Source organism: Thunnus maccoyii, chromosome 11, assembly GCF_910596095.1.
Source record: "Thunnus maccoyii chromosome 11, fThuMac1.1, whole genome shotgun sequence".
In the NCBI taxonomy this organism is placed as follows: domain Eukaryota; kingdom Metazoa; phylum Chordata; class Actinopteri; order Scombriformes; family Scombridae; genus Thunnus; species Thunnus maccoyii.
Window position 1 is genome coordinate 20,366,437 of NC_056543.1, and position 142,287 is coordinate 20,508,723.

The 142,287-nt window shown below is 41.2% G+C and overlaps 7 protein-coding genes and 1 long non-coding RNA gene across 21 annotated transcripts in view; 5 read left to right on the forward strand and 3 right to left on the reverse strand.

Annotated features, from left to right (window-relative positions):
* The first annotated feature begins 2,470 nt into the window (after nucleotides 1–2,470).
* dop1b (DOP1 leucine zipper like protein B) lies at nucleotides 2,471–25,707 on the forward strand. 2 transcript variants are annotated; one of them, XM_042425716.1, is made up of 39 exons: nucleotides 2,471–2,722; nucleotides 6,098–6,275; nucleotides 6,875–7,056; nucleotides 7,170–7,340; nucleotides 7,674–7,863; nucleotides 8,026–8,124; nucleotides 9,094–9,217; nucleotides 9,353–9,462; nucleotides 10,097–10,208; nucleotides 10,320–10,434; nucleotides 10,566–10,685; nucleotides 10,956–11,064; nucleotides 11,473–11,709; nucleotides 11,799–12,103; nucleotides 12,207–12,610; nucleotides 12,714–12,985; nucleotides 13,078–13,230; nucleotides 13,413–13,513; nucleotides 14,299–14,489; nucleotides 14,602–14,823; nucleotides 14,857–16,210; nucleotides 16,486–16,585; nucleotides 16,689–16,880; nucleotides 16,989–17,111; nucleotides 17,204–17,338; nucleotides 17,457–17,512; nucleotides 17,603–17,707; nucleotides 18,001–18,067; nucleotides 18,169–18,328; nucleotides 19,610–19,692; nucleotides 19,793–19,902; nucleotides 19,996–20,145; nucleotides 21,388–21,449; nucleotides 22,226–22,354; nucleotides 22,464–22,600; nucleotides 23,239–23,294; nucleotides 23,385–23,528; nucleotides 23,659–23,791; nucleotides 24,386–25,707. In XM_042425716.1, exons 2-39 carry the CDS (start codon nucleotides 6,138–6,140, stop codon nucleotides 24,641–24,643), a joined length of 6,909 nt encoding a protein of 2,302 aa, XP_042281650.1. In that variant the 5' UTR covers nucleotides 2,471–2,722; nucleotides 6,098–6,137; the 3' UTR covers nucleotides 24,644–25,707. The 2 variants fall into 2 exon arrangements, with proteins under 2 accessions (XP_042281650.1, XP_042281649.1); XM_042425715.1 differs by having other exon boundaries at nucleotides 14,602–16,210.
* On the reverse strand, nucleotides 23,445–27,161 carry LOC121906706. Its single transcript, XR_006098715.1, has 3 exons — nucleotides 27,078–27,161; nucleotides 23,627–23,764; nucleotides 23,445–23,536 (listed from the first exon to the last, which is right to left on the reverse strand). It is a non-coding gene; the product is annotated as an uncharacterized LOC121906706 (long non-coding RNA).
* Nucleotides 27,162–27,256: 95 nt separating this feature from the next.
* morc3a (MORC family CW-type zinc finger 3a) lies at nucleotides 27,257–44,303 on the forward strand. Of its 2 annotated transcripts, none has more exons than XM_042425717.1 (19): nucleotides 27,257–27,370; nucleotides 32,175–32,247; nucleotides 34,225–34,357; nucleotides 34,538–34,764; nucleotides 35,028–35,184; nucleotides 35,777–35,924; nucleotides 36,701–36,832; nucleotides 36,998–37,117; nucleotides 37,221–37,318; nucleotides 37,493–37,600; nucleotides 37,715–37,843; nucleotides 40,159–40,233; nucleotides 40,820–40,862; nucleotides 41,082–41,192; nucleotides 41,353–41,473; nucleotides 41,575–41,647; nucleotides 41,735–42,839; nucleotides 43,715–43,917; nucleotides 44,055–44,303. In XM_042425717.1, exons 1-19 carry the CDS (start codon nucleotides 27,281–27,283, stop codon nucleotides 44,209–44,211), a joined length of 3,303 nt encoding a protein of 1,100 aa, XP_042281651.1. In that variant the 5' UTR covers nucleotides 27,257–27,280; the 3' UTR covers nucleotides 44,212–44,303. The 2 variants fall into 2 exon arrangements, with proteins under 2 accessions (XP_042281651.1, XP_042281652.1); XM_042425718.1 differs by having other exon boundaries at nucleotides 27,258–27,370; nucleotides 41,082–41,162.
* A 2,939-nt stretch (nucleotides 44,304–47,242) lies between these two features.
* Nucleotides 47,243–58,545, forward strand: chaf1b (chromatin assembly factor 1, subunit B). Of its 2 annotated transcripts, none has more exons than XM_042427303.1 (14): nucleotides 47,243–47,343; nucleotides 47,754–47,898; nucleotides 49,685–49,817; nucleotides 49,981–50,101; nucleotides 50,635–50,738; nucleotides 50,915–51,011; nucleotides 51,176–51,260; nucleotides 51,349–51,442; nucleotides 51,570–51,639; nucleotides 51,738–51,829; nucleotides 51,921–52,080; nucleotides 54,125–54,721; nucleotides 56,519–56,601; nucleotides 57,883–58,545. In XM_042427303.1, the coding sequence occupies exons 2-14, from the start codon at nucleotides 47,773–47,775 to the stop codon at nucleotides 57,981–57,983; spliced, it is 1,863 nt and encodes a 620-aa protein (XP_042283237.1). In that variant the 5' UTR covers nucleotides 47,243–47,343; nucleotides 47,754–47,772; the 3' UTR covers nucleotides 57,984–58,545. The 2 variants fall into 2 exon arrangements, with proteins under 2 accessions (XP_042283237.1, XP_042283238.1); XM_042427304.1 differs by lacking the exon at nucleotides 47,243–47,343 and adding an exon at nucleotides 47,381–47,402.
* A 1,855-nt stretch (nucleotides 58,546–60,400) lies between these two features.
* On the forward strand, nucleotides 60,401–69,739 carry si:dkey-229b18.3. Of its 2 annotated transcripts, none has more exons than XM_042426906.1 (7): nucleotides 60,401–61,874; nucleotides 62,334–62,407; nucleotides 62,544–62,772; nucleotides 65,162–67,155; nucleotides 67,287–67,502; nucleotides 68,437–68,586; nucleotides 68,757–69,739. In XM_042426906.1, the coding sequence occupies exons 1-6, from the start codon at nucleotides 61,529–61,531 to the stop codon at nucleotides 68,539–68,541; spliced, it is 2,964 nt and encodes a 987-aa protein (XP_042282840.1). In that variant the 5' UTR covers nucleotides 60,401–61,528; the 3' UTR covers nucleotides 68,542–68,586; nucleotides 68,757–69,739. The 2 variants fall into 2 exon arrangements, with proteins under 2 accessions (XP_042282840.1, XP_042282841.1); XM_042426907.1 differs by having other exon boundaries at nucleotides 67,290–67,502.
* A 19,661-nt stretch (nucleotides 69,740–89,400) lies between these two features.
* Nucleotides 89,401–119,846, forward strand: bcl9 (BCL9 transcription coactivator). 6 transcript variants are annotated; one of them, XM_042426306.1, is made up of 10 exons: nucleotides 89,401–89,425; nucleotides 91,788–91,953; nucleotides 109,734–110,212; nucleotides 112,601–112,914; nucleotides 113,396–113,503; nucleotides 113,655–113,841; nucleotides 114,578–114,674; nucleotides 114,783–116,970; nucleotides 117,581–117,853; nucleotides 117,978–119,846. In XM_042426306.1, the coding sequence occupies exons 3-10, from the start codon at nucleotides 109,926–109,928 to the stop codon at nucleotides 119,015–119,017; spliced, it is 4,494 nt and encodes a 1,497-aa protein (XP_042282240.1). In that variant the 5' UTR covers nucleotides 89,401–89,425; nucleotides 91,788–91,953; nucleotides 109,734–109,925; the 3' UTR covers nucleotides 119,018–119,846. The 6 variants fall into 6 exon arrangements, with proteins under 6 accessions (XP_042282240.1, XP_042282236.1, XP_042282235.1 ...); XM_042426302.1 differs by lacking the exon at nucleotides 89,401–89,425 and adding an exon at nucleotides 89,654–89,818; XM_042426301.1 differs by lacking the exon at nucleotides 89,401–89,425 and adding an exon at nucleotides 89,832–90,201.
* Nucleotides 119,847–120,744: 898 nt separating this feature from the next.
* acp6 (acid phosphatase 6, lysophosphatidic) lies at nucleotides 120,745–126,967 on the reverse strand. Of its 4 annotated transcripts, none has more exons than XM_042426317.1 (12): nucleotides 126,662–126,809; nucleotides 125,885–125,912; nucleotides 125,687–125,742; nucleotides 125,450–125,578; nucleotides 124,449–124,579; nucleotides 124,210–124,289; nucleotides 124,031–124,118; nucleotides 123,720–123,852; nucleotides 122,854–122,954; nucleotides 122,585–122,677; nucleotides 122,324–122,489; nucleotides 120,745–122,236 (listed from the first exon to the last, which is right to left on the reverse strand). In XM_042426317.1, the coding sequence occupies exons 1-12, from the start codon at nucleotides 126,803–126,805 to the stop codon at nucleotides 122,102–122,104; spliced, it is 1,284 nt and encodes a 427-aa protein (XP_042282251.1). In that variant the 5' UTR covers nucleotides 126,806–126,809; the 3' UTR covers nucleotides 120,745–122,101. The 4 variants fall into 4 exon arrangements, with proteins under 4 accessions (XP_042282251.1, XP_042282249.1, XP_042282252.1 ...); XM_042426315.1 differs by adding an exon at nucleotides 126,296–126,448 and having other exon boundaries at nucleotides 125,687–125,912; nucleotides 126,662–126,687; XM_042426318.1 differs by lacking the exon at nucleotides 126,662–126,809 and adding an exon at nucleotides 126,831–126,967 and having other exon boundaries at nucleotides 125,687–125,912.
* Nucleotides 126,968–130,604: 3,637 nt separating this feature from the next.
* The window catches only part of gja5a (gap junction protein, alpha 5a), an 11,759-nt gene continuing 76 nt past the window's right edge, over nucleotides 130,605–142,287 (reverse strand). Inside the window, exons 1-4 of one of the 2 annotated variants that reach the window (XM_042426334.1) lie at nucleotides 142,184–142,287; nucleotides 141,272–141,472; nucleotides 140,460–140,700; nucleotides 130,605–133,251 (exon numbers count right to left, since the gene is read on the reverse strand). The exon at nucleotides 142,184–142,287 is cut by the window's right edge and continues 76 nt beyond it. In XM_042426334.1, coding sequence (XP_042282268.1) covers nucleotides 132,024–133,169 — 1,146 coding nt within the window. In that variant the 5' untranslated portion in view covers nucleotides 133,170–133,251; nucleotides 140,460–140,700; nucleotides 141,272–141,472; nucleotides 142,184–142,287 and the 3' untranslated portion in view covers nucleotides 130,605–132,023. Of the gene's footprint in view, nucleotides 133,252–134,415; nucleotides 134,590–140,459; nucleotides 140,701–141,271; nucleotides 141,473–142,183 lie in introns of those variants that run through there. The other variant, XM_042426333.1, reaches the window with a different exon arrangement.

Consider the following 142,287-nt stretch of genomic DNA (forward strand, 5'->3'; position numbering starts at 1 on the left):
GAATGCAGCAGTGAGATCATTAATTATGAACTTTATTCATTTCACCTGTAGCAGTAAGTTGCAGTAAGACCACGGTTTATATTCAATTCAGAATCTATTTTGTAAAAATAAAAGAATTCTAGTAGGATAAATAGATGTTAGAATTTTAAAATGTGTTTTACTTTAGGAAGAACTGGAAAGGATAAAATATGTGGAATCAAAACCATAGTAATGGGCTTAAATTCCAGCCTCATAGTCTCCAAAATTATTCTTATGGGTAACTCCTAGAAATGTAATAGACCCTTTTCATGGCAGACATTTTGACTTGTCAAAGCAAGAAAAGCACAGGTGTAAATAATAAAATTAATAATGACTCCATTCCATTAATTATCCCAGTAAGCCATGTCAGTGAGCGAGCATGCACAATACCAGAGATCACCTGAATTGGAAACAGCCATCATCAATGTCATTAATTCCACCTGTGCTTTCCCTGCTTTGCAAGTCAAAATGCTGTGAAAAAGGTGTATTATTTAAGTTAATTAGGTCTCTTCTCAGGATTGTGTGAGCGTGTACAGACTGTGCTTGATTTCTGCATTGCACACGTCAGGGCAGTACAAGTTACACCTATATCAGTCTTATTTGCATGTGGAATCCAGCCAGTGCCCTAATGTAACTCCTACCATAGCTCTGCCCATCTTCATTGAAAACACCTGTCTGTGTGCATGAGTGCAGGGTCTTTGAAGTGTTTTGTATTAAATGTAAAAGGGAGGGGGATGGGTGACTTATATTATGACCTTGTAATAATTATCCATGATAAAATTCCACCTAACAAACAAACCATTAGCATCCAGAATATCTGCTAAAAAAAACTATTATTTAGAAAACAAGTCTGGCTTACTGGCTTATAGATTATAGATTGCAAGAAGAAAAGATCTAAGTGACTTTGAAAGAAGGTTCATTGTTGGGGCACGGATGGCAGGAGCTTCAGTCACAAAGACTGCTCAGCTGGCTAGTGTTTCAATGACTGAAGTGACATCTGCATTTGGATCTATGGGAAGGACATCAGCAAATACAGTCAGAAATTGTGGTGGACAGTGCACATTTGATGACCATGATGCTTGTGCATTAGTACAATATGTAAGAAACAACAGAAGAGCAGCTCTTCTTCAGGTGACTGAGAATGTCGATGCAAGACTTGATCAGACTGTCAGCAATGTCTGTCGACAATTACATAGAGAAGGATATTATAGTAGGGTTGCAGTGCATAAACCTCTCATTAAAGAGGAATGCACATTTGAGAGTTCAGTGGTGCAAAAAATCATAGGCACTGGTCTACAGAGATGTGGAAAAAAGTACCATTGTCAGATGAGTCATCCTTCACCATATTCTTGACAAGTGAGAGAGTGCATGCGTGGCGTACACCAAGAAAACGGTACAGGTCTGAATCATAGACTGTATACAGTCTATGGCCTGCATGCTTGACCCCTACAGTGAGGGGATCTGGTGGCTCTGTTATGCTGTGGGGGGCATTTTGCTGGCATGGTTGGGGTCCACTTGTCCCCTCAGAGGGAAGGGTCACTGCAAATCAATACAAAGTTGTTCTGAGTCATCACCTTTATGCTATGATGAAACATTTCTATCCTGATGGGAGTGGTCTCTTCCAGGATGACAATGCCCCAATTCACAGGGCACGAGGGGTCACTGAATGGTTTGATGAGTGTGAAAATGATGTGAATAATATGCTATGGCCTTCACAGTCACCAGATCTCAACCCAATTGAACACCTATGGGAGATTATGGACCAACATGTTAGGACAGCACTCGCCACCACCATCATCAAAACACCAAATGAGGGAATATCTTTTGTCAGAATGGTGCTCATCCCTCCAGAAGAGTTCAGAGACTTGTAGAATCAATGTCAAGGCACATTGAAGCTGTTCTGGTGGCATGTGGTGGCCCAGCACCTTACTAAGATTCCTTTAATTTGTATATATTTTAATCTATCTATCTATCTATCTATCTATCTATCTATCTATCTATCTATCTATAATGAGGGTGTTTAGCTATGCCTGTTCACTGTGTGACATCCATGTATATATCTAGAATTACATTAAAATAATACATTTTACCTATTTCACAGCAATACTGGAATACATGAGAACATTTTGGAGACAAATTATGTATAAACTTACAAAATATGTAAGTTGTAATCATAGGCAGTATGATTGCAGCTCACTGTCAAATATCTAACAGTGAGGTGAGAGGTTTGTAAACACGGCACATCCTGGATTATACCAAACCCGGGGGCAGTGACCTCACAGTAATGTCTACATCTCCGTTTTGACGTTGCACGAAGATAAACTGGTTTCTTTTTCCCTCCGGGCGAGAATTTATCTTGAGTCCCTCGTGTATTGACTGTCTGAGGAGCGTTTAAAAGGCAAATATCTCCTTTTACCGTTCAAAACCTCCACGCCCCACCCCTCCTGTATCAAGAAGTGAACCGTCCGTCCTGTTGTGTTGCTCAGCTCTGAAATCAGCTGAGTTTGAGGATCCCGCCCCGATAGGACTGTTATTACCCCTGGCACTCTAGGGATGGTTGGTCACACACACGTATTTTGCCTATAGACAAAAAACAGGTTTCCTATATCTTTTCCTCGTGCTGTATTTGTGTGGAAGATGTACCATGAGGACCGGGCTGTTGCTTCTTTCAGTCGGGCTCCCTTGAAGCGAGTGCTCGCATTTGGTGAGTCATTGATGCACCTGATACTTAGCTAGCTAATTGTTTTTACCACGGTGCTGTTTTCTATATGTTGACTTTTTATAACTCTTTTATTTCCTCCTCTTTTATTTAACCTTTTAATATTTGTAATGAATAATTAATAGCTAGCTATATATTTGAACACTCCATAGTTCAATTTTAGTATTAACGAAAACGAGCATTACCGTTAGCTAGCTTTACACCAACATGTTCACTATTGTAAAAAAAAAAATGTCTTACTTGTTTCCTAGTTTATGAGGCAATGACATTATCATTCAGTCTGTGGTTTGTAGTCGTGCAGTTACATAATACACCCAGCAGTCTGTTATGCTAGTGATGCTACAGTACATCCAGGCCAAAAGCTGCAGCGGCCAACTGTCATTTGGCCACAGTTTATTCTGTCTTCTTCTCATGTGCCGTCTCACAGCTAAACATTGTCATAGAAAAGCCTCTCATGGTGGTGGTGGTGGTGTCAGTCAGGTGACACAGTCCACCGCGGGGCTTGTTGGGAGCCATACAGTGTGTGTCCAGTCCACCCTCAAAGCACACATTTCCAGCCTGTTGAAATGCATGAGGTTTTTTTTTTTCTTTTTATTGCACTTGCTGTTCTGCTGAGACACGCCATGAGGAAGTGAGAGTGTACATTTACTTCTGCTTGGCCTACACAATTTGATTATCTAGTTGCCACCTGTCACTAAGCTGGGTTTTTTTTAGGATGGATGGTTGTACTCACATTCTCTTTGCAGGAAGAATTATAGTCTATCTGAACAAAAACAGATGAACACGATCGGTGTAGAATAGGATTTCTTAATCAAAGTATAGATGCCATTTAGGCTGATTCTTCTTTTACATACTCAACGTTTAAGCACTTTAATATCCATATCAAAGCTGTCAGTTGGGGGGGGAAAGCACTTTGGAAAGTTTAATCCACCGGCGACAGGGCTGTAGGATTTTAAGACTGAGGTCACGAGTCCAGCATGTGGCTTTTAAGGGTAAGACGTGTTTTTTGCCTGGCGATGTTAGAAAAGGACACTTTCAACTGTTGGATCATTTCTTCACACATTTTGGTGACAAAAGGCCTTATTTTTTAAATGTAAATGTTACCAAAACATGATATATTATACACTCATTGATCTTGTTAAATTAATATGGCATCATAACCTTTTTATTTCAGCCACATACAAAAAACCCCCCACAGTAATATAGCAGACTATTCCCAAACCTCATTTTCTTGTAAATTAGATAACATAGCAACAGTATGCAAAAACTACCACATCTAACTAAATACACAGAACATGACCTCCTACTCATCTGTCCGAGTATTTTTTGGCTGATAAGTAACAAAAAAAGTGCAGTACAGAAATGTCAGTGATACGTTTTAGGAAATTTAGAAACAGTGTTGCCATTACATAGCCTTGACAGTTAATATCACGGTCACAACTCTTTGATAAACAATTTAAAGGACCCTTATCAGAAATATTTCTGTTATGTAATGTTAAAAAATGAATATGGCCGATACATCTTTATTGGATTTTTAAAAACTGCACAAATATCAATATCTGTATCAGCCTCTAAAACCCATTATCGTTTCCAGCAGAGCATACCAGGAGGCCGACTCAGGGGATGAAAAGAGAAATGACCTCTTCATCACATGTTCATCTTTAATTTTACTATTGTTATCTCCCAGTTTTCTCGCGCTCACTCTCCTATCATTTCTTTACAAGAAAAAAAACAACTCTTCCTCCTTCTCATTCCCATGGGTTAAGAACTGGGTTAGGCTTTTTTCCTGTATTATTATTACACTGAAAGTCTGTTGTAGGCAGTGGGTAAATGATTATTTTCAGAAACAATTAACCTAGGGATTATTTTTTAGACGTACTGATTAATTGTTAGGCTATAAAATGTAAAAAAAAGTAACAAAAAATACCTGTAACAAGTTATCAGAAACTTGCAAATTTGCCTTCAAATTGCTTATTTTACCCACAGTATTACGTTTATAAAAATATGAGATGAGGTAAATCAGCAAATCCTCACATTTTTAAAGCTTTAACCAACAAACACTGTTTACTTACTTAAAAAATGAATCAAATATTACATTTTCATTGATTCTTTTTCTGTCAGTCACCCATCGGCACTGATGCAGCATCGTCCTGGTGCATGAGCACGTGGTATTGGGCTTGTCCACGATGGCAAAGCCCCTCTCAGCTCAACCACAGGGAGTCCAGATGTCTGTGCTCCTCTAATCCTGCCTTCTTCCTACTCCCCCATCCATTTCTGTGTTTAGCTGTATTCAAATACACCACACATACACTCACACACACACACACACACTCATACTCCACTGCCTTTGTCATGTACATGAAAGCAAGAAATCAGTATATTTATCAATTGGGTACTTTTTACCTAAATACAAATATTTTGCTATTTCAGTTCTTCCTTTTTCGAAGCTGCTGTAATCAGTATTTTTATTAACAATGGATCAAATGACAGACCCACAGATACAGTAATTATCAACCGACTCCGCAGTCTTCTTCAGCTCTAGCAGGCATCTTTCAGCTCATTGTTTTGGTTTTAAAGCCTGCAAAATTACTGTTAAGTTCACTCTCACCGTTCTCATCTACATTGCTTCCAGTCGCAGCATGGAGCTGTTTTCCGCAAACGTTTTGGATAAAACCGCTGTACACTACCAGCCCAGCACCAAACAGCAGACAAAGTTAGCATCTGGCTGGTTAAGAGACAGATATTTTTGTCAGGAGTTTGTGAAAATGGAAGCTGAAAAGAGAGTGAATATTGGATTTGGATTTGTCAGGTCGCCAAGAATACGGCTCGAAAATAATTGCTTGTGTCCAATAAGCATTTGCTCACACGTTTGTCAAATAATTTAAAATGCGATAATATGTCAATGTTGCGTTTACGGTTTGTTGTGCTGCCCCCAAGTAGCCAAAGAAACCAGTATATGCAGCTTTTAATTTCACTGTGTAGAGAAGAGAAGAGCAAACTATGTTGCTCATTGCATTCATACCCAATCCATAACTTGTTTCTCTCATACATGCATGCATGCAGAGCCACACAGTATGTTAGAAGGACGCCTCCTTCCTCAGATTGAGAGACAGGTCAATCAGGCAAACGCTGACCAGTCATGAATGAGGACATTTGTCTCCTTTGCCCCGTGGTTTGTGTATGTCAGTGAACAGCGCTAATTGGCTAATTTTATTTGCCATAAACAAGCCTCAGAGGCAGAGGGATATCCAACAGGTTGCAGACAGACCGATACTATTGCAGAACTGATTCTTCTTGTGAGTTTCTTAAACCCTCTGCCTCTTAGCTAAAAACATTTTGTTTGTCTTTCCTGTTTTTCAGACATATTGTGCTGAACATGCTGGGATCAGATTGATGTATCATGGATCCTGAGGAATTAGAGCTACAGAATGACTACCGTTATCGTAGCTATGCGGCAGTCATTGAGAAAGCGCTGCGAAACTTTGAGTCCTCGAGTGAGTGGGCAGATCTCATTTCCTCTCTGGGCAAGCTCAACAAGGTACAGTATGATGCACAGAGACGACCTGATGCCTTAAAATACTGTAGCTGCTAATGACTTCCTCCTGATATCTCAGTTTATGTGAATCGACATTGCTGCATCCAGTTATGCGCACAGTAAAGTTTCTCAACATAACACATGATCTGTTTTCTAGTGTTTTCCTGGAATTAACATTAGTATTTACAGTTATTTGGTGTAGATATTTTGCAAGTGTCATCTTCACAGCTGCTTTATAAGTTTTAGTTCTCTGTAGTTATGAGGAAGTTCTTTTTTTTCTCACTGAGACTCTGTGTTAGACGGCCTTATTGCTCAAGTCTTCTGCCCATTTATTTTGGGCTATAAATATGCCACTTTTCTATTTACTTGCAGAGCAGATATTTACTTTGGAGTGTCTGTGTGTGTTAAAGCAAAAGAGTTGGTCCTTTAAGTACACACAGAATGTGTGAGAGAGAAAATTGTCATGTGTTAAACATGAAACTGAACAACAGTAAACACAAAGTCATGTTATTCTTGTGCGTTTGCGCAGCTTTATTTGTTTTATTGAGTGGATCTGACTGAATTCTCACTCACTATATAAATTCTTTCTCTCTTTCTGTCAGGCACTGCAGAGTAACCTTCGCTACTCCCTCCTGCCCAAGAGGCTGATCATAGGGAAGCGTCTGGCCCAGTGTCTGCACCCGGCCCTCCCCAGCGGAGTGCACCTCAAGGCTTTGGAGACCTATGAGGTCATCTTCAAAATCATTGGAACGAAATGGCTAGCCAAGGACCTGTTCATTTACAGGTGAATAAACAGAACAGTTCACTTGCTTCAAGGAGAGAGCTGGCCTGATTATGTGTGCATGTATGCTTTTTTATGATGTAACTCACTGATGTGTGTGTGTGTCTGTTTTTTAGCTCAGGATTGTTCCCGCTGTTGGGCCATGCAGCAATGGCAGTGAAGCCTGTCCTGCTGACACTATATGAGCGTTACTATCTCCCACTGCAGAGGGCTTTGCTGCCAAGTCTTCAGGCTTTTATAACAGGACTACTGCCAGGCCTGGAGGAGGGACTGGAGGTCTATGACAGGTACACAGCACATGCATTTTTGTGAGGAGATGACAGCATCTTAAATAATCTCAAACCTAACCTTTGTTCTTGCATTTCAAATTTAATTTCTCACTAATATAATCCTTTATCAAAATTTTATATACTTCAGAAGCTAATGTATTGCTCTATACAGAGTTGCTCTATGTGTTTTTTTGGGTGAGTGTTATTATGCTACAGTACCTCTATACTAAAGCAATTGTCAGAATTGACAGTAATAATCAAAAGCCACTCAGAAGTATAGATTTATTAGTTGACATGTTATTGAACGCATGTCAGTGAGTTTTCTCCACCCTGTCCTCTCACTTTGTCCAGGACTGATGCTTTGCTGCTCAAGTTGTCACTGCTGGTGGGTCAGCAGGTCTTCTATGGTGCCCTGTGGGGCAGTATGCTGGTCAGCCCCTTGGTACGACTGCCCGCCTCGGTCTTTATAGTCACACACTTTGACCGCATGTTGACCCTGGACCAGCAAATACACATGCTGGGCTACGACCATCGCCTTGTGGTGAGTGTGTTTGTCTTACTTGTCATATGTGCAGTGGAGAACATTTTAAACATTTTCCATTGTGGACATTTGTTTTAATCATATTTCAACTTACTTGTAAAGTCTACATCATCACCATCTTTTGTCATCTGTTTGAACTTCTTGACCTCTGTCTGTCTCCAGGTGAAGTCAGTGTGTCTTTCTCTGCAAGATTCAAATGTCCTGGTGCAGAGGAACACGCTAGAAATCCTGCTCTTCTTTTTCCCTTTTGCTAAATGTCTGGTAGGTTCACACATTAACTTGCTTACTTGTTTTCCTGGACATCATCTTTGATTCTAAGTGATCTAAGTAAAGTGTTTCTGCATTCCTCCTCTTGACATCGCTTTAGATCATCAGAGTTCTGTAACATCTTTTTCCTCTGTTTTCTGTCCAAAAGAAAGGTTCATTTATTTACAACCTGGGTCTTATTTTCAGTCATTATGATGAACATTTATGAACATTTTATGCACCAGTGTTTATTGCTGAAATCTAGGGACATTACCGTATTGCCAGTCCATTCGGGCAAGTGACAGATGAGACAGTCGAGCATGTTGTAAACAAATCAATAATGTTGCCTAATTATCAAAACACTTCTTGGGAAGAGAATAGAGATGAATGTTAAAATTATTCCCAAACTGTTTGTTGTAAATGTCCAGGAGATAGACAGTTCTGTCTAATTACCTCAATTATTGAGATAATTGGGTTAAACTGGTTTGCTGCTTGCCCTTGTGATGCAGCAATGTCACTAATATTATTAGATCACAGCAGTTAATTTGGTAAGTTAAATGTCATCATGATTGACAGAATTGATGGACAAATATTAGATTCAGGTTATTTAGAGGGAAAAAAGCAAGAATAACCCCATAATTATGTTTCTGTACATTGCACCCTTGATGGCTATCATTGATATTGTCAGCTATCATTATCACTGCTGCTGCTTGAAACATGAATATTTTGTCAATTTCTGTGCAGCAGCACATGGGACAGACTTACAATAAATGTAAAAATATTCTTTAACCAAGTCTTAGTTTAATCACTTTTGTGTAATATAAGATATATAGACAATAGCAAAACAAATTGTATGAAAATTAGTTTTGTGAATGGTCTCCAATATTATTTCCTATTTCTGTTGCATTGAACATGGCGTCTGTCCCATCATTACTCTCCTATTGTTTCCTGTCCTCATCAGCTACATCTGTGTTGTTGGTTTAGGATCCAGCGGAGACCACTATTGCTATGAGTGTGGAAGACATGACCACAGTGGTGTCTGCAGCTTCACTCACACTACTCCGCAGAGACATGTCCCTCAACAGACGCCTCTACGCCTGGCTCCTAGGTTCTGATCAATAGAAAACACTTAAGTGATGAATCATGTGTATCAAACCACTGTCAGGCAGTCAGAGCTCGATCAGTGGTTCTCTCAATTTGCTCACTAATGTTTGTCTGCACGCGTGTGTGCATGTGTTTTCAGGCACAGACACAAAAGGAGAGATGGTGGCACCACATCCCACCCTCTCCACTACCACAGAGGAACATACATCCTTCTACTTCAACAACTATTCCAGAGATTTCATTGTGCAGGTACCTCACTTATGTATTAACACACAGATTCACACAAAAACTGAAAAAATACATAAATATATGTATATGCTGGTATATGTATTAGCTAAGCTTAGAATAAAAATGGAAAACAGAGTGAAACAGCTAGCCTGGCTCTGTCCTAAGGTAACAAAATCCACCTACAGGCACCTCTAAAACTCAGTAATTAAGGTGTTACATGTTGTTTGTTTAATCCTTACAAAAACTGAAGGGTGAAAGCAACACATGTTACCCGGAGGTTATGTGCGGGACTATTTCTTGGCTGGGAAGAGTAACCTGTTCCAGTCAACCAGTGGAGACTCCAGGGAGTTAATGCCCTGAGCCAAGAAATTATCCTGCACATTATCTCTATCTATCTCTTGGCAAATAATCAGATTTTCCAAAACAAAATCTTTAACTAAGCTAAACATGATGTCTAAATTAAACTATTCTGTTAAATATTTTAAAGCAAACTACATTTCAGCTTGTACAATAAATGAAAAGAAGCATAATTTACATTTCACATCATGGTGAAATGTCTGTTTGTTAAATGTCTTGGTGTGTCTGTTTGAACGGTGCATTAATCTATGTTTGTCCTCCGTTCCTCTCCTTCTCATCTGTTGTTCTTTGACTTCAGGCTCTGATTAACATCCTCAAACAAAGGGATGTGGAGAGCAACCCAGAGAGCGTGACTGGATACCTCAGGCCCTTTCGCATCATCATCAGCCTGCTGGATAAACCGGAGATAGGTAGGCAGCACTGAGCAGTACAGCACACAAACACAATCAAAACACTGAATTACTTGATCCACCACTCTTTGTTGTTGTCTCAGCCTGTTTTACTGTGATGCCTCTGCTCAGGTCCAGCGGTCTTGAGCAGTGTGCTGTTGGAGGTGGTCCGAGCCTTCTACAGCTATTGTCGAGAGATGCTGGGGGAGGAAACCAGCTCAGGGCTCTCAGGGAGTCAGCTGGCCAGGTGAGGGCAATAGATGAAAGAACAGATGCAAGGATGTTGACTGTCAAGTTAATGCAGGTTTAGCTGAACACTGTTTAATGTCAAAACGAACTCCGTGACCCATGGTGCTTGTCTTGTGTTTTCCTAAACAGTAAGATAAAAGAGAATAAGAATGCGTCAGAGATCATAAAGACGATGAATATGCTCGTAAGCTCCATGAACAGTGAATACCTGTGGGAGTACATGACCCGACGCTTCTGCACTTCTCTCAGGTAAGACAGGAATGACTGTGACACAGAATTCTTAATTATAATCCTGAATTATAATGGGGAATTCTGCTTAATACTTAAACTTATCAGGTGTTAACTTTAAAGTATAATGTCAGCCCAGAAAATGCAAGATCATAGCTGAAAGTCAGCATTCACATAGTACACTGTAAAGCAGCATTGCCAAGAACATATACAACATATGTTCTGACTTTCCTGGTTTACCCTCAGGTATCAGTTGACAACCATCACTGTCTTTCTCTCTTTACACTATAGTGACAAAGACGACCCACCAACACCTCCTGAGCAGGACCGCAGCCATCCAGCTCCCTCTGTCACAGAGATGTCCAATCTCATCATTTTCCTGCTTGATGTGCTTCCTCTGGTAGATAACTCACACACTTTCACATCATAGTTCCCTCCTTTGTGAAAAGAAATAGCTGCAGTTAACTTACACCACAAAGGGGCATCTATTTTAGACATACACCCAGAGCAGATATTTGCTAATAATCAAAAAAAAAAAAAATTGATTCATCCAGAAAACCAGACTGCTGGGGTTTGACATTTTGGAAATATTCAACAAATACTAAAAAATGTAGACAAACTGAAAAACAAATTTTCCTTTTTTTCTTTGTTTGACATTTTTGTACCCCTCTGGTGCTCAGTAAATATTTATTTAAAGCTAACTGTATCTATTATTCAGCACTAGTTGACCCAAGTCTGACTCATAAAGATGCCTGAACAAACGTCTACACACAAACAGTATTTTTTACATGCTGGTGTTTTCCCACAGGAGCTCCATGCCGATATCCAGTCCCAGTTTCTTCCTGAGATGCTGGGCACCTTGCTGCAGACCCTGTGCAGCCATATGGACTCTGTTAGTCTAGAAGATGTCACACAGGGCCTGCGCACCTGCTTCAAAGTCCTGAGTAAGATCCAGATGCCTGTGGCTTATATGGACATTGAGGCAGGGGCACACTCAGAGGAGATGGAGTCACAGACACTAGAAGGGGAAGACAGAAAAACAGAGGTGAGGCATTTTAAAGTGTGTGCCAGTGTGGTTTATATCTAAATTTTTGAAGTTTGACTGCCTCATCTTATAAATGATCCTTTATCCAGGATATGGAGAAGGAGGGAGAGAAAGATGGCAGTGCTGGTCAGCTTAATGGTCACCATGGAGTTGAAGAGCTGAACAGAGATGGAGGAGATGAGGCAGAGCCTGCAGATGGTACTTACCCAACACTCAGGTCTGAAGACAGCGGATTGGGAATCAGCGCCTCACCGTCAGAGCAGCATCTCCCACCGCGGATGGGGGCCGAGGGAAATGGAATTTGCAAAGAAGATGAAGGAGTGTGGAGGAAGGGAGGCAGTATAGACACCATGACCCAGTGTCTGCAGGACATCCTGGCCTTCATAACCACAAGGTAAACTACTGAGCCATTGTCAAATTAGTCATCATCTAGATAGACTGTTTTATTGCCCTCTTTTATTAATTCTCTTAATATTTTCACTCCTCCCATGTTTCAGATACTTGCTGGTGCAGGTGGAGGATGTCAGCGGACAGGAGGAAGAGCCCCAGCCTGATCTAACTGTTGCCTCGGTGGAACAGAAGACCTTGTTGACGGGCAAGGGGGGAAGGGAAATTAAGGACAAACTGACTGAACTGTTCAATCCAAACAAGTTTAAACACCGCCCTACATCTGACACCCAGCTCTCAGCAGTCCCCACAGAGAAGAAAAAAGAGCGTGGACATTTAGGGTGTCTGGACTGGGCAGCTGGCTACATGCCCCGGGGCAGAGCAGAGATCTCTGAGGCCTGTCGACAGGCCTTCACCGCCACCTGCCACCTGCTGCTGGAGTGCACCACCTTCCCTGTCTACCTAAGTGAAGAGGAGACTCTGGCTCTCCATACAGACATGTTCGGTCACACAGGTCAGCACACAGTTTGATTGTATTCATCCAGCTGAGGTGATACTACTCTTAGCTACATGCTTTAACCCACAAAGTAGTAATAAAATATATTTGTTTTCCATAGGCAGTGACGTGGACAGCCTGCCAGTGTGGCTGAGGTCCTTGATGACACTCTGCTGCCTCTCCAGGGACTACAGCATCCAACACACTGCAGTGGCCTCTCTGTTGGAGCTCATCAACCACTCTCAGTCCTTAGCACTGGTGATCCAGGACAAGCACAGACGCTACCAGAACTCTGACACTAACCCTCTGAGCGGGCGGCTGCAGATGGTCACTGTGCCACCCATCTACCCTGCTGTGCTTCATGCCATAGAGGAGGGCACAGATTTCTATCAGGTTAGGTTTGTCAAAGGGAAAATGTTTGTATAACTCAAAGCTGTTGTGTAAGTGTGGTACTTAAGATTTTGCAATTTTGTGCTGTGACCCAGAGGGTGTCCCAGGTACTTTGGAGCCAGCTGGACACGGAGCGCAGAGAGCAGCACACTTCCTGTGTGGAACTGTTTTATAGGCTCCACTGTTTGGCGCCATCAGCGTCCATATGTGAAGAGATTATCTGCCAGGCGCTATTGCACAAAGACAAGGTGAATATACCTGCACACACGCTGAACCACAATTGTTTCACACATTTTAATTTTCTCCTAGTATCTTCTAGATGTGTCAGTTTAACTAGGACACACAAACGGACCTGCCAGGTCATATGATGAGATAAGCAAATAAGCTAAAGGGTTGTGAACACTGTATGCCTTGTGTTTGTCTGCCCCAGGCTGTAAGGCTGGAAGCACTGCACCGCTTCACTGTTCTGTGGCACCTGACCCGGGAGATCCACACCAACAGGACCATGTCCCTCAGACGCTCCTTTGACCGGTTAGTACATAGTGGAAAAGTAGTGAGCAGTAAAGACAAATGGAAGGTTAATGCCTATAATTTGGTCTCCTTTTTGGTCTCCCTATCTTATGTAGCTGCTCACCATATGTGTCAGTTCTTCTAAGATGGTCTATTAGCATGCTACAAACTGGTATTGATTCCCACAGACAACAAATACAGAGCATTTAGCAACTTCCTAATCTGAATATGATGAACATTATCAACATTATACATATAATTTAAACCAAACATGTCAAAAACTGCAGCTTGAGTGAGAGCCAAGACAGTCTGCCTCTTTGTATCCCATGCAGAAAAACACTGGGTGAACTTTCTGAAATTTTGATGCTTATTTTTGTGGCATTGTCTTTCATCTGGCACCACCAACAGGTCAAAATTTCACACTCCCACGTTCCATCTTCAAAATACAATGTTGTTAAAGTGCTGTTGAGACTGTTGGCATGTTAACATGCTAACTTTAGCAAATATAAGCATGCTTAGTGAGAAAGACAAAGTACAGCTTAGAGTAAGCCAGACAAGCTTATTCTGAGATATCCTAAAATTGTCACAGTACAGGAGAGAAACCCTTTTAATTTAGGTAACAGCACTACTCTCTGGCCAAAACTGACATGTTTTGCCTCACTTGTGATAAAAATTTAAGGATAGCAAATTCTTCTCTTCTTTTGTTTTCTGGTTTGTCATGAGCATTACAGCCTCACTGGGTCGTGGCTATAGACTTTGAGTTTCCACAGCTGGGAAGGATTTGAACCTCTGTGTGTCTTTTTCAGGTCTCTGTGTGTCGTGGTGGACAGTCTCAGCTGTACAGATGGCTCAGTAAGTGCAGCATCTCAGTGCTGGCTGGTCAGGGCTCTGTCCCTCAATGACGTTATTCGGATCCTGGAGCCTATTCTGTTGTTGCTGCTTCATCCTTCCACTCAGCGTTGCAGCATTCAGAGCATCAAACAAAATGTCACTGCTGGTAAATTCATTTGTCAACATGTTGTATGAGTGAATTAAATTTGACTGAAAACATTTACTGTGGCTGTACGCTGTGTGTTTTTGGTAAGCTAATATGCATTTTATTTTCAAAGGCAACGTGAAGGTTCTAAGCAACAGAAGTCGATCCTCCACAAAAACATCTGGCACATCTGTGGATGCAATGGCTACAGAGGTCACTTCCTTGAATCTCTTGAACATTGTGGACCGGGAATCCCTGTGGGCAGAGTTAGACAATGGTCCAGAGTTGGCCAAACTACCAGACACTTTAGTGGTATCCCGGAGTGAGAGTGAAGAGACAGAGGAGGAGGAGGAGGGTGGAGAGGAGGAGGAGGAGGAGGAGGAGGAGGAGGCAGAGAGTGAACACACTGAGTCAGCTGACACCAGTGGTGCCCAGGTATCCACAGAGAACTCAAGCTCTGGCTCTGTCCCCTACCGCAGCATTGAGGAAGGAGCCCTTGTCAACGGCTTGCGGAGGGCAGAGTCCGAGCACACACAGGCATCTGATTCACTGTCAAGTGAGGATGAGGAGGACGTAGAGCTGGAGGCCATGGCCAGGTCTCGCCTGTTAAAACAGGAGCGTGAGAAGAGAGAGGCCATCGACTCTCTGTTCCGTCATGTGCTGCTGTATCCTGTGGCGGGTGGCTGGCGCCATCTGCTCCAAGGCTTAGCACTGCTAGATAGCCTTCTGAGGAGCAGTGCCCAGTGCCCTCTGGTGGATGCCCTCTCCTCCACCTCTCTGGACACAAGCTCTGCTGCACATTTAAACCTGGTCTCCAACCTCTTGCAGCGCCACCAACAGGCTCAGGATGGCAAAGGTTTCTACGGCTGCTTGCTTTCCCCTTCCTCCTCCCCCTCTGTACCCCCATCCTTGCTCATTGAACTGCTGGTGTCCTTGTGCCTGCGATTTCTGCGCTCTCATTACCCTTCCTACCTGAGTCTTAGTCCTCTTGACTTGCAGGGAAACAGGGAGGTTCAGGTGAAGAGTGTGGAGGTGCTGACACGGATGGTGAACCAGCTTGGCTGTGTGGCACGGGGACAAGACGGCAATGGGGCCAGTCTGGAGCCCATCCGCAGACTCCTCTCAGGATGTAAAGTGCAGCAATATGCTCTGCTTACACTTTCTGCATCTATGTACGTCAGCCAGAAGGGAATAGACAAGGGACCATCCAGGAGTTTTGAGATGCTGGATGAGCAGGGAGGCCTGTCGGAGGAGAGCCTGGTGAATCTCGGAGCAGGAGGGGGGCAGGAGCAGTACCCCTTACAAATGGAATTACTAAAACTCCTTCAGGCTCTCATAGTCCTGGAATACCATGTGTGGCCTGGTGGGGCTGTCTCTGCAGCTGGGTCAGGTGGAGCATCTGGCCAGCCCGGTGAGCCTCGTGAACACCCGATTGCTAGCACCCCCCTTGCTCGTGAGTGGCAAACTGCTGTCCTTTTCCAGCAGTCCATCAAGGCGGCCCAGTACGTCCAAAGCCACCCCATCACAGCCCAAGGAATGTTTGTCTCTGCTGCAGCCAGGGCTCTGCAGCCACAGTATGGCTATGCCATGCACCCCCACTGGGTTTCACTGCTGTGCTCCTCTCTGCCCTACTTGGGACGCTCATTAGGCATCATTGTGGCTCCGCTTATCAGTCAGATATGCAGAAACTTGGACGAACTGGTCAAGCTCTATGAGCACGATGGAGGAAAGACAAGTCAGAGGTAGGCTGAGCACCACTGAAAATGCAAACACAAAATCTAATTTGTCATATAGTTTATCACCTCTACAGCACTACACTGTGTAATGTATCATTTTACCTAGTTGCTTGCCTGACCTTCAGTTATGTACTGAATATCATGACGATTTATAATAATATGTGTAATATATATAATTAATAATATTCTAGGTTTTTATACAAGAGGCTCCTGTTTCGACTGTGAGGACATCACAGTGCTTCAAATTAAATGTCTGATTTATGTTTCTGTCTTCTGATCAGCCTGAGTGGTAGGAAGGAGAACATCGCCCCTGACTACCCTCTAACTCTGCTAGAAGGCCTGACCACCATTACACACTATTGTCTACTGGACAACAAGAGAGTGAGGAATGAAGCCCACACATGCACACAGATATGTACCTTTTTATATCTATGTGAATGTAAATGTTTTCTTCTCTCTCTCTCTCTCTCTCTCTCTCTGACAGTCCCTGGTTGCCCGTGATCCTATGGATGTCCGTAATGCACGCAATGCTGTGATTGAGGCACTGCCGCACATGCTCAGTAGTATGGCATTGTTATGGGGCGTGGTCATGAGAGAAGAGTTTCAGAGGCGGGCATCTGACACTGCACAGAGCAGCAGACACACTTCTACCTCTGTCTACTTTAAAAGCACCAAGGTGACATGCGTCATTTGTGCTGTTTGTTTTTCTTTATGTGATGTGTTTAACCTATGCGCATATATTAGTGTGGCAGATTTCAACTATTAATGCTGTGTGCATTTGTAGATTCTACGGCAGCGGATACTGGAGTTTCTGGTCCCTCTGACTGAGCAGTATGGGGTTCAGCTCATGGCTTCAGTGGGAGCAGTGTGGAGCAGCAGGAAGAGTAAGAGGAGGCACAAAAACAAAGTAAGAACTGTAATGTGTCTAGAAAAAAGAAAGAACACTCACTGGAAGACTTTAGAGTGCCTGCGGCATCATTGCGCTCCTCTCTATTTTAGGTTTTACCTGTGGCCAGTGAGTCTCGTCTAACCATTGTGGATCTGGTGAAATCATTGAACACCTTGCACACGGATACCATCCTACAATTGGTCAAGGAGGTGGTGAAAAAACCACATCAGATAAAAGGAGATCAGGTACACAAACACGTATACATGCACACATGCACAGATGCTCCGAACCTGTATTCAGGAAGTTTCAGTGAAAGTTGATTTTCACTCATTTTTGTCTCATTTTCTACTGTGTCCTCTCCAGAAGTCAACCCTGGTAGATATCCCCATGTTACAGTTCAGTTACACCTATATCCAGAGGTAAGTAGCAAAATATAATGCAAGAACTCAAATTTAGTGAGGTGATTCTACAAATGCTCACTTTTATAATAATCTCTTTTTTGTATGTAGTATTTCAGCTCAGGCCGTGCAGGAAAACATCGCTCCTCTCCTCAGTCTTTTACGGGAGTCTGTTCAGCTCAACCTGGCCCCGCCTGGGCACTTCTTACTGCTGGGGTCAGTTTTTACACACTCATTCTTTATCCAAAGTCTGATCAGTAATAGTAGCAGTACTATTGTGCAGTGCTTATACAAATAGTATCACGGTATACACACCAAAAAAGCTCATAAATACACTGTAGTCCATGTCTGTACTCAGCAGACAGGTCAGACAAGCAACCATAATGGTCATACTACACTTTAATGATAGTGACAATGAAAGGCTTGCTGGTGTATTATGAAAAAAAAATCCTTGTGTACATTTGTTAAATTTCTTTGGGGAAAATTCAGTAACAATTTGTATCTTGCAGAATCCTCAATGACATTGTTAATAGGCTCCCCAACCTGGACAATAAGAAGGACACCCGAGATCTGCAGGTATGATGCATGCTTTGTAACTACAGCTATGATTGAGATAGCAAGTGTGTGGTGTGTGAGAGAGATACTGCAGTGATATTGATGATGGCATTATTGTGCAGGAAGTGACTCAGCGGATCCTCGAGGCAGTGGGTGGGATCGCAGGATCATCTCTGGAGCAGACCAGCTGGCTCAGCCGCAGCCTCGAGGTCAAAGTTCAGCCACAGGTGTGCCCTGAGGCAGAGGAACCTGATGACACGGAAATGGATGGTGACCATTATGGTAACTTTAGTTAACTCTGACAAATACACAACACAATACAATACAATAATGAACCCAGGAGATCAATTTAGTTGGATTTATGTCTGATTGGGCCAGGTAGAGCTTACAAATCACTACTGTTGCCATGGAAACACTGCTTTCCCCATAGTAAACTTCAGCTTAGTAGTCCATGGTTGGAAATGTCCATCTTTCTTGTCTAATGTGACCTTGAATTAGAGACCTGCGCCTGTATCCATGGAAACCTGAGAAATCTGAGAGGCACAGATGACAGACATTCTTCCATACTGTCAGAGAAATGCAGAGTTTTTGTACAAATTCAAATTGAGTTTTATTCCATATACTGATTGTCATGGAAATTTAAAGATGAATTCACAGAGAGCGGTTGTCTTTCAAAGTTTATTCATTACAATAATCAGAATTCACATTTGTAAATGGATCTCCAGCTTTCTAGGCTGAGAGATGACTGTAATGAAGTTCAGCTATCGTATTTGTACACAGTCTCATACATCACAGAGTATTTCGTCACCCTCAGAGACTAACAGTTGTCTTTTAATTAATACACAGTTGCCCTTTTGGTTAATTCATAGCTCTGTTGAAAGGGGGTTTCTGCACCTGGTCCTTATCTGATGGGAAGACGCATCTGACTAGATTCTCACAATTTCTTATCTTGGTCTTGTTTCTTCCAGCTGCTTCTCTGACACATTGCTGTAGCCTTGGCCTAAGAAAACATTCACAGTCAATGGATAATTGTTATTTCCTTCACACTGATGTAACAAAGAATAAAACCTGAATAATTAGTGCAGATGCTTCTATACAGGTGTACTGCATGCTCTGTGACATGTATAAAATGGACCAAGATGGTAAGAGAAGCTACAATCACAAATACTGCTCAACTTGCTAGTGTTTCCGTAAGAACAGTTACTCAAGTGACATCTGCATTTAGATTTATGGGAACAGTACAGGCATGAACACTTGACCCTTAAAGTGATGGCTCTGTTGAACTGTGGAGGGCATTTTCATGGCATTCATTTGTCTCCTTGGAGGAAACAGTCATTTCAAATAAATACAAAGTTATTTTGAGTGATCACTTTTAACCTATGATGAAATATTTCTCTTCTGAGTGTCACCTATCTGTATATGCCTTTAACAAACCTCATAGTTATGTGTACTGGCCACAGTACACAAAACAAGTTTAGGACAGCTGGCATAGTGAAGACTATATTTATTAGAAGCTTGGTAAACAGTAACACATGAACTCACTATTCTGTTTCTTCTTGTCAGAGTCGATGGCTCAAGCTAGCACCATGGTCTCCTCCTCGGCTCCCTCAGTTTACAGCGTGCAGGCTCTTGTACTCCTGGCTGAGGTAAGTTTTTTTTCAGGTTTTATTAATGGCAAGTGAATGAGTGGGTGAGCCTTTGTGTGTGTACTATAGGTATTATTTAACACACTTTCTCACTGTGTAGATCTTGGCACCACTTCTTGACATGGTATATCGCAGTGATGAGAAGGAGAAAGCGGTTCCTCTCATTTCTCGGCTCATGTACTATGTTTTCCCCTACCTGAAGAACCACAGGTAATTACTGTTGTAAGTGTCTGATTCATTTTACTGCTGGCATCTCTGGTCTCTTGGATCTTGATAGAGTTCCTCTAACCTTCTCTCCTGTAGTGCCTACAACATGCCCAGCTTTGCGGCGGGTGCTCAGCTGCTGAGCAGTCTGAGCGGTTATGCCTATACCAAAAGGGCCTGGAGGAAAGAGGTCTTTGAGCTCTTCATGGACCCTCTCTTCTTCACCATGGATGCCACCTGTGCACTGAGGTTAGCATTTTGGGCAAAATATGGGATGGAAATGTATTTCCAGACAATCATCTACTACTGTTCTAGTTCTTTGAAACTTAAGGAATATTAAAAGACACACACACACACACACAGGAGGCATAAAATCATACTATTTATTAATATCACTTATTATTAATAATAAAAATAGAATTTTATGTACAGTATTTACATACTATATCATACAAAAAAACTGAACGGAGGTGCATTGTAAAATAGGGTAATGTGTATTGGTGGGTATGATAGGTATTGGCTTGTGAAATAAAGACACTGTATGACTGATGATTAATACAAGAGGTAGAGCATTTCAGTGAATGAACTAGCTGAGGCAATATGAAGAAGAAAATCCAAATATATTCCTACAGTGCAAAACCATAGTAATACCTAATACAGTAGTTAAGAGTTTCAGCTACTATAAGTGTTGTCAATTATTATTCACAGTAAGAAGACCTTGAAACATTTTAGTAGCATAATATATTGGATATGTGGTACTAGCATATGCTGTTGGCTGGTTTGCTTACTTGCTAAGAGCTGCAGCATGTAGGCAGGGTTTGTTGAACAGAGAGATTCAGTCTGCTGCAGCACATAGGAAGGTCAGGTGACCACATAGTTGATTCAGTGGCTAAACAAATTCAGGAATCGACATGGCTCAAGGCTGAGAGGTTGCAAAGATAAACTTCTTCTTGTTCTTCCTCTTTTTTGTGTCACATGTGTAACCATTTCACTCGTGAACTATGGGTTGCTCAAACCAGTTACAGATTTAGTTTTGAAGGGGAAGTGGTGATACTTATCCATGAATTTGGAAATATCTGACTACCCATGAATTTAGGAGTAGTTTCTCGATAACTGACATATCGACTCAGTTGAAACAGAAGTTACGCTGACCATTCAAATTCAAAATCATAGCATTGTGGACATGCAGAATGTATTCCAACACATGTAGTTACTCAGTTTTGCTGATAGTATGAACAGTTTTTTTGGAGAGTGTGGATGAGTGTGTGAATTTAGGTTTTATGACCAGAGTTTACAGAAGGATGAGTGAATGAATGCTTTTGATTGACCACCTTAATGGATTGGGTTTCAGAAAAAGTTCTGGTTAATCCTACAGATGTATTTTATTATACTTTTCAGTAACTCTAATGTGTATTTAATATTATTAAATAAAAGAATTGAAGATGACCAATGTCTAATGAACCCTGCTTGGCTGCTCTGTGTTCTCCATAGTTGGAAATCCATAATTGACCACCTGCTGACTCATGAGAAGACCATGTTTAAAGACCTAATGAGTGAGTACAGCCTCTAGGAATTGAGTGTGATTCTGTAAAAAGACAATTGTAATCTGGAGGTGAGAGTTAATCTGTGATATAAAAGATTTATATGTAACTTCAGAGTGTTGAAGAAAATCACTCACTGACCCAGAGCGGGTCTGAGACAGTAGACTGACCCAGAGCAGAAGAAATGGAAACACTTTATACAGTAAGATCAAGGCAGTGATCAACAAATGGTAAACAAAAGGTAGGAAGGGAGGGCATTTGCATTCAGACCTTGCAGTGGGACACACATACAAGATCAAGGGTCAACATAGAAAGGGGGGGACTCTCAGGTAGGTGAAATCAAGGGGCAGAAACAAGAGGGGATGTTGCATTCAGACAGGATCAAAAAAGGTTAAATCAGCAGTCGTCAGGAGGCAGGAAAGACACAGCTGGCATATGGTTAATCAAGGGGTTGTTCCCAGACATCACTTGATTATCAAGTCTCTACCAAAATGTTGATTATCAAGTCTGTACCCAAATGTGTATTCTTCTTCAGTCAAATGCAAGGTGTAGAGAATGAGAGAGAGAGATCATGGAGAAGCAATGCTGCAGAGATGTTCAGACTCAAAGTTCAACCCTCTCAAGTATTCAAGATTGAAAAATTAGATTCAGACAAGAAAGTGGTTAGATATTATATTAAAACCACTGCAGTCAAAATGTCACTTCTGGAAGTGGTGCGTCAAATTCAAATTACAGAGTGGCATGTTTGATTATTTGCTGTTACAGTCCTGTATTTATTTTTGCTGCAGGCATGCAGAGTGGCTCTCTGAAACTGTTTGCTAGTGCAGACCAGAAACCGATGCTGCTGAAGCGCCAGGCGTTTGCCATGTTCAGTGGAGAACTCGATCAGTATCATCTCTATCTGCCCCTCATCCAAGGTGTGGTACTGTTGCTGGATATTTATTTGGATTTTTATGAAACACATTACACATTATACTACTGAATGTGTTGCTTAGCAGTTATGAGACCTCATTCCCCTTCTTCCAGAGCGTCTCACGGAGGCTTTGCGTATGAATCCCAGCGCTGCTGTTTCAGCCCAGATGTTCCTGATGTTTCGTGTTCTCCTGCTGCGGATTTCATCCCAGCACCTGACATCTCTGTGGCCGATCATGGTCACAGAACTGGTAAGATCCCATCTTCCAAGAGCCTGGTTTTATACACAGTGGCCATATACTGTATTGCAGTGGTAGGCAAATAGTGGCCTGTGGGCCAGATCCGGCCCTGCAGAAAAAATATTTGGCCTCCTGATGAAAGTTTTGACTTTCATAGTTTATATCAAAACCTTTACATCAATTTTCCCAAATCTACTGTAGATAACAAAATAAACACAAGGCTTCTGTAAATCCCAGTTATTGTAATATAACTGTTACATCTAATACTGCCCCCAATTTGAACAGTGAATGGTGCTGAATAGAGGTTTATTAAGTCTAATAAACTACCAGAAATTAAAGTTTAATGTGTGAATTCCACAACTTTGGCCTATGAGACTATAACAGATTTGTTCTTCAAAAACACAAATGGTTGGCAGTCGAACAGTAATGGTGTGCTGATGCCATTTTCCCCTTAGATACAGTCCTTTATAGTGTTATAAAGCAATCTTATTCTTAAATGTAATAAAAGAAATGAACAAAACCTGTAGGTCTGCCTTTCCACTGTACTGGGTATCAGCCCTGCAATGAAAAATCCTTAAAAAACTGGCTCGTGTTTGAATCTAATTGCTGATCACTGCTGTATTGTTTTAAAGGAATTTTTTTTTTTTTAGATCCGCATATTTGCACGCCTAGAGAAAGCTCTGCAGGCAGATAAAGATGTCTCAAAGTGAGTTCATTATTTTATTCATGAATTCCATTTCACTGAAATTCTGTCGATACTCTCACTCTTAATAATGTTTTCTCGTGTACCACCTAGGCTGGCTAAAGTGGTACGTGGAGCCCTTGACAGAAGTGGACCAGTGAATTTCTCTCAGGCAGACTTGGACATGTATCTGTCAGCCTGCAAGTTTCTGGACACCTCCTTGGCGTTTCCTCCAGAAAGGATACCACTCTTTCAGATGTAAGACCCTGAAATAGGACAAAATCTTTAAAAACCTTTCTAATTTAAGTTGTGGTGTTGCATTAGTTATTTTGTCTTGGTATTCTATTCCATCTTACCTTTTCTGTGTCACTGTTTGTTCCATGTACAGGTATCGCTGGGCATTTGTCCCTGAGGTGGATGTGAACCGCTACAGTGGCCCAGAAAGTACATTGATAGAGGGCGAACAGGAATGCACACCCCATGTTGTCAGAATACTGGAAGGAATACAGCAACGATATGCAGTAAGATCATATGCTGGTTGAAACAAATCACAAACATATAGATAGTCATTCCCATTTTTTAAAGTCTACACTCTTGAATGGTTAACCTTTCTAAATCATCATGTTGCAGGGTATGAGATAGCAAGTAACCATAGTAACAATATCTGTGCTTCATGTTTCTATGTTATCAGCAACATCTCACTGGCGACACGAACCTAATCATAGGATTTTTTGCTTTGATAATTGGCTGCGGTGAAAGCTCAGTAATGCAATCTGAGGTGTTCAGATATGGAATATAAAGGCTTTGGCACAAATAAACAAAACAAAGCAGTGTGGCATTGTTTCCTTCCCAGCTGCAGATTATTTTTGTTAAATTGGGACATCGGGTCCTGCATAGTCACACAAATCTGGGTCGATTTTGGTGCATGATACTCAGAAAGATGGTGTATTACAATTTAAATGATGTATGATGAACGTCAGTTGTAACATTTTATTGATTTTGTCTTTTATAAATGAACAAAGTCGAATGAAAGTTGCATGATTCATTCGTTTTGTGAGTTTTGTTTTGTGACATGACCACATCTCATACTATCATGTGTTATCATGTTATTCCAGACACTGAATGGGCTGAGTGAGGAGTCATCCACAGAGCATTTAAAGTTCCCCCTCCTCACCCAAAGCTCCCTGTCCTCCATCACCCAGCTGGTGCCTTTCTTCCGCACCCTATGCTGTTCCTTCCAGGGCCCTCCGCCCTACAGCCACCCTATGCCCCACTTCCCAGTAGCAGACTACCCAGCATCCAGTTCAGATGGAGTCATGAAGAGACTGGAGCACATCACTGAGGAAGAGTTCTTGGACTCCATGGAGAGTTAAAAAATCAAGCATGAAGCTTTCATGAACCAAGTCCTCTTCTCACGCTTAAAACCCTATGGTAATGATCTGCAGCCATATGAGTAGAAATCCTAAAAAAGGCACAACCAGTGATAATGTTGTATTGTGAACTAGAAAATAAGGAAATGTTTTGGAATTCTGTTTTTTAACGTTTTAACTTGTCTGATCTTCACATGAATATATGTACCTCTGAGGTGCTCTCACACTGAATCTGTATTGGAGAAACTAAGGGACTGTGGTGTAATTATTTCCATTGGCCTTTTTGGATATCTGAAATAATATGATATGAAGTATAAATCACAAATTACTGCAGTATGCTTCCTCTCTCAAGGATGAGTATCACCTTTGTTGAAAATTATTTACATGTGTCATACATACATGTGTTTACTTTCTTTGCTTTCAGTGATTTTAACCTAAAACTTTTTACCATTGAAAATGGTTATTATGAAAACCAACTTCAGTTAACTGTTATTACAAGGCATACAGCCTGTAATTACAGTAGTTCCAGTAAAGATGTTTTGTTTGACACAAAACAGCAGATTCACTGTGAAGAACCTTATTAATTATCGTTAATGTGTTCTTTTGACCTTTTCATAACTCTGGTTAACACACTCTCTAGTACGAACATACAATGCTTATGTCTGTCTGACTCTGAGAATGTAAAGACCATATGTCTGCAGGACATCATTGTATTTTCTCTTTCTTATTTGGATAAGTCATTATTGGACCTCACAGGCCCTTGGTAAGGATTTATGTTTAGACTTTTATTGGTAAGTTACTGAATGTGATTTGTGTACATCAGGAAAACCCTTTGAAATATTATCGGGTGTACCTCGCTAAAAACATGCTTGCCATTTTTGGTGTTCAAGGGAAATCAGCCTTTCTTTGTAGTTGTTCATGGATAGTTTGTACCACTGCCTGTTATCTTTTTTTCCTCGGTGCTGAATGTTTAAGTAATTATTGTTTAAGTTATTTTGGATGTTGAAAGGACCATGTTATGTTTTGAATTAACAGAAACAAGACTCATTAAATTAAATAAGCTTAAATACTGTGTTTTCACTGTACAGCTTTAGTTGCTTGTTTTGCTGCCTTTGCATTAGAGGAGCATTGTTGAAGGACTCAAAACTGTGACAGTTTGGGTCATTAACCTTGATGTGCTACATCATCCACACAGCAGTCAATCACTGTATGCAATCATAAGAACACACTGTAGGGATCTATTCAGTTTGATTTGATTGGGAACAATGTGGTTTCTGGTTCAACTTCTCATGTTCACATGGTGAATAAAGACACTTGTAGTATTGACAACAACTTAATTAAAAATTAATTAACTAATTTTATTAAAAAAACAACAACTTTAAGCAATGTTTCAATGAAGACCACAGGCCGAAACATGTCTGTTACATAATGAAATTGTTCTCCATAATTCAAGAGATGTAACAACTTGGAATCCCTCAGGAGGAGCTGGACGATGTGGCTGCAGTCTGGACTACCTTGCTTAAAAGGCTGCCAGGACCAGATGTAGATAAGTAGTGGAAAACAGGCAAACTGTAGTTACTGTACAAATGAGATTAAAAGTTATGGATATGATATACTTTTAAAACTCTATACAAATACCTTTTTTTTCAGAAACTGAATATACACATCATCCTGACATGAACAGATGCCTCTAAGCAGATACAAATAGCCTCCAAATTGCATCCAATTTTTACACCTGAAACTATGATATAAGTTTTGCCTTTTTTAGGTAACTGCAAGCAGAAATCCATGGGAGTTAAGCCAACAAAATTTTGTGGGCCCTAATAAATTTAAGTCAAAGGAGACCATATGAAATTGCTAATCTCACAACTTTATTGCCCCTTTGCTTAGTTAAACCTAATTGATATAATTGATATTTGGACATGTTTGTAATTACAAGGCCTGTTACTGTGATTAGCTGAAAGTTCTGATCAGTGGTGATGATGATAGGACATTTTCAACAGAAAACACTGTAAACATGTATATATAATTAATTGCACCGCTTTATTAGTTTTTGTCTGTACTGAACACTACTCTGGAAACCAGAAGTGATCCTAGCAGAGTACGTTTTTCTTATAAAAAAAAAAAAAACAGTATAAATACTGTGCTATTATTCCATTATTTGCCATTCCAATGACAAGTAATACTTCTATCACTAACGTTAAAGTCCTGCAGTAAACGGAACAAACAATGTGAAGAAAATTGACGCAACATGTGAAGATGAGGACGGGAAGTTGGATTTTGACAGATACGTTAGTTGTTTAAAAACCTTTTTGTTTCATAGAAATAAATAAATAAATAGAAAGCGAACAAAAAGCCGCGAATTACGTGTGACACAAGCCGGTTTTGAGTTTTCGGTTTCATTTTCCTGCGAAATTGACTCGGACGTTTTACTTACCTTATTTTTTCCCACCCGCTTTCCGTGAAGGCCCGCCCTCATTAGCCTCTGATTGGCTAGTAGTCGTTACCTTGGTTGATTGGATTGGTTGTATTTAAGCACAAGGAGTGAGATGATTGGATTAGGGTTTTAAAAAAAATCAGGGTCAGAGCCAATCAGAGGCAGAGTAGGGGCGGGTCTTCGCAGAATGCGGGTGGGAAAAAATGACCCACATGATTTCCTTTCCTGCTTCCGCCATCTGTATTTATGGAAAAATGGCGGCGCAAACAGACCGCGGTGTTCCACTGAGTACGGTGAGTACGTTTTACTCATTTGTTTTGGGAATTTCCGCTTTTATACTGCCGCTGTCAACTGCTGTGAACAGTGACAAACGGATAAACTCTACCAGTGTGAGCATAGGGCATAATGAGTAGGCGATTTGTTCAATTTTAACAGTGGGTTGACCCAATGGGAACACCCCCTGACCCCACAACACCAACCAACGCACACACCTAACGTTACATGTACACTTACCAAAGGACATTATTGCTGGACGCCTTAACCATAACTGGGACATTTCCCACAATTCCATTTATCCAGTTATCTTCCTTCTCTTCACACTATAATTGTCTCTTTTTTATAACTGTGTATTAAAGTGAAATAATGAAGCGCTATGGCCTGAAGTAATCCTTCACATTTTTGTGAGTGATCACACTGCGTGCCATAAAGAATAATAATCACCAAATAACATGGGTAAAATGAGGCTTATAGTAGTTATAGTCAGGATGTAGCCACTAACCAGCTGTAAGGATTGTTATCATGGGGGTTTTATCTTTATCTTATCCATACCTTTATTGGTCCGGTTCATATTCTTACTGGTTCTTTTTCATTACTAAAGAATTGTTTGTTTTTTTATTTATTATTTAAAAAAAAGAATACCTCCAGAACAGGATTATAACTTATTTACATTTTGAATATAACTAAATGTTGTTTCTAAAGCAGCAACAGTAAAGTTCACAACAGCAAAATCACTATATACATTCAATAATATCTCACCGGAAGCAAATCTAAAATGTCAAAAAAATAAATAATATTTCTGACATCAAAATACTGAGTGAAATTTAGAAAGAATGAAGAACACAGACATCAGTCAGCACCAGTCCTTCTTCCTGTCCTCTGTCCTCTTCCCTCTGCTGCTGCTGGGGGGGACGGGGTGGCAAACTGAGCTAAACTGTTAGGCTACATACAGACAGCTTTCATTTCATAACAATTTGCTACAGACAAAGCAGTTGAAAATATCAAATTTCTAAGTGTTTATGCTTATTGAACAGGTGTTTTGATAAATTCCTCTTATTGGCCTTTTACTCGCAAAGTTTCAATAAAGAGCGTAGTTGTCGCTGACTCAAGTAGAACTTCATCTTTCACTTCACCTGGTTCACTGTGTCTACTGCTTCCTCCCTGCTGCCTGATCTGTGTGTGTGTGTGTGTGTGTGTGTGTGTGTGTGTGTGTGTGTGTGTGTGTGTGTGTGTGTGTGTGTGTGTGTGTGTGTGTGTGTAGAAGGACAGCTGATTTGGAGAAATGGGGTGAGTGTCTCACCTTGGGACCTGAAAAGCTGATCTTTTACCCAAGTGGGGGTCTGACAGCACTGGCCAAAATCAAACGCTGTGTCAAGGCCTAGCCTAATTCTTGATATTATAATGGTGATGATAATTTCGATTTAGTAGAACTGCTATTAGGCTAAATACATATTTTGTGTCGGCCTGTCCTTTTACTGGATGTGGACATTAAGTATTTTAATAATGCTTATTTTTCAAAAGACACCATAGTTTTGATGCTATAAACTTTACCTTGAATTATGTAACTGTAGCAACTGAGCATGGTGTGGTCAGTGCAGGTTAATTTCCTCTGTCACATTACCTGCTCCACTCCCATTTACACCATACATCTGAAGAAAAAAAACTACACCTGTAGTTATGTTTCCCCTAAAATATTTTGTTTCAGAAGTGGCTTGGGCTTGGGGTGTATTTTCAGCAGCACAGACGCTACTGTATGATCATAGAAATATTACAGGAATACTACAGGTAGCAGTGTGTCTCTATGATCCTCTCACTCTTCTGCGACTACACGTTGCTACTAGTCACTTTGATCATGAAGGTGATACTACACTATAGAGTATATAAGCTACATTATAGTATAGAATTGAGTATTTATAGTATATAGTTAAGAGCATATTATAGATCCAAGACGTGACTGACAGAAGGGCTGTACTTAGGGGTGTTTCTTGCAAGGAGTCAGGACACCTGCTGATAGCTGGTTTATGATGATTTATGGTCTAACTGTAGGCTATATAAAATAATTCAAACTAGCTCCACCTCCAACAGCTACAACAGTAACATGCTGCTTACGCACTGATGCTTCAGTATTAATAATCTAATGATGTCATATATAATATCAGTCAGAAGGACCAAACCATTACGTTCTTACTTTTTAACTACGTTTTTCTCTGTCAGAGCTGGTTTTTATGACATGTTGTCTGACCACATCATAAATCAAATAGCCTATGTTTATCGTTGTTCTGAATGGCTTCACTTGGCCTCTCCTCGTCGGCTTCCTCAACAGGGAGATGCAGTATCGTTTCACTATGGAGATAATGGAGAATATTTTAATAATAGTGTTGCACTCGTTCAGTGTTATGGGTCTCTCATTTGTCATTCTGATGGCAGGGTAACCAGACTACCTTGACTAAGCCGGCTAGCATACATCCTTGAGTATCTTTGCTACAGCTAAGCGGTGTACGGCCAAAATGTTCTGGGTGGAACTCGCGCTGTAGAGTTATTGCTCCACACGTCGGAGTAAGTGGATTATTAAACTATTTTAACAGTAATTGTTTGGGTCACGAAGCATATTCTTCGTACGACTTCTTGCACTAATTGTGCTGTGTATTGATAAAGGATGAATACACGTACCGTTACACCCCTAGCGGTACTGAGAGAAAAAGGTACAATTATAAATCCGTTTACTACTTCAGCACCACGGACAGAGCCATGGATTTATCAATACACAGCACAATTAGGCTACTGATATTTCAGAGCCATGGTTGGGGCCATGGTCAGATAAAGGATCAGTGAGTCAGGTAGACTAGACTAACATATTCACCTAAACAACCCCTCTACCCCTGCACTCTCTCTGCTACTAGAGGGTGGAGAGTGGGGATGACAGGTTAACAAGGAGGATGCATTTTTGTCATTTTGCTAACAAGGGGGATGGCATCTCCCCTCAAATTGCCTACTGCTTATACTGTCTCAAATGTTATCCTCACTGTGACAGACTCGCTACAGACAGACTCACAAAGACGTTAATGAATGACTAACTGGGTAATATAATTACTGGTAATATCACTGATAGCACTCACTCACCTGCTACGCACACATATTACACACTGCCCTATTCCTTAAAAGGAGCTACTCTACCAAGAGTTTCCCAGGCAATGACACAGAGGTTAACTCATGTTTAGGTGAAACACTGTAATTTGTAATATGTCCACACTATCCAAATAACATTAAAAAGCTGAAATTACCCTCTTCCTAATGTACACTTTTACCACATGAATTATTAAAAGTGCATGAATTATTATATTGACAGGATTATGAAAAACAAGACTTTTGGTGAGTTTGTGAAAGAATCACAATAAATAAGAAAACAGAAATGATGAATTACTGTAAACTTATTGTAAACTATATACAGTATAAACTTTGAGGAACTGTTTATTTTTTGCAATCTCGGTTTCAGAATACCAGAAATAATAAAATTTGTATTTTATTTGCAACATTCAATTAATTTTGGTGCTAAGACCTAATCCTAACATTTTTGAACATTTATCGTTAAGTCTAAGAGCAAAATGATGACATTCTCAAGATTTTGAAGCACGTCGGTGGAGTTGCACTGACTTTTTTGTACCATTCAGATGAAGATCATCAGGCACCATCAGTCAAACAGGTAGCAACTAGTAAAAGACATGGTAAATGGACTGCATTTATATAGCACATTTCTAGTCTTCCGACCGCTCAAAGCGCTTTACAATACATGTCAACATTCACCCATTCACCCACTGATGGCAGAGGCTGCCATGCAAGGTGCCAACCTCATCAGGATCTAATCTAACACTCATTCACACACTGCTGGCACAGCCATCGGGAGCAATTTGCAATTCAGTATCTTGTCCAAGGACACCTTGACGTTTGGACTGGAACAGCCGGGGATCGAACCGCCGATCTTCCGATTAGTGGACAAACCGTTCTACCTCCTGAGCCACAAGCGCTCCTGCCCATAGAAAGGCGCTCAATAATTTGTGTAAAACCTGTTTCCAAAACAGTCGCTCACAAAATTGTTTGTAAATCACTTGACTGCTGTAGCCCAGACTTGCATTGTTGCCACATACAGGAAACCATGTCCCCCACCCCTCTCCAAGTGCTGATTCAACCTTTTGTCACAAAATATCAAATGAGTTGCATTTTTTATTCACCAATGTAATGCTAAATCAGCCTGTGTAAGGGATAATATTTATATCAGCAAATCTCACAAAACATTCACCTTGAACATACCTGCAATGCAGCAGTGGAAGTGGTGGCCTAAAGGTTAGAGAAGTGAGCTTGGGAGCGGAGGGTTACCAGTTCAATCCCCGGACTGGCAGGATAAATCTGGGTGGGGAAAGTGAAGAAGCGGTGCTTGCCCCTCCCTCATCACCACCACTGAGGTGCCCTTGAGCAAGGCCCTTAACCCCAACTACTCCAGTGGAGCTGCTCAGTGGCTGGCAGATCAGACCATGTGGTTGTACTGGGCAGCTTCCAGGTGTGAATGTGTAACTGTGTGAATGTGATCAGGGCATTCCTGAAAAAGAGAGCATTGCTCTCAGAGAAACTCCCCTGAATAAATAAAGGTTAAAAAAACATCACAGCCGAAGTATTTTGCAGATATGTTCATACAACACAATATAATATGATAAAGCCACTTGATTAAGAATACATTGATTGAATTGGAAAAGACTGATATATAAAATTAAGGCCACTTTGAAAAACAAATGACACCACTGTTTAACTTTTTATTTGTTCCATTTGCAGCTTTGTCCCAAGTATCTTCATACCAACTCTACCAGCCACACCTGGCCCTTCAGTGCTATCGCTGAGCTCATAGGTGAGTCATCATCACATGGTTGTACTTTCAAGTGAGACGGAGCTTCTATTTTAGTTTCTGTTCTACCTCTAAGTTTCTGTTTTCAGGAATCCACAGCACCATCCATTCATGTCAGCAAACTAAGAAGCACAAAATTAACTTGCAAGAATTATCCTTGTAGAGTTTTCCAACGTTCAAGAGCTCAAATGTATATAACCACACCTCAGGTTTACCTAATTACAGACTCTGACTCAGAACATTAGAAGAGCCTCATTCAAATACCTACATTTATGGTGGCTTTTGATGAAATGGTTTTGTAACTACAAATTAGGTCACCACTTAATAAATATTCCAAAAATGCTAGGGTGGATTTATTAATGTATTTATAGAGAAATTCAGCCATACTGAACTAAATTGTCCTGTAAGTACATTTTTTCAAATCTGCATATTTCAGGTTATAATTTAAATCTAATCTGAGCTGAATCAAAATGCTGCCCTAAACACTGTTAATTTGTTTACACTGCTTTATCCTTTTATGCCTAAATCACTTCTCTCACTGGTATGTGAAAGCTTTTTTAATAGGGAGTTCAGGGTTAAGGTTATGAGGGAGCACATGTTGTGTTTTAAGTATTGTTACGTTTTGGATACTCGGTATTTAGTGATGTATAAAGAGGAATGCAAAACATTCACTGATCTGTTTTCGGTTTGGCACTTTGACAACTGTGATGTCAAAGTGTACATATGGCAAAGAGAATGGAAGAGCAGCAGATCCAGCAGGTTAGAGTGTGGAAGGTGGAGGTGGTAGTCTTCAGTAATTCTACAGTTATTTAAACATAAAATTCAAGTTTACCACAACACAAACCTCATTTCCCCACCACCTGTTTACTGTAACAAAATAATCAAAGATAGTTAAGCTTCATTATTTAGGATCTCATTGAGATCAAGATCTCTTTTACAAGGAAGACCTGAGAACAAATTACATATATATACAACACAAGATAAACTCAGTCACACACAGCAGCCATCACACACAGACACACATTAACAATATCTGTAATCAGAATTTTGAAATTTGTCTTTAATTTTGTTTGGCACCTATTAAGTTGCATAGTACCAGAGACCAGTCCTTGCCAGAGTGCAGAGTTGGTATGAGGAAGTTTTAAAGCTAAACTATTATGTGATCTTGTATCATGTTTGTTCACTTTGTACTCAACTAAGGATTTTAATTATCAGGTATACTGAGTACATTTATAATCTACTTTTTCTGATCCATTTTTGGATAGACTACAGTATCTACAATTGGGTTTGCTGATAACTAATGTTGCTCTCTGGATATTTTTGTGGTGCAATCACTTGTTATCTAATGTCATTGAGATTTCTCTTGAACAAAACGTTTAGTTCATGTGTCTCATACCCACCATCACTTCCTTGTGGCTAATGTAAATCCATCCGTACTATTTTTGCATGCATGCAAGTTACACGCAAATTGTTGTGTAGGCTTTGTCAATCCAGTCAAAATATAAAATCAACCTCTGTGAACATATGTCCACCTGTTATTTGCAAGTTTTTCCATTAAGTGCAATAAGGAGAAGTACATTTTGCAAACAGTACATAAAACTGCAATTACAGCCTGGTGTGCCTGTTTGTTAACTGCAGGTGTCCGAGTTAGAATGTGCCTGAAACACTGACACAAAAGCCTCAGTAAATCTGGCCTTCACTACACTGCAACATGTGAACTTCACACACTGGAGGTCAACAAATACAGGATTTCCAGGCAGGGCACAGAATTAGTATCAGCCACCAGCCAAATGCTGGTAAAATATGCAAGTGGCTGGTATATTTGCTTCACTCACCAGCCAAAAAAAACAATGGTGATCTATTGAGCGTCTGGTAAAACTTGAACATTCACTAGCCATTTGGCTGGTGGACAAAAAAAATAATTTTGCACCCTGTTTCCAGGTAATCTTTAGTTTCTCTTAAAATTGTTTCTTTTGGCAGACAATGCCTACGATCCAGATGTAAGTGCCAAACAGTTCTGGATTGATAAGACTATGATCAATAAAGAGGAATGCCTCAGCTTCATGGATAATGGAAACGGACTGGACCATGAAACAATGCATAAAATGCTCAGGTACAGACTCTGCTGTTCTGTTTGTTTGTTTCTTTACATTCTGCATTTAGAATTTTCTGATACTTGCCAAGAATATTTTATTTGTTGCAGAGTTTATATGTATGTATATATGTACAATGTACGATTCAATGATGTGATTCATATACTCACTAAGAATGTATACATTTTTCCCCCCTCAAGCTTTGGGTACAGTGACAAGACTGCTGTAAATGGCATAGAGCCGATTGGAATGTATGGCAATGGTTTCAAGTCTGGATCCATGCGACTTGGCAGAGACGCCATTGTCTTTTCCAAGTCGAAGAACGCCTCATGTGTTGGGATGCTCTCTCAGACCTACCTGGAAGAGATCGAGGCTAAGCAAATAGTTGTACCCATTGTCCTCTTTGAGCAGACGGGAGCTAAAAAGTATATCCTTTATCTACTGCATTAATACACATCTCATGTTGTAGAGAAATCTTAAGTATGCTCAAACAATTTGGATGTAACCTATTGAAGTTTGGAGCTTGACAAAACCCTGATTTGATAAGTTCGTATTTTTGTATCTTCATGTGAAAATGGTTTGGGTGTTCGTTTTTTGAAAGTTAGAAAAGATACTCTACTTTACATTAGACAGTCATTTTACCATTTGTCCTAATTTAATATTCCAAGTAACCCTTGACTTGAGTTTTACTCAATGTAAGAGAGGAGCACAAAGCCAGTCTGCAGGACATCCTGCGTTATTCTCCTTTCAAGACAGAGGCAGAGCTGCTCACTGAAATCAATGCCATCAGTACCTCTTGGTCCACGGGGACAACTGGCACAAGAATCATCATCTGGAATCTCCGCAGGTCTGTATGTAGTCAAGACATAAACAGATGTATGTTCCATTTTACAAACCAAGCACCATGGCCTACAGGAACATTCTGACTGTGTTGTGCTCAGACTCTTTTCAAAACCTCAGATATGTACAATGAAGCAGGTTTAGCAGTTTAGCTAACTTTGAGCATCCCAGGGTTTCTATTCTCATGAAGCTGGCTCAGTTTTTAGTGGTGGGGATCATTGTGGTAACCTGCATTGTGACCTTGTCGCAAACAGAGAAGGTCAACTTTGAGGACAAATCTAGTCATCTTTCCTACAGGAATCTGACGTGAACAAAAGTACAGTAGGAAGTAATAAAGAGCACACAGTTTATATCATAAATGTAAGGAACGTTTTGTATTGCACCTGTTCGCTCGCTCTGGATTTAAAACAGTGCTTCCAACAAACAACAGAAAGCTTGTTAACCATAGTTATCAGTAATGAATAACTGTTGAGTTGCTTGCCATTGGCTGATTGATACAGATGGGGTCATTCTCATGTGAGTTAAGAATGACTAAGTTATATTTGTGATACAGACCCATTTGCTCACATTGTTTGTGTTTTGTGTTTTGTTTTTACCAGCACATCCACTGGATCAACAGAATTTGATTTTCAGACAAACCGTTATGATATCAGAATTCCATCTGATGTCTATGAGGAAATCAGTAGGACTCCTCAAAATGCAGAGAACATCACTTCATACATCCCTGAGAGTGTATACTCACTGCGGGTAAGGAGCAGTAATGTAAATGTCTTCAAAAAAATGCTTATTAAAGATTCATACACATTCAATTGGTAACAATTTCTACAATGTTATACAGGCATCAAAATCCAGACTGACATCTCAACAACTATTGGATGGATTGTCATGAAATTTTGTACAAAATGCATGAAATTTGGCACAGACAGTCATGGTGCCCAGGGGATGAATCCTGATGATTTTGCTGATCTGCTGACTTTTCCTCTATCACCACTATGAGTTTTACATTTGTGCTTTTGAGTGAAATGTCTTAACAGCTGTTAGATGGATTGCTGTGATGTTTGGTACAGACATACATGTCCCCCTCGGGATGAATTATAATAACGTTGATCTCCTGACTTTTGATCCAGTGCCATCATCTGCAAAACTAATGTCATTCATAGCCTCAGCTGTACTTTGTATTTAGCGCTAATTAGCAGATGTTAGCATGCTAATCCAAGATGGTGAACATGGTAAACGTTATACCTGCTGAACACCATGCATGCAAGTTAAGTAGGTATGCTGGCATGAGCATTTAGCTCTAAGCACCACTGTTCATAAGTACAGCCTCTCAGAGCCGCTAGCTGTGGACTTGTAGTCTTGTTTCTTTTATTGGTGAACGTGAACCACTGTTTTTTATCTCTATATAATCAGTGTTTGTATGTGCAAGAGAAAAATATTGAGATTTTTAAAAAAAAATATAACTATATATAATACACTTTACTTTTCATTCTTCATAATTGATAAATGTGTTTTAATGGACACAGGCATATTGCAGTATTTTGTACCTGAAGCCTCGGATGCAGATCATCATACGTGGTCAAAAGGTGAAAACTCAGCTCATTGCGAAGAGTCTGGCCTACATCAGAAAGGACCACTACAAGCCGAATTTCCTGGTGGTATCCTTTCAACACAGGCTTTCTAGAGCTGTGCCTTCTATTTTTTAACAGTTTTTCTCTTTCAGATATGTGTTGAGTATTTATAAATGTTGTAATTTGGAACATTTTGGAAGTGCACAGAACTTTACATCTCAACTGTTGAGTTTTCCTGAAATTTTATTTTAGAACAAACGCATTCCTATCACTTTTGGTTATAACACCAAAAGTAAAGACCAGTATGGCATTATGATGTATCACAAAAATCGTCTCATCAAAGCCTACGAACGCGTGGGCTGCCAGCTCAAGGTGAGTTTGTGTTGTTTTATGTGAGTTGTGTTTGTTTAACTTAGTTCCCATATCTTCTCACCTGATGTTCATCTCTTATCACATGTCTCTTCGCCTCTTACAGGCCAACAACAAAGGCGTTGGGGTCATCGGGGTCATAGAGTGTAACTTTCTGGATCCTACCCACAACAAACAGAGCTTTATTGAGTCTGATAAGTCCAGGTAATAGCATCAGCGCTGAAATCAGATTTTATCATATGGGTTTGATTAAGGTTTAGATAACTCTCTTTCACACACACAAAATTGATAATGTTTATCATATTACTGGATTATTTGTCAACACATGACTATTAAACAGGAATGCAGACATCTGACCTGCCTTATTTCTTGGTACAGGAAAACTATGAACAATTTGGGGGTCAAACTGGAAGAGTACTGGAATGAAATGCGCTACACAAAGACCAAAGAGAATCCAAACAGCGCCATACCAGTGGAAGATACCATGTTAGTATATCAATAGTTTTGTAGTGCCTGACATCATGTATTCTACACAAGTGTGTGTATAACTATGTTGACTTTTTACTTTCTCTGGAAACTTTTCTCTATCCATGTCCACAGGAAGCGCCCAGATCAAAACTGGGTGCAATGTGATAACTGCTTGCGCTGGCGGAAACTCCCTGATGGGATCGATACCAACAAGCTGCCAGATAAATGGTTCTGCCAATTGAATCCTGATCCTCAGTTCAGGTAACCAGAGCATTATCAAAAAACTGTTGCAAAGTCACAATCTGATGTGATCATTGACTGTATATAAGACCTAAATATGGACATCATGACAGCTCCTCAAAAGTGAAGCCAAGACATCTCGATCGCCCCCTGTTGGCTGGCTGCAGTACATGTCATAAGTCCTGCCCCCATCCATGTTAGCGGATGGGACATGAGCCAAACTAAAAACTCAAGTACACATCAAATACATTTTTCCCAAAGATGGTTTCTGTCATTTTAGGTAGTTTATATCATGCTGATGTTTGTCCAAGTGCTCATTTTTCTGATAGGTTTGTTTTTAATTAGTTATTTGACAATATAAAAAAGAGGTCTGATGTCATGATTGACAGTTGTGATAGCCGCTCTCAAACCTCCGTCAGGCGCCCAACTTTACTGCACAGACTCTGGCTCCAAATTACATCACACAAGCAAGACGGCAGCTCCCGGAAAGGAGATATTTTGGCTTCACTTTTGCATAGCGGTAAACATCAACAATAAATGTAGCATAATTTAGAAGAACACCTATCTGTATATAAAATGTATCTTCAGCAGTTGAAAAGTTGATCTGCAGGTGTAGATCGACTAATAAATAAAGATTTAAAGGTGACATATTATACTAATTTTCAACAAGTTAATATAGGTCTGAGGTCCCCTCAGACTTCAAAGCATGTCTTTGAAGTTTTTTACTGAAAATACCACTGAGATTATGCATTCTAGCATGTCTCTATAGCCCTGTGTTTCTGTCCTGTTATCAATGGGCTTCTTTGTTTATGCAAATGAGCTGCTGCTCCCCACTCTAGAACAGGTTGTGGATTTCCAGCTGTGATACAATGCAAGATTATATGACTGCAACAGGAGAGACCGAGGGCTGTTGACAGTATTCATATTTATACTGGAACTGCAATAGAGCTGCAGTAGCATCACTAATACTAGTATTACAGTAACGCTAAGTGTATCTGTGGATCAGAATGGACGTATTAGCCTCGGCTTGACTTGACTCAGCGGCTGGACAACGTTACACAACGTTGCCAAGCAAAGGATTTCCTGCATTTCTTTTTCACACGTGTATCATTACCTTCATGGCATGTCTATCAATAACATTTACATAATGTTTCAGCAGCAGCACACACATATCGGCGAGGATCACGGAGCAGAACGGGCTAACATGTAACAACAAAGCTAGCTGAGCTAGCACTGCGGTTCAAAGCTCCACAAAAAGCAACATGAAAAAACAAATAAGACCATCCAACCTCCCACTGTCATCATTTAGTTGGCTTCTAATGAGGCTTAACTTTCACACAGTTTCTCTTGACTGTCATTAACAACATTGGTCCAACATCAATAGCCATATTAGCTGTGCAACATGCGAACACCAAGTTCAACAGGCTAACCTGGTAAATAAACAGTAAAACTGCAAAAAACATGGCAAAACTTACAACTCCCAAGTTTGAGGTTGGGTCACAGACAGACGGTATCGATCCATCACACACACACACACATACACACACATACAACAGTTTTCCAGTCGTTGTGGGGACATTTCCATCAAAAATGTAGTGAATCTAAAGGATCTTCACTTCCTCGGATGATGGGAGGACATGTGAGACTGTTGTGTTGGTTCTTGCAGCCAACAATAGACCTTTTTATTCTGTTGAAAAGTTGATTCAGTAGGTTTCAATGAGCAGGGATCGTCAACCTGCTGGGAGGAGGTCTATGTTCAACAGATCCCTATATGACATCTTAACGAGAGCCAAATTTAAAACAGTGTTTTTATACACACATTTACTAAAAGATAGAGCAGGAGAAAAAGAGAGGATGGTCTTTTCTCATAGTTTTGGGGACACGCCGGTGACACATATTTATGTTGAAAAGACATGAAAAAGTGCATTTTGCATAATATGTGACGTTTAATAATTTCAATGTCTGTTTAGGATGAAACAGTTTAGGCTTGAAAATATTAAAATGCTGTATGTATTTATGACGTGTTCTAAATATGTGAAAACAAAATTAAATTCACATCTATGTATTTTTGAAACTGATGCTACATTTATTTATATGATAGTTTTCCTTGTCTTTAAGGCTGCATCACAGTTTTCTGCCCTTATTCTCACCAGGGTGACTAAACAGTGAATTCCTCTGACTGCTTCACATTACTGCTGATCTTTTCTCAAGATTCTCTCTCATGTTCATCAAAAAGCAACAAAAACAGACACAGTCTTAATATAAAGGCATTTGGCCAAAATAGTCTTAAACTCCACAGACTTATACAATTGTTTTTTTAAAATTTGCCTAACCAGGAGCTGCCAGGTAGAAGAGGAGCCTGAGGACTCTGATGATGACCAACCTTCGTACCGCAAGACCTACAAACAACAGTGAGTCATGTTTCCATTAAAAACGTAGCCGTAACTTTAGCACAATATTGTAACAGCATCTGAATATTTAAAGAATTGCTTTCTGACAGTTCAGTGAAGTTTAAAACTGGTGTTGCATTAAATTTAACTCTGTCTTTTTATTATCAGTGTAATATCAGTATTGACTAAATGTATAGAAAGGATAGTAACAATAATTAAAACTGCCTCTTTATATCTGGTTACTGTATTTTTTATTTCTCTTGTGTCACTGTCCACAAACCAAGACGAGTTGAGACCTTAGGCTCTTGGGTTTTGTGGGTCTGCTTTGTCTCAAAAGTGGGATAAAAATGTGTCATAAATGTGATCAAGCATGTCTTGTTTTATGTATGCATCACATGGTAATAAGGTCAGTGTGGTGTTGCTATTTAAAGAAAGGGTAAACACAGTCAGCGCTGTATGTCTAAATAGACATATCTACCTATGCTTGGGAAAAAATCCAAGGTTGTTGAAGAGTCACCCACCCCCTGAAATATATAGAGTTGTTTAATTGATGTATTAATATGCTAAAATAAAAAAAAATCTTAACTTTGTGATTTATTTGTTACAGAGAGAAAGAGGACAAGAGGAAACAAGAGACAAAAAGACAAAGGGTAAAGAGTCGACTGCTGTAAATCCCATAAAAATGTGTAAAGCTTTTTTTGAATTGTGCTTTGTTTACATTCGCTTGATATCCTCATCTTCTCTGCTGTTTTTGGTACTTGTGCATATGCTGGTAGAATATGTAATAATTGACACAAACAGTACAAAGCATTGTGTGGTCTGATAGTATTCATTTCTATTTCCATAAATGTGAACACATCGTCTTCTAGACAGAGGAAGAACGAAGGCGTCGGGAAGAGCAACATTTGGCTAATCTTGCCAAGCAAAACACGCCTCTTAGACAGCAAAAGGTACCGCTGAAACAGCAGCTGCATGAAACAGTATGTTTTTTCACACTACGGAGGGTTGGGAGTGATCACGTTGTTTCATTTTCATAGTTTTAATAAGTACATAAAATAATATGGATATAGTTTAGAGATAATAATAATTACAAATAAAAAATACATGTCAGCATTTTATATTTGTTGTTCTTGTCAACAGACTGTCCGTCCACCCTCCACTCCCACTACCCCAAGGAGCAGGTTTAACACTGAGTCACCACAAGGGGGTACTGCAAGGGCTGCATCCTCTCCACAGGGGTCCTCTACCATTTCCCAAGCTGGTAAGTAAAATTGGTGCGTGTGTGATATGTGTATGTGTTTTTGTTTGTGGGGGGAGAGATGGAAAGTTTGAGAGATAAAAAAATGCCATCTTTCTCTCCAGCCTGCAGCCCCTCCAGTAACAATGGTCTTCCAATTATTACTAGTGTATGCTCCCTGTCATCAGCCCCCCTGAGGTAAGATTTCGTGCTATTTGTGAGCCTAACTATATCCATTGCAGCTCATGTAAAAAGCATATTAACTGTGCTTTGTGCGCAATGCAGGGGAAAAAGATTGCAGCCCAATACTCCACAAGGAACGCCCAAAAGACCGAGAGTAAATGGCTTCCATAGAGGCACCTCAGATGCATCCTCATCAGTAGACGTGAGACCACCGAGCTCCCCGTCAGTCATCAATGAGAACGATGATACTGATGATACTGATGACGACATATTCATCTTGGAGACTGCCAGTACCCCCAAGCCAAAAAAGCCAGGTTCTGATGTGTCTAGAGTGGAGATCAAGCGTGAGCAAAGTGATTCGAATGTGGGCATGCTGATGGAGTGTAACGATGACGCCGCTGTGGATGACGCCCCTGAGACAAACGCTGCCGGAACAGGCTCGTCAGAGTCGGCAGCTGCGGGAACTGGTCCCTCCCCAGCACCGCCTCCTGAGATGGCCAGCATCACCACCCAGACAGAAGCCCCCAAAATAAAGGTGGAGAGTCAAACTGAAGGAGGGGAGAGATCAGGGCAGGGTACATCTAATGAGCGTGGCGAACAACTGAGTTCAGATATCAATGTTTACAGCGCTGAACAAAGATTAATTAAGCAAGAGAGTAACGACGACACTCACAGTGAGAACAAAGGAAAGCAGACCTTACAGAATGGAGTGAAACATTGGGATCGTGACAAAGATGCTGGTTCTTCCTGTGCAGATGCCACTGACAATCAGCCTTCTCCACCACACTTCCCCAGTATGACTGAGGTTCAGGAACAGCAAGATCAGCTCCTGGAGCTCATGCAGGCTACAGCTCAGGAGAGAGACTCTTTCAAAGAGCAGGTCCGTCAACTTACCTGCCAGCTGAAAGACACGCAGAGCAGACTGCAGGAGCTGTCTCAGATCAATGTGAAGAAGGAGTGTTCTCACCAGTCCAACCAAACAGAGGAAACAGGGGATGGGAAGGACTACAAAAGTCTGTTTGAGAAGGCCAAACAGAAAATCAATGAATTGATTAAGGACAAAGAGGTTTTCCTGGCAACTACTGAGGCCAAGCCCAGTACTTCCCAATGTGAAGAAAAGGACATTGATGAGATTGCACTGCAAGTTGACCATCTGGTACGGGAACTGGATCAAAGAAACAAGGAAAGGGATGAACTGCAGTCACAGGTCAGTGGTCCAGCTGTGTTTTGTGCTTAAAGGATAAGACTTGCAACATTCTGTATTTTTCATATCGTCAACAAACCCCATAAAAAGACCTAAGCTAATAATATTAATCAGTTTCTCAATGCCTTCTAACTTCCCCAGCCTGTCTGTGGCACATTTGTTTCAACTGAAGACAGACATTTTTAAAAACAGCTCACAACAATCTTTCATTAAAAAAAAAAGCAAAATAATTTCCTGAAACAGCTCATAGCCTTTACAGCAGTAAAAAATGCATTTATTGGAGACTATTTTCAGCTACAGATTTGGTTCTGTAGTGAGTATTTACAGCAGTAGGATGTTGTATGTGGCATGTTGTCTCAAAAAACACACAGTGCCCATGTTCATTGTAATAAACATGTCATCCAGTGCAGCAATGTGGCTCACTAATTAGTTTTTTAATTTGACAATAATGGAGGTCTGTGGCATAGAACAATAAGTGACATCAGGCTAGGTTAGTTGGATCAATTTATTATTGGTTTTAGTCTTTTCATGGAATTTGTCGACAATAAGAAAAATATAGAACACAACCAGACTTATCCTTTAATGTATTTACATTGTATTTCCCTTATCAGATAAAGCATTAGTTGTAAGCAGGAAATGCTACTTATAAGCTCAAAAAACTGCTTCCATGTCTTGAGCGTGGAAATAAATTCTTAATCTAAATTCTTGACCTTGACTTACTAACTTTTCAATGTTATCATTATCTTGTATATAATTTACTGTATATAAACATTTGGTAATCCATGTAGATTTTTCTTTACCTCATTGATATTGACCTTCTTACACCTCCCATCTTCATTTTCTTTCCTCCTGGGGTTCCCTTTCTGCTTCGCCACCAGTTGGACAGTCTGGAGGAGGAAAAGGCGAGGCTGGCATTGCAGTGTGAAGAGCTCAGGTTAAGCCTCCAGCAGCAGAGGGAAAACGCACAGAAAGGAAGCACAGCTCCACTCAGAACCAGTGACTCCTCTGTACAGTCAGATCCAGGAGAGGCAGAAGGGACAGCAGACTCTGGCGCAGCTTCAAGTTCAGACACATCCAGAAGGTTGGATTGTTGGAAAATCACTCCCCTTTTATTTTTATGTTTAAATTATCACTTATGTGACAGCCATTTATGAACTTAACAACCCAGCAGAACAGTGATGTAAATTTGAATTTCTTTTTTTTTTCCTTTTCTCTCAGTTTGATTGAGCTACGTCAGAACATCGGACGGCTGCTTGTCCGCTATGTGCCGGCTCTGGACCTGGCCCAAGTGAATTATGAATGTAACGTACTTGATGAGATCCTAGAACAAGTTCTCTCCGATATAGAGACTGGAGAGGGATGGAGCGAGAAATGAATGGAATCTGGTTTATGTTGAAAATTATTTTGTACTATATTCTGTTTCTTCTCATAATCCGAATGTAATTCAAATATATTTTTATATTTCCAGCCTGTTAATGTTCTGTGATGAAATGCTCTGCTACACTTTGAGTACTGCTGTTATGCTAGGTGTCTTTGTGAACATTCTGACAGGACAAACATTATATTATATGCTATAAGTCAGGGCAGGGAACAACTCTTACAGTATTTTTCTGAAACTTAATTGAAGGAGCTATTATGAAACTCACACTTAAGGCCAAATCCACAAAGAATGCATTGCACCCGCTAATAGCACCATGAATTGTGCAACATTTGCACCTGCAATCTGCCTCGTTCTAAGTTCCGATTTGCAAAAGCTTTTGCGCTGATGATATGACGGCGCAAACACACCCATAAAGTTTTTCAGCTGAGTGCAATTTGCCCCTGTTTTGCATCTGATTGAGTGAGCAGAGCAGTTTCCAGTGTTTCAGGCTTCCCTCCATATGTCGGCACACAGATTGGTCCATAATGAAAACTGCAGAAAGCACAAAAGCCTCAAATTCTGTCTTTAATTAGCAGAAGTGCGCACACACAGAGCTTCCACAATCACAAACCAACTTTCATAAATTTTGCTTGTTTTACTTCTTTAGTATTTCACATCTATAACATAATCTACTGAAATATCCATAGAAATAGGCTACAGCTATTAATGTGACTCGGGCAGGTCTGAAACGTGTTAGATTAATGTCTGAATCTTGCAATGATGTTGCTCAGGTGTCACAGTACTGATATTCTGTTTGCTGTCCACAGCTGGCTGTGTGTCACAGCTGGCTGTAGCATCACATAGCAGCTGAAATGATAAGTGCATCTTCAAACTGAGAAAGAGGCTGTGCGCAGTTACGCACACGGCACAGCAGCGGTAACTCTATTAACACTGGATCAGTCAGGATCTGGCGGTCAGCTGATTCCAGGTTTATACAGTGGAATTGTTTGTAAAAAACCGCCCTTATGGATGAATCCTGAGCTCCACCAGAGCTGTCATAACTTTTTTTTAAGCCTACCACCCAATACTCACTTGACCACTTGAGTGCTGGTCTTTGTGAATTAGACTGTTTTTGCAACTACACTTATTTGCATAGAAAGGGGCGAATGTTGCGCTGAATGTATGAATATTACTTAATTTACATACATGCAAATAACACGGGCGCACCATGACGCAATGTCCTTGGCAGCGCAGTTTGCAGTGCGTTTCCCCCTTTCCGGGTGCTTTGTGAATTACACGACAAATTTTCACATTTGCACAGGTTTAGCAGCCGCAAAAGCCGCGCAATCCTTTTGTGGATTTGGTCCTTAGTTGTTAAACTGATTGTGCTTGCTTGAGCAATATCTACTTACATCAGTATCAGAGTTAGACATGCTGCTAAAACACAGTTTGAGATATGATATTAAGATAGATATTTCTATCTTAAGTCCTGGTACGAAACTGTGATGAGGAGAAAATGTAAGCAGCTAAATAGTCTCACCTCCGTTCCACAATCAGCTTAAAATATGCATAATGAAATGCTGAGCAGAGCTACATGCAGAACAATACATTTTCATTACATTTAACTGATAACTGAATGATTTGTTAATACATTAATTTTATGTAATTTACAATTTAATTGTGTTACATGTGAAAGTGTTCTTTTTGACAGTTTTACATTGGTTTTTTTTGAAGTGTTTCTTCAATTTCCTCGAAAGTGCAATAGTTGGGGTAGTTTTCAACTATTTAATCATTATTTAACTAGGTCTCCTGATTTATAAGAGTGGTCTGGCCAATGATGAGTATATGATATTCATGTGATCAGACAGAAAGAAAGTCATAGACTATAAGGTACTCAAAAATATGCACTTATTCACACATTTCAGCAAAACAGCAAAGAGGTGCAATAACAATGGGTAGAAAACTGTAAAGATTTAACCACTTTCTTATTTTCTTATATATAGATAATCTGTGTGGCTCTTTGTAAATATCTTACCTGACTTCTGCTGTCCTGCAAGATGTGATTTTAGGACAGAAAAGAATACAACAAAATACGTTTTATACTTGGGGGGGGGGGGGGGGTTCTCCATTCATACAGTTAAATAAATCTGAACCATATTAATGTACCCTGCATATGCTGAGTAGTGTCATTATGGGAATTTATAATTGCCAGTATTTGTATACCTGTAACAATATAACAGGGGCTAACTTTCCCGTTATATTTTTATGTCATTTGGGGGCCTTTTGTAAGTTATTTTGGTGTACAACGACTTAGTATAGTAACATATTTCAATATTTTTCATGTCTAAGCATCATATTAAAGCTATACTTGTTGGGGCCCTTTTAGTTGGGTGCCCCAGGCAGTAACCTTACTGTATACTTCTACTAGGAAAACATTGTACTACTATATTTGCCTGACAGATGTTATTGGTTACGTTGCAGATTCAGATTTTACTCACAAAATATAATGATGCATTATTATTCATTAAACTAGCCAGTATTATAATTTAAGTACATTGTGCTAATAATTCCTCTCTTCCCAGTTATGGAAAGGGTGAAAATAAAGCAAGACGGCGTTTGCGTGGGGCCCCCAGATCACTAAATCCGCTCCTGCAGCAGAAAAGTGGTGGTCAAAAGTAAAAGTTTAGTTAATGCTAAGAAACATTTTACCAATTCACATTTTGCATTTTTTTTTTTTTTTTTTTTTTTGCTCACATTTAATTCGTAATATGGTATCAGGTTGTAACTACTAGTTGTCCACGTACAGTGACCTAGATTAGTTAGAAAGGTTATTTATTAGCATTAACCCTGACATTTTAGTGGTTTCAGGGAATGTACTGACGCAGCAACAAGTCTGGGACAAAATGCCACACATCTTTGTAGCGTCCGTGTTGTTGCCACATTACGAATTAAAAGCTCATGAACACACCGAAATCGGAGACTTTCCAACTCGGGAAATGGGACCATCCGAGGAGCACGTGAATGCAGCATAATCGCGCCTACCGTCTTCCGCATTTTTCGTCCAATCGCTTTAGGCTTCTCAACCGGAAGTTTTGAACGAATCGTACGCGGGAAATTCCTGAAGTCTTCAGCTGGACAACAGAGAAGGTAAAACGGCAGCTTACTTGGAAATAGCGTCGTTTAAAATAATGCAACTGATATAACTCGTATGTATTTGTAACACACATAACTTACAGGTTCGATTAAAGTCACTGTTATGCAGTCATACCTGGATTTATCGTTGTATCCATTAACGTTAGCTACAAATCGACTCAACAAGCCCCGCTCAAGTTATTGCTAACGGTGTTAGCTTGCTGCAGTAATCACATCCAGTGACTGTTTTAGTAGATGTTTTATAAATATATTGTCGTAGGTAATTCGTAATATAGCGGCCATATTTGTCAGCATGTTCAGATATAACATCTGTGATAGCTACTTAGCTAGTATCAATTAATTTAAAATCTGTAACGTTACGAAACAAACTTAAATTTGTTTTTTTGTTTTTTTTTTCTCCTGAGGTCGGTGTCGGGTACAGAAATGAAGGTGGTAACGTGTGAGATTGCGTGGCACAACAAGGAGCCCGTCTACAGTCTGGACTTCCAGCACAGCTGTGATGGACGAATTCACCGTCTGGCCACAGCTGGAGTAGATACCACAGTCAGGGTGAGTGGACATGGAGGAATGAGTACAGTCATGTAGGAGCATTGACTTGTCTCTCCAAGATTCACTTTAATAACCACGATTTATAGGATGTAATAACAACTGCAAGAAATTCCGGCCTTTTTTTAAAGTTACAATGTTCAGTTCTTTTAAGCTGTTTAAGATTACATTAGTTTTGAGTAAGTGGGAACTGATTATAATTTAGTACATGTTACACATTCAGTAAGTTAATTTAACCAAATGTAGCTGCAGGTGTGGCTCCAGTTTGTGCCTCTCATGTATTAACATTATACACACACAGGTAAGCATTTGTTTCTCTAAAAAATAATTATCCAGAGATGCTTGAGAAACCTAGAAAATAATTAAAGTCTTCCTTCACTCGAAATTGTGTTTTTCTTCTTGTTCCTACAGTTTAAACCTGCAATGCAGACCTTTTACATATAAATGAACGTCCGTTACATTCAAGCCCTGCCAAACAAGTTCACACAATGCTGATTTAACTTGTTATTGCTAGATAAATCTCTCTGTATTTCACAATATACAAAGTTTTTAAATCTCTTGTCGGTTGCAACATTCCTGGCGCTGGCCGTTTGACCATCAATTGTGCAACTCTTCTAGTTTTTCCAAACGTTATACAACCGAATGGATCAAATTCTGATAGTGAAACAAGTCATTTTGCAGGGGTTGTGTAACGCTCAGAACAATTTATACTGTTTTACAGCTGCAACAGCTTTTATGTTTGAGCTTCACTGTGCAGAGTTTGACACTAGAGGGCTGTTTTCACCCTCATCTGCTGAAAATGGGAAGTCTCTCCGTGCTCATTGAAAATCAGATTTTAAGGGGCGGGCCTACGAGCATGATTTGTGACCTCACAAATAGTTTTGAATCCAGTCGTGGTACAACATTCAACTTACACAAGTGTGATATGGAAACTTGAAACCTCCGGTGCACAAACACTGAGAATGGACTTTACAGTGAAGTAGGAGACATCTTGTGTCCAGCAGTTAAACTTCTGAAATGAAACATATTTGTATATTTATAGATTCTGGAATTTTTAATGAGGGAGAAGAAATAGATGTCATTTTAAGGATTTTAACAAGATAATTGAACTATTTTTGTGGAAAAACCATATCAGACACAAATGATTATTTAAAGTAGAGTATTTTATATACATCTTAAAACATGTCTGGAGGGGATCTTTAAACAACACTTAATGCTGTTCTGAAAGTATTTTCAGAATCCTCAAAGAAAAAACTGTTTGCTGCATTACAAAAAGATTTTAAACCAGTTTCTCTAGTTGCAGCTTTGCTTCCAGGTAGCTGTAAATGCCATGTACTTGTTCTTTTTGTACAATCTAAAAGAAATATTAACACATACATTATTTCATATTGTCATTTTTTTTTTGTATGAAAATAGTTTAAAAGTAATGGCAGTTTATACAAAAATGGAATTTTAATAAATTTGTTCACATTCCGCAAATTCAGCAAACACAGAAGTCATTTCTGGCCATCTTGGTTGGAATCATGAAATAGAGCAGCAACTTGGAAAATGTGCAAATATTTTGCAAACTTTATAAATCAGTGTACCACAAAATAAGTAACCCTCAAACTGCTATATTTTTCAATGCAGTCTTATGATTGAAAAGTGTCTCGTTTGCAAAACACACCTGCATGTGTTAAATAACCAGTGTGAGTGCTAAAATAATCTGTGTTTTTAATTAGCTTTTTTTGACTTAAACAGCTGTTTTACAAAGTGTGTTTAATGAGCTTTTTCCCTGATGTTGATGCAGCTGTGGCGAGTAGACATGGGTCCAGATGGGAAGGCAGTGGTGGAGTTTCTGTCTAATCTGGCTCGACATACCAAGGCTGTCAATGTCGTGCGCTTTAGCCCCAATGGAGAGCTGCTCGCCTCAGGAGGAGATGGTATGTTGCACATAACATGCACATTAATATTAATGCTTGCTAATCTAAAGATGCGAGGTAAGGTTGGTGCTATATAAAATTTGAGGGAGTGCTATTCAAAAGACTCAGGTGATTTTTGTTTAAAATACAGTAACCTCTAGTGATGTTGTGTTGTTTGGTACAGATGCAGCCATTCTGCTGTGGAAGCTCAATGACAGTAAGGAGCCCGAGCAGACCCCCGTGTTCCAGGAAGATGAAGATGCTCAGCTCAACAAGGAGAGCTGGTCTGTGGTCAAGACACTAAGGTACACAAGACCAGCAACTGGCTCGTTCTCATAACTCTGTTCCCACCAAGCCAGAAACTTTGACAACCTTTTTGCAATTTTCTTCTTTATTGGATAGCTGACAGTGTAGAGGTAGACAGGAAAAAGGGGAGAGAGAGAGAGAGAGGAGTGCAAAGACAGGCAAATGAGACAGTCAGCAAATCCAGAATTTGAGGTGAACCTGAGTACTTTGGGATCAATAATATCTATTTACTCAGATCAGGGAGATCTGCTGGTTTTGTAAATCTGCAGTTTGCTGTCTGATGCACTTTTAGAGCCCCCTGCAGTTTGTATTCTTGCTTTAAATATTATGGATTTTTTTATTATTTTAACATTTTGTTTTCTGCTAACCAGAACTAGAATGCTGAGGCACAGACTTCATGTACAACCATAGTTATGAGAATGTTTTTATTTTCATTGTTTTCAACATTGCGCCCAGTCTTTGGGACAGTGATGCAATATTTGCATATTGTAAGACACTGCGGTTGATTTCCTATCGTTTGGCTTATTTTTAGGGGACACATAGAGGACGTTTATGACATCAGCTGGACCCGGGATGGAAACTTCATGGTGTCTGGTTCTGTAGACAACACTGCTATTATGTGGGACATTAACAAAGGTTTGCTTAATCTGTCATAAACACAGAATCTTTATGTGTTGAATTTTTGTTTCATCTGTTTGTCAGGTATTTTAGTAATTCAAAAACAGAATATAATAAAATATGTGAGGGTAGATCTCATTTTAGCTCTGTATTAAATGTTAATTGCTACTTTTTTTCTTTTCTTTTTTTTTTAGGACAGAAACTGTCTATCTTGAATGACCATAAAAGCTACGTGCAGGGGGTGACCTGGGATCCTCTGGGGCAGTATGTTGCCACTCTCAGCTGTGACAGGTGTGACGAAACAGAAATTCAGACATCCTGTTTCAAACCATGCGTGTCACGTCTACGGGTCTAACCCTCTTGAAATGAATATCTGCTGTTAAATGGCTAGTGCCGGTCTTTAAAGGCGGGTACAGTGGGATTTAGCAGCTCAATGTCTTTGTTTTCCCTCTCAGGGTGATGCGCGTGTACAGCACTCACACCAAGAAGAAGGCCTGCTGTATAAGTAAAATGAGCTCCGGGACACCTGCAGAGGGAGAGGTCAGCATAGGTTTTGCTTTACAGTTCCTTCACAGTTACATCTGGTCTTAAAAATTATTAAATGAAATTGAACTCTGTAACTTTGCAGGTCAAGCAGTACAGAATGTTCCACGATGACAGTATGAGGTCGTTCTTTCGACGCCTTTCGTTCACACCAGATGGGTCTTTTCTGCTTGCTCCAGGTACAAACACAGTTTTCCCAAAATGTGACCATTAACTGGGAAATTTCAGATTTGTGATATGCCAGTAAAAATGATTTAAGTAAACCGAGCTCCTGCTCCTGTTCAACTTTTTTTTTTAAAACCTCAGCTGGATGTGTGGAGGTTGGAGAAAACATCATGAACACCACCTACATCTTTTCTAGGAAGGGCCTCAAGAGGTAAGTTTTTGTCACATGTTGGTGCATTTTAGTAAATCGTCAGTGTTGACCTATTAATGCTGGTTATCGACGTACAAATCTCTCCCTTTGTCTTTTAGGCCTATCGCCCATTTGCCTTGTCCAACTAAAGCTACACTCGCTGTGCGCTGTTGCCCCGTCTACTTCGAACTGAGGACCAAGAAGTTGGAAGGCAAGGACACACACCCCATTAGTTAACAGACAAGAACGATAATGAAGCTCTTCTTATGTTTTCTTCATTTTCCCTCCATTCCTGTTCACAGATGGTTCTATCCAGGCTCTTCCCAGTGTATTCCAGTTGCCGTACCGTATGGTGTTCGCAGTGGCATCTGAGGACTCTATCTTCTTGTACGACACGCAGCAGACCCTTCCTTTTGGCCTGGTGTCCAACATCCACTACCACACACTCAGTGATCTCACATGGTAAATGAACATGGCAGTGCTCAGAGCCCAACACACAATCACTGTGGTTACGCAAGAGTGATCAAAACATGAAATAGAAGGTATCAATAGCATTGATAAATGGTCAGACTTGCCCATAAACTTAACTGGAAATTGGAGGGATAAATAAAAAGATATGATTACCTAAATTTATTTTTATTTTTCCAAACTATACCCTTAATAATCCCCCCGCCAACACAATTTAAGACTTTACTCACTTCTTTTATCTGGTCAAATAAAGCTCATCATCTAAGAACTCATAAAACAGAAGGAGGTCTGTTAAACTTATGAATATTGAACTGTGTTATTATGGCTCAGAGACGTTTTATAAAGATCCAAAATCAATAAAACAGCTGAAGAACTTTGGGTAAATATAGAAAGCCAACAATTAAAGCCTTACAACTTATATTCCTCCTTACAAAACACAATATTAGTATTTTAGCATAAATAGCCCATTAAAATCATATAAGAACATTCTAAATAATTATTATTAGGATTCACTGCAACTTAGTATCGATTAAAAATACACAAATTTGGAATAATGCATCAATAAAAAAAAATGTGGAACTCAATTGGATATTTGGAGCACAAGGAATTAAACTTTTTTAGGATATAATTATACATAATAAGGTTCATTTATTCAAAGAACAGAATGAACTCACACTGACAAATCAAAAAAACTGAAAACTTCCCACCACGAATTGGTACCAGGAAGCTCTATTTAAAGAAGGAAGAAGAAAGAATTATGATGTAGAATATATAGATAATATACTGTTGGAGGAACCCTCTAAACATTATTCACTGCAAAGATTGTATGATAATTGGAATGAAGATTTCAAGAATATATTATACTAGAAATGAAATTTGACTCAAAAATTAAATTCTCACCCGAGCTGTGTATTTTCACAGTGCTGAAAAAAAAAGATATCCTATGGGATGGCAGATTGTTTTTCTCCCATATTTATAAGTAGCTAATTTCTAAAAAAAATGGAGGAAACAGATGGCCCTACTTTACAGGAGAGAATTGATTAAATATTTGGCCATAGAAAAGACAATGGCTGATAACAACAAGACAAAACAAAGCAACAACTGTGTGTGTGTGTGTGTGTGTGTGTGTGTGTGTGTGTGTGTGTGTGTGTGTGTGTGTGTGTGTGTGTGTAGAGGGTAGGGGGGTGGGGATGAGGGGGTGTATGTGAGAAAGTGTGATAGTACAATGAGGGAATGTGACAACACTTGGAAGTGTGAATGTACATGAATGTATGCATGTTTGTTAGCCAGACACAACCTATGACATGTATTATCTTACAGTATATGTCAAGGCATTATGAAAGAGAGATGGTAAGTAAAACTCTGTGATGGAAGTCATAAAAGTACATTTTAAAAAAAATTCCCAAAAAAAACAAAACAGAAGTGTATCTATTCTATCAGTCATGCTTGAGACATACAACTGAGAAATGAGTGTGAAATGCCTCCTCCTGTGAAAACGAGCATTAAGACAAGAATATGTATTTACAAAAAGACAATAATGAATAAAAACAGATTAAATACAATAATATACAGACAAAAGGACATAATTCTCAGTTGATGTAAACATTGCTGCGGTTGCCGGAGCAGTTGACCTTCACAATGATCAAAGTAGGGCTGCAACTAACCATTATTTTCATTACTGATTAATCTGTCGAATATTTTCTCAATTAGTCTCTTGGTCCATAAAATGTCAGAAAATGGTGAAAAATGTTGATCTCTTTTTCCCAAAGCCCACGTCCTTGGGACGTCTTAAAATGTCTTGTTATGTCCACAACAGTCCACAAACCAGAGATATTCTGTTCACGGTTATAGAAAACTAAAGAAACACAGAAAACATTCACATTTGAGAAGCTGCAATCAGAGTATTTGGACATTTTCTGTCAGTATTTTCCAACAACAAGTTTGTTATTATTGTTAAAACTTAATTATTATTAGGTATGAATTAAAAAAAACAAAACAGTCTCATTCATATTTTATTTATTTATTATATCCTGTTTAGGTCTCGTGATGGTTCCTTCCTGGCTGTGTCCTCCACCGACGGCTACTGCTCCTTCCTGTCCTTCTCTCCTGGGGAGCTGGGCACTCCGCTGAAAGAGCCTCCCACGTTGGAGGTGTTTGTCCCAAACAGCGGTGTTGAGAAAAAGGGCAAGAAGACGTCAGCAGCCAGGACCTCCTCTCCTGTGTCCCAGCCATCAAGCTCAGCCCCAACTCCCACAACCCAAACCAACCCGGGCAAAGATACCCCCTCCGCGCCCCTCTCCTCTATCACCCCCCCAGAGGAGAAGAAGAGCACCCCCAGCGCCAAGTCTAAACCTCAGCCGCGCAGGATCACCCTCAACACCCTGGAGGGCTGGGGGAAGCCCACTACTCCGAAAGCCTCAGCTCCTTCAGCTCCTCAGACACCCACATCTGGGAGCACAAGCGCACCCTCTACTCCCCAGCCCCATAACACCCACCTCACCCCCACCAACTCCTCCAAAACCCAGCCACGCATCGCTCCCCTCACTCCCTCCACCCCTAAAGTCCTCAACAGTGCTAATACTCCTGGGCCCACAACTCCTAAGGGTACGACAACTCCAAAGGGGCCCACTCCAAGGTAAATACAAGTGAGAGTAGAGTGTGTGAGAGAGGAAAACAATTTATGATTACACCACTGAGAGTGTGAGCCTTCATAAGCACAGGGATGTTTTGGTATGTAAGTGGGAGGACGTCTTCAAACTGCTTGATCATAGAGTGAATAAAGAGAATAAAACAGAGAGAAGCTGCAGGAGGAGGAGCTGCAACAAGGGAATACTTAGCATTCTAGCTTGATAACTGACTTAAATATTGATTATCAAAATAGTTCCATCGATCAGTCAATTGTTAAAGCACCAGTGCTTATCAGTAGTCTACTCGTGGTGGATGTTTTTCATTGATTATATCAATGAAAAATAATATAAGGGCTGCAACTACCAATTATTATCATTATCCATTAATCTGTTGTTTATTTTCTTGATGAATAGATTAGTTATTTGGTCTATAAGATGTCTAAAATGGTGAAAAATATCAATCAGTGTTTCCCGAAGCCCAAGATGGCTTCTTTTGTCCCAACCAATAGTCCACTACTCAAAAATATTCAGTTTCCTATCATAGAAACCAGAAAATATTCACATTTGAGAAGCTGGAACTAGAGAATTTTGACTTTCTTTTTTTTCTTGACTCCAAACCATTAATCGATTTGTCAGAATAGTTGGCAACTAATCAGTTGATCAACTACTCATTTCAGCTCTAAATATTATACGTTGATGTTTTGTCTGTTTCAGTCACTCACATCTGTCCACACTGCTAAAATCAGTCAAGCTACATGTGTGATTATTATGTGATTTAATTCAACTGTTCACTGTGTTTGTAACAACATACTTATTGACTTAATTATCAATAAATAAGTAAAACATAAGCAAGTTAAACTTTTTTTCCAAAGCAGGGTTACAAAGTGCTACAAAAAAACACAATAAAAAGCATTTGAACAAATACTTAAATCAAAGAAAACCAAAAAAAGAAAGAATATAAACAAGTCAGGACATGGAAACATCGATAAAATTCCTTTTGGGAATAACTTGATTTTGAGATGAGATTTAAAACATGACCCACAGAGGGAGACATAATGTAGGAGCCAGAACACAAAAGTCTTGAACTTTGAGTAGGAGACTTTGATTTATGATGGGAGCAATTTAACTTTTATCTTAAATTTGTAAGGAAGTCAGTGTAGTGAAGGCAGCACCAGGGTGATATGGTCAGCAACCGTGAGTTAATTACATGTCTATAGCAAGATAAACTTTATAATTCAGTAACTGTATTAAAAACCTCTATTTAAATGTAATGTTGGTGGTGTAAAGAATACAGGTGAATATTATCCTTTAAGACTACACATTTATGGAACTACTTGAACTATTTAAATGTGTGTTTTGACAGCAGACTGATGAAGTTACCACACAGAGCAAACCGCTTCCACCTCCTTCCTCCTCCTAACGATTAAAGTAGCTAAGCTGATTATCTCAATAGATGCAGTTTAGAGAGACGAGTAGGAAGTCACTGTGGACTTTAAAATGTGTAAAATAACCCTTTTTAAATACACTTTTCAATATTCTAAACATCAGGAGAGTTGAAATTAGCTGTAAGGGGGCTCACAGTGTTTTCATTGGTTTACATGCGCTCAGCTCTTGCAGTGAGAACAAAGCTCTGTCTGGTATGAGGGAGTCGTTGGACCCCCTGCTGACTATAAAATAATAATCACTCTGACAGACTGCTCGCAGACAATAACAAGTCTGCATGTGCTTTTGTGTTTGCTTTCTATCTGTAACTTGGTACGTCTGCCTTTGACTAGTCCTGACTAGATTTACCACTTTGTTTCCAGGCGAGTGTCTTTGACTCCTGTTGCATCCCGTCCTGCCTGCTCGCTCTTCGGCACTCCCTCCTCCACCGAGAAGGCCAAACATGGTTAGTGGGGGGGACAAGATTTGGCCCACACGGCTACGGTTGTTCTTTGTTATGTTGTCATTTATCGCAAAGATCTCAACAAAAATCTGACGGTTGAAAGACGTTATGATAGATTATGATCCATCCTCATCATCAGACATCAGTGTACATTCACAGAACTTCTTGTGCCTTGATGTTATGTATTTATAAAGTGTCTATAGTTAAACAGAAAAGCACTTATGTTGAAGAGTGCCAATCCACTGGAGGCTAAAAACTCTTAAATTGATGAATATTTATGTTTCAATAACAGCGATATTGCCACAGTGAAGTCCAAAGGTGCAAGAAAACACAAGCAGTCAGGTGATCAAACGGGTTGTAAACAAGCCAGTAGCATTGCCTGATTATCTAAAACACTTTATTTAGAGGTGAAACTGAAAACGCAACAAACATTTGGTGATAATTCCTCATCGCACAGAAGAACTCTGACCACAAGCACAGCTGAACCAGGAAGTTGGTCTGTAAACTGTGATGGATGTTAACAACAGACAGTTTGGGTAAAAACGTTTTAGCTTTTGCTTTCATGTCTTCAGAATAAGCTAACCTGAGAGTTTGTTTAAAGCCTGTATCATCATCTGACCTAGCCTGTGTTTCTTGACATTTTTTAGTGAGGTAGTCATGTTCCCAGATTTCAGATATTAAAGGATAGTAAGTCTGTCTTAAATGTATTTAAAAGTTGATGTGAATCTTATATGAGGCTTCAGCTGTCTGAGTTAGTCATATCAAGTGGATATCTGCTACATTTACAGTCTTTTTAGCATCAAATTCCCTCTTTGTGTTTCTTCGGACAGTGTTTCCCTGTTGAGCTGCGGTAGAAGTATAGCGACAAAAAGAGGAACTTTGGCTCTAAAAACATTAACATCAAAAGATATTAACTTCAGATAAACTTGAATGCGATTGTTAGTGATGGGAAGAATGGTCAAAAGTCTGACAATGATACTCAAGTTGTAATAAACTAGAATTAATCTTTAAATTTCAATATGAATTTGACATCAAGACATTTGAAATACAACCTTCAGTTTTTTCTTCAAATATAGCTTTATAGTTACTAGTATGATAACTAGTGAGTGTATTTAACCGTGCTCGTTGATCTGCAACCTAAATGTAGACTGAATTGTGTCAAAGAAAGCATCCGACATATTCCACACAGCTTCTTACATGACAGCAGAAGACAGTCGTCACAGATCACAGGCTGTCTCGTGTGTAACCCTTCTGTCACTGATCTCTTCATTTGCATTTCTCCAGAACGTCCCTCTCCTCCGTCTGATCCAGTCTGCCAGCCTCCAGAGTCCAAACGCCCCAAGACCAGCGACCTCCCGGCGAAAGACCGCGTCACCCAGGCTTAGTGTCTATTGGGAACAGTGTGGTGCTATGATGTCAGACTAGAGTACATACAACAGAGTGACAGTTAAAGAGGCCAAAATATTGAGGCTTCCTATGGATGTAATACCACAATGCAATGGCTGTGTGTTTGGGATGATATACAACGTGATTGTACCTCATATAGTGTACTGGGTTATAAAACAAACAGGATTGTAGTTAATGTTTTTTAATTCTCTTAGTCGTGTGTGTTTTTTGCATGATAAAGTTAACAGGTAATGAGGTAATTGCATTATATTTCATTTTTGAGACATTTCAAAGCTGAAGTGCTGTAAAGAGGAAAGTACTGTCTCACTTTTCATCAAAAACATGTGATTTGTGAAATTCTAACTGTACTCCAAACCTGAAGAAGAAGAAGGAAAAAAAAAAAAGCACTTCAAGGTTTAGTGCTTTGTGTGAGCTTTGAATATATAACTCGAGTCTTAATTTGCTGAGGACTTTGGACCAGCAGTTTGACTGAAAGACTCAAAGTAGTCAAACATGTAAGTGTAATTTTCTCATTGTGTAATAAAGGATGTTTCATATATAGTACATTTGTAAGTAGTTTGTGTTGAGTAACTGTAACTGTGGGATGATTCATACTCTTATAATTACAAGCAGCTGACAGTTATGTAAAATGTTGTCAAGGAAATTATCATTTATATGCTGCCTTTGTACTCAAACTAAACTGATTTAGTTCTGATTATAGTGAGGATAAGGCTAATGTTGAAATTTCTATGTAGAGTAATGTTTCTCTTGACGTGGCCGGAATTAAAAGAATACTGAACACACAAAATTTTGACTGGAAGCCAAAAAGATTTTTAATTTTTCCTTAGTATGTGGATTTTTCATAATTAATTATCTAGTTAACTTTTTAGTGATTAATTCTATATGTATTTTAATGTATTACATGAAGGCCCAAGCACTGCCTCTTCAGTGCTGGCAGGAGTTTACTGGTGGAAAAATAAGGAACACTTTGACCCAAAAGTAGTCAAATATAAACTTGGAGTCTTCATGTTAATTTACTGCATCATGCAGTTAAACACCCAGCATTTATATGTTTTTTTCTTGTGGAATGTAAACTTACCCCGAGGTTGCTACAACCTCTAAATTCCCAGAAAAAATACATCACCTCAGTGTCCTCGGTAGCTGCAGCTCTGATATTACAGTATTTAATGACTGCTTTGGCTCAGTACAAAAAGCCAAAGTGACTTGCTAAATACTTACCTTTAAACATAAAATACTGTTCCTTACATACAAAATGCAAAACACTAAATCACGAGCTGAGACCTCAAAATACACACAGCTCATGTTGGCACACGTTCCAGTGCTTATTGCTAAATGTACAGATTACTGAATCAATGCAACATAATGTATGTTTGCAAGAATTTATCTTTATTTTAACATGACCCAACTGCTAATAAAGAACAAAAAGAAATAGAAATGTAGTTTATTTCTTTCTGATTACTGTCAAAATGTTATAATATAGTGTAAATTGTGGATAAATGTCTAACCGTAGCTTCATGTGTTCTTGATAATTCAACTGAACTATCAGGCTTGATATATAAATATATATATATAAATAAACGTTGAGGTCGATGCAGACCAGGAAACGATAAACTTATGCAGTGAAGTACCATCACAGTCATCAATGAAGGATTAACTGCAGTGTAAAGTCTAAACTCATTATGCATATATACAGTTATACAATATATTCAGTAAATAAAAGAAAGGTTTTCAAAAGTTATTCTTTATCAGATCCTGATTTCTGCATAAATTGCATATTTTTTCTTGAGGAAGAAAATGCCACTGCTCAGTTTTGATGAGAATTAGTTACTGATTGACAGTGATATTTGATAATGACCATATTATTTTAAAACAACATTGATTAAAGTCCAGTAATGAACAATGTTTTGATGTGGACATCAGCTACTGAGAGATGTTTTCATTTTGTGTGCTATGCCAGATTTTGAGGCATAGCCTCAACTCAGTGTTAAGAGTTTTTGCAAATTGAAACTCTTGTAGAATATTGAGCCAAAGCACTTGTAAAACATTATATTACAGTATTTGTACCTGACATTGAGATGACAGTGACAGCTATCATTTAAAAATCTGAAATAATTTGTCAATTTGTTGTTGTTGTTTTCTAGCTAAATAACGCCAGGTCATTTTCAGAAGTAAACAGCTGGCCAAACTTCACTTAAATGTGTCTATTCTGAGTAAAAATGAGTGTATCATGTTTAACTTGACTGAGCTGCCAGTGGAGCAAATATTAGTATACTGGCATCGTGTGCGAGCAACCCACCTTGATGCGAGGGGAAGCAAACTAACTTGAGTGACAGTTCCCTCAGCCAATCAGATTTCCGTATGGCCGAGGCTCTTTAAAGCTTCTGCTAATGGCCTTTGTGTGAAGGCGGGGAGGAGTCGGCTCGGTTAGGCTGCTGATTAGCAACAAACAGAAGGTTACGAGTTTAAAAATGTGGACTATTTGACCACCAGACTGGCTCCGCAGCAACGAGAGCGGTGTGAACTATGTCGGGTGTCTAACCGGACCTTGTTGGCTCGCTTTTGAGGAGACCCGGCGGTGATTTTTGCAACATTTAGAGACAACCTCGCTTTTTTTTTTAGGTCGTTCAAAGTGGCGATGCTGAGCTGATAGCTGCGTCATCATGTTGCTTCCGACTCGAGTTGGCGAAAAGAAATCTCAAGTTAACGCCAGAGGTGAAGCTGCCCGCCGTCATCCAGCCCCGGAGGCCACTCCCGACCCCTGAGACAGATGGGAAACCGGCTGAAGGCAAGACGCAGGCGGTGAAGCTTGTTTACGTGGAGGCTGTGAAACTGGGGGACTTTGCATCACTTGGCTCGGCGCTCTTGGCGCGATTCTCCCCCCTTGGCTGCATTTATTATCTGCACTTGGATGGACGGTCAAGTATTTCTATTGATGTTGTATAGCTGTTAAAACCGCAAAAATTGTGCCTACGTGCCACCAGAGACGTTTCCCCAACAGAAAGTGCAGTCATATTAATATTTCATGTAGGATGAGGATGTTTGCCACAACTGTTTGGATAGTCAGAAGTGATGCCCTCATTGACAGCAGGACCCTCCAGTGAAAATGCTGCTCACTCCCATCTGATGGTGACTGTCTTTCTTTCTTTTTTTTTTAGCTCCAGTTAAAAAAAAACGATCTTTTACAAGCCATAAAGACACACTTTATGGTTAATTTCAACTAATTGGCTCCATAGCCGCCCAATGGGACACATCAGCTCATTAGCAGGGTGTCACAGACTGTTTGTTGGGACTTATTGTTAGGTCGGTGGTCTGTTGTGTCCTGTCACCGCATCCACGTGGACTTTGTATCAGGACGGTGGGTGAAGTTTGACTGGTGGCTCCCCCGCCGTGTCCCACAAGAGGTGACTCAGCCGAGCAAAGCGGGGAGTGTTTGAATTCTTCAGACAGGAAGACCCGGGGTCCTTCCCCAGACTGGTCATAGTTACACTTTTTTTTTTGTTGATCAAATTATAAAGCGGTTAAAATGGCCGGCGACTGCACCCACACCAACGCGCATTACGCGCAGGTAGAGAGGTTTTATCCCTCCAAACATTGGCTGGATGGAGACAGAGACAGAGTCAGGGAGATGGAGTCAGCCGGGAACTCGAGAGGCCGTGGACCACCTGCACGGTGGTCGCCCAACTTTGAGGTGATTGACGGGATGCTGTACCGTAAGAAGCTGGAAAAGGGCTTCATCAACTACCGGGAGGTTTTGGATGAGGACCGGCGGCATGAGGCCATCTCCACCTTTCACCGGCGGCGGGCGGGCCAGCGCCACCTCTCCCTGGAGGAGACCTACAAATGCGTGGCTGAAAACTACTGGTGGGAAGGTATGAACATCACTGCTTGACTTGCATCTGACTTCATAGGACAGCATGTGGCTCTAGTCCTCTGTAGGCTGCTACAAAGCCAGGGAGGTTTAAATTTCTTTGAAAACAACCTCTGGTTATCTTATCTGTATCTAACAATGCAGTGTGTTCATTTATTATTGTGAGTAAGTGTAGCAATATTTAAAACAGCCACACACTAATGATTGAATCAATCAAAGATCAAGACACTTACTCAGGGATGATTGACAGCTGTTAATTATGGCCCTGCCTTTTCTTTTTTGTGAGGTAATTCATTTCAGCTTGTGACTTTCATCAGGGCTGACACAGAAAAGTTGTTCTTTTATACTACAAGTGTTTCTGCAGTATAAGATGATTATCCTTCCTCATTTACCTCAGAAGTTGGCACCTGGCTTTTCTTCTGTCTACTTAGTGATGTTGTAATAATTGTTTTCTTCACAGGGATGTACTTCCAGATCAGAGACTTTGTCCTGAGCTGTCCAGAGTGTCTGAGCCAGCGCAGCAAGAAGACAAAGGTAAGGATGCGGCAGAGTAACAGAGGCGGGTCTGAAAAGTAACACCGCTCTGAAGTTGTTCTCCCTCCTCTAAAAACTTTCAGCTCCTCTCAGTTTTTGTTATTTTTCTGCATCTCACACATTCTTCACCTCTCAGGAGCCGTGTGGCAGAGGATGCGTCACAAAGACGATGGCGTCGCACAGCGCCGACATGCTAAGCAAGCTGAGGAGTCAGCGGGAGGCAGGGATGTTCTGTGACATCACCCTGCGGACTAACGGGCAATCCTACTCGGCCCACAGAGCCGTCCTAGCAGCCGTCAGCGATCACTTCCAGGAAATTTTTACAGAGATGGACTCGAATATGAAAGCGGACATAGACCTCACTGGTAAGTCCAGACACTTAGAAAGCTCGTAAACACACTAGCTGGACAGTCTCACAGACTGCAGAACTGTGTATTTGGGTTTGTGTGTGTCAGTATTTCCAAGCTGAACAGCAGAGAGTTGCCCTCAGATGTCTATTAAAGTGAGAGAAGTTTAATGGTAAGCATGCTGGATAATGGTGTGCCTAGTTAATAATAAATAATTATAATTATAAATATCGAGTGACATGAGTTGATAACATCATTTCTCATTATCTTTCAAACAGTGGAGGATACTGAGAAATGTAAATAATTCACTTATGTCATTCAAGGCACAAGAAGGAGGCCACATTTGAAAGGCCTTTTTAAACGAGACCAGCTTGTTGGTCTAGAAATCTGTTGGAGGATCCAGATGCTGAACTCATGTACTTACAATATTGGCCTGAAAAATAAAGCCGTTTTCTCATGTGAACTCTGGATAATGAGAGAGAATCAGAGAATCAGGTCCACACATTTTCCGGAGTTGCCCTTTCACACATGTAGCACACAACAGGAGATTGTCCGTGTCAGACGTGTCCTCACCTGCTGGAAATACTCCGTTTGGTTTAGGCAAGGGATGGCGCCTGGGTAGAGTATGCAGGAATCAGGACATGACACAAAAAGTGAGCTGCGGTTGTAATTCGGCATTTTTAAGCTTTTCACCAGAAATAAAACAGCTTTTTATATTACGAGAAATCACAGGAAACCCTCTGTCCCAGTAGCGCTAGCTTCACAGTGGATTGTCCAGGCCCAGTCAAAACAAATGCAGCTTAGCTTGCCTGCTGCGTTTATCCAGCACCAGTCACATGATAGAAATGTCATCAACACGCCCACCCGCTCGGTGTGAATTCTCCAGACAGTCAGCTGCTTTATTCACACATGGGCTCAATTGGACATTAGATGGACTTTGTGCAAGGGAGCTGGCAGGGTAAAGTCTGTTTTAATGTCCGGTCCAACTGATTCGGACATTTGCGTTCACACATACGGCTCCTCTAGGTAATATCCGGATAACTTCAGGGTTGTAGCGCATGTGTGAAAAGGGCTATAGAAGATGTTGTATTCTGAGAATTACATTTGAAAAAGTGGGGGTTGTCCTATATTTGAGGACGAGACTGTTAAGTGTTGACAAGATCAGATATTCTTTCTGAATGGAGAAAGTTAACACTGTAACACTGGCTCCTACAGAATGTTGCATTATGGGTTGTTTGTAGCCTTAAAGGACAGATTCACATTTTTCAAGTCTGTCTTAAAACAACAGTCAGGTGCCCATATGAAGATTGAAATAGGTTTTTCTTGCCATAATCATTCCTCCTGTTCATACTGACTGTTAGAAGATCCCTTCATAATGTACTTACAATGTAAATGATGGGGGACAGAATTCACAGTCTCCTTTTCTGCAAAAATGTATTTAAAAGTTTATCTGAAGCTAATATGAAGCTTCAGTCGTCCAAATGAGTCAAATCAAGTTGTCACTTTCCATGTTAGTCTTTTTAGTGCCAAAGTCCCTCTTTTTGTTACTATACTTCCAGCACAGCTCAACACTGTCCGAGGAAACACAAAGAGGGAATTTGATGTTAAAAAGATTGTAATATCCACACGATATGACTAATTCAGACCGCTGAAGCCTCATATAAGCTTCAAAAAACTTTTATAGTGTGTCTGTTAGAGTTATCAGTCCGAGAAGTGTTTCGTTAGCTCAGTTTAACTTGCAGGAGTTTCTGAAGGCTCGTGTAACGTTCTTTTTTTTTTTTCCATGGAGGAAATAAATTGAGTGAAAGCGTGTCCAAAGCATGTCCTGACGTCTTTACTGCAGTAACAGATTGTGGACCAATCTGTCAAACAGCCAAGAGTCGCTGCTGTCACAGTTGAAGTCTGAAAAACGGTAGCGTTATCTGCTGGAGACAATAAACTCCACACTTTCAATAGCCTGACAGGAGAGCCTGTGAGTATGTGATTGATAGGTAGATGCTACACATGTGCGATTTACGTTCTGCTTTAATGGAAGTATTTCACTTTAACGACTCTCTTCTCCTTGGATTAATAGTATCTCAGGGAAAACTTTCCCATCTGGACGAGTGTGAAAGTGTGTTTTATCTTCAAAAAGCCTTTTTTACCAAAATCAGTTTTTGGAAAAGGGAGAATCGTCTTATATTCGGGCCAATACAGTATATCTTTTGATGTGTGTCATCAAATAGGAGCAGAAGTGGCCCTATTGAAAGCCGTTGATATGTCTTAGTCTCCACTGTTATTCATGCTTTACTCCCACTCTTCTTTCTGTCTCTCTGATCTTGTGTTTACACTGAGTCGCTTTCATCTCACTGATCGACTAGGGTTCAGCATACCTAATTAAATGATCTTTTTTTTTTCCTCCCCTCAGGTTTCTGTGAGGACAGCCTTCTGCCTCTGCTGGATTTCTCTTACTCCTCCACCCTGTGTGTTCGTCAGGAGGACCTACCTGAAGTCATCACCATGGCCCGCCACCTCGGCATGTGGCCTGCAGTGGAAGCCTGCTCTGCTCTCATGAAAGAACAAGAACTGCACCTCCATCCTGGCAAGGACTTCACCTCAGCCTGTGCTGGTGCATGCCACGAGCGTCATAGGCAACAGAGGGAGAGCAAAAGAAAAGGGGTTTTGAGATTGGAGGACGACATGAACAACAGCTTCAATTTAATGCTGGATGCATCAGATGAGTCTTTAGAAGGAAGTCCAAGGCGCAATTTGCGCAGAACGCCAAAATCCCGAGGTCATAATGGCCTCCCTCTGAGTCCGTCACACAGGATGAAGCTCATGGACTTCAAATCTCCTTCCTCCAAGAAGGCCGCTGCACTTCGAAGTGCCATAGCCACCTCACAGTCACAGAACTACTCACCCATGTCTCCATCAAACACCCGTCTACTGCGCTCTACTCCTGGAGCTGCACAGGAGGTTCAGAGATTGCTGCCCATGTCAGAAAGGCCGCGACGAAACAGAAAGTCTCACTCCATCACACAGCTTTCCTGCGCCTCCAGATCGAGGCCGAACACAGTTTGTAGCCCCGTAAGAGTAAAGCAGGAAGAGGTGGAGGTTGTAGAGGATGAAGAGGATTATGCACGAGCACAGGAGAAGTACAAGCTGATGAATGTTCTTGGGCTACAGAGGACCGCCCTCCTCCCCAGACCAGAAGATCTGATTGGCTGGAGACAGAAGAAACGACTCAGGAAGCTGAAGGCCAACAACTATTCACTGACAAAGAGGCGGAAACCCCGCTCCGTCTCCCCGGCACTACCATATACACTGTCACTTCCGCTCTGTGACCCCCTCAACACTCGCCTCCTCAACAAGTCAGTGAAGAGCAAGCCTGTGGTTCCAGTCAGCAAAGAGCAGATAACACCTAAGAGGCAAAAGACCACCCCAAAACATGTCCCTCCAAGCGACAGGAGCATGCGCAGTAAAGGGGTCCTACCAGACATGTTCCAGCCTGCGTCCAGGCCTGGCTTCGGGGGAAGAGAACTCAGACGGTCAGTGAGGAACGGAGACAGCGCCCACCTTCCTGTCCAGCAGCCGCTGCGACGCAACACCAGCAAAACTCTAGTGAGAAACACGGTCAGGATAAAAACAGAACCAGCTGAATACTCTATCTCAGGTCTTCCATCAAACAAGCACCGTGGCCACACACCTTATAGATCCACCCCTCCACAGAGGACACAGGCCAGAAATAAGATCACGGTAGAGACGGTGAGAACGCTGCGTTACAACAGTGGCCGACCAGCGACAAAGGCCAAGCTCAGGCGGGGCTCCACAAGAGATGTGGAGAAGATGAAGTGTAAGCCCAGAGAGGAGGGCAGGAAGGATGGGAGCCAGGGGCTGAGGGGGGTCATGGACACCGGACCCAAAGTAACGGATAATGAACCTGGCGGGCTCCAGTTATCAGAGCATGCTCCACCACCGTCCATCTACAACCACCCTCTGTATAAAGTCATTAAAGAGGAGCCAGCAGAACTCGTGCCAGTTGGACCTTTCCCCGATCCTCCCTCACCAGACCTGGGCAAGCGCCAGAGCAAGCCCCCCATCAAATTACTGGACTCAGGCTTTCTGTTCAGCTTCTGTCGGCCAGCAGGGGCGCCCATGGCAGTACTAAAGAAAGAGGAGGAGAGCGTGGATATCTGCTTAACGCGCTCTGTGTCACAAGTTGGGAAGAAATTTGGAGCAGAAGAGCCCCACCACAGGGCACTGAGAGCCAGAGGACCACCCACCCTGCCTGTGGTGAAGAAGGAGAGAGAGGAGAGGAGTGTGAGCCAAAGCAGGGTTCAGAGAACCAGGACAAACTCCCGGAACAATAGTCATCATCTGGCCAAATCTAGCAAGTCAAAGGCCACACGGACCATGCCAAAGGTAGATGAAGATGACTGCGATTTCTTTAGGGGCATCTTGATTTTGCATGTATATGATGATATATAAATAACACATTTTGCAGAATAAACACATCCATAATCTTTCCTAATATCTTTTCCTGGTATCTCCAGCAGCAAGGTAAACTCCTTGCGAGAGGAAGGAGCTGCGTCATGTTGGACTCTGTTCGTCGAGCAAGGTTGAAGCAGCTACGGGGACCTCGTAGTCAGGCCCCCAAGGTCCCGAAGTCGGCCCACACCTGCCCGCAGTGCCCAGCCTCCTACAGGGACTGTGATGCTCTAATCATGCATCGCCTCAGGCACATCGAGGGCAAGCACTGGCCATGTCCGGTAAGGATCGACTTTCCTAAACCTTAACGTTGAGCCACAAAACTCTAGAGCCAAGACAAGGGTGGAAAAAATAATCATAGCCTGGAGCTCAAAAAGTTTTATATTTCCACCAAACAATAACACCAGTCGACTGTGAGGGAAAACAATTATTGTTGTGAGATACAAGACAGGTTTACTCCTATTATACAGAAGCTCGTCACCCAGATCAACACACACACACACACAATGGATACTAGTTACTTTCTGGACTAACGAAAAATATGATTCAATGTTATAGATTAAACTATGCAGTTATGTGGAAAAGTATTAAATTAGTGATTGTTATTATCACTAATAACAATCAAAATATATATTATTGTAAACTCCTCTGTTAAGGGGCCATTCTGCATAATTGGTACTTTTACCACATATTCTAAACTTGTTAAAGCCATTTTTTGTCTCAGTTGCCAATTCATTGAAATAATGTAATTATTTTCTTTTGACTTTTGAATTGATGTCAATTTGATATTTTGAGCAATTATTTGGGGATTGCTTATAGTTAATCTGATGATGATCGGCTGTGATAGAAGGACGCGGTGGGACTAAGTCTAGTCTTCTTCAGCAAATATGCAGGAAATGTGTGTAGAACGGGGCATCAGTACAGTCTTTGACCTCATGTTAGAGAAAGAAAATGTTTTTTGTTTAGTTTGTTAAAAGTGAGAATAAATCAGCCTAAATAAAGGCAACAGAATCGGTGGCTGCAGTGTTATAATTTAGATGTGCGAGTCAAGAAGTGGAGCCCTGTTAAGGTGGCGCAAACTACATTTGAGTGGAGTGTTTTTAAATTGTGATATTGCTGCTTTTACTCAAGAATACCACTTCTTCCACTGCTATGGCGTCAAATGTTTATTTCTGCGCTGTTAACCCTTCGTCTCACCCACTCTGCGCTGTGTAGCTCTGCAGTAAGACGTTCTTTCGACTGAGGAATGTACGGAACCACATCCGCACCCATGACCCCAAGTTGTACAAATGCCGGAGCTGCATTGTCGCTGGTTCCTGAGGAGAGTTTGCCAGCTGGAGGGTCTGCTCAAGCAGCGAGACTGAGGTGGGTGTGAAATCTATCATCTTTTGTGGTACTGTCAGAAGGAACTGTCAATACATTATAGTGGATTGTGATCATATGTGCTCAATATAAGCATTGATTTTATTTATTTATCTATTTTTGAGTACCTTGTCTGTGTCTTAACACTCTTAACACTCATGTTTATTTTCCAGGATGAAGTCTGAGTGTCTCACACCAGCGAACAGGCTGAAGAGAAGAGGCACATGATCGATCAGCAGCTTGTACATAATGGATCTGTCATACACAAGCACAGCAGTCTGTGGGAAGGCATAATCTCTCTGATTCTAATCATTGCCGTTGTCAATGATCGCTAATGTTATTTAAATAACCAAACCAAGGTTGCTGTTCCTGTTTGCGTTTCCGTAGCTACAAAAGGTTAAACTTGAACATTACACTCAGGGGGGGGGTCAGGGAATGTGATGCCACGGTATAAAGTGATTAAACATCACGGTTGTGTATAAAATGAAATGTAAAGTGATTGTTTTAACTATTACTGCTACGTATTGTTATCATTATTTTTCTATGTATAGATGAATTTTGAGTGCACTTATAGCTTATGTTGTTAACCTAAGAGGTGGTAATGACTTTGAAGGTTTGGAGTCCACGGCGGGAATACTTGAAGTGATACAAGCGTCAGAGGGAATGCTTGAAGCTGTCTTAGGAGTGTTCTTTGGGTGTTTCAGTGGGTCTTTGTCCTTTTTGGTGTGCTAACTTTTAAACGACCGGTCTCTCCCTCTTTCCGTATTGATCTGCTAGTCTCACATAATCCATGAGTTTGCAATTTGTCTGGGGGCTGTTACGACGACACCACCGCACGTGTATTTGCAAGCCATTTGTAGATAACCGTCTTTTTCTAAGGCTGCCAATTTTAAAAAGGGAAACAAGTCTCATTTTTAATGTGAATTTCTAAACGGTAATCACCACAACGGCATCATTACAGGTATTTTATTGATCTCTTCTTCCACTTTAATCCACAAGAACACACTCATCGTCTTGTTCTACTTCAAATTCCCCTCCTACTGAATAAATGCAATGTGTGCACATAAAGAGATGTTTATGGTTCACAAACTGATTTTTCGAAATAAATGAGCTGTCTCGCTATCTGTTAAAAGACTGAATAAATTTTTGGCTTTTATATCCTGTTATTCTTGCTTTAATTACATATTTGATATGTAATTTATATGTACTGCACCCTGTAAGTGAGAGGACCAAATGGCAGTAGAGCTAATTAATGAGGATTATTTTCTATAGAGGCGAATTATATAAAGTTCAGGAAGAATTTGGCCATATCGTTAAAGGAGTCATCCCAGAGTTCAAGAGCATCCTCTTATGTCACAGACCAAACGATTATTCAAGAAAATAATTAACTAATGAAAATAATTGTTAGATGCAGCCCTGTACAGGAGATATTTCTTATTCAGAATATTAACCTTATGCATTTCTACTGCTTACTTCACTACACAGTTGTAGAGGTGGCATTAGGAGACTGGATCGGCTGAAGCATCTGCAGTGGGTTCAGTACTGCATTGATCCAGTCAGGAGGAGGATGAAGAGTTCTGTCGAGGTTGTGATCTAGAAGGAGTGAGGAAGGGCTTTAAGCATAATTCATTTCTTTGTACCCTCTCTGACTGACTTACCTGGAGCAAATATTGAGGTTTTTGCTTTATCTCATCAGTTCAGCCGATTCAAGATGAGGTTTCAAGATGAGGGTTTGATGATCCCTCTGACAGATTTAGCCAATATAGCAATACATTTGAACAGGAAATGTACAGCAATGATTGCTTTCCTTGCAATGGAGCAATCGATAGAACGAAGAACAAGAATCACACATGCTTAAGAAATATGAAATCAGGCAGATGTGGCAAATGTAAAATATGGAAGCAAAACACCCAATGTGTAAAAATGATAAGATTTTTTTTACTAAATTCAATGAAATACACTTAATGTCCAAATGCATGTTTATATCTGGGGCAAAGTGCATAGGTGTGCAGCACTTTTTTTTTTTTTAAATGTATTCAAACTGCCAATGCAAATCACATGTACAGAACAGCAAGTGACAAGGAATATTTGCATTGTGTCCTGTTCATCATTAGCATAATAACAAAACCCCTAGGATGCATATATACAGGGAACTGCAGACATGAATTAGAAATAGAGCAAAAAATATGGATGAATCCAAACATAGGAAGTGCAGAAATACTCAAAACTGACAGGGAATGTTAAGGGGAAAACACAAAATACTGTCGGTACAATAAAGCATCAAAGGATGAGTGAGTTTGTGGCTGAAGGTGCATTAGGGTGGGAGGTGTTGTTTCAGATGGAGTCCAAGTTAAATCCCATCCTCCCTCACTGACTGTCAATGCACTCCGCAGCGACACCAGTCTGCACTTGTTTGTTCATCCCACCTGCTTCTCTATGGAGAGAAATTAGTTTTTTGATTCAGGTGACAAATGCATGTTTCATGAATAAATAAATGTGTCATACATATATAGTATATTTCCAATTTAAAGGTCATTAATCTCACAATATTTGGATTAAAATGCCTCCTGTGCTTGTCTCCTCTTTTTATAGCAAAAAGAATCTGCTCCTACAATCATTGTTTTTCTCTGTTGCTGTGCAACATTTCAAGACGAACATCTGATTGATCAACATTTTGCACATTAACAGTGCATAAAAAAAAAGAAAAAGAACCTTGCAGTGTTATTTTCCTCTAATAAAAATAAACATATTTTTTGCATTTATTCACTGATTGTCAAATCTTTGTGCACAAATTAGATGACAGGTTACATTTGTATGTGGATTTTTGACTGTTTTAAATTGGCCAGGCTGATATATTGGCCGATATTAGCTCATTGCAGCTCCTATATCATAGGGATGTATGTTTGCTGGTAAATGACAAGAAATTGAAGTACAGAAATGCCAAAGATATGTTTTAAAACAGTGACACCATTCTATATTTTGTCCACCAGAGAAGTGACAAGTTTATTTTTGAGCTGTAAAACAACCTATGTAATACATGTCTTGGTCACAATTTAAGGGAACCTTTTATTGCCTTAATTTTTTATGTTTATGTTTTTTATGTGATAAAAAAAATATTGGTCGATATATCATTATCTGATTATTTAAACTCCCAGGTATCAATATCGGTATCAGCCTCAAAAATCCCATATCTGTCAGGCTATACTAAAGCCCTGTGATCCACAGATGCATGTTGCATTTAGGTGCTGGTAGCTTTGTAAATAAATGCAAGAGAACTTCAGGAGCTTTTTAGACATTCATATGCAGTGGAATCAAATGGTCATATACATTTGTAAATCCTGTTTAATCCATGACCCACACATGGACACATGTTGAAGCCTCAGAATTTGTGAGTGTCTTTGAGCAGAAACCTGAACTCTGAGCTCTCACAGAAGGGACTAGTCAAATATAGAGAAGCAGAGCAGAGAAATCTTTTTTATTTATACATACTTCCTGTATTACGTTTGCTCGTCAAACCAGACAATCTGAGGAAGCAGGGATTTCTCTGTGCACTCTGTGTTACACTCAGCAAAGAGCACCACATTTTACATTCATATTCAACACTCCTCTTAGTCTTTCACTTCCTGTTTCTTTGATGACTCAGGTTACTGTAACATTGCACTGGTTTTGAACTGTGTTTATCCCACTCACTCGTTTTGCTGCTCTCATTCCATGTGTTGCTTCACTAAACCGACAGTACCCAAACCCAACACTAGATGACAGCCTGCACTAGTGGATGACAATGGCTACTCCATAACAATAAGACAACAATGCAAAATGGTTCCAGCCATATCAACCCTTACCTCTGGGCACCTCGAGACACCCCCAATGTGGAGTATGTGAGCGAAAGAGAAAAGCGAGAAGGATGTGATTATTACACCAGTGGAAACACTACCCTGACTTCTGGCTAGACATGAAAATACTAATTACCCTCATGATGTTTACACTTAATTATCCCTAAAAGCAGGCATCACAGTGATAATTATAAAACCGGCAAAAAAGACTGATGATCAAGGTTCAAGCATTTTTAACTCTCAAAAGGTCAACAATGAGTGACCCCGTTGATAAGTTGTGGTTTTTGAGTAAACTGATTGCAGAAAAGCAGTAAGCAATACCCAAAGGTGATATATGACACTGCTTGTGCACAATGAAGACCTTCCTTCATACTAATAATAGTGTCTAGGAGTTTGCATTAATGAATCAAAAAGGCCAAAAAGAAAACATGTCAATGTTAACCCCACAATACCATTAGCCTCTGTATCTGTTGCAGCTTATTATAGAGTAAAACTCTCAGTGCTTTCACACTGCAGCATTAATCGGGGGCCTTGGTGTACTTTTTCAGACTCATAACCAATGGGGCTTACTTGGGTTACCCTTGTCCCACCAGCGACTGCATATGTAGGCTTATGTGAGTTTAGGGAGCCATGGAGAGCACGCCCAGGAACAGCTGACAATTTATGCTGGTGGGGCCCCAACATTCTCAGAGAGAGAGAGAGAGAGAGAGAGAGAGGGAGAGAGAGAGAGAGAGAGAAGAGGGGGGGAGGGAGGAATGGGTGAGAAGGAGAGAGGAGGGAAAAGAAAGGGGGTGGAAAAAGGGTAAGGAGTGAGGATGAGTGGAAGAAAAGGCAGACCTGGGTTGTAGGGATGAGAGGGAGAGAGAAGAAGAGGGAGAAAAAAGGGGTAGAGAGGGAAAGGGAGGTCGTCTTGTTTGTAGCTTGTCAGCAATTGCTTGAGACAAGCTTCCCCTCCATGTGTGAAAGCTACTTGGCAGGAATGCTTGGACCGTACCAAGTGCGGCCAGGCGAGAGGGGTGTTCCACAAGAGGAACAGACCCGGATTGAAGAGCCAGTGTGTGGCTGAAGTAATCCTTCAGCGTTGTCGGCTCTTTGATGTTGTATCTTTGTGGATGTGTGTGTGGGGAGAGGAGAGGAGGGAGGGAGCAGTGTGTGGGTGTGAATGGGGTTGGTGAGAGCGTTCTGTATGGATATGTGCTCTCTCTCCCCAGCAGCAACAAAAGAGAGGGAATGAGACACCCACCTCTGCGCCCCCCACCCCCCTCTGCTCTCAAGAGAAAGAAAGCAAAAAAAGGGAAAAGAAGATGATGAAACCTGAAGTGGTCCTGCAGTGTGAATTGTGTGTGTGTTTGTGTGTGTGTGTGTGTGTGTGTGTGTGTGTGTGTGTGCGCGCACGCACGTGTGCACGCACAGATACTCACACAGATGCTCATATGTGCATCTGCATGTGTATCTATACTTTGTATGTATGCCAGCGTGAATTGATTCTTCAATTTAATCTGTTTACTAACAATCTGTGTGGATCCTGTCTGTGGGTGGGTGTCTTCTGCAATTGTCCCTGTGTGTGTGTGAGTGTGGTCATGTTATGTATCTTCTCCCCAGTAGGGGCTGTTATTGTCTTAAGAATGTGTGTGTGTGTGTGTGTGTGTGTGTACCAGGTATTCCTCACGTTGTGGGGATGTAAATCTGTTTACACAGTCATGTTGTGGGGGCTCACCTCCCTTATGGGAACATAAAGCAAGTCCCCTTAATGTAAATGATTAATTTTAGGGTGAAGACTTGGTCTAAAGTTAAGGTAAATTTAGGGTTATGTTAAGGTTAAGGTAAGGGTTAGGGTTAGGCATGTGGTGGTTATGGTTAAGGTTAGGATAAGTCTCCAGGAAATGAATGTAAGTCAATGTAATGTCCTCTGAAGTGATGGAAACAGGACTGTATGTGTGTGTGTGTGAGTGAGTGAGTGGGTGAGTGAGTAGGGTCAATCTCCAGTAGCCTGTTGCTTTCTGCCTCTGACTGCTCTCAGCTCTACATCAGGAGGAATGCAGACTGAGATGGATTCCTGCAGGATTCCTCGTCTCTGGATTCATTATTCCCACTGCCGCCCTGAACAAACAAACACACACGCACACACATAAAACACACATTTCTGCTGTTTGCTGACACAAAGACGAATATCCTCCAACCTAAACTGGCTCCAGTCTTAATGATGAACATGCGACGAGCAGTTAACTTCTCTTCCCCCCAATACTTAAACAACTTTCTACTTCATACTGTACACACTCTGAATTTCTTCCAACTCTCCTCATCTCCTCCCATTTTCTTCCCTTTCACTCACTCCCCTATCTCTCTCTCTCTCTCATATTCTCACAAATGCACACACAGTCTGCTGTTGGCAGTCACAGGGTTTTATTTCCACACTGATCCTTTGTGTGTGTGTGTGTGTGTGTGTGTGTGTGTGTGTGTGTGTATGTGTGTGTGTGTATGTGTGTGGAAAAGCAGTAAAGTTTGATAAAGTCCAGTCAGCAGTAGACTACAGAAGTGCAGCAGCAGTCTGCTTCCACATTACACAAGGAAACTTTAGGTTACTTGCGTAACCCTGGTTCTCAGAGTAGTGTGAGTGAGATGTCTCCCTATGGGATACTCCCCCCTGTATATTCCTCAGAAGCATTTATCTCAGTACGCCAATCCTGATTGGCTGGTGATCGCAACATGAGTGTCAGATGGTTCTACCTACTTTTAAATAGCTTATGCTACGATGCAGACGTCATTCAAAATAAGCACCTCTTCTTGCTTCGTCCCAGCAAGAGGGGATGTCTGGTGAGACAGCTCACTCATGGAACTCTGAGAACCGGGGTTACGCAAGTAACCAAAGGTTCTCATTCATAGTATTTGTTTTGATGTCTCACTAGGGGATATGGACACTCCCATATTGCCAGACAAGCTTATCTCAGCAACCACCAGCACTCAAACAGTAGTACTCTGTTCCAGCAAGGGCCCTGAACCCAGTATTGCGTGAGCCATGCATGGAGCAAAGACATCCAGTCTACAAAACTGGACAAAAGTGAGGGGCGAAGACCAGCTCACAAGTGTCCTAAATGGAAACCCCTCTAAACAAGGCCCAGGATGTGGCCATGAATGGAATGAGCTGCAGTCCCTGGCCCATATATATACAAAGGATACAAGGAGTTGGTCACTTCTGGGAAATCCCTTGGTCCTGTCCATATAGGATCGCAAGGCACGAACTGGACACAGCATGTGCAACCGTCGTTCTTCAGGGCCCCCACTTGTGGACTTGTGGAATATTATCATTTGATTGAACGAGCATTATTAGCCTCATAGATATGAGTTAGAGGGGGCCTGCTACACCTAATAGTAGGTTCAGAAGGGCGTTATCATCCATTGGTAAGGTGGAGGTCACCTTTGAGTTAGAGACGCCATCTAGCAGTCATTGTAATTATGACCCGAGGAAGTGACGTAGTTCAGATGACATCAATATACGATGACTTGATAATAACCTGACATTTTTACCTCATTTTACTGCATTCATAACCAACAATTTCCAAGTTTAACCATATTTCAAGTGATCATTTTAACCCAAATCATGACATTTTCCTAACCATAACCAAAGGGTTTTTGTGCCTAAACCTAACCAGACTTTAACCATGGTTATTTTGTAGCATAGCATATTACCTACTGGTAGGTGCCATAGTCCTATTCCAATGGGTTGGAATATGCACCCACTAGTACGTACATATCATAACTAGTACCCCTTCTAACCCATATCTATGAAACTGATAACACCCATTCAGTTGAGTGATGCCATCCAAAACAGGTGTTCAGGAGAGGAAGAAAGCAGTGAAGAGAATGCTGTGAGGTCAATGGAGGAGCACGAACCAACCACCTTGGGCACAAAGGCGGGGTTAGGTTTTAGTGACACCCTGACATGCCCTGGGGCAAACTGAGTACATGAAGGCAGGCCGTGAAGGACCTGTAGTCCAGAGATAATCCCAGGAAGATTCTTGTCTATACTGGGGGCAACACACTCTTTTGGTGTTTATCATAAAACCCAAGTCAGTCAGTTTTATGAGGATATGCGTTTGCGTCATAGCCCCTGGTTCCGACTGTGCCAGGAGGAGCCAATCGTCTAGGTCGGTAGCCAGATGGATATCCTGCTGTCGTAAGGCAGCTCTTGCGGCCTCGGTACATCGCACAAACCCTCTTAGGCTCAGGGGATAGACCGAAAGGGAGCACTCAGTACTCAAAACAGACGCCCTGAAAAGCGAATCTTAAATACTTTCTTGTGTGGAAGGTAAATTGGAATGTCGAAATATGCATCTTTCAGGTTGACAGATGTGAATCAGTTGCTCTGGCACACCAAACAGAGATGCATGAGTGAGCATCCTGAATTTGTATTTTCTGAGGTATTTGTTCAGAGCCCTGTGCCTGTGAGACGCCTGAGCGAAAGACTGTTATGGGGCCTGCAGAGGTGGGGGCTCGGTGTTCCAGGGAAGGCAGAGCTGGAGAGCCTCATCCTCCCTCTTCTTGACCCTACACTGCTGCTGCATGGAGGCCAGGGTGGTGCTGAAAATGCCGTCGGGCATGATAGGCATGTCCAAGATGTCCTCCTTTTCGCTGTTGGACAAGTTCGCCAGGTTGAGCCACCTGGTTCTTTTGTGCAGCACCATCCCGATGGATTTGCCCAGGGCTTAGACCGCACAGCACTGCACAAAGCGGCAAATGTCCGTAATCGCCTGGATTTCCTCCCACACAACAGGGTCCGTCTTTGTCGCCATGTCCTCACATAGTTCCGCCTGGTATGCCATGAGCATAGAGTACAGAGTACAGTGCCTGTACAAACTGGGGGTTTTGATGGCCATTCGGTAATGTTCCAGCCCAAGGCAGCACAAGCAGACCTGGTGTGTGTCTTTGCTTGAGATTTTGTTACTGCAGCAGCAGAGTCAAGGCCTGGAGTCTCCATCTCCTCTGGTGTGAGGGGGGTGACATCCATCTTCGCTAGCAGGTGTGCTAACAGAGAGGAACAGTGAATTGACTGGCGCGCTAATCCCATGGGGGCTGAGAGTCTCACCGGCCCTATTGGTGTGCGAGCAAAGCACCCGAGCTACTGTGGTGGGTAGTCGAGTCCAATGAAAACGTAGCTGTGGTGTGGCTAGGTGAAGAGCACTCCGGTCTATGGTGAAGGCCAGAGAGTTGAAGTGTATCAAGGTAGCTAGCGCCCAGCAATGGAGTGTTTAGCCGAGATAGCTCCAGTCTGTGGACAGTTAAGCTAGCTATCTTAGAACACAGGGTGAAATATGCTCCGAAGCGAGGAGAGGTGTTTCAATGATACCTGTGTCGTAACATAAGCTATTTAAAGGTACCACCTGGCGCGGATGTCGTGATAACCAGCCAATCAGGATTGGCGTAATGAGATAAATGCTTCTGAAGAATACGCAGGGGGGCATATCCCATAGCAAGACATCCGAAAGAATACTATGAATGAGAACTGAAAGCGCCCTCGTCCCTTCACCCCACGCTCATCATCTGTTTCCAGGGCTTGTAGTAATAAAAAAAGAGGCCAAGAAATGGGATGCAATTTTAAATGAATTAGGCCGTGAATAATTTTCAGGATGTCAAAATGTATTGGGGTGAAGGCGTTTATGCAGTTGGAGCACTTAGTTCACTGGTGTGCAGCTTAAGAGAGGAAATGCTTTATCAGGACTGGAACGCACCGCACGCACTCCTTCCCATGATGGATACATATACAAATTTACAGGCTTGCATATTTAATTTGTGCTTGTATGCATTGGTGCACACCTATGCTAACACCTGAGTGATGCAGTTGATGCACTGTGCTGACCTCATTTACATGTCCTCCTGAGGAGGTGCGCTGTAAAGAACGGAGGGGACAAGGCAGAGGAGAGGAAAGGAGAAAAGAAGGTGAATGTTAATTGAAGAGATGATGATGAAAAGAAGAGTTGTGCAATGTAACGTAAGGTAAAAATGAAGAAGAAGGAGGGAATGGATGAGGAGGAGGCAAGGAGAAGGCAGCGAGGGAGGGCGTTTAGGGAGGGGAAAAAGATGGGGTGTAAAAAGGGTAGATTAAAGAGAGGGAAAGTTGAAAGGTAAAGGGGGAGGAGAAATGAATGAAGACTGTGGCGGAGGAAGGCAGGGATGAAGAGGAAGAGAGGGAGGGAGGCTGGCGGAGGAGGGGAGGGAGGGATGGAGGGAGGGAGCGAAGGCAAAGGGAGGAGGGTTGATCTCTGGGGTTTGAAGCACATTAGTATTCATGGGGAAGAGGAGGCCACAGACAGCAGAGAAACAGAGGGACCAGACTGAGAGCAGCACATACACACACACACGCACACACACACACACACACTCACATAAATACACTCACAGTGACACACACATGTAAGCAAGCACTTACACATCTCTCTGTATACATGCCCAAACACACACACACACACACACACACACACACACACACGCGCACACACACACAAAGCCTATGTATTATGTGGATTTAGATGCTACAGAAGTCTGATACACACACAAACAATCTGTGTATGCTAAAAGGCAGCAGAGACCATTGCGCTCCATCTTCTCTAAAATTCTCCATGTTACACACATTAACATGCATAAAGGCCCTGAAAATCCTCCCCAGAGATGGTTTAGTGGTTGAGGCCTCTGAAACCGCACGCACCCCTGCTGGCCTCGGATCGAATCCCGCTTCAGAAGTGTCTCTCCTGTGTTTTCACCGCTTCGTATCCCTCTCTTCCCTCCTACTCCTATCAATAAAAGCAAAACATACCAGAGGGCGGTAGATCTCTGCCTGCTTTACCTTTTCCTTTTTAAAAAACGAAGACCTTAACAGTTACTGAATACCTACAGACGCAGAGAGGAGTGGCGGAGTGCAGGTGACTCATTTCGCTGTGGGAGAGAAGGGCTGGGCTGAGCTCTGGGGAGAGAGTGGAAGACACAGAAAAGATTGCTGTCGTGTTGGAGGCCACTCGCAAAACACTGCTGACGGTGGCAGGGAGAGGGAAGAGGAGGTGGAGGGAGAGACGGCAACACTCTCCGGGTGGTTCTATTCATAGTCTCTCTGTCCTCAGACTTTGGGTGTACGTGTGTGTGTGTGTGTGTGTGTGAGAGAGAGAGCATGTGTGGGCGGGCAGGTGGTGTACAGCTGACAGTTGATTTGCTGTGACACCAGACACACTGGCTGCCTTGGACTCCTGTGGCCTAGATATCAGAGTCTCCTGAAGCACCTCTATTTCACACACACACACACACACACACACACACACACACACACACACACACACCCACACACACACACACACAAGCACATACACATACACTTAACCACACGCACACACTCATCTGAGTCTCTCTCTTTTCTTTCTTTCTCTCTTTGCCCCCCTCTCTCTCACAGACCTACATATCGTTTTCTGATTGGCAAGCAGGTGGTCTCCACTGCATGTCCTTAAGGGTTCTGCAAAACAACTTAGCCTGGTAAAGATAACATCAAGCAGGCAAGAGGAACCAGAGAAAGAAGAGCAAACTGGAGACAGAGGAGCAGAGAAACTGTGACAGGAGACAAAGCAAGGGAAAAGGGAGAAAAAAAAGAGAAAGAGAGGAGGCAGGACGCTGATACAGAGAGAGATGGAGTGAGAGGAGGAAGAGAGTGAGATCCCATCATGTAAACAGTCTGAAGCACCGCATAGAGATGGAGGAGGCTGTTGCCATGGCGGCAGAGGCTGCATCCTTTTGTTAAAGATGTCACTCAGGGGGAATCAGGGCTAATGAGGAAGGACTTTGCGCCTGCGCATGCACATGTGCGCGTGAGTGTTTAGCCAATGTGTATCTGAGCAACACGGTCTGCTGGTATTCTTGAGTGTTTGAGGTATAATGGTTTCTCTTCAGGAAATAAGAAAAGGATAGTGAAAAATACGGTTGAGAGCGAAAGCCTGAGTAGGAAATTAAAAATAGAGGAGACCCAGAGTCAAACAGGGGTTACACAGTCCATGTGGAGAAATGTCAATGTCATTGGTAACTAGGGATGAATGTAGCTGTGTGTGCTTGTGTGTTTCAGTGTGCCCAAGTGAGCCCCATTGAGACTTAGGCAAGTGTGTGTGTGTGTGTGGTTTGGTGTGGCGCTTTGCTGCGTAGGTGGTTTGTTCTCTGCGCTCTTGCTGCAAATGAGTGAAGAATCAAAGGGAAACAGGTTTCATTTAATCCTACCCTCTCTGTCTCTCTCTTTCTCTCGTTTTCTCTTTCTGTCTCTCCGTCCTCGGCAAACAGCCTTGAGCCTCCCACAGAGTGAATGCTGACATCTGCCTGCACTTTCTCTCTCTTTCTCTCTCTCTCTGTCTCTTCCTCTTTCTGTCTTAGAATCAACGCACACACACACGCACACACACACACACACACACACACACACTAAATAAGGAAAACAACACTTTGGTATTAAAAAGGATTTCCTTTTTGTGTAATGTTTATTTCACAAACACATCTGCAGTAAAAACATGGAGCTATTAACATTTTGAGAATTAGCTGTGTTGAGCAGTTTTGTCAGGGAAGTGAGAAGCAATATTAGTGAAATCAAAGGAGAATTCTTTCGGCCATGAGTTTATAATTGTTAATGGCCTGGTTATGGTCAGTTGAGATCTGAGAGCCTTCCTTCTCCACATCTGTTTCTAAGCGGGTTCTTGATCACCTTCAGTTTGGAGAATGATCGCTCAACTGATGTAGTTGTCACTGGCGATGTAGCACATATTTTAAGGACTTTTTGTCAGTTAGCAGGGCTACTCAAAAGGTTTGCCCCCCAGATTTCATAACAGTTTCATGACAGGATCTTTATTTTATTTTTTATTTTTTTAACTTTTTAACATGCGTAGGCACAGGTTTATGTTCTACTGATCATCCCTCTCGTTGTTAATGGCTAATGCAAACATACCTTCATCTCTCTCATCGCCTCTCTTGCTGCCTCTAGCTGCATTTTGCAGATCCCGTTGTATTCAGTTTTATGTCCTTTCTTGGCATTCTGTAATCAAAGGGTAACCCATTGCTAAACTTAATCTCTACAAGTGCAAGTTAATCCAAGCTGATGCACTTTGAGAAAAGAATAGGTTTCTTTTTAAGGTTTTACTATACTGCGAGGTTAATTTCTAATTTGTACCAAATATATAGTGGCTAAGTACATATCTAGCTAGCTAGCTACTATCCATCTAGCACATTGTTTTGCATGTTATACAGCTTTGGACAGGCCTACCTTAAAAAACAACTTCGAAAATACAGTCAACATACATTAGTAATGCATCCTTGATAATATTCAATCCATGCACTCATTTTAATTGCACAAAAGCCTTGCGATGTGACCTACCACACAAATTTTAGTAGGATGAAGGTTACAGCTTCTGCACTGACCCAAACAATCTAAAGGGGGTGTGAGTAATACTGTACCAAAATCATTTGAATGGAATAATGTCAGCTACAATAATTACATGTTTTACAGGAGCTTTATTTTCCTAATGGTCAGCCTACATAAAGAATATATTCTTTTCTACCATAATGGCCAGTTGACTCCATTGTATAGGGCACAGTATCCTCATGTTATTTACTGGAAGGGCACTTTCCCCCATACAGGGCACCCTATAGGACATGTTTTCATGTTTTTTCTGTCATTGAAAGGGCACCCGATCTGCAGTTCCTTATGTTAGACTTAGGGGAAGCCTAAATGGCACTGTTCTCACTTTTATTTCACTAGAAGGGCACCCGTACGGAACCTCCAGCTCACCCCATTACAATGGAAACTCATAGGGCACTGTATCTTGTGGGGGTTCTTCACAGGGCACTATCACTTTTTGTTCTACTGAAAGGGCACCCATGAGGGCATGTCATTCCAGATTGTCACATATAGAGGCGCTCCATCAGGCACTTCATCCTGATTTACCCATAACTAAGACAGCGATTACAGAACTTTGATATGTTTTCTCCTTTATGCGGGCACCTTAGAGGGCATTTTATCATGTTTGCTATACTGTGGGGGCACCACATTTTTTGTCCTTGGGGCACCAGGACACACCCCTGCCCCAAGTCCACCAGTGCATGCACACACTCTCTCTCTCTCTCTCTCACACACACACACACCTAAAGCATTTGTTTTGCTGTCAGCACCGTCATCAAAGAGAGTGAGAGTGGTCTTCGCGACATTCCTCCATTCAACTCCATTTCTCTCTCTTCACTCATTTTTTCCCTTTTCCCTGATCTTCCTCTCTTACCCTCTCTTCCTCTGCCTTTATAGACAGGGATAAATAATTTGATCTGGAGGGTTTTGAAATTCCACCACTCTGAGAGGCGTGACGTTAATCTTTTATTATCTGCTCTCTCATTCTTCCTCTCCTTTTCTCTTCCATTCCTTTTTCTCCTTATCTCTCTACCAGACCCTCCCTTCCTCCCTCCTGCCTTCCCCCCAAGCCCGTCCTTGCAGTATTCTAATGATTCATATTTCACATCCACTGCCTTTTCATTTAGCCTGTCTACACCGCTTCAGGGACAGCTACTCACGATCTTAATTGACTGAGGAGATATTGGGGCTGGGTAGGTGGCAGAGGTAGAGAGCCATCATCCAACCCCCCACTGCACACAAACAAACGTATATGTGAGAGTGAGACATGGAAGAGGCGTGCGCACCGTGCTTACTCCAGCATCCACACACATTTGAACAAAAACACATCAATGCATGAGCAGGCATGCAGATTTGCACGCTGTGGTAATTAAGCCGTCGATTTTTCTTAGGGTCAAGGGAGTGACGCAGGAGAGCAGAGCAGAAATGATGATGTGAAGGAAAGGATGCTCAGATGAGGAGAAATGAGAGGACTCACTCCCTCCCTTTCTCACCTCTCTCTCTCTCCTCCTCTCTCTCTGTCTCTTTGTATCCCCCCCCCCCCCTCCCTACCCCCCCACCCACAACACACACCCACCCACCCCCAACCCATCTCTCTGTCTGTCTGTGCCTCTCTTTGATCTCAGCCTCTGTCCCACACTGCATATTAAGATGCCCGGGCCCTGTTTGGTATTCCGAGGCGGGCACCAGGATGCCAGTCTCCATATCCTCTCCTCGCTTCTCTCTGAAAGAGAGCAAAAACCCCTCTGTCTGTCTCAAGATGCTTATCCTCACTAAATGGGTCTGAAATAGCTGGAGAACAGGGCGGGGGAGCGGTGGTGGCGGCAGGGTAGAGAAGAAGAGAGATGCGTGGAGGGGGAGAGGGCGGTAGGGGGGGAAGTTACACCACAGACGGGTGGTGGGGGGCCGAAGGGAGGAGCGGGAAGGGAAGAGAAACAGAGTGATGGGGCTGATTTTAGCTGAGAAGATAATTAAACACTATTATCACAATGGGCCAGTAATACAGCCAGCCTGTACATAGAGCAGCCAGCCCTCCCAGGTTTGTCTCACTGAAGGAGGGAAGACGGAACGAGGAAGGAGGGAGGAAGAGGAGAGCGAAGCACAGATTAATAGGCAGAGGAAGAGCAAGAGAAACAGAGAGGCATGTAGGGGAGAGGGAAAGAGAGAGAGAGAGAGGTAAAATAGGCAAACAGAATTAGGCCGGGAGAGTGAGTGGGAGAGTTTAGTGGTGGGGTGATTGCTCAGTGTTTGGGATTAACATGACTCTCTCTTCCTCTCTCTATCTCCCTCTTTATTTCTCTCCCTCTCCTTCTATAAGCCCTGGGGAAGGCACAGCTTTAGTTAAACTGCTCTATTAAACGGCGCCTGCTGAGAAAATCAAATTATAACTTCCTTTAATCAGCGAGTATCAGTGGCCCACACAGGAGCAGCCGCCTCTGACAGCACAGAGAGAGAGAGAGAGAGAGAGAGAGAAGGAGACTGTGACTGGAGACCTGAGGGAGGCCGATATGAACCTGTCTCCCGTCTGCTTCAGTTCCCATGGCAACAAGATAGAGTGAGGAGGAATATGGGTTGTGGAATGTCTGCATCTATCTGTTTCCTCTCGGTAAGCATTCATACACAAAGATAGCAGAGAGGAAGAGAATACACTCAGTGAGTCAGGGTGCTCTTCCTTTTGGGTGGTATTTCAAGGTGGGTACACACACACACACACAGGGGCGGACTTTCCCATTAGGCAAGGTTGGCAACTGCCTGGGGCCCCCAACTAAAAGGGCCCCAAACAGCTATAGATTTATTATGATGTTTAGATATGAAAAATATTGAATTATGTTACTATTTTAACTCATTGTATCCCAAAATAACTTACAAAAGGCCTCCAAAGCACTTAAAAATATGAAACTGTATACTTCTACTTCAGAGGAAAACATTGTACTACTACATTTACCTGACAAATGTTACTGGATATGTTGCAGATTCAGATTTTACTCACAAAATATAACAATTAAAATATGATGCATTATTATTCATTAAACTATCCAGCATTATAAGTAACTTTAAGTACATTGTGCTAATAATGCCTCTCTTTCACTCTTCACTTTAAGTAAAAATTTGAATGCAGGACTTTTTCTTTTACTGTGCAGTATTAATAGTTTTACTATTCATAGTTTTACTTCAGAAAAAAGTGTGGATTACTTCTTGTATCACTGCCAATACCAACATTCCCAGTTAGAGAAAGGGTGAAAATAAAGCAAGACGGCGCTTGCCTGGGGCCCCCAAATCACTATATCCAGCCCTGCACACACACTCACAACTCTTGTCATCCATGTCTCCCAGCCCCTTTGAGCCCCTGTGAGCTCCTGTGAGCCCCTGATCTCAGTTCCTGTAAGGCCTCAACCACGTAAAGGCATAATAGACTCGTGCAATCATAAATCCTTCTCGTTAGGAGGTGATCTAATCACTCTCGCCTCTGATTAGTCATTAACAGTCCAGTTAGTGAAATGGTGAGACGTAGGTGGGTGGGCAACTGCTTATAGATCTCCGGGGTCTGCCTCGACTCGTTAATGATAAGTTAATTAACATTGTTTCAGTCCTGGAGCTTGTTTACACTCACCTGCCACAAGGAAGAGTCAGAGAAAACACCGCTGCAGGCAACAGTAAACAAGGGTGGGAGTGAAAAGACGGGAAGGCGGAAGGGAGGAAATGGGGTGAAATGATGTTGAAACTTATAATTGAATCCAATCTAATTTTTATGTTTAAATTGGAACAAAGTGTCCAAAAGAGAGGAAGATGCCTACCAAGAATAGAATAGATCAGGCCAAGTGGTAGCATCCTAGTGCATCAGCCATCATTAGGGATCTGTGAGGCAGTGCTTGTCTCTGTTACTCATAGCAACACTGCATACCAAGATAATAGGCTGACTGATGATTGGTCAGGCTGCCACACTCTGGTAAATGACCTCACTGCTGTGTGAGTGAGCTCACTGTCTCAGTATTTTGATAACCCAGCCAGTCCTGGCGTTCTTCTCAGCACCACCACCAAACCTGTTGATGACCAAACCCAATTACCAATTCTTCCTGCACAGCAGCCCTGAAGACACACATCCCCATTTCCCAAACTCACTACACCTCCCAGTCTTCCCACAGCCAGCCAGGTCTGAGGCCAGCTGTGTTTTTGTTAATATTCTACACGTTAATTTGAATAAGACACTGTCTTTATCAGCGTAATGTGGAAATATTGCTCCTCCATTTCCACCGCCTCATCCTTCCTCTTTGTGTCTAAAGTGCGTCTCACCAGCATAAGACTGTTTATCGAAGCTTTAAATAATGCAGATGGTAATATGATAAGTGAACAGTCAATGTTGGTGTCCTGCTTAAACACACACACATACACACACACGCACAGAGATGATGCACAAACACCCACACAGGAAAGCAAACACACAAACATAGCATTTACAGTGCAATAAATATAATTCTCCGGTTGTTTTAATGTAACACTGGGCAGAATTTGGATTTTGTGGAGTATTCTGGGTTAGTCATGCCAGAGAGTTGCAGCGCTGGAGAGCCAGAACATCGACCTGAAGAGCTTTGCTAGTGTGCATGTCTAATGCAACCCAGTCTGGGAATACTGCCAGTCTACTGTTACTCCACCAGTGGGGTTTATCATACACACATGCACACACCCACACACTTGTACACTCACAGAGAACCAGAGAGGGAGGGGAGCGTATATATGTGTGTGTGTGTGTGTGTGTGTGTAGGCTATGTGTGTGTGTGTGAGAGAGAGGCAGAGCTTTGTGGAGTGTCACTGATCTCTACTAGCATGCACAAACATGTCCAACGTAGCCATGGCCTGCTTGTCAAAAGTCACAAATATGCAGCTCACATCCCATGATTTTGTGTCGTATGTGTGTCATCCAAAAATACTTGCTACGTTAAAGCCTTTTACGGCTCTACAGCTGTGTACGATATATGCAGAGAGGCATGGTATGCTAGAAAGAAAGAAAAAAGTGTTTCAGCAGAGACTCAAATAAACCAAATGACTTATTACTGTACTGTAGGTTCACATAGTCATAGAGATCTAGGTTCCTATAATCTCACAGTAATTAAACAGTGCACCAGCACAAAAATATGGAAGTTTAATGATGATATCAGAGCTGAAAGAATTAGTCGATCAGCAGAAAATTAACCCGCAACAACTGACTACAACTATTGGAGGGATTGCCATGAAATGTTTTGCCTATATTCATGGTCCTTGGAGGATGAATCATGCTGACTTTGGTAATCCCCTGACTTTTCCTCACTTATCCAGAGAAATATCTCAACATCTACTACATGATTTGTCACATTTTATTCAGACATTCATGATTCCCAGACAATGAATCCTATTCACTTTGGTAATCCCCTGAATTTTCTTCTAACGCCCCCGTGAGGTTCACATTTGTGGTTCAGAGTAAAATATGTCAACAACTCTTGGATGTGTTGCCATAAAATTTGTTACAGACATTCATGCTTCCTTCAGAAATTTACTATTTTCTGGTTTAGATGGTTAATCAAGAAAATAACTGACAGATTAATTGAAAACAGAAATTATCATTGGTCTTAATGACACAAGTACTGGGAACAAATTTTTTTAGCATGACCTCCCTATTTTTTGTGCGTTCATTTCCAAAATCTGCTGTTAGAAGAGCCCTTTTCCTGGTGTTTTGGCACCGTCAACATTGTGAGCAAAGGAAACGCGGTTCTTACTCATTTCTAGTGACGGAACTCCTTATAAAAGCTCAAAAGATATAATAAATTCACGATTCTGTCCTCTTGAATGTCCTCAGTTTGCAAAAACATCTTCACTTTGAGAATCTAAATCAGTGCTCATAAAGAGAGTACACTAGCACACAAACACACACACATACAATCAGGACTGCTAATAATGTGTGCACTTAAACACCAATTCATTCAATCCCCAGATGTTATGATTATACATTTGGCTTAGTTTTGAAATGTATCTTGATTAAATATTGAGAAGGACCACTCTTGCATTGCATGTCCTTAATGTTTCACTCTTCCTCTGAGGCTTGTGATGAGTATGTATGCGTGTGTGTGCATGTGCTGTGGCAGAAATAATTTTGTTTGTCAAGTGGCATCGGTCTATTTTTCACTGTCATTCACTACTTTGCTCATCAGGAACACTATTGAAACTACATTGCACTGAATAACCCTCCCTCAAAGAAAAGGAATGAAGGGCGGTGGAGTGATAAGCCAGAATTTTTCGAAGAGTAGATGTCGTTTTATTCTGTTTTTCTTCATGTAATGTTAAACAATGTGAATCATGAATGATGACCATCTCTTATTGATATAAATGGAGTGGACCCATTATTATAAATACCCCTCATTATAATGCATAACCTCCTCTTTTGTTTTATTATGTTCTTTTGATGATTGGAGTTTGCATTATTACACCCACAACTGTAAAAATATGATGATTCTAGGGTTATGAACACAGCAATGATGCGACTAATGAAGTAAATTGTTGACAATAAAGTTCAAAAACTGATGTGTATGGGTTCATGTTGAAGGGGAACACCATCAGTTTGACACATACAGTAAGGGTTAGTCATGAGTACTACTCAGCCTCTACATTGATAACAGTTGCATGATGTCTTCTGAAGGACTTTGTCAAGTCTGACACAATTACCCCTGATGATGCAATCATGGTTATCTCATCTTACACCTGGAGATTCCAAATTTCCAAGAGAAAGTATGTGCCAGAAACTGGAGGTGTGAAGTTTGAAAGACATGGAAACGCTGAGATGATCTAATGAAAAGATGCTTATTGGTTGAATTATGAGAAACGTAGGATCTAGGTTTGTTTGAACTTGACCGATACTATGGGCCAATAAAAATCTGGCATATCAGAGCCTCTACTGCTTTGATTTTGACCATTAAAAAAAATCTATCTCTCGTAATTCCTCCAGTTTTATGGAAGAACAACACTAAAACACTGCAGTACCTCTTTGATACAAAATGTTGGTGCAGATAATTAAGTGCTTAAAAAAGAACAAGCATCAGGATAAAAAATACCAAAAATGTTAGTTCTGTATCAGCAGTGACAGTAATGTTTGACCAATACCATAGAAGGGCTTTTACTAACCATTATTTTTTTTTTTTATCATCAATTAATTTGCTAACTATTTCCCAATCAATACTCATTTGATTTATATCAGAAGACACAGAAAAGTGCCAATCACAAATTCCTAAAGTCAAAGGTGATATTTTCAAATCTGGACAAACAGTCCAGACCTTATTAAGTATTCACTTTCTCATAGAGCAGCTGGAACAACAGATGTTTAGCATTTTTTAATTAAAAAAAATACTTCTAACGATAAATCAACTATCAAAATAGTATGCTCAATACATAATTTCAGCTCTAAACGCCAATACTGCTTGTTTTAAAAATTGATTGCACAGATGCTGGTGATTTTGTGCAAAAAAAAAGAAAAAAAGAAAAAAAACTTCCACAAGTTTGATACGCAACGATTACGTTATTTCATATGAAGTTCGAAGTCACCACAAAGACGAGGGCACAACTCCGAAAAACAATAAGAAAGGTGACTTTAAAAAAAACAAAACAGCACAGTTTAGGTGTTGTTGTCCTCTTCTTCTGTGTGTTTATATTTTTACAGTGTTTGTTACATGGAGGTGGACACTAGTGTCTCTCTGCTGTCCGACAGTAACATCCTCACTGGCACACAGACCTGACCTAGAATTGCTACTTAGAATTCGGGCTAAACCATCGCGCTGCAGCGGAGGGGGGGTGGGGGGGAGAGCAACGACAGGAAATCTTGACTGGGATGCAATGGAGTAGGACCACTGGAAAGCTCGGGCGAAAGGGGGGAGACATATTTCTATTTTATAATGGTGCCGTGATAATGTTGTGATTTGATAAGTGTGCGCTATTTATCCGTCGTTCGAGGAAAACGGAGATTAAGCTAACATTCCAGGTGAGCGTTCATTTGTCCAAATCCAGGTGAAAAGTGTCGGTGGCACAGCTCGCCTCCTGGCAACGGGCACACGCGGGTCCTCCTCCCGGGGACATCTCACTCCGGTATCCGTTCTTCTCTGCCTCTGTCCCCGAAGGCTGGCTAGCAAACCCACCGTCGCGTCTGGCCTGGCAGACAGTGAGCACCCTTTCAACCGGCAATGCCGATTTTTCCAGCGCAACAAAAGCGGATTATTCACGATGTTTTCGGCATGGTGTAAAACCCGCGGAGAAATATTGGTTTTTACCCCATTATACTGGAGGACCGCCCGTGCTTCGTGAAAATGAAAAAAGGATACAATGCAGCATGCATGTTCTGCATTCTTCAGGAGTACCACACCGTTGGTATTGTATTTTCTTTATTAAAAATGTGTTTGATATGAATTATAAGCGCGCAGCGAGATTATAGGCCTCGGCTGCTGATTGTGTCGGCCAGCCCTATCATCTGCCGAGCGATTTAATTGTTACATTGTTAACGGAGCTAGCAGAACTTGAAAATGAACGTTTTCCTAAGGAGGGTCGAAATTGTTTTATTAGCAGACTAAGCCCTGAAATGTAGCTCATTTTGTACGTGTTTTTTTGTGTGTGCTCGTGGCCCGACGTCGTTGTTCTCGCTCTCGCCGCCGTCCAGTGCCTCCCTCTTCGGGGAAGACTTTGTTTGCGCTGGCCGAGGCTCCATGAATGCAAGTGCTGAAAGTCCTCCCTTCCCCCCCAGTTCTCTGGCGAAACAGGAACAACTTCTTTTAGGAAAAAGAAAAAAAAAGTTCCTGGAGTTTCAAGCGCCATGGAATTACTTTGTCCGCCAAGAGTTGTCCAGTGAGGCGCTGAGATTTCAGGGGGGAGTCTAGTCTCTGTAGATGTTGTGTGCTTTAAGTTTATTTGTGGAGTTTTAGGTTTGTAGATGTCTGTGTGTATTTTAGGACGACTTCCTCGAGTAGGCCCGTTTGTGAATAACTTGTGTGGCATTGTGCTGTGTTACCTTGGCAAGACCAGAGAGCTAAACATGGCAAAGAATGTATTCAGTCGTCTATTTTTACCAATTTTTGTTTAACTTGTGAGGGGAAAAATATCCACAGGTCCTATAGTGAAACAGTGTTTGAGCAAATGACATCTTATACCTGCAGTTGTTTGGGATTTTGGGAATCTCCTCCCCTGATAAAGTCACCCTAGTGTCCTTTCGAGTTAATTAAGCATTTATTTTCCTTTTTATAACATTTTGCTAGGACTTCATTCAATTTTCCCAATAAATGTGTATCTGCTAAAAAAAAAAATGGCTTGACGCTATGTTTTTTCTCTCTTATAACTGTAAAGAGAAAATCTCAGCAGCTTTTTTGCTTTGTTGCAGTTTAAATTTGAGTCCTTTTAGCTGATGCTGTGATTCAGAGCGACTCCTGAGTTCGCAGGTAGGGGGTCAGTGTCTTGTCCAAGGACAGTTTCAAAGCATACATGCCAGTCGCTTCTTGTTACAGGACTCTGGTCTCCTCAATTGCTAGGCAACACTGCTGCCCGCCATTAACATGTATCTGTTGCATCTGTTCATATTTATCCTTTCTATACTCACTACTTCTGCTCTATTTTCTTCGCATTGTTGAGATAAAAAAAAAAAAAGTCATACGTTTGCTCCCACAAGTGTATGTTCGGAGGAAGGAGGAAGTCCTCTAGGATGCATAGAAGCAAGGACACTCTTGATAGAGTATCATGCACCGTCTTGTAGTCCCTTATGTGCACACAGGTCGATAACTGAACTATAAATGAGTGTCTGGGTTAAAAACGTGAGTATACGCTGCTAGTGTAGCCCCTAATGACCTGAGCTTTGCACTGGTTATGTGTTTGTTACATGTTGGGCTTGTGAACATGAGTGACTGAGTGCTTTTCCTTGCCGTTTGCTTGTTTGCGTGTCACCCGATGAGCAAAGTTCTCCTCTGTTCCAGGTGTGAATGACTTGTGGCTGTAGGGTGTCGTGAGTGGGCCAGGTTCCTGCACAGCCTCCGTGGCTGACTGGGAGGAGTCGAGTGGAGAGCAGACATCAGTGCACAGGGGACCCGAGGCCTGGTTCTCCATATGAGGCCCGGCTGAAAGGGCAGGGGGGCTTCTGAGGTAACCCAGCTCATCTCTGGCTTTCTTTCTCTCTCTCTCTTTTTTTTTTTTGTTTTTTTTCACACTCTTATCGCACAGTTTCTTACATACACATCTCCCTCAACTTCTTAAAAACATACATCCAAAACGGACTGCACATGAATACTTTTCTCTTATCCTCATTTCTTTCTTTGCTTCATCTCTTCATAAGAATACCTCTAGAAATGCACACAAGTAACACATGGGCTGTGTCTGAAATCACTTCCTATTTACTATATAATGCACAATATGTACTGCCCACCATTTTATTCTGTGAGTGTGAAATCTATACACTCCATAGTGCCCTCAAAAAATGGTTAAGCTGACAATCCCGCAATGCAATGCGTCACATTTAATATATGCAAAAATCATCAGCCATCTGAGTGTATTCCTGTAAGCAATGACGCAAAATGATGATTGAAGTGTCTGAAATCACGATATACTGCTCATACAGTAGAGTACTGAGTTTCTGATATATTGGGAATAGTAAATGTGTGAACAAGGGAGCGATTTTGGACACAGCCGTGGTGTTGAAGTAATGTATGTAAGTGTGGTTTTCACCATATTTAGGAATAAGTAAAGCAGTATGAAAAAGAATGCTTCATGCTTGTTTTCCAGCTTTTCCTCACTACAATGTTTGTCTGCTTTTAAACCTCATAACTTGTTGCATTATCAAGCATGGCAGCAAGCAATTCTTTCTTTCCCTCGAAGACTAACTGGTGCCATAACTTCACTGCTACAAGTTAGGCACAGGTTCATCCCATTATCTTTCACTGTCTCTGTGACATTTATCTATGAAGGTGCCCACACTGATAGCTGCATTCTGATTTAGAGAGGCCTTGAGGTGTAGAGCAGTTACCACGTACAACCATTCTTAATGCTCAGGGAAGCGGCTTGAGGAAAAGGACCTCAGAGCTGCGCTGCTTTGGACTATCAGTGCGATGTTTGGTCTTAATTCTCTGATCTGCACATGAGTGGGGACACAACAAGGTCAGGCTGCTCTTCTTGAGAAAGCTGTCCACACAGTTTATTTATCTGCTATCTAATCCAACGTGTGTTAACCAAAAACCACAGTGAGGTGAAGGACACAGGGAAATGGATATTGATGGAAAGCAGCTAAGGGTTTATTTTCTCTTCTGTGTATTGGCTTCTCATGTTTCCATGCATTTGTTTGCTTCATGGGTTTTCTAATTAAAACTCACAAGGTTTTGTGTTGTGTATGACATGGAAGGATGTGTTGGAGGGGCGATCTGTCTTGCTGCCTGTGTAGTGGGTGGCAGGGGGCTCCCCTTCCTTCATACAGTAGATTAGACCCAAGTATGTCTGTTTTTCTACTGCCTAAAAATGTTATTTTCATTCTGTAGGCTCAGTCTGATCTTTTTTTTTGTAATCGTTAGCTACTCGAAGTAGTATTTACCTTAAGTGAAACATGCATCAGTTTCCCATTTACCTGCTGTTTTAAGGCATTCAGTCACAATTAATTAAGGGATTTAGTTAATCTGCTGAACTGACTATGGTCAGGCCACCACAGTATTGTAATTATTCCCAAGGGAGCAGGAAAAAAACGATTTAGTATTTAACATGTATTTGTACGGATTTTTTGCCTTGATTTACCATCAAAGGTCTGAAAAAGACGTTTAGAGTGCTTGATGCCACACTGGGACCTTCAGGGAAATTAAAACATTTAAAATTGTGATGTACAATTATGTACAGTCTAGGTGGATATTTTTCAGAGCATGAACATATAATGGTGAAAAAAACCTAAAAAAAACATTAATAAATTGTATTCATAAAGAATATTTTGCCCCTTTTTGCAAAAATGCGGATTTGTTTCCAAATTCTGGCTTGATCGAAGAAGCTTTTTATTTTGCAGTTCGTAGAAGTTCTAAACCAGTAGATTTAACTCATCATTTATGGAAACATAAGCTTAGAAGTTCATGTTAGATGAGGGTTAAAATAAACATTCGATTTCTGTGTCTATTGATTTTATTGATTGCTGAAAATATTGCCCATTTTCTCCTCTAGCTTTCATGATCAGCCGTTGTCATGTCTTCCTCATCAGTACAAATGAGTACTGATCCGATACGTTTGATCAGTACCAGTGCCGGTATCAACCTTATCAAACGAATCAGCCAGAAGCAACTGATCCACATTAAATACTGTGTCTGTCACTGTCGGTATGAATTGCGACAACTCAGTTTTATTAACCCTCCAAACACACTATTTTTAAATTTGCACAAGCCTGAAAAGAAAGCTGTTGTATGAATGTCTGTCAGTATCTACAGTTTTGAGGTGATGTGTGGTTACATCCTCATGATACTTTACCTAGACAATCAGTTACACTCATACTGTATTTAAAGCTGAAAAAGGAAAAAAAAAATAGTATTTGATTATTATTATTATTCTGTATTGGCCAATAACCAGAGTTTCGGTATGTGAATCAGTACAGACAGAGAAAAACTGGAATTGATGTGTCCCTAAAAATAATAATCTTTGATATGTATAGCAATGTAAAAGGCCCAGGTACAAAGTGACAGAAGAAAGGTAACACCAGCAAAATTATAGATTAAAAAAAAACATAAAATGTGTATGTGTTCAATAAATAAGGCCTTGTTGTTTTAGGAGCACCAAACCCATTCAAAAATAAAACTAGTGTTAAGTACTTTAAGCCGATTAGTTGACAGAACTATCAATTATTTAGTCATTCATGCCACATGGTACAAAAACAAGAGCATCAGTTGCATTTTATTTATTCATTCATTTGATTAAATTCTACGCCGACCATTACAGAGCAGTCATCACTTAAAAACATAATAAAGATAAATTTTTTATAATAAAGGAAATTCGAAATTTCAAAACAAATCATTTGGGTCTCTAATGACTGGTTTCTAGTAGTCAAGTCTTAACAGCTTAGTGTGCCTTTCCAAACAGTTTTGGTTATAAATATGAATGTGTTTCTCTAATAGCTGCACTTCATATCTTTTTTAGCGTAGGAGGTCTCAGTCTCATATTTGTAGATGGGTAGGTGGGACTGTTGGCCATACAGGATCCTCAGGGATGTGTCTGGCTGAGTCAGAATGTACCCTTCAATCTGCTTTCATGTTTCTCTACTGTGATTGACAGTTATGGCACAGACGGGCTTGTCCACTTGCCCCAAGGGGAGGGGTCCTCTCAAACAGAGCGGCTTTCAGGTGGAACCTGGGGGTTGCGTTGGCCTGCATTCACCTCAGCCTATCTATACTAAAAGCTGCCAGCCAGGCTTAGGTCTTCTCTAGCTATCAGATTGACTGTTGTCACTTGTAAACGTGTCACCATGACACTAAGGGTGTTTTCACACCTGCACACTTTAGTTCGGTTAAATCGAACTCTGGTTCGTTTTCCCCCCTTGGTGTGATTCGTTTGGGCAGGTGTGAACACAGTAATCGCACTCGGGTGTGGACCAAAACAACCACACTGAGACCCTTTAGAGGAGGTGGTCTTGGTCTAGTCCCAGACAAACTCTCGAGCGGTTAGTTTGTGCTGTGAACATGATCCGACCCGACTAGTAGGTGTACTCCACAGGTTTGAGCGAAATGGCTCCTGTAGCCAGATGTGTTTGCATACTGGGATGTGGATGAGCCTATTTAACGGTTGCTAACAATTAGCCGGAGAATGAATCAAGGTCGGACCTGGACTAGTGCAATGTAGTACGTTATTTTGGCCAGTGGACCTCCTTCAGGACTTTCTTCCTGTGTTTACGTTCTTGCTCCTGCCCCAGACACAGCTGACCAATGAGCGAAGTGAACGTTCTCATGTGGCCTGTAGTGATGCATTTTGGGTTGGTTGGATTTTTCTCCGAAAAGAAACCGAACCCAGGGGAAAACGCACCAAATCTACTCATTAACTGATTTGGACCAGAGCAAACAAAAAATTGGTAAAAAAAAAAAATAGGTATGAAAACACCCTAAGCTAACCATGCATGTACTGTAAAAGGGAACCACATTTTAAAATCTGGTTTTCACATGCCTCTAAACTAGACTCAAGCACTGGAGGCACTCTGGAGTAATCCTTATCTATCCAAGTGTTAAAGGTGAGATTTTACCCACTACACGTCCTTCTTTTAGTCTATTTGTTCCATGTGGTGGTTAAACAGGAAGTGGATCAGATTTCTGATGTTCTTCACTTTGCCAATTTGCCACACAACTTGGTACATGTGACAAAGAGCTTGGTTTTCATTTGAAATGAGTTTGCTAGGCAGTGATAAGCATCCATCAACTGTATCAAATCTTCATTATCAAGTGTTTGTAGACTAAACTGTCAGCCTTAATGAGAGGAAGCTATTGGTATGTTAAATCCTTTATGTGCTTTGGTTGAGCTCCTGATTATTGAGGGTGTGTATGTGTCAGCTTTGTAGAAACTTTGGTAATCCTTGACATAATTCTGAGACAAAAAAAATTGCAAAGCTTTACAGAGGTGAATATTGTCTGCATTCATCACACTGTCTGTTTAATGTGGATTTTTTTTAAACTGGAGCTCACCAAGATCTTTGGTGGAATTTTCAAATGTGAATGTGGTAACAATTAGTTCAAGAGAGGTTCAGTTTGAAACTTTGGAGGCAGATCTTTGGGTTCTTGCTGTAATCGCCAAATGTCGGCAAATTGGAAGAATGGAAGAACCTCTCATTATGCTTTATTCCAAGATGATTACCTCATTGCTAGTCTTGGTGTTGTATATTAAAAGCCAAAATGAGCTATTTTTTGTTGTGTTACAAATTTGTAGTGGTTCGTTAACAAGGGGAACCCCAGCTACAAACTGTGTATACAAACCTTTTTAATTGGCTGAATTGAAAGAAATAGAGTAAATATTGGATTTTATTTAGCTGTAAATACCAGTGATGGCGGCTTTGCAGCCATTTTGTTGATAATTCTGTAGTTCTTTTCACCAAGTATTTTCCAATTCTGCTGCTCATAATTATGGTCTGAATGATATGACTTGAACACAGCACAAATTACACATAGTCTATTTCATGATATCAGTCCATCAATATGGGAGGGATTGACAGGGACAGTACAAGGAGTACTGGTACACTGGAATCACAGCTCCCTTTAATTTTATTAGCAATGTTTCAACCAACTACAGGTCTTCTACTTCTACTCTAATTCAATCAGCTGGTACTTCCCAGTCAAATATGATATTGATTCCTAAAGTGCTAATGTGACATTTCCTGGAATTCTCTGAGTACTACAATTCTGTAATGTTGATATTTTATTTTTGTATTTTCTGGTTGCATTCATCCTGGATTTTAATGTCCCATTGATTTTTTCAGTGGTATTCTATATCATTAAATAGATGTGAATGGATAGATAAATATAGGTTTATATATAGGTCAAAGGTTTATCAGAACAGAACTGGCATGTGTCTGTAGTCAGGCAAATCAACAGGTTCCCTCCTTTCTGCTTCTACTGTACTTGTGGATGGTGTTCAGGTGGATGCACCCACATGTTTGTTGTTTTAACTCCTCTACTATAATCAAGAATCACTTAATTGTAGCATCTAAAATAGTGCCACACCTCAGATTTAAATAGTTCATATCTCCTTGAGCGTGTTTTTATCCTGTGAATGTGTTTTTGCCCTCTGTCTAGTAATTTGAGCTATATGCTCATAAACAGAAGTGAAGTTTTTTTTAACCACTTTAAACACAATGGAAAAAACATTATATGCCTCAAATATACAGTAAAAAATTGTTATATAAAAATTGTGAATATTAGCTAAATCTTGTTTTGTTTTGTTTTGTTTTTTTCTGCCTTTTTTTTTACCTGAGCCACCACTGGAAGTTTTGAGAGTAGTTACTAGCGCTATACAACCATGCTGGAAGAATGATAATGAAAAGAGTGTGTGTAAATTGGTATCAGGATTAATTGGCAGATTGAGTATAGGATGTTACTTTATAAAATGCATAAGCAGGTCACTTTACCCGGGTTACACAGGACATATGCTGTATGCTTTCAACATATTAGCATGTGGGTAGTTGCAGAGGAACGCCAAAGGAGACTCTGAGAGAGGAGCATACAAGTAAGCAAACTCTGACTCACAACAGTTCATGCCATAAACTTGTAATGCAGTTTTCAGTACGTCTCAGACATTTGCGTCTTAGTACAAATAAGTACTGCCGCATGTGGGTGTTTCTATCTGCAATGGTATGTGAGTATGCACGTGAATATTGCTCTGTGCCTGTATTTAATTGGGTAGGTCTTACCCAGTGTGTTTAAAATTCCATGGGAATGACACACTAGTGCTGACTGGGGTAACTGTAATTCAGGGACATGGTTTGGCTCATAGGCCCTGTTCACACCTGGCATTAAAATACATGTTGGGTGATCCGATCACAAGTGGACAGCTTTAAGTACAGGTGTGAACGCACCCAAGTCTCATTGAGAACGCATTGAGATCCAATCACTCAGACCACATTTAGAGCTGGTCTGGGCTGCATATGGCCACATTCTTTTAGCGGTGTGTACGAGAATGTGTCCTGGGCCACAATGAAGGCCTGCCTACTCAACTGACGTGAAGGGCGTCATACTAAAGTGTGAAACAGCAAGAAGAAGCTACAACAATGGGCAAAATGGATTCTCGTGGATGAAGTACACACAAAACATGCTGTCTGACATCCATTTGGGCCAAAGAGTTTTGATTTTGCCAAGGTCTTTGCAAACTTCTTCCTCTTCTTTTAATTTCTGGCAAACTAGGCACGGGAATTGATTTGCTGCCTTCCGCCAGTTAAAAACAACACATTTGGTCTTTGCAAATGGAAATGATGTACATGTTGACTTGCATATAGAGCGGGGAAGTGAGATCCAATCACAAGTGGTCACTCTAGACATGTGGAGACGTATACTAATGCCAGGTGTGAACTGGCGTACCTAGAGCTATCTACTTGTGATCGGATCACCCAAGATGCAAGTTAATGCCAGGTGTGAACAGAGCCATATTCTCTCTAAAGTGCTAATTTTGTTGTATGATAGTGTAGAAGAAGACAGCACATGTATTGTATTAGTGAGTCAGTCTTGTTTATTACCCGTTTGGAAATTTCTTTGGTGTCTAAGGCAATTGTCAGACAAATAAAACAACAACAAAGGACATCACAGTGAAAGACAGACATCAAACAGCATAGAACTACTTAGTGTCAGGCAGCATAGTGCCCCACCAGCATATCACCAACAATCAAAAATCAAGAACAACAAAATGCTAATAACACAACTATCACCATCATCACAATGATTTGTTTAATGGAGGGATTCTGGAAGATATGAAGGATCTGAGCACAGGTAGTCTGCAAAGGCATCATTCAGGGTATCTCTATATATGTTTAGAGTAAAATATGGTTTTGCTTGTTTGTTGTCATGCCAGTTCAGTACAGATGCATTTTTAATATACAAAAAGAAGCTATGGAAAACATGTTGTGGGCAAACCGTCTTAGCACAGACGAAATTTAATTCCCTTTCTACCCAATGCTCATAGTGCTACAAATTTCGGTCTTGCATAGCGTGGGTTGTACTGACTGCTGCTTCAAGTGCTGATATTTGATGTTTCTCTGCTGTTTGTTGTAAGGTTCAGTATCGAAACATTGGTGACACTCTTGTTAGTTTTTTTACTTGCGGGTTAAAAAAAAGAGCCTTTTGAACAGCAAGTGAGGAATGTGAGTCTCTGTTACACTTTACCTCAATGGTCTGCACGGTTTCTGAAGGGCCTGGCTGTTGGGATTTCCCACAATGTTTTTAGCCACAGGGAGACGTCCTCTCAGCATGAGCAAGGGAGGAATGTGGCCAGAGTGTGGGAGCGACTGTCGGGATGGAGGGGAGGGAGTCACGGACCAGAGAGCATGGTCAAGGGAAGAGAGGAAAAAGGGGTCTGCACAGAGAGCAACAGTTTCTCTTAAGCAAATGGAGTTTCTGTTTGACTCGTCATTTGAGCTTCAGATGTCCTCCGTGAGAGAAACTTACTGTAGGGAAAAACATGGATTTGTGAATTTGCATATTTGCTTTGTGACCATGGCTAGTTTATCTACTGGGGTGTGAGTAGGTTGTGGGTGCAGATGTGTGACATTAAGCAGGAGAGAACATGATTTTTATGACTAACAAAGAAGAAATCTTGCTATCTCAAAATTGCGCAAATTGTGTAGGTGTTCTTTCTCACGGAAGGAGAATATTTTTAATATTCTGTTTACTATCACCACCCAAAAGAGATATGAACATGTTAAAGCATGAACTGATGTGCAATATGTAAGGAACACAGACACCATGCTGCATTTAAAGTAATTCCCAGTCAACTGTCTAAAACGTTTTACAACCCACCTTTTTGTATACACTGTATGCTGTTTTCAAGTGTATTTTTTAAGTGTCCAACAAAATTAGCAATATTTTTCAGTTTTGTGTCCAATAAAATCTGAGGTAAAATGTGGTGTGAAATAATTGTACTGTATTGGGATAAACTGATTATAGATTTTGATGGTACAATTATAGTCTGAGGAAAAATCACGGTTTCACAATTATTATGCATTAATTTACTTCACATCACTACGGATGGATAAAATCACATGAGCAGTTGTTTATTATTAATATAAGATTAGGATGAACTTTATTGACCCCCTAGGGGAAAATATTACTAATCTAGGTAATAATATGGATATATGGATGATTTTTTTTTTTTTTTGCAGTTTTAGTAAAAATGAAAGAAAGAAATTGAGAACAACTCTTATGCAGATGTTGTTAATCACTGAATTCAATAAATTAGATCTCATGGTATAGTGCTGGAAGTCTACAGGATCCTAATGTTAAGTTAGTCTTTTACACCTGGCGCATTTACCGAGCATACCTAGCCCTTGAAGGAATTACATGCTGTTTTGGTGAATGTTAATTTATAAACGGTGCTATGCTCCTTTTCCTGCGTTGTTGCTGTTGATTTATGTTGCACTGAAAGCCCAACTCTTAACTCACTGCTACTTTGTTGATTGTAAGTGACAGTTTTATATTTAATTCCCTACCAACTCAATGTTTCATTATGTAACTTGCCACTGAAGTAATGTTTTTTTTCTATTTTTTTAACTTGGTTATTACTTGGTGTATTATCTTCACTTGAGCAGTATAACTGGATGGTGATCTCGAATTTGTTGCATTAAGTTCGAGTTGTTGGACCCTTTAGCAGTGACTTTTCTTTGGCAAGTTTTAAAATTACTCCCACACTGATGATTTAAGACATTATGGTGAATACAAGGCTTCAGTGTTGGGTCCCTCAACCATTGCCAGAACACTTCTTGTCTCCTTTGGCTAATGAAGCCCCCCTCCATACATAAGTAAGGGAAGTCAGCATGTGTAACTTTGTGTACCTGAACTTGTTGTAGCACAGCATTTTAAGTTTGTGCACATGGTTCTGCCTGCAGTCTGCTTGTTGAGACTATGGACATTATTTTTTAACACAATTGTCTAGTTGGGTCATTCTGTGTCAAATCAGTTAAGGTTGTTGCATCACTGTCACTGATTTTGTTTAAACCTTGTCCCAAAACTGAGGCCTGTAAAATATTTCTGTTCAAATCCTATGTTTTCATATTTTTTTCAGCCCTTGATATTATTTCATTTTTACAGCCTAAAAAAATGCCCTGTCTGGGAAGCCATGCTTAGGCGTTAATATCTTGACAAGTATTGTTCCTAGCTTCATCAAACTTTGTAGGATGGAAGACGAACATTTTTCCTATATGTCAAAACCATTAAAAGCCTGTACTGCTTGCCATTTTAATTTTATAAGGCCCTAGATTTTGAAAAAAGTGCAAAATTCTGAATTGAGTGTGATATTGACCTACATTTTTGTGCTAATATATCAATCATTATTTTTTCTGCAAACACAATCTTTTATTAAATTTCTGCCAATATTTGAGGTCTCTACCACCAACGGGCATGAAGATATTATGAATAAAACAAGGCGTGGTAGCATATTTTCATTTTCATAGGACCAAAATGGTATGTGGGGAAGCTAGTAGGAACATAAAAATGTACATGGACATTGCTTGATGTATGGTTATTAAGGGTTCAAAGTGCTAATGTTCTTCTGTTTTTACTTCATACAAAGATTTAAGAGATATTTTACCTGTGGCAGGAAAAATTCAGGATTACATTTTTTTTTGCCTCATTATCTCCATGATTATTGAATTCCTGTGTCATAGGAATTGTAAGAAATAAAGAATAAACATGTATGTCTGGTAAGGTCCTGGATATTGAAAATAAGTGAAGTATTTGGATGAAACCTCTGGTATAAGGAGGAATAAGTGTTATCCTAAATGGCCCTCTCATGCTCCAGCGGGAGTATCTAAATGTGTTTCCACGTAAAAGGTTGGATGTGTTTATTAATTATTTGTTAATGACCTATAGTAAAATGATCCTACAGAAAACATGTATGTCTTTACTCCAATCAATATTTCAGAGGCTGGGACACACATAAGTACAGATAAAGGAAGATCCTGCTTCTTCATTGTGGATGTTTTTTTTTTCCTAGAGTGAAAACAATGCCTACTATGTGTATTTATCTATGAAGGGAACATGGAAGGACCCACATACCATTTTGGTCCCATGAAAATGACTGAAAAATGCTACCACACCTTGTGTTATTCTTAATATCTTCGTGTCCATTAGTGGTAGATACCTCAAATATTGGTATACAATTAATAAAAGATGTATTTGAAGAAAAAATGATTGACACTATATGGGAGCAGAAAAGGGTTTATAATAACCTCAGTATCATTGTGGTTTAGAAATTTTGCACTTTTTTCCAAATCGAGGGCCTTATAGAAAATCAATATGATGCAGTACAAACTTTTCATGGTTCAGTCATACTCAGAACATGTTTGTCTTCCATCCTACAGAGTTTGGTGAGGTTACTATAGGCTACTAATAATACTTTTCAAGATATTAATGCCCAAACATGGCTTCCCAGATGAGGCATTTTTGAGAGTGTAAAAAATTAAAAAATATCAATCAATATCATTAGAACTGAAGAAAAATATTTTACAGGCCTTAGTTTTGGGACCCAAACATTATATAGACAAACTCTGAACAAAATCTAAGACAGTGCTGCAACCACTTTCCTGGATTCTGTGTGATTTGACACGGAATGACCCAGTTTTGTTTAATTTTCCTCACAGTACAACCGTTGTTCATAGAAAAATAACGTACCATAATGTCCCTTTTTTTTGAGAGTGAGAACAGAAACACTCAGTGTAGCTGAGACTTTACGGTTACAAAACCATGACGTGTTAAAGCGCAGTTAATAGTGAAATCGGTTAATCGCTGTATCTCTAGTACTGAGCTAAAAATAGTGTTTCAGGGAAGTGTGATAAATATCCTTATAATACTGTTTACCTTATAACCCCTGACTTTCACTCATGCTTGGTGTGTCAGTGCCAGTTAACCAGTTCTTTGTCTCGTATTGAGTAGAAAGGTGAACGTGTGTAAACAAGACACACCAACTCAGCCAGAGATGCAGAGACAGAGGGCAGATGGACAGAGATGGAAGTGCAGGGTGAAGTGTGTGAGACAGATCAGAGCAGGCCGTAGTGCCGAGTGCCAGTGCTGCTGCTGGAGCTGGCCGCCACACATGGCACTGTGCCCAGGCTACACCAGCAGATGTGTCACTAGTGAGTCAGCTGTGTCTCTGTGTGTGTGTGTGTGTGTGTGTGTGTGTGCGCGCGTCTGAGATCCAGACACCCACCCGGGCTCGCTGTGAAGAGAGTGACTTGTGTAATAACCCCTCTTCTCCTAAGGGTATATCTGTATCACACCCCTTTCCCATCCTCCCGTTTTCATTGCAGCTTCCATCATTGTGATGGACACGCCAAGGCTTCTGTCACCACGATATGATATGACAAAATGTGACATTACACACATGTTGCCTCCCTGGGGATGGAAGGGCATCGGCTGGCAACCAGAGGAAGGGAAGAATGGAGGACGGGGGCTTTGGTTGTTGTAGAAATGCTGGACAGACCAACCAAAGCAGAGACAGCTGAGACTGGGACTAACATAATGAGTGGCAGGGAAAGAAAACACATGAAGGTGAGGAGAAGAGAGATCCTGGGTGGAAAAGGTTGGGTATATGTAGCCATTCTGCTCAGGGAGCAGCTCAGAGTTCGGAGAATGTGTAAAAGTTTTAAAGTTCATTGTAAATATGTTGGTGGCTCGGTTTCAAGAGAAACAGGAGCGCAGTCAGACTTGCGTGAGCGCTGCTCATGTATGAGCGTCCTTGTTCCTGTCACGGCAGATGTATTATGTCAGATGTTACATCTCTGGCGTCACAGCTCTATCTTTAGTGACAGTCCGCATTCCTGACATTCTGTGTGTGCCATGCGTGAGTCATGAGTCCTTTCTACAGGGTGTGGCATGCTGGGATAGTGGTCTTAGGAAGTTCACCTCAACAGGTGAACATGCAGGTGTTTTCTCTAAAAGCAAGATTTTAAAGCAAGAGATATCTTTGCTTTAAAATCTTGCTTTTGATACTTGATTTAAGTAGAGTTAATTTGTTTTGTCTGCAGTTAATCAGTGCTTCACTAGCAGCCAGGCAGGTACTGTATGTGTTGGAAAGAAACTGGTTGTGTACAAGGATGTTTTTTTACTTCACTTTAAGATTGCAGAATAAATACCTAATTGATATCTTCATATTAGCCTTTACCTGGTCATTTTTTGTCAAATATAACTGAAGAAATTGTTACACATAGTAAGGTTTCACTAATGGTTTAGGTTTAATGGTTATTCATTTAATGCTAGCCTTTGTAACTTCTGAATAAAGTAGTGCTTCACCTTTTCATAGAAATAAAGTTTAATTTGTAATCATTAAAACACACCCAATTCAAACTGTTTTTGTGCTTTAGTCTTTGTGTTCTTTGTGTTTGGGTAAAAGTTTGCTAACTTCAGCTCGATGTTGCTGTGTAACTGATATTATTGAGTTACCTTACTGACTTTATAACTTTGCTTTCTGCCTGTCAGTACCACGGATGAATATTTCAATGGTTTACAATAAGAGTAACAAATTCTACAAAGGTCTGGCACACCAGAAAGTTTTATAGACAGGTGCCTCAGATCAAAAACGAACTAAAGCATCCAGCGTAGCGTTGATTACTTGTACTCACATTATTCACAATGTTTTGGTCCTCGGACCTTCACTGGGCCGGCTAAAAGGAGAAGCTACTTCCTGTTTGTTTTCGATGACTCTTCCCCATTGAAAAAGAGTGTAGAAAGATAAAAGGTTTAATAAAAGATTCATTGTCTGAGCTTAATCAATCTGGGTATTTTGCAGAACGGGATAGAACCGGTTACCAGAACCCACCCCTAGCTGCTTTTCAATAAAAGTTACTCAGCTCGCTTTAAGATTTGTATTTAGTAGCCTGTGAGATACTAAGATCCTCTTTTAGGCTTTTATTTGAGACTTCATACATGGTAATTTGATTTGAATTAATATTGGTTACATGCAAATTTTGTGCCCTTGTGTCAAGAGATGGAAAGGCTTTTCTGTTTCATACAGCTGGCTGCTGCTTTAGACTACACGGTAACTCACTGATGGCTTTGAGTCATCGTATATTCTTGCAGAAAACTGTGAGGAGAGGTGGAAATAATGTTTCTGATATTGCCCTAAACAAATAATGGGCTAAAGAAATTCTTGAGATGGAGGCCGAGCAGACGGAGAGCGGGTTGGGGAGCTAGAGAGCGAGAAAGAGAGAGCAATACTCCATTGTGACTGAACTGCAAAATGGGATTTGCATAAATAAGGCTGAAACATCAGCAGGCCCTTTTACAGCCAACAGCAGGACTGAGATGAGGGAAGAGAATTTGTGTGTGTGTGTGTGTGTTTGCACTTGCATATTCTTTCACCTTTTTAAAATAAAGCATTAGCAGTGTAGGTGTTTATAAATTTAAGGCATTCTAGGTTTGCAGCAAGATCAAGTCTCTTCCTGTTGATCCCAAACCTTTAAACCCCCACTCTGCTATGGATACTCCACCGGTATAAAGCCTCCCATCTCCCCTTCAGAGGAATTTGGGTGACGTAGCCGGGAAGGGTCTACTCTCTACACCGCGCTCAGCCAGCGTACGATGACTGTTACATAAGCGTGAAATGAAATGCCCCCTTTTAGTGCCACCTGCATAGGAAAACCCAAATCTAATTGAATTGAACTATTTTCTGCCCTCTTTTCATGTGGATCCTCATATTTATATCAGAGGCAAAAAGCTCATTTTTAGAGCCTCATTATACTGTTTTCCCATTAACTTGCACGCACTGCAGCTCCTCGTGTGTGCTATGATAGACAGTTCAGCGTCTTTACTGGAGATAGAGGAAGAGAAATGTCTGTGATTACCTCTCTGCTGCTTTGTTGTGTATGCGTGCGGCTGGCTGGCTGTAGCGTGCACGCTAGCGTGTGTGCCAGCGCGTTCCTTATGACAGTCATGTCAGTAAGCTCCCCAATTAGTGTCTCGTTAGTGTGGGATTGGAGGGAATGGGTGATTGACAGGTCCTGCTGTTTGTGTCTGTGTGCATGTGCGTACTAACATTACACGCATTTGTGTATGATTGGGGTTTAGGTGTAGATAACACCCCTTGAGGACATATGTGCTAGTTAGGGTTGAATGAGGTAGGAAGCCGGTTCTTTTGATAGAAAAAATTTCCTTCATCAAACTGAAATTGCAAGGGATTCTGTCCAGATGATTGGCTGCCCCGTCACTCTGAGTCGGCTGCGGTCACTCATCTCAGTCCAGCTTCCTCTCTCTTCTCGCCCCACAGTGAAGGAATGAACTCCTTACTGAAGTCAGGGTTGCATACACATTACCCACCTTCTGTTACAGCCAGGAACCTACCTTTTCAGACAAAGCGTTTGCTCGCTTCAAACAAATTACTTGTCAGAAAGTCAAACAAGTGTCATAAACTCCCTCCACCCTTTCGTCCGCCAATTTTTGTAACTTTACAAAACGGTCAATCTGACAATCACGCCCACTTCATTCAGTGATTGGCCAGGTGCACAGAGATGAGAAAGTGGACAGGCCTTCAATGAATGACTGAAAGTGTGCGCTGTTATCCCAACATTTGAAAGATTGTGTCTCAACCTTCTCTTTAGCGGCAAGCTTTTCACCCCACCTTTGAGCATGGCAGTTAGGAACAGCTATACACACTTTCACCCTCACACTAGAGTTTGTGTGACATGTTCGTTTAATGCCTTAACATACACTTAGCACTAGATCTGCAACGATTAGTCAATTAATTGATTAGTCGCCAACTGTTTTGACAATTGAGTATTCGTTTGTAGTCATTCTTTAAGGGAAAAATGTCCAAATTCTCTGGTTCTCAAATGTGAATATTTTCTAGTTTCTGTGATAGTAAACTGAATATTTTGTGAGTTGTGGACTGTTGGTCAGAACAAGAAGACATTTTAGGACGTTGCCTTGGGCTTTGGGAAACAGTGATTGACATTTTTTGCCATTTTCTGACATCTTATAGACCCAACAACTAATCAATTAATCGAGAAAATAATTGGTAATTAGTTGCAGCCCTACTTAACATCTGCACTTACTGGTGTCTCATTCTTAAAAGACAACAAAACTAAAAGCACTTTGTTGTTCGGGAAAGAAGTACTCGTGTAACATCTTTTTGTACAGAAGTTAAATTATTGAAAATGATGTTAGACACAGTGTCTACAGAATGCATGTTATGTGAATGAAGTCTATGTTTATGATGTCTGAGTCCCACTTAATCCTCACTACTTTTATATTTTTTTCTAAGGGGTTTTGTCCACTTTTTTCCATTTTTGCTTCCTTATCCTGCTTTGCCTATCAGCTATGATTGACATTGTTTTGGTTCAGAGTGACTATCTGGCAGGTCTTTTCCCACTGTGTCGTGTGCAAACCAGCACTTCACTTTGATGAGCAAACAACAGTCAACAGCAAAATAAAACTGTTTGTTCATCTCGTATTGTCCTCCCTCACACATTGTCTTCCCTCCATTAATCCAAACTCTGCACTAAGAAACCCCAACTCTAGAAACAACACAATGGCTGTATCTAGGAGAGAACTTACTCTGAATGTCTGTTCTGCTGAGGGTGTGTAATTATTTAGAGGCAAAATTTAAACTGTGAACGTTTCTACCAGGTCCACAGTTTGAGCAAAAGCTCTTGTGTGAAATTTCAGTTTATTTCTGTGTGCTGCACATCAGGGCTGCAGTATCACTCGTAAATAATTGTGTGTTGAAGTCCTTGTTTCCACATTTCTGTATCAAAGCATGTTGTGTCGCAGAATAGAAACATGTAATTTCATTTAGAATGGATTTCTTTCACACACTTCTGTTGATCACTAGTTCAGTAATCAATAATGAGCCCACTACTTCTCTGAAGAGCCTCTGCTCCTGTGTCACATGGTGTATTTTTATATTGAAAGGTCAGTCCAATCAGTCTAATTTGGATACACAAGGCTCCTCTGTCCCTGTGGAGAATCCAGCCTCTGCTCACGTGTAGTTGTGATCTGCGGCCCTGATAGTAGTAAATCACTTCTCCTGTAGACCAGGGAGAGATGACTGCTGCTGCTGTAGCAGGAGTTTGTATTTTTCTGCTTCCCAGTGACAACCCCCCCCCCCCCCCCCACCCGCCTGCCAAACCCCACAAACACCCCACCTCCTTCTCCCCAGGGGAACTCTGGAGCCAGTTACAATGTTGAGTGTTTTGGAAGAGCTCCTAAATATTTTCACGATGACAATGTAATCTGCCTGACTGACTGGACCGCTCTCTCGAACGGGATTCTCATGCAATTCTCTTGCTCACTCACTCACCAACACACACACACACACACACACACACACAAAGGTTGGTTCAGACCGCAATACAACCTCTCCCCCTCCACCAACACACGTCACTGTGTGCTACAGTTACAATGTGGCGCTGGTACTTATACAGTTCAAGTGAAACTTCACCCAAAATCTTTTGAAGTATCAAAAACTCCCCTGACTGATATTATTAGTTTTAGGCTGATACCAATATTGATATTCGAGAGGTTAAAAATCAGATATATAGCCAAATGGTGTTTAACATGACTTAACATATTTTTTATTAGGATCCCTCCATTTTATTTTACTTTTTTTTTTTTTTTTAAAGAATTGTAATGAAGTAGGGCATTTCTGGTTGAAAAATAAACATGTGAGTTCTCTCTGCTGGAAAAAAACTATACTATGTCGACACTGTTTCTAGTGGACCTCAAACATATCTTTTGCAACAAGCTGTAATATCAACAACTTTATCAGTAGAGCTCCATCAAAGATGCACTGTTGAGTTGAAATGTTTCTGTTGGAAGTTGTGTGTGTTTAGTATGTTACATTCGTATTTTTGCCAGAATATGATTCAATACACTGCTTCAATTTGTAGCTTCTGCTTTTTAGCTGTTGATGTTGGTCACTTGTTGCATACTGAGCACACAGATGAAAAGAGTAGACGGGGATTATGCTACAGGGAATTTCTGTCGACATTTTTGATAGTTTATAAAGACAATGAAAACTTGTCGCTATACACTTTTTCTGTGTCCTCTGCGAAAAAGATGTGACCACAGCCACCGTGAAAGAGAAAATGACCGACTTTAAACAACCACCTTTCAAACCCACAGGGGGAGATTGATTGATTGAAAAAGATTTGGGTAGAGTTATAGTATCACTTTAATTCAGTCAGACTGTGGACCTTTCCCACTTTTGTTAACAGTCCTTTTTCCTCTCTCTTCTCTCAACAGTGTGCCCAAGGGCCGTTGAAAGCCCCCTTGGGGGAGTTTCATAAATACACACGGAACAAGAAAAGGCTCCTGGACTATTGTTATTGTTTTTACACACTTTCTCTCACACTCACACACACACACACACACACACACACACACACACCCACACACGCACACACACACAACCACACAGACAAGGACATAGAGAGAATGTTGGAGGTCCAAGAGGAGAGGCCAGCGGCGGCAGGTACAGCAGCAACACATTTCAACAAGAAGGAGCGAGGGAAGAAAGAGCGAGAGGAGGCCAAGGACGGTCGGGGAAACCTCTCAAACATCGGGAATCCCGTTCCAGGCTCCAGGAACGTGCGTGCAAAAGCGCCACTCACGCACACAGGAAGTCCACACCAGCTCATCACTCCACCCTGTTCTGTAGTCCTGGGAGCTCCATCAATGCACTCCAATAGGCTGAAGAACTCCCCGTCCACCAACACACAGAGGTGAGTGGACTCACATCCAGAGTGTGCCTTTTAGTTTATCTTTTCTTATATACATATTATTCCAGACATTAAACTTGATTACAAATAAAGGAGTCTTGAATATTGAAAGCCCATCAGTCTAGTGCTTTGATACACTTTTACAACATGGTAGGGGTGATAATAAGCAAACGCCAGTGTTCGTGTGTATGTGTACATGTGTGTGTGTATGTGAGGTCCTCGTGATTTTAACAGTGGTTTTATCAGCCAACACTGATCTCACAGTTGATTAAAATTATGCATTTCAGTCAGACTTTTTATGAACAATAGCACAGCAAGTTAAACTGCACAGTATGCTGAGGAAGTAAAATTTCAATTGCCTCATATTAAAGAGATTGTTCTTATGGCTGCACACCATTGTTGTCCTCGATATGCGACACTAAATCAAGTTTTTATTCTGACAGCTGATTACTGAAGTACTTAGTCACGTCTTACCACATCAGTAACATATATTTAGGCTTTACTGGGAAGCATAGCTTTCTGTCCAGTACAATAACCTGTTTCAAGTAAATTAAAAATCATCACGTTATCAAAAATGAATAAACATGAGCTGTCAGTGTTTATTAACAGATGGCAAGAGAGAACAAATACAAACACTCAGAGCCCTCTGTTCAGAACAGAACCAGCTCTTTCACTGAAATCACAAGGAACGAGGCTGCTTGCAGTAAAGCGTTATTTTCTGTTAAAAGAAAAAATCATATACAAGTCAATATGCCAGTTTAAGCAGTCGGTTGGCTGATATGATTGTTTGCTGAGTGATCAGTGCCTCCCTCTTACCAGTGCTTGGTATGTTGAAATTCCCATATTTTAGCATTTGCTACGTGCATAATGTGCTGAGTTTTGAAAGTTTTTGAAAAAACGGATCTTATTTTAGTCTATGGAGAACTTCAGCCTTATTTGGCAGTTTTTTCTGTCATATTTTATTAATCCCCGTGTGGAAATTTGACCCATCCCAACTATTTAAGTTTAGTGAGCAACTATTTCTAAGAGCAGAGGCTTAGTCAGTGGCAGAAAGCTCTATAATACCTAACATATACGTCTTTTTAATGTGGGAGGAAATCAGATGACCCGGAGGACAACGTGCAGTTTCCACAGAAAAAGGGCGAAGGCTGAGACCTCCGTGTTTTAAGAAGCTTGTATTTACCATCGAGCCATCATGCTGCCATGGCAATTTATTATGAAGAGTGTGTACGTTGCTCATGATCAGTAGTGGAATTGAATCCAGGCTGTGGGCACAAACCTGAACATGGTGCAGAAAGGAAGTGAAGGTTAAGTGTAAAAGCAGATCTAAGATCAGCCTCACTGCTCCAATCTTTTAGCTGAAAGGTCTCCATGTGTGATCCGGAGCTGTCCTGAGGTCAGGGAGTACACTTTGCTTGGAAGTTTTCCCTGCTGACTCATGGTTGTGGAGCCTCTGGAAACGGCTGTCTGGACTGCCAAAATTCTGGCTTTGCCCTCTTTTTCTACTAGCTGTTAGTCTATGTGTACATACAGTGTGCAAGGCTGCGGCTGTGCTTTTTGGACATGTTGGCATTTGTTTCATGCTACTTGTACAAGTGTGTCTGTGTGTGTGAGAGAGGGAGAGAGAGACAGGGAGAAAGAGATTAGGGTGTGGTAAGGGAGTTCTCTGCCAGTTGGATGTATCCTGCTTGCCTGTACTGAGCTGCTCTCATAACTAGTAAGCAGCAGTTATTTCTAGATGGCCAATGTCTCTGCTGTATGTTCTTTGAGGTTTAACCGTGTGCATTGGATTGCCAGCACCAGTAACCTCATCTTGTGTTCATACCATACTTTGATGTCATAATGACATTGTGTTAAGCATCTGCAAAGGGGAAAAAAGAGGGCAAAAAGAACGAACACATTTTCCTTTCTGTGTTTTCTTCCACTTTTCCTCACAGTGAGGATAAAGGTTACATGAGACATAGAAAAGTTGGTATCATGGCACAATATCATGGTGAGTTGTGGGATGTCAGACCTTGCGGATAGCCAGCTGCCTGAGTATGTAGCCCTCCCCTTGTCTGGTTTGTGCCCAATTCCAGAGCATGATTACTAGGTAACTTGAAGCCCCAGGCCTTTTGTCTTTTTGGGTGATATGCCCCATTTCCTCCTAGGAGTGTGTGTGTTTCGTAAGGGAAAAACAAGGACACAAATATATGTAGGAAGACAAAACAACATTTTGGAAGTCCTCAGTATGTCATTGTTGGATCTGAGGAAGGTTTAAATGGTTAATGTTCATTAGAATTTGTAATATATCAGTCATTTGGCACTGTTTTGTTAAAACTGTACTAAAAAGTACTCAAAGTATAAATGTATTAATGTGTGGGATACGTCTGTCTTTTCTTTGTCTATCAGCCCTAAACCTAAGACGGAGGTCATGGTACGCTCACCTCCCGTCATGTCCCCCTCCACTGCCGCCCAGATGGACTCTAAAATGCCCAATCAGGGTAAACCAGGGAGCACTGGCAGCCAATCACAGCCCTCACCCTGCGACCCCAAGACCCTGGGTGCCAAAGGGGCTCAGAGTGTGGCAGGGGGCATGGGGCTGAAGAATGGCCAGGGCCTGACCTCTGGCTCAAGCTCCAAGGTTAAAGTCAAAAGGGAGAGAAGCACCTCAGTGGAGTCATTTGAACAGCCAGAGAGTGGCACACCCACCAGTGAAGAAAAAGGTAAGGCACTATAGCCAGTACTAATACCCAGCAGGTAGCTGTGGTCACAACTTGTTAATTAGTCCTTGTGATGTGCTTTAAATTTCTGAGACTGTTTTAAATGCTTTTTATTCTGGCCAGAATGGTAAAATAGTTGAACTGAGGTAGGTTGGGAAGGTGCATGAGTTTCTTTGATGTTTTTGGAGAGTAATTAGTAACTGTGCTTTTGTACTTTGTTACCCAAGTTATATCCTTTTGTAATGAAGTTTCTCAAATGTTGTCAGCACTGATTAGAGCGCATGGTTGGTTTGTTGTGCTGTACTACTTCATAACTTTATCCAGAAATGTGCCATATATATAGTTATTTATTTTCTCTTGGGTATACAACACAATCTGCCTACAACAGTTGGACATCTTGAAAAAACACTTTGCTGTCCCTCACTGTCACACAGTGATAAACCTAAGCCCACTAATGGTTGTGTGGGTTTGTGTGTCTGTACAGACAGTAGTAGGGTGAAGAGGATGTGTGTGGCAGAGAGGAGGCAGCCGTACAGTGGAGCTGACTGGTGCTCTGGGGGAGAAAGTGACGAAGATGACAAAGGATTCTACAGTAAGTGTGTTAACGTGTGCATCCAAGCATGCGTAGCAGTCCCTCTGCTGATCAACTTGACTTATGACAGCTCCACAGTAGAATTACAGTACGTTTCCCATAAGCCTGTGCTGGTCCTAAAGCCATGGTCTTCCCTGTTGTCTCCCTGTAGACTGTAACTCCAGTGACGTGAAGCCCCAGGACTCTGTCACCCATTCTACCTCCAATGCTGGACTCAGTCGCTCCTCCACACCCTCCCACAATATATTGGGAGGCCAGGGCTCCACAACAGAACCTGCTAGTGGCCAGAAACCAGGCTCAAAACTTGTTTATGTCTTCACCACAGAGATGGCCAACAAGTAAGGAACCTGCGTTAGCATTTGTAACTGTTGTGGCTAGTATCTTCCATACTCTTTTAGCCATAATTTGACATCCAAATCTTACATTTCTGTCTGTCTTTCCCTTTTTTCATCATGATTTCTTATATTTGATTAGTGATGTATATACAGTTTGAGCTTATCTCTACATGTTTAAAATATGAATGTTTTTAGGCAGCTAATTAAATAATCATCACATTTTTTTTGTGGAAGCAAAACATAGACCCAGAGAGAAACCTCTTGTCAAATTGCAGTTCAAAATAAAATGGAATTACTAACAATGTCAATTGCCTAAGGTATATCTCTGCGCCCCTGTCATCAGTGATTGTTGTTGTCTTTGATGTTTGTTGCAGCTGTTTTTGTGTATGATGCTAAGATGCTTGCTTCCCGCCCCTACTCCTCCTCCAATCTTTCCCCGTTATAGCCCAAATCCATTGTGTGTATCTGCACAAGCATGTGTGTTTCGCAGTGGGAGCATACAGTTAGCTTAGATAAACACTCACTCTCTCTCTCTGTTGGGAATTAGAGATCAAAGATGTGGATGCTCAGTGGAAGGTGTGTGTGTGTATAATATTTTGCTTAGTCTGTTAACCTTGGCATTACCTTCATGGTCCCATATAGTACTCATTCATCTGGCTCACTGTCTCAAATCCACACACACATATATACTTATTGTGTCTGATGACTGATATCTGGCTGTCTGCGTTCTTGTCCTCAGGGCAGCTGATGCAGTTCTAACTGGCCATACAGAAAACATCATTGCCTTCCACATGAAAAACATCTCCAACAGCAAGGACAAAGCTCACCTCCTCTTGGTAAACACACACGCACACACATGCATGCACACAGATTCGCTTACATACACCAACATCTTGCATTAGAGTGTCATAATGTAATCCTATTTCTGTCCCTCTCTGTTAAAGAACAATGCAGCAAGCGCCCTCCGAAATGACTCCAAGCCTCCCCAGCAACCCCCATCCCATGCCCCAGATCAGAGCCACCAGCCTGGATCCAAGCCGTCCTTAACGGGCATGGCAGAGCCAGCCCCACCCCAGCCATCAAACCAAGGGAGCCAATCTGGTGTTCTTCCACAGGAAGGGTCATCCTCTGCAGGCATGGAATCCAAAAATCTTCCTGGCAGTAGCCCCAGTAACACCACAGCCCCAGTTGACCAGGCCCCTATCACCCAACCTGAGGCAGGCCTCAACGCTCCAACAGCAGGTGAAGGAGGGCAGGGTGGAGGCTCTGGTGGGTCAGGTCTGACACCCCAGCAGCAGCAACAACAGCAACAGCTGGCTCAGGAGCTGTTGAACATGGAAGCCAACACAGAGGGTCTGTCCCAAGAGCAGTTGGAGCATCGCCAGCGCTCTCTGCAGACATTGCGAGATATCCAGCGTATGCTTTTCCCTGATGACCGTGATGCCCCGCCAACTGGGCCCCCACAATCCCATGGTGGACCCCATGATGGAGGCCCTGATGGTGCACCCCGGAGGTCTGAACAGGGCCCCCTACAGGCTATGATGGCACAGTCTCAGAGCCTTGGACCACCAGGTGGGCCGGGAGGACCTCGCCCACAAGGTCCACCCTTTGGCCCACCCCATGGACCCAGGGACATGCCCCCGTTTCCACAAGATGAAATGGGTCCCCACATGGGGGGTCCAGGGGGCTGTGGAGAAGGAGATCAGATGACTCCAGAACAGGTGGCTTGGTTAAAGCTGCAGCAGGAGTTTTACGAAGAGAAGAGGAAGAAACAAGAAATGCAACACCGACCTCTTCCTCCTGACATGATGATGCACCCCCACGGTCCACGTGGCATGATACGAGGGCCTCCGCCTCCTTACCAGATGGGCCCAGGAGAGATGTGGGGAGGACCAGGTGGTCCACCAGAGCACTACCAGGAGCGCATGGCCATGGGCCCTGGCCCTGTCCCCGGACCCAGAGGTATGCCCCCACACATGCAGAGGATGCCTGGCTTCTCTGGTATGATGAATCCCGAGATGGAGGGACCCCCAAGGCCTGGAATGGGCTGGCCTGACGACATGCCTCCACGGATGGGAGATGCACGAGGCTTCCCTGGAGGACCTGGAGCGATGTTTGCTGGTCCAGGGGGTCGAGGTGAGCGTTTCCCAAACCCTCAGTCGGTCCAAGAAGCAATGTTCCACCAGGGTATGGGTGGAGAGAAGGGCCTCCCCCCTGGGATGATGATGGACATGCAAAGGATGATGGGGCACCAAAGAGGTGGAATGGAACCTGGTAATGGCATGGGTATGTTTCCCAGAATGCCCGGTGATGGTCCTATGAGCCCATCTTCTAGGCTCCAGGGAATGGGGGGCCGAGAAATGGGACCTGAATTTGGCATGGGGCCTGGCCCTGGACCTCATATGCACCCATCCAAGCTACGAGATCCTCCAATGAATATGAGTCCAGATGAGATGATGAGAATGAGAGGAGGTGGAGGACCTCCAATGGAGAACATGGGTCCACAAGGCAGGCCCATGCAGGGGCCACCCTTCCCTGAGCAGCCACAGCCAGGAGACTATCCCATGGGGCCTGGGCGACCTTTCCCAGGGGGTCCTGGAGGAATGAGGGGTCCACATGGAGACCCAGCATTTGGTCCAGATCCAAGATCTACACCAACAGGAGGCAATGGCCGTATTAACCACCTCCCCTCTGCTGCTGGCCCTTCACAGGGTCAGAGGGGCCGCAAGCCGGCAGATCTGAATGTACAGGCAGGAGGGGGGAACTCTCCCAGTGTCAACCCACTTAAGTCCCCTCCTCTGAGGCAGGTTCAGTCTCCCATGATGGGTTCACCTTCTGGAAACCTCAAATCCCCTCAGACACCGTCCCAGCTGGCTGGCATGCTCACTGGCCCCACAGGCCCGAATGCCCCTCCAGCTCCTCCAGCGTCAGCACCAATGAAGTCCCCCCACTCCATGATGGGATCAGCAGGCGCTTCTCCTGTTCATATGAGGTCTCCTTCTCTTCCTAACCCCTCTCCAGGATGGGCCTCTTCACCAAAACCACCCATGCAGAGTCCTGGAGTACCACCTCAGGGTGGCAAGCCCCCCCTCAGTATCACCTCACCAAACATGATGGGGAACATGGAGCCAGGTACAACAATCTCTCTCTTCCCTTTTTATGTGTTCAACAGCACCTGTGTATGTTCTTCATTCAGTATTTAATAACATAATTATCTTTTTTTTCAGTGCATTTTTTAAAAACTCCATTTAGTTAATATTGTGATATCTTTTGTAAATGGTTTGGTGTTGACTTTTTAGCTATTGGTTACAAGTTTAGTATTGCATTTTTAATCACTGGCCTCAAGGACTGTAAATATCACATGTAATATTATCTGACTTAGACTATCTGACATTGGCCTGTTTTAGTGCTTTGAAATCAGAATTGATCTACAAAACTGAAAATAAAATGGATAAGGGGGCTATCTATCTATCTATCTATCTATCTATCTATCTATCTATCTATCTATCTATCTATTAGGTACATCACTTAAGTTAACACATCTGTATGAGGGGTGGGGTAGGTTAAGGTCCAGTGTCTCCCTCTTGTGGCCATACAACTTGTATCTGACTTTGCCTAAAGTACCACATACTGAGAGGGGTATAATTATTGCTAATATCATCACATATAAAAACAATCTGCCAGAGAATGAAAATTTATCATCTCTGTCATCTAATCTCTTTCTCATCACGTCGTCCTGTAGGTGGTAATGGCCCTCCTTCTGCCCCGCCTTCATCAGGGGCTCCATCTGGCTCCATGTCCCTCCCAGGCAACGTGCCGTCTGGCAGTCCATACACCATCCCCCCTGAGCCAACACTATCCCAGAACCCTCTTTCCATCATGATGTCACGGATGTCCAAGTTTGCAATGCCCAGCTCCACCCCACTCTACCATGATGCCATAAAGACTGTTGCCAGTTCTGATGACGATTCACCCCCGGCTCGCTCCCCTAACCTGCCTTCAGTGAACAACAATGGTAATGGCTGAAATATCTTAGTTTGTAGTTTCAATTCCACCCACCTTGAGCCATAACTGTACTAATCTGTTTTATAAGTGCTTGTACTGAATTTTCTTCACTTCTTTTTGTCTCGGACATACAGGTATGCCGATGAATCACCAAGGAAATCCACGTATGATGGGACCTGGAAACTCTGGGCCCATGCCTGCCCTCAGCCCTCTTGGTATGAATCCAATGGGATCTCAGCCTCTCTCCCATGGAATGCCTCCACAGATGCCCTCTCCCAATGCCCCTAATATGGGCCCAGGTATGATGCCTCATGGCATGATGATACCACCAAATCCACAAGACCCTGGTATGGCAAACCCTCAAATGATGCCCCAGGGACGACTAGGTTACCCTCACCGAGGCCAGGCCTACCCCCTTACACAGTCGCCTTCTCAGCAGGGCCCTTTCTCCCCGCACAATGGTCCTGGTCCCCAGGGTTTCCCTGGCCATCCCATGGGCTTCCAGGGAGAGGGAGGACCTATGGGAGGACGGATGGGGAGCATGCCTCATGGGGGAGGGGCTGATGGGGTCATGTGCAAACCCAATACTCCTGGAGGACCGGAGTTCAACAACATGCAAGGTGGATTCAGTGATGCTGACCTTCATGAGGTGATGCGGCCGGGAGCGTCCGGCATTCCTGAGTTCGACCTATCCAGGATAATCCCATCAGAGAAGCCCAGCCAGACTCTGTCTTACTTCCCCCGTGGTGGAGGAGACAATCCTGGGGGCAAACCACCACACCCCTCTGGTTTCCCCATGCAGGGCATGATGGGTGATGGTCCACCAAGGATGGCGATGTCCATGCAGGGGATGGGGGGGATGCCAGGGGGGCCTGGTGGGGGAATGGGCCCCCAAGACATGCCAATGGGGAACCCTGGCCACAACTCAATGCGGCCACCAGGATTCATGGGCCAAGGCATGATGGGCCCCCAGCACCGGATGATGTCCCCTGGGGGTCCGGGAGGGATGATGCAGGGGAGACAAATGGCCCACCCAGGCCCTGGCGGCTCACCTAACATGATGATGTCACTGCAGGGCATGGGCGGCCCCCCACAGCAGACAATGATGATGGGGGGTCAGATGAGGCCACGTGACATGGACATGGGGTTCAGTCCGGGCCCTGGAATGTTCTAATCCATCAGAAACTTTGTATCTAGAATGTTCTTGGACAATACACAAGGATGGAGTAAAGGTCACGGTGTGTGGAGGGTGTTGAGAAAAATTTGATGGACTCAAATAAAGGAAGTATAATACAAGCGAGGATGTACCCCAAAATGAACAGAATGGAGCAAACCAGTCACCTAATAATGTCCTGTGGGAACTATTCCAATGGAGACTTGGACAGGCCCAGATTGGAGTACTTTTGCCACAAGAACATTTAATTTTGACTCATGAACTTCAGAATGTATGGGATTGTTGTGCATCAATTTCGCAAAACTGTTCTTGTGTTTTTTTGATTATCTGACTATAAAGATGACTTCAACATCAAAGAGGAATCAACCTAACTAAAAGTCAGCGTGGAGATGCTACAGTATATGTCTACTTTTTCAAATTTAAAAAAACAAATTTGTCATGAAAGTGGTATGGAACAAGAGAAAGGATTAAGAAGAATTTGTGCTTTGTGAAGACTTTAGTGGAACTCCATCTTGTCTCTGGCTCCATTGTTTTGACTGTTTCTGTACAGTATATACGTGTGAGAGTGCGTGTGCGTGCTTGACAGACTGTATGTTTGTGTGGTATGTATGTATGTGTCTGTATGTATAGGCATTCTATCAGTGACCTCTCAACTCCTCTTACCCAACTTTCATTGGGGGAGGAATGCCCCCTAAAAATACTGTACTGTTTACCATTGGTGGGCTATTCGAATTTTAGTCTATTTTAATTTCCTTTGTAACTCCAGTGTATAACAAACCAAACTATGACCTCATTAAGATAATAGTATTATTAAAAAAGCACAAACATGGACCGTCTGCAGAAAGCGTCTTCTTTCTCTATTTTTACCATTGAGAGCAACACACGAAGTGTGAGGATCCTGGCAGCTTTGCAGCACATTGTGTGACACAACAATTTGTGGATGACATTTGACTTGGTGCTCCAAAACTTTCAGGACTCAACTTTCGCCAGCGTGAATAATATCGCTAATACCCAGATGTGCTATGTGTGTTCTTCTTGTTCCTGTTGTGTTCCTGTTTTGTTTTGACTCTCTTGTTGACTCTGGGTAATAATCATTCCCACAGCAATAATCCCCCAATGTTCAGAAGAATGGAGTGTGGCTGAATGCCACAGCAGGTATGCCAGGTATTATAGAACTAGAGCTAGGTAGATCTGGTAAAATTTAGTCAGGCAGGTGTGGCGTCCGGAGTGAGACACACAGAAATGTAAACACGCACTGCTTACCATCCAGTTGACTTCCTCTCTTTTCTCTATTGTATAAGCTTGTCATGTGTTTCTCCGTTGGCTTTGGTGCAGAATAGCCTACCAGGGCTGTGGTGATGGACTACAAATAAAAGATATTGTTTTGGTATATACATGTTGTCTATGGAGTGTGTGTGTGTGCGTGCATGTATCCACATGGCTCTCAACTATTCATATCTAATCAGTTATGTGGATCAGGTGGTGTCTTTGTCGTTCTACATGTCAAACCAGCTTTACCAACATTCAGCTAGAACTAGGAGAGCAAGCCATTCATTGCCAAGTTGACATTTTACCAGGAAGTATTTCCAGAGGACACTACACTTCCAAAATAGTTGCATGTTGATGGATTTGAACCCTGCCTAAACTAGTTGTGCTCACTCACCTGCGTTTTGAAGTTTTACTTACTTTACATGAAATAAGCCAAAAAAAAAACAACACACAAAATGTTGATGAAAATCATTATTTATGCCTCACCAATCCAAACCAAACCTTTTTATATTCTAAGCAGCAGGTCAAGGGAAACTCCCACTGATGAGGTACAGTGTGTGTTATTGTAACACAGTAAAACTCGTGTCTATATCATGGGCAAGTACTCATGCATACATTATACTGTGGTCTATACTACAAACTTATCCACGCAAGAAAGCAACCTAATGTTTCACTCTTAAAACATAATATAGCAGGTTCCACATGGTTATGAAGACATTCACACTACTGTGCAATTTACCACAATTTTGTGCACCCTTTGTTAATAAACAGATACGGTACATATGTTTAGTATTCCCCTGAGGAACAAAATGATTGAATATGAAATATTTGGTTGTAAACACAACCAAACTGACAGAATAATTGCATCAGCAATTAGGTACAAGCATTAACAGTTCTACTTTGTCCAACATGAAATATTTAAATGGTTTGAATTTATAAGGCTGATGATATTCTATATTTTTCGTGTCAATAATTCTCATGAAAACACCAAAACCAACAATAATTTTTTATCCTATTAAAATGATGCCATACACCTTGTTCATTGTCCAAAAACTACTAAAAACACACCAATGAGCCACACTGTTACACTGGGTGACATGTTCCTTAATATGATAAACACAGGCATGTGTTTTTTTTAATTTTATTTAAAAAGTCAATCTCACATACCATATACAGTCCTGGTGCCATAAATACTCACTAGCTCATGAAATGTGTACTAATCCACAGCTGAAGGAAGATCTAAAAAATGCACAATTTACTCCTGTTGTTTTTTCGATTCATTTTATTTTTTAAAGGTTTATGTTTTCAGTAGGAATGAACGGACTTAGGACTGAGTATCATAGACATGATAAGTAACTAACACATTGTTGGTTTTGGTCCTCTTATGGAATTTATAGACAGTATGAAAAATAAAAAAGTAACAACAGCTTTATTTATCAAGCCAAACAGATTAAGTGCATGCAGACAGACAATACGCACTTAGCAACTGATATCAGGTATACTGTGCATAGCAAAACCATTCTGCACATGCACTTGTCAATATACCATTAAATTAATTCATTTATTTAAATAGAACATGCGTCTGCCATGGTTACATGAATGATGAATAGTGAAATTAAAAGTCTGATGTAACTAAAAGATCTCCAAAAAACGGTTGTAATCCAGGACTTGTGTTAAAAAAAGAAATTCCATCTGGTGCAGTCAGATGTTGGATGGATGGAGTGAGTACTGGAGGTGTTAAAACACATGATGCATGGTGACTGAGTTTATGCCTTGGGTAGCACTGTGTTCACATGTGAAGATTTGTTGGAAGGTTCAGGGTTTGGTCATGCCCTCTGTGTTGTTACAAAGCGACTGGTAGAGTTCAGAGCTCAGTGAGTACGCTGACAGGGCCTGTTTGAACTCCTGCAGGGGGCAGTAGACTCCACTACAGCCTGGAAGAAGATGATCCTACAGAAAGACAGTAACCTTCAGTAAAACACAAGGGAGACATGCAACAGCTGATCATATAAACAGAGCCACATTCTCACCCCCTACCTGGCCTAAGTATGACACTTTAATGAAGGCCTCGTTGGTCTGCCGGTGTTGGTGCAGCTCCAGAGTGACATCAGCTGCATACGGTGGCCATCTCATGTCAAAAATCCCCAGAGCCATCAGACAGGGAATCAGAGTGGTGTCATGTGCAGAATACAAAAACAACTTCCTGTTTGAGAGAGGATTTCAATATTGGACCCTTTAAAGAGCAAACACAGTCCAATTTGTGTAAGAAATGGGTGTTTCCTTCTTGGGGTGTCTAACCTGTTTGGCTCTGATGAAGTGCCCTGTAGTTTCTCCTCAATATTGAATAACAACATGTGCAGGAGGGGTCCCACACACAGCTGCAAGTTTTCACTGCCACAGACAAAGCAAAAAGTGGCCTGTTGAACTCAATACAGAACAGTTAGGTAAATGTTCCTTATTGACATTGATAAGAGGATTATTGTTAAAACTCAAATCTGACCTTTTTTTTTTTTTTTTTTTTTTAAAAAAAAAAAGGCCCTTCCTCTGCTGACTTTGTTTAATCTAACCTCTTGCTGGGTTCATAGATGTGGCACATCATGTCCACGGCTCTCTGTTCCACTATGTCTCTCCAGGTGTCCAGCACTGGCGGGCAGGGGAGGCCGTGTGTCTGTGCAGAAACTTGTCACAGTCAGTGTCAGCTATGCTGTTGTGCAACACAAACCTCACAAGGAAATGTCAAGCTTTTGCTGTTTTCCAGCACTTTCATCACATTATGAGATATTTGCCGTTTTCCCCGTAAGTAAGTTGTGAATGTAAAATCTATCAGTAGAATTATAAAGTTAAAAAGTTAAAAGTTGACTATGGCTGTATTAACTCACACATGTGTTGCTTTATTTTGTCTGTTAGTTTCAATGGGTTGTAAATGATGAATCAGAGAGAATGCGAGCGAGGACAAACAGTCAATCAGGAAAAAACACAGCAAGGCTGAATAAATGCTCCTCCTGTTGTGTTCTTGATCTTGTAGAGTTTCCCAGTGTGTACAACATCTATTGAAACCCTCTACAGTCTGATATCACCCTAATGATTCAACTTTGCAAAAAACTATTTCAGTCTCTCATCTAGTGATAAATCACTTTTGAAGACTGATTTAAAAATCTTAAAAAGTTGCCATCTATGCAATTATTGATTGATTTTTAAATTATATTAAGTTGTGGCTTTTAAGTGTAAATATCTTAAGCGTTAAAGCTCAAATCTCATTGGAACATTGTTTTTTTTTTTTTTACTTACTTAAATCTCCCACAACTTGCTGAAATCTGTTATGGAGTTTCATCTTATATAACTAGCAGCTTGCCTTAATAATAATTGTGTGTATTATGATAGCTTGTGGTGAGATCTAATGAATGTCATATGAATCATGATGCGGCGGTGTCACCTCTCTGGCAACCATGTCGTCTCTAATGAGGATGAAGTCGACGTGCTGGTGAGCAGCGATGCCCAGCGCGTTCTGGATGCTCTGCAGGTCTGCTGCAATGTCTGGCAGAGTGGACGACTCTGCCCAACGGTGGCTGCACAGAACACACACCGTGTCAGCCAGGAAACATAGATACACTATGACAACCTGTCACAGGGATCTCAGCTCTGCTTATAATTTTGCACAACACATTCAAAATTCCAGTTTTGGATGGCGAGACCACAGGATGTTTGAAGCTCGGTGTGACTGGTATTAAAATATATTCTACATACCTGCCAAGGATTTTGAGCAGCTTGCATCCATGGTAGTTAGGATACAGGATTTCAGACTCTGCCTCCGTTGTTAATATGGGTACAATTTCTTCATGTAAAGAAGAACAGAAAAATTACAAAAACAGATGAGATCCAGAAGAGAATCAATGACATCATGCACATATGGATTCCTACCCCACCTTTTTGTTTTTGCTGGAAGAGCCCTGCTACCAGGCACTTGGCAGATTCGATGGTCCTCACAATGTTAGTGGAGCGCACACTAAAAATGGAAAAAATAGGTCATGGAAGGCAGCCAACATGAAAATAGTAATGAATTTAGGCTGATATCCTCTGACCTGCACTCACCATCCTAATGTATCAAAACTGTATAGTACAGAGAAGTGTGCTCTTGCTCCCCATCATGATGTGCAACACTTACTAGACCTCAGCTGGGCTAAAGGTGGGGGCGAGGAAGGCAGCCTCTTCGATGTATCTCTTCCTCAGCCTCTTGCCCAGCTCATACAGCTGCTGCATGCCCACTGTGGTCAGCTGACCGGGGAACGTGCCACCCTGCCAAGTTTGACAAACAGGATCAAGGTATATTCGCAGATTTGGCCCAACAGACATACACACACCTGCGTGCAGGATTCCAAACTGAATGTGGTGCGAGGATGGCAGGAACCCATATTGTGGGATTTAGTCTTCTAAGCTAAATCCAGTGCAGTAAACCTCTTTAGTGAAGCAGCTAACTAAGCACAGGAAACTAACATTTCCATGGACACAGTAGTTGGCAGACTGGACACAGTATCCCACTGGGAAGCTCTACACACAGTTCAACAGTATTATACAGGGGAGGTGAATGAATGAATCCAGTTCAGTGTTGTATGCAGGCTTTGTTGTACCCCTTAATGGCCACTAGAGGGAGAGAGGCTTACTGAAAGAATATGAGAATGAGGTACTTTATGAGTACATAAGGTGCTTCACACCTGTACAAAGGCAAGAACACCAAAATATACACTCTATAAAAAGTACTTCATCCAAAATAACCTCATCTGTGCTATATTTGGATCAGTTTGGAGAGATCTACAAATTGAGATCTCCTGGGTGTCTGATTTTCAGGGTGCATTTCTAAATACTTTAACCTCAAGTTTTAGAACTTTGACCATGTTTAACATAGATATCTGACATCATAACAGTATATAAATAACAGAAAATCAGAAAAAGCATAATATGTCCCCATTAAAGATTCCTTTGTAACATAATAAAGCTTTTTTTTTTAAAAAAAAAACAAAAAAACACATATATTTATCATGTGTTTCATTATCTTCCCACAGCATCTCTTACCAGAAACCAGCTGCACATGCTGGAGCACCCGCCTATGTTCCCTTTAGCTCTTTTCTTGTCTGAATGAATTCAACAACACAAAACACACCTACTCACGGTCAGTGTGTTACTCCGGTAGCTGTCTTCGACAGGAGCTGGGGGCCTGGGGCCACCATGAAGATCTGTCACTACATAGTTGATGTGGGTGTGTGCTGGAGGCTCCAACAGGGTTGGCACCCATTGGACCTTTGATGAAGCAAATGTGCCGAGACAAAGAAGTTATTGTGTGACAAAGCGCCTCTTTACAGACAAGTATTAAAGAGTTGATGAGAGGCAGAAAAAAATTTGTTTTACCTCCATCACGCCAGGTATTGATTTAAGCGGTGTTCGAGCACCATGTCGGAACAGGACTTGGACCAGTTTCAGTTCATAGGGAGAGGTGAGATTTGTGTCAGCAGAGGAGCAACTGGAAAAAACCTGGTCTGACTCAGTCTTCTTCTGTGACCACAGCAATGAGCCAAAAGCCATGGACATCGAACCAAAAACACCTACCTTGGTCCAAAGATTCCTCATGGCTGTGCTGTGAATAAAACAGACAAATAGTTTTAGGCATTAGCATTACTATCAAGGGGAAGATGAAGAAGGTCTTTTATCATAATGACAACATTAACAGAAATAATTTTGCTTGTTGCATTAAGAAAGGCTGCAACTACAATTAGTTAGTTAATCTGAAAATTAGTCGCTCAATTAGTTTCTTCATCATTTAGGCCTAGTCTATACAATGTAAGTCCAAACATATTCCATTTAACATTACAGAAGAACAAGAAAACCAGCAAGTATTCAAATTCGAACCAGTGAAACCTCCTAAACAATAACTAAAATGGTTAATTTTCTGTCATTCCTTGACATCTATTTAACTATTTATCTTTAACGTTACTGTGTAATGCGGAACTATATACTAACCTGCTTAAACTGACAATTAAGTTCCTGGCAAGTCCAATGATGACAATGATGTTGATGGTGTAAGTTAGTGGCAGTGATGCATAGTTAGCACCCACACACAACTGATCAATAAAATCCTTAGTCTGAGTGTAGATATCTATCATTAGATAAAGGCTAAAAAAACGAGAAGCACAGCTGTATTACTTAACGTTAATCGTTGCAACACTGACTGGTGCAATGAGCTCCTCAGGGGGCGTAACGACTTTTCTACTCAATGTTTCCCTTATACCTCTTAGATAAATTAAGTTCAAGTAACCTTGTTTGCGACATAACCCTTCCAAATACTGTGAGAAAAGGTCTATTCAGACTACGGCTAACACGACATACCCAGCCAACATTGCTTAACCCCTTCCAACCGAAGCACGTTAAGAAAACAAAACTCGGCTCACAGCTAACGTTAGCGTTAACCCTTTCAAAACTAGCGGCCGTTAGTTGCAACAACAACGAGGTTTCTAAATTTACTGTACTCATGACAACGAAAGCAGCATCTACTTACTTTCTTAATCCACAGGAGATGAAGTGAAGTTATTCAGCTGCTCTCGATAGAAAACACAGCGTTCAGTAAATTCACTTGTCATTCGGCAACTCTTTCTACCGGTTCACGCCAGAGGGCATGTCGGGAACTGTAGAGCAGCGAACGGTGATGTACTGTAGAAGCAAAGCTGAGAGCCACGGACAAAAAACTACATTTCCCGACATCCATACTACAGCGTTATGCCAGGTTCGCGTCACACCGGAGTTATCAGAACTATGAGGTTCCAACTTGTAAAAACGTCAACATCGACCATACAGCCAAAGACATGGACTGGCTTTGATTTTTTTTATATTCGACTCGATACTTACCTGAAAGAAACCGAAAACTAACCAAACCACACAATGATGGAGGCCTCACCTCAGCCAAAGTTCAGTGTAATTAAACCCAAATTGAATAGATATGGTGCTATATTGTTAGTGTACAGTATTTTAATCTTCACACGACCAACTCTATAATCGTGCAACCATTAAGAAAATCCACATATTTTTTCTGGTTATCTTCTTTTTCTTTATTGAAATAAAAACCAATTACAATTCCCTCTTTCACAAAGTGATCATATTATCATATCATCATAGACATATTAATCTTTGCAGGAGAAAAGTAAAAAGAAAAACAAAAAACAGACAAAAACAAAGTCTGAGCTAGGGATAGTTACAAAAACAGACATTCATATTTTTTTTTACAGCCTTTGGATTAAAAGGTAAAATCGACTTGAATCAACGTTTGTGAAAACCAAGTTCGGCTTTCTACCTGTAAATTCGCCATTATGAATATGTAGCCAAGCAGTGACTCGCAGTGATATTCAAATACCATTTTAGATTCAATGTCTCCATGCTGATACACAGATATCAAAGACTGTTGCCTTCATGACAAAGTTTTTGAGTTTTGGCCCCCGTTTTTTTGGGTAAATGCAATTCCCTTTAAAATATATCTTAGCTGGGTAAAATCTGTAAATAAGTCTGAAATAAACTTAATTTATTTTGTTACTTATCAGACACTTATAAGAGCTAATCTCTTGTTTTGTTTATTCATTTAAAACAGCTTTATTGAAACGTGTATACAAGTTTACAACATCTTGTTTATACAACTTGATTCTACAATCACAAACACTCCAGGGGGACTAAAGGTTGTAATAAATAAATAAATAAATAAATAAATAAATAAATAAATAAATAAATAAATAGTAAAGCTTACAGTGGTTATACGTTTAACAGCTTTTTTGTTTCTATATTCAGATGTTGAAGAAATGTATTGTTTGATATTGACAGTCAGCTCTGAAAAGTTTGGCTTTTTGCTTAAGAATTTGGATTTGTGAATACAGGTAGGAGTTAATCGTGCAACCATGTCTTGATGACGCCAACGCTCAGAAGTCGTCAACAGGAATCTTTCCCATCTCTACCGTATACCGTGAACGCACCTTTTTCTTCTTCTTCTAATAGATTTACGGTAGAAGAACTGCATTAAGGTGTGTTGCTGCTCTCCACCTGTAATGTTCTAGCACCACAACTCCACAGTCATGAATTATTCTCTTGACTTCTCATTAAAAGGCAGAACCTGCCAAAGCAGAGGGTCTTTCAAAAATAAGCCTACCTGCTTCTTCATCCACTGATGTTAACTCACAGACACATTCTCTTCTATTTTTATGAAAAAACAAAACACATTATATGTAAGAAACAACACAAAATTAAAATTATGGATTCATGGAGGATAACATTTTGGGGATTTTGATAAATTGTAAGTTTAAGATTAAATGGATGAAGAACTTCTTTTAAAAAAAAAATCCTTGATTCTATTACAAAATCCTGATTTTGGAATGAATTTCATTCCAGATGATATCTTTTCCCAACTAGGTGGTGTCAAATTCCTTTTCATTTGTCACTACAGTATTGTCTGTTGACTTGGTCTTTGACATAAAAACACAACTTCTCTCCACATGAGTGCATAGTATGGAACAACAAGGATATTTGATATAAAAACAGAACTTTATTTTGTGATAGATGGTTTAATAGCAATTCAGTTTTGCTATTTCAGTTATTTAATAGAGGACTTTAATTATGAGGAGTTTATTTCTCATTACAACATACCTGTGAGTCCAGAAGTCACGGTCTTCGATGCAGTTCCTTCTGGTCTTATACCTTACCTTCTCCAGACACACCTGTTGACAATGCTTGTTTTTCCATTTCCTGTATTGTTAAAAGAGAGACCCGCTCACTCTTTCAGAGAAAAGTTGTTTCCGTACCTAATGTAACTTGCTATTGGAATAGATTTGTGAATGCTATTGGGATTTATTTGTTTTTCTTTTTTTGCCAACAAAGTTAAAGAAGTGTCATACAAAATAATTCATAAATGTTACGCCTGACCCTACCCCTAACCATGTGGAAAATGTTACTCATTTGTTTTGACATTGTGAAATTAGTGATAAATTCTGGGAAGATGTATGGAATTTTATCAACGTGTACTTACTGCTATACTTTAGCAGTAACTCTCAGTTACTCTCAAATTTAAAAAAAAAAAAAAAAAAAAAAAAAAAAAAATATATATATATATATATATATATATATATATATATATATATATATATATATATATATATATATATATATATATATATATATATATATCATATATATTTTTGGTATCATATACTACAGTAGCTTAAATGCTGATGCTTCCAGATGAAATTCAAACCATGTTTAAAAATTATATGAATATTTACACATATTATATTTCTCTTTCTCATAATAAGAAAGCTATTAGCATAATTTATATGTTAAACATGTAAATATGTATCTCTCCCCTCCTTACATGTGTTCACTCATGTTGTTATCATGTTCAATAAAGAACATGGAGGAAAAAAAACAGTCATGAACTGTTAGAACTAGTACTGAAACAGTTTGTCAATAGAGATTGATTAACTGATATAAACTTGATAATTGATTTATAATTAAGTCATTTACAATGTAAAAACACCAAATATTTGAAGGTTCCAGCTGCTTAAATGTGAGGATTTGCTGTTTTTCTCTGTTTAACATCATTCTAAATTAAATACACAAATCACTATCTTGGTTACAGCTGTAACTCAAAATATATGACCTACTCAACATAATCTAATGAAGAAATGAGGGTAAATTTGCAGTTGTGAATCTGATCTGCAATAAACAAACAAAATGGCTTCATTTACTGCAGCTTCCATCCCATTTCAGCTTGTGACAGATAAAACTGGATACTTGCACTCAGCTTCCTGGCAGACATGACGAGCCAGTCTTTGTTTGTGTAAATACTGTCCATCTCCCCCAGTCTGTTTCCTGCAGGGCCTTTCTGGCGACAGCATGCTGTCAGATACAAGTGTTGATGGGATACTGATTAAAAAATGCAAGAAAACCTTCATCTATGTATATCTTTTCCTCTGGATCACTAAAAGTACTTTGACTAATGTCAGAGCTTAGTTGGTACTATTGTGCTTCATCAGTGTGCAGCTGATAGTAGCATCTCATTGTCACGAATCTTACCTATTTAGTTTGATTTTGGTATTAATGAGACAGTTTTGATATGGTGCAAGTTTGTCTAAATGTAAATTCTCTCTGATTTCAATATCTCAGTATTAGATCAATTATTAATCAGTGTTTGCACATCTACATCTTTAGTAACATACATACATCTTTATATGTTGCCATAGAAAAATGAGAAATGCTATAAAGTACTAGAAATAATAACAGGCCATAAGAACAACAGAGGGAATTGTGCAGTTGATCGTTTATTAATTTGTGATGGGTTAGTGATGACATTTATTGCATAAAGGTATGTGTGACAGAACCAAAGTTGCAGTGAATGAATTGCTGTATTAGATATGTAGGATAACACCTCAAACCCCCGGTTACAAAGAATGTTCATTCACAAACTGTGGTTATAAACAACCTGTATGATTATTCTGCATATAGTAAGAACAAGAAATGAAATCAAATACATTCAAAGACATCAACTGAAACACACATTGCATAGGGACAAATTCACTATTTACACAATGGCTCCAGGAGAGAAACTGAATAACGTAAGTGCAATGTCGCCACCCAGTGGCCGGATCTCCTCATGACTAGCATTGAACCAGGACTACTTCTTTTTCTTTTTCTTTGAACCCCCTTTTGATAGGAAAATCCTCAAAAACAGGCTACATTAACCTATCACCTGATATGACAAATGAATACAGTTTTACTCACACTTTTTAGATTGCAAATTGCTTTATTTTGCAGGTCTGGAGCTCCTAGTTGCTGAAGAAGAAGTTTAATTGTATGTCTATTGACCTGCAGGTGTAGTGCAATCAAGTTTGTTAGTCAGGAGATGGCTTCATTTTAAGTTACAATCTTTATCGTGGCTTTTGGAAATATATATATATTTAAATGTATATAAAAACAGGTCATATGGAAATAGATATTTTATAACACAATTCTTGTTAAGGCACCTTGATTCATTGCAAAAGTGCTGAATATAAACATCCAATTTATATCATGGCAAGCTTCACAGTTTATTGCATATCAAGTTCATGTTTTTTCTTAATGCATGTCTCATTGTTTTGCATTGGGAAAAAAAAAACTGTTGTGCTATATAAAGCCACAATATACTCTATAACGGATTGAAGATTTATTTGAGATGTGTGTCATTTTTTTGCTTTACAATGAAATGATTCCCTAAGTCATCTCATGCCAAGCACAAAGCATCAGGTCATTCTCACTTCATAGTCTCTCTCTCTCTCTCGTGCGTGCTTCGTTTTTGGCTTTTACTGTTTTAACTAAAACATAAAATGTGCAATTGTCAGGCATCACACCTGTTACCCTGCTCTGATTTCGAAATTATTTTTCTTTTGCAGTTCAGTTGTCAGTTTTTCAAGCTTTGGAACAGGTTTCTGGTCACAGAGCTCTCATATATCAAGTTTGCATGGTCCACTCACAGATCTTAGTCTCTTTCTAATCTGGACGTTTAGTCTGTCCTTTGCAGTCCAATGTCAGGCGTCATTGGCAGAGTTTGCGTAGCCAGCCTATTGTCACTTTCTGACTCCTTCATTCAGAAAAAACACTCACTCTTTTTGTCCCTTTTGTTTGGTTTTGAAGGTTCAGCGCTCCATCCTCTCCCCCCTGTCAGCCACTCTCTCTGGTTGTGAGTCTATACTGCCAGGTCATCTTGGCGAACCCGGCTGCTGCATCCACTAGTCTTGCTCAGGCGGCGTTTGTCCTTCATGAAGCCAGAGTGCATCAGAGGCGATGGGGAGCAGCTGTTGGGCAGCTCTGCGGGTGCCTGCTCATATGTCATCCTCAGGAAGTCTTCCCCGTCCTCCAGGTTGTCACCGCTGTGATGGCGCTCGGTGGCAAAGTTGACTGAGTTCTGCTGCAGCGCCATCCTGTTGTTGAAGGGGTGAGAGGTCACAGTGGTCATGGGGTTCATGGAGCCTGGGACTGCCAGGCATTGGCTGAAGTCTGGAGGGGGAGTGCAGGAGGCAGAGGGCAACGGAGGGCTGTTGGGCTCCAAGGCTGCAGACATGGCCACCGCTTTGTGGTTGTTCTTCTCTATTGCCTTGCTGTGCATGCACCTCCTGGCGCTCTTCCAGCCCAGGTGGTAGAGCTCCAACATGGAGAGAAACAGAGACACGCCAGCCACCACCAGCATGAAGACGATAAAGACATTCTTCTCTGTGGGGCGGGACATGTAGCAGTTGACGGGGTTGGGGCAGGGCCACGCCTTGCAAAGGTATAACGCCCTGAGGAACACCCCATAAATCAGGTACTGCACCACGATGAACGTCACCTCCATCACTGTTCGGATAAAGATGCTCAGAACATAAGTCCGCAGGAGTGCACCTTTCAGGTGAACACGGCCACTCCCATCAGATTTCATCACCCCGCCGCTCTCCTTATGCTCCAGGTACTCCTTCTCCCCCTCCAGGTCTCCCCTGCCTTCCCCTCTCGCCTCCCTCTCCTCCTGCTCTTTCTTCCGGAGCTTCTCCTCCCTGCGCACCGTGTGCATAGCATGGCCCATGTAGATCAGGGACGGCGTGGAGACAAAGACGATCTGCAGCACCCAGTAGCGGATGTGGGCGATGGGGAAGGCGCTGTCATAACACACGTTGGTGCAACCGGGCTGTTGTGTGTCGCACAGGAAATCGCTCTGCTCGTCACCCCAGGAGGACTCAGCCGCTGTGCCCAGCACCAGTATGCGAAAGATGAAGAGAACGGTGAGCCACACCTTTCCGACCGAGGTGGAGTGTTCCTGGACTTCCTCTAGGAAATTCCCCAGGAGACTCCAGTCCCCCATCACTGCTTACAGTCCGAACACACACACACCTGAGACACAAAGACGAAAGGGAAGGTGCAGTAGAGGTGAAAGGGTGATGACACTGAGTTGGAGAAGAGGAGAACGGATAAAGCAGGAGAGAAGGGTGAAAAGGGAAAAAGAGAAATACAGATGATCAGTCAAAATGAAACAGTAGATCTTGTGGTGAAATGACCTGGGTGTATGTCAGTGTGGCATCATATGCATAAAAATAGCCTCTCTTCCTGTGAATTGCTTGAGGACTGGACGCCGTGGCATGAGAACAACCATTTTCCCATGAGAGAAAGACACACATACAGAGAACTCTATCAGTGAGGAAGTTCGGGAGTCATGCAAAAGAAAATAGAGAACTTGTTTTTAAGAAAAATGATTCAATAATATGTGTGTTTACATTCCCTGATACAATATCAAATAATGCTTGACAGACAGACTGAGAGAGGGTAAAAAGCCACCATGGGGCAAGTCAAAGCTAGGAGACTCTGTCCTTTTAATGCTGTGACCTGGCTGGAGCTGCACATTCTCTCAACTTGCCCATGGCACATCACCAGCAGACTTCACTCACAGCCACAGAACAGCAGCTTTAATGTCCAGCGTCCTCTCTGTGGTGATGAAAACCTCCAACACTCTGCGATCTGGATCTATGTGGGAGCATCAATCAGATTACATATCCACTGTGTGTGTGTGTGTGTGTGTGTGTGTGTGTGTGTGTGCATGCTTTCGCCCCTTGACTCTAGCAATAATGAAAGTTTGGGTGACAGCCAAACATGGCAGTGATAGGCTGGCATGTCTCAGCTGAGAATGACCCTATAAGGCGGTCCGTCAGACAGCTTTTTGAATGCCACAAAATGACCCCCCATCATTGAGAGGTTAAGAAAACCCCATCAAACTCCATCTAGGGGTGACCTCTGACATGCTCTGTGTGTGTATATGTCTCCTTCCAGCTTTTACTATGCAATTAGAGATCAAAGACAGATGAGTTACAACTTGAGGAAGGAGGACTGAAAGTAACAGTTTGGCAGGTTTTTCCAGCACGTCACACATCTTAAGTTATTGCCCTACTTGGCAAAGTTTTAGAAAACATATACATTGCTAAAAAGCTGTGTTAGAATTTAAAACAATTCTAACACAAACTATTTTAATGGTGTGCCACGATGGAATAGGATATACAATATTATCACTACAATAACAGAGTGAAAAAGCCAAAAAGGGAGTTAATATTCCTTCTTACCACCCGTCATCTTTCTCCATGAGCGCTTACTTCCATTTCCTCACAGAGTCACTTCTACTGAGTCACTTCTACAGTACAGTCCACCGTACAAGGCTTTGAATTGCCTGGCTGACGCTAGTTATGTGTGTGAGAGAGATGGTTGAAATGATCATGACCATCTGTCCCACTGTCTGTCTCTCCCCCCTCCCTCTGTCTCTCTATGAGGTATATATATGGCAATAAAATGGAAAATAAGAGTGTTGTGCTCTTTATCTGTGATGTGTGTCAGGCGTGGAGAGGCGGTGGAACAACACACCCCCATGAGAGCATGTGGGAGAGGAAATTGTTCAACCTCTATCCATGCCCAAGGCTTGATTTGCCAATTCGTAGCACAGGAGAGTTTGTGGCCTAACACTTGTTTTCCAGAAACTGGCTAATATCCACTAATGTCAGACTGAAGACCAGGTTGGATCATCAGGTAGTGAAGCGGGTCAGGGAACGGGCTCAAAGCCCTGTTCAGATATAACTTATGATCTTTACTGGAAGTAAATCACAAACAGGCTGAGAGTTGGAGGAAGGGAGTGAGAGTCCAGCCAGCACAATAGCAGAAGGTTGCACATTAAGATGTTCTTAGCTAATACTGTTCTTCAGCTAATACTGGCCGAAGGCTTTCCTCACCTGTGCAGAGCGTGGTAACATACATCTCCCCCTGGACTAAGTTAAAGTTAGTCTCTAATTATTTCATATTATAGATATTTTGCATATATAATATTAACCTGCAAAGTAGTAACTTTAGTTAAATAAATGAAGTGATGTAAAAATGTCCTATAAAGTACAAGTCACTTAAACAATGGACAATGGAGATGGATGCCTGTACTTTATTGTTAATGTACTTTAGTTACTGTCCAATAAACATGCACACAAGCCGTGCACTACACACACACACACACACACACACACGTTTTCCTGCTCTGAGAAAGGCCACAGTCTCTGTCTCCTTCCCTCAACTACCTCTTCCTGTTCTCAGAGGAAGCAATCTCAAACAATATGATTTCCGAAGGACAAAAGGAGCAAGGTATTAAATGGGAGTGGGAGGGAAGTAACAACAGAGCAGAGTCATTCCAGTGGACTTGCCTAAAAGCACCATGTGCTGTTGGTTGTCAATCATACGTGCAGCTCTCTGGAAGCCTGGCAATAACCAGGGATTTAATGTGATACATTGTGCCCTTTGCTGAGCTGCCTGGTTCGCCTGTGGATTATCATGGCTGTCATATTTGTTTATAATCTCTGTGGCAGAGTAATGGAGAAGTAATGGACAATCTTGTTATGAGGTATTCAGAACAGTGAACTGCGCAAACAAGGTATGCGCACCCCTGAGTTATTTCTCTTTGACGATGACCAAAGCGTTGAGGATGACCAAATCTCTGAAGTCTCTGAAGTGTCTCTCCGTGCATGTGTGTGTGCAGCACAGAGGAAGAGTGTTTGTTATATGGAAACAAAGCCTAGGATAAGTGTTGGAGAGTTATTATGATAAACTAAGAGAGAAAATGGACTCTGTATGATCTGTAGCCAGGAACTACAGTCATTTAACCACTTCAGTGTCAAACTCAAACTAGAACTGGACTAACTGCACGTGGCTGTATTTGGATCCACTCTGAGCAGGATTTGATAGCAGCCAGGCAGCTCAGAGAGGTGAAGAGAGAAAGAGCAGCTATTAAACTGCATTGCTTTGAGAAGTGGTGGCTGCTACAGTGACTTGCTGCAGAGCAGAGCAGAACTAACAGACTATCAGGAATAAATGCAATAAATCATCTGATGTATTGGATCAGGCCCAGTGTTGCCTTAGAGGGCAGTGACTCAGTGGTAGAGACTCAGGATGAAGAAATCCCCCTTGTAATGTTTTATAGGACCATCAAGCCATATTTTTATTGCATGTAATTTCTGGTTGTGTCATAACACAGATACTGTGGAAGCCTTTTGTTTTTAACCCTCAGAAACATGTTCAAAACAGGTAAAAACCTGCTGATAATTAAACTTAAGTTTCTATTCTTGCGGTTGAGCTTCTGAACTCTTTCCCAGCTCTCTGCCAACCTTTTTCCATTGTCTCCCAAAATTAGTCTGCAGTGTATCCACTGGCCAGGAACAACAGGGGGCAGGGTTGATTTAAACATTCCTCCAATGTTCTGCACCTTTCAGCGCTAAGCCATGTTTGACAGACTCCGGATCCTCATAGAGTACCAGGATACACTGCTTGATCTGCACTGTCCTCATAAACATGCCGGCAATTAGATCATGGGTATACATTTTCTTGGCCTGATTCCTTTTAGCAAGGCATGTTTAAATTAACATCAGCGGAAGGAAAAGTATTTACACGGTGTTGTGTATTAAGTACATTGTGTTATTACATGCGTCTGAGAGGATTTTCTGGAGGTAAAGCAAAAGTTTTCAACAATCATTACATAGGATCTCAACACGCATGCTTAAAACCAAATTACATGACAAGCTAATGTATCGTTTTCATTGGAAAGTAAAACACAGTTAGAAAAAGTCATTTATTTCATGGAAAAACTCTACATTATTTGACATGTTCTAGAGGGACAAATCTGGCTGCCCAGACTTACACTGGAGTTAGATTCTAAAAATACTGTGGAGAGACAAAGTTGGTTTGTGAGCCTCAGGAGATACTAGTGTAGGGTACCTTTATATATACATGGCCCTGTTATTGGTTCTAGATCGGAAAAATCTCATATTTGGGCTGAATTGCTATATTTTAGATAACTACATTGCTGTTTGTTTATACGTTTCTACATCACTAGTGTTGAGGAGTGTTTTTTTTTTAATCATTGCTATTGTGACAAAAGTGTGATACCTGCTGATGTTATTAAGGCTTACTACATCCCTGCTGAATTTTCCTTTCAAAAGAAGGACTCAATGCTTATACAACTGTACTAAAAAGACTAAAAAAAGGAATCTATTGATGTTTTGCCAACCCAATAGTAAGTAGTGACAATGATTATACATTACTGGTATATTTTTTGATTCATCTTATTGCTTTTAACCTGAACCTAAAGGTCTTTTAGTGAGTGGTTAAATCTCTGGAAAAACACAAAGGTCCAGTCTATCACAGTGCATCATGCTTAATGTCATATTTATAAAGCTCTACTCTTTAAGTCTTTAAACTGCCTTGCATCTCTTCTCTCATTTAAATGTTGTACAGTACACAATCCAATAACTACTTACAGTAACTTCACATATCCCATATGTACACACTAATCCTGGCAGAACTAGTTTCAGGTGCTAAACTCTTTTATTCTCTCTCTCTCTCTTTTTTTCTGATGTTTTAATTCATTCTATTTGTCACTTGATTATTAGTTTTCTGACTTTGTACATGTTGTTTCTTGTATGCTGGTTGTATGGTTGTCTGACTTTTATGCTCCCCAGTGACTGAGGTAGACCGGCTTTATATTGCAACTGATATGAAATAACCCCTAAGCAAAAAGCTGCGGCCGGGAGCGCTATAACCAAAATATCTTTGCCAGTAACAGTTCACTTTGCAGGCGCGGTGTTGTGACAGCTCAGCAATGTTTCAGAGGAACAGCCGCAGCGGAGCACGAGGAAAATGTCAGACCAACTGCCCCGTGCTGATACATTTAAACACAAGTTTCATAGGTCTCAACTGGAATTAACAGACCTGCATACAGCATGCCACACATACACAGTTATCCAGCTCATTGATGGTTATTTTAATAACTGGGTGATTTAAGCTGGTTTACGTATGAGTTTACTGAGGTATTACGGAGCAATTAATGGAACGACATGAGGTTAGTTGTTTTATTAGAATATCTTCTCGCACATGTGTCAAAGTTCAAGCTTCAAAGACATACGTTATATATGAAGTGTGGCTTTTGAACTTGAACTTTAACACGTGCTGAGAGTCAATCCCAGTATGCACTGCAGCAGCTGTTTAGGTGCAGGGCCGCAGGGGTGGTGTGTGTGTATCTCTCCCACGAGTGCCGGGATTATGATCAAGGATGAGCATGTTTAAGTTTAGCTGTATTTGCTTGGAAGAAGGGGTGAGTTAGGGATAGTGTAACCTACTAAGAGGATCTGATGCGGGAGGAGTGGGAGAGTATTTCCCACTCAAATGAGTCACCTGTTGCCACCAGTTACAGGCCAGCATAGATCTAGGCTGCCATATATCAGTCACACCAGCAAAAGCCAGAGGGCCGATGTGCTGCCTGCTACCTTACATGGCTGTCTGGCTCTTCATCTGCCCACTACTGTACACAGACCCACAGCCCTGTTATGATCTATTGTTTGGCTGCATATGGCAGTACACTGGAACCCTCAAGCCAAACAGCTGCAAGGTGTTTCATGGAGGAAAATACTGACAAACAGATTCCTGATTGAAATTCCTGGTTAGCTGCTGTTTTAAGGCGATGTCAGATAAAATGTTTGGCTTGTTTTCATGTTTTTCGTTTCTTTTGTTGTTACTTTGAAGTCTACCTTCAAAGTCAGTGACTTAAATCCATCCCAGTATCATTGGATTAGTGAGCCTGTCTGTCTACCTTTTATCGTTTGCTGTGTTTTCTTATTTTATGCCAATGAAATATAAAGTAATTTCTATAACTTTGCTGTATGTTGGGATTCACTCTAAGGTGACAATGGTGGTTATTTTTCAGTTTAGATGTGTCTTCAGTGTCAAACACCGATAACTTGATTGAACTTGATAACTTAAATAACTTGATCCTGCTTTGTATTAGGATGTGTGTAAACAGATTTGCTGCTGTTAATTGACTCATTTGAGTGATAGCAATTTCTTCTTAGATATATCTAACATCAACATTATCTAACATCTTGCTTTATATGCGTATATATATATGCACAGCTTCCCCCTTCTTTGTCTGAGATATGAACCAGCACCTCATTAGAATGAGTGTTCATTTTCATTTAGCTTGTTAAAAAAATCATCTGTCTTCTGGCTTTCATATGCAATTTGGTTGATATGTTGATAGATTTTTGTTAATGCCCATTAGAAGATCTCTTCACAACACACTTACAATGTAAGTGATGGGGACCAAAATCCACAGGTCTACTTCTGTGCATAAATGTATTTAAAAGTTTATCTGAAGCTAATATGAAGTTTCAGCTGTCCAAATGAATCAAATCAAGTAGATATCTTTCATTGCTACAATCTTTTTAGTGCCAAAGTCCCTCTTTTTATTACTGTACTTCCACCGCAGATCACTAGGGAAACACTGTTTGAGGAAACACAAAGAAGGAATTTGATTACTAAAAGCTTAAAAAGACTGTAAATGTGGGAGATATCCACTTGATGTGACTCACTCAGACTGCTGAAGCCTCATATAAGCTTCAGATAATTTTGGCCCCATCATTTACATTGAAAGCACATTTGAAGGGGATCTTTTAATAGCCAGTATGAACAGGAGGAATGATTACAGTGAGAAAAACCTCTTTCACTGTTCATATGGGCACCTGTTGTTTTAAGACAGACTTGAGGAGTTGTGAACCTGTCCTTTAATATTTAAAACACCTCATCAAAGCAAAAACAGTAGTTGTGTCTTGTGTGTGAAATTTGGAGCACTGCTTTCTCTTAAGAGGAAAATAGCACCTGCTCTAACTCATGTATTTTCAGTATTTATTTGTGTGGAGAAAAGAAACTGTGGACGGAAATGTGTGATTAAGATTGACCTTATGCCCCTTGGACACCACAATATAACAATTCCTCAAAGTCTTCATACAGCGTACATTGCTGGTGGCTCTGTGTTGTATGGTGAACTGACTGCACTGTCTTTTATGAGCAGAGAGAAAGGAAACAATTGTACCTGCCCGGGACGACAGAAACACTAACACACACCAGGCCTCTCACGTCATTGTCCATGCTCTTCAAGTTTTCATCTCTTCCTCATAGACTATCTGCTCTGACTGTGGGCCTGAGGCCACTACTTGATGCTCACAAGATTTACCAGAATGTCTACATCCTTTTAGTCTTTCACCTGAATAAGAATTGATAACAACCTGTTACAGTTCATTTGGTGGCTTACCTACTGTTCTGCTGTCAGATTGTTTGTCTGGAAGGCTGTTTCTGATGAAGTAGAGGCTCCTTATCTGTGCCCTGGTGAGACAAGTCTTCCTTTCACGTCAAATGACAGGTGATGATGCAGAGATGAGCGGCTACCACGGGCTCAGTGCGATGGTGGGACAACCCTTTTCTTCTTCTTTGAACATGAACATGAGCCAGCTCTTGAGGACAGAGTCTGAGCTTAGTGTCGTCCCAACACCAAACTGTTAGTCCGCACATAGGGCATGAGAAGAAAAACAGGGGCATCACGAGAGAGTGTCCCCCCCCCCTCATAACCCTCCCTTTTTTCTCTCCTCCTCCTCTTCCATCTCCTCCTCTTCCCCCCCCCTCTCCCCCGCTCCCCCCTTTCTTCTTACATCCCTGGTGCTCTATTTTTTGCTGGGAAGCATTCTTCGGCAAGAGGAGGGGAAGTGGAATTGTTTTCTGGGATCAATGGCAATTCCGCTCAGAGTAAACTTCCAGAGTGCTCTTATTTATTGTGTGTTCCTTTAAGTTTACAGCTCTGTTGTCTGCAGTGTGTGCAGTGCCAGGCATGGTGAAATTTATACAGTGTGAGATTAAAAAGAAAGTTTGTAATCTATTTAATTCAACCATTCAACAGTAATTTCATTCTCTTTCTTTCTGTATTCTTTTTTTGTTTTTTCAAAAGAGTTGATTATATGCTTATATTAGTTCAAGCAAAGAGAAGCTGAATATGATGAATGGAATAAATCTCTGAAAATCAGATTGTAGCAGTCAGGTTCTACCTTCAAGACTTTGATGGAAATACTGTACCTAATTCATTCATGTTTTCTTCCCTCTGGTCTCACTCCTCCTCTAAAAGCTCGTGCTGAACTAAAACTACTTGCTGAAGTTTGGGATGCTATCAAAAAGTCACTCATCCTGCTCCTCTCTTCGTCTGTCCGTCCTCCTCTTTTCCTGTTCTGCCATATGCGGTGTTTCAGCCCTGGATGTTCTCTCTGCTCTGCAGGCTGCCTGCAGATTCAGGCCACATTATATAATGAGAATCTTTTAGGTTTGATTCCTCCTTGCTGAAGGGCCCGCGTGCATTCAAAGGCATTCATATGGTTGTAATTATGTAGTGAGGGCACACACATACTGGCACGCATATACAGACTATTCTTATGTGCTTTTACTAACAGATGTGACTTTATTCCTATTTCCGTTCTCATAATTCTTTGACTTGACGCATGTCACGTCTCTCTTTTCCTTAAGGTGTGTGAAATTCGCTCTCTGGATTTCCTTCAAATACACTTATTTGCTTTCTTGCTGAGAGTTAGATTAGGAGAACGTATGTCAGCCAACAGCCGATTAGCTTAGCTTAGCACAAAGACTGGAAACAGGAAGTTACTGTGTACGGCCAAGAAATAGCCTGGCACATAACCCGCTGCAAAACCGCAAAGTGTTGTTTTTACACTTTGCTTTTTGTACAGATTAAACAAACAAGATTTAACTTGTTAATTAGTGAGTTTTAGAGGTTCTGGTCTGGTCAGATTTTGTTACCTTTGGACAGTGTCAGGCTAGCTGTATCCCTCTGTTTCCAGTCTTTTTGCTAAGCTAACCAGCTGCTGGCTATAGCTGTATATTTTAGCAGACAGATATGAGAGTGGTATCAATCTTCTTAAAGAGTCATTTCCGTCGGTCATTTCAGTGAATTGTTACTCTAATGCAATCAAAGAAACCTACCATTCTTGCTTTTCTTCATACACTCAATTTTCTTCATCCTGCCAGTGTCATGGCCTAATCAGTGATCTGAATGCCTAAATTCACCCCTTCAACAACTGTGCCTT

Bases quoted from the DNA above. Each gene is read 5' to 3' on its own strand.
- bcl9 (XM_042426300.1), top strand. From the start codon at position 103,896: ATGGAAGGGCATCGGCTGGCAACCAGAGGAAGGGAAGAATGGAGGACG. The intron at 112,915-113,395 runs GTAAGGCACTAT...GTGTCTGTACAG, and splicing joins ACCCACCAGTGAAGAAAAAG to ACAGTAGTAGGGTGAAGAGG. The intron at 114,675-114,782 runs GTAAACACACAC...TCTCTGTTAAAG, and splicing joins ACAAAGCTCACCTCCTCTTG to AACAATGCAGCAAGCGCCCT.
- morc3a (XM_042425717.1), top strand. From the start codon at position 27,281: ATGACCCACATGATTTCCTTTCCTGCTTCCGCCATCTGTATTTATGGA. The intron at 37,118-37,220 runs GTGAGTTTGTGT...CGCCTCTTACAG, and splicing joins GCGTGGGCTGCCAGCTCAAG to GCCAACAACAAAGGCGTTGG. The intron at 40,234-40,819 runs GTGAGTCATGTT...TATTTGTTACAG, and splicing joins CGCAAGACCTACAAACAACA to AGAGAAAGAGGACAAGAGGA.
- acp6 (XM_042426315.1), bottom strand. The intron at 124,290-124,448 runs GTAAGTGTTGCA...TTCCATTTTTAG, and splicing joins TTTAGCCCAGCTGAGGTCTA to TGTGCGCTCCACTAACATTG. The intron at 122,678-122,853 runs GTTAGATTAAAC...TGTCTGTGGCAG, and splicing joins ATCTATGAACCCAGCAAGAG to TGAAAACTTGCAGCTGTGTG.
- dop1b (XM_042425715.1), top strand. From the start codon at position 6,138: ATGGATCCTGAGGAATTAGAGCTACAGAATGACTACCGTTATCGTAGC. The intron at 12,611-12,713 runs GTCAGCACACAG...TGTTTTCCATAG, and splicing joins AGACATGTTCGGTCACACAG to GCAGTGACGTGGACAGCCTG. The intron at 17,708-18,000 runs GTCAGTTTTTAC...TGTATCTTGCAG, and splicing joins GGGCACTTCTTACTGCTGGG to AATCCTCAATGACATTGTTA.
- si:dkey-229b18.3 (XM_042426906.1), top strand. From the start codon at position 61,529: ATGGCCGGCGACTGCACCCACACCAACGCGCATTACGCGCAGGTAGAG. The intron at 62,773-65,161 runs GTAAGTCCAGAC...TCCTCCCCTCAG, and splicing joins AGCGGACATAGACCTCACTG to GTTTCTGTGAGGACAGCCTT. The intron at 67,156-67,286 runs GTAGATGAAGAT...TGGTATCTCCAG, and splicing joins CCACACGGACCATGCCAAAG to CAGCAAGGTAAACTCCTTGC.
- chaf1b (XM_042427303.1), top strand. From the start codon at position 47,773: ATGAAGGTGGTAACGTGTGAGATTGCGTGGCACAACAAGGAGCCCGTC. The intron at 51,012-51,175 runs GTGTGACGAAAC...TTTCCCTCTCAG, and splicing joins GCCACTCTCAGCTGTGACAG to GGTGATGCGCGTGTACAGCA. The intron at 56,602-57,882 runs GTTAGTGGGGGG...GCATTTCTCCAG, and splicing joins CACCGAGAAGGCCAAACATG to AACGTCCCTCTCCTCCGTCT.